At 41.0% G+C, this 144179-nt stretch overlaps 1 protein-coding gene across 4 annotated transcripts; it reads left to right on the top strand.

Annotated features, from left to right (window-relative positions):
• The first annotated feature begins 662 nt into the window (after positions 1 to 662).
• TBC1D30 (TBC1 domain family member 30) lies at positions 663 to 88570 on the top strand. Of its 4 annotated transcripts, none has more exons than XM_059080341.2 (13): positions 663 to 3068; positions 7428 to 7592; positions 46369 to 46430; positions 47169 to 47234; positions 49913 to 50038; positions 51249 to 51434; positions 61092 to 61260; positions 63195 to 63363; positions 67079 to 67184; positions 75898 to 76010; positions 78194 to 78333; positions 81199 to 81405; positions 84642 to 88239. In XM_059080341.2, exons 1-13 carry the CDS (start codon positions 2630 to 2632, stop codon positions 85427 to 85429), a joined length of 2736 nt encoding a protein of 911 aa, XP_058936324.1. In that variant the 5' UTR covers positions 663 to 2629; the 3' UTR covers positions 85430 to 88239. The 4 variants fall into 4 exon arrangements, with proteins under 4 accessions (XP_058936324.1, XP_066865789.1, XP_066865790.1 ...); XM_067009688.1 differs by having other exon boundaries at positions 2559 to 2680; XM_067009689.1 differs by lacking the exons at positions 663 to 3068; positions 7428 to 7592 and adding an exon at positions 8269 to 8284.
• The last annotated feature ends 55609 nt before the right edge of the window (positions 88571 to 144179 follow it).

Raw genomic sequence — 144179 nt, forward strand, 5'->3', positions numbered from 1 at the left:
GCTTATATTTTAGTGGCAGAAGACAGAGAATAAAATAAATCCATAGATGGTATAATATGTTGGAAGGTGGTGAGTGTTATGGAAGAAAAGAGAACAAGGAGGGGGAGGAAGGGAATACTGGGGGTTAGGGAGCTGCAATTTTAAATAGGGGGGTTAGAAAGGATCCACTAAGAAGATGACATTTTATTTTTTAAAAATTTATTTATTTATTGGCTGAGTTGGGTCTTTGTTGCTGCGCGCGGGCTTTCTCTAGTTGCAGCAAGGAGGGCTACTCTTCATTGCAGTGCTTGGGCTTCTCATTGCAGTGGCTTCTCTTGTTGTAGAGCACAGGCTCAGTAGTTGTGGCACATGGGCTTAGTTGCTCCACGGCACGTGGGATCTTCCCAGACCAGGACTCGAACCCACGTCCCCTACACTGGCAGGTGGATTCTTAACCACTGCGCCACCAGGGAAGCCCTGAAGATGACATTTAAACAGAGACCTCAGCTGGTGAGAGAAGAGTCACGTGGATATCTGGGCCAAGATCATTCCAACAAGGGCAAAGGACCTTGAATCTGATCTCCTTGTTAGTTTTTATTTTGCCAATTTTCTTTCCTCAGGTGATTTGGTAATGATGGGTAACAGGAGATGATTCTGGAGTTTGATTAATTTAGAAATGTTGACTGTCAATGACCTACTGTTTTTCCTGGCCTCTTTCACCATCCACTTCAGTTCATTTTGAGTTTCTTTATAGGTCCTGATAGTGATACCCCAGATGTGAATTGTGCTGAAGACTAGTAGTTATCACATCTCTTACTGGAGATAGAGAGAAAGGGCTGGGAAGTCAACTAAGAAAAGAGATCCAATTTCAGCATTTCCCTTTGTTTAAGTCCTGCTTGTTGCAAAGTTTGACATCTGAAGGAAGGATTTCAGGACTGTATTCAATGCTGGAGACAACAGAAAAAAAAAAAAAACCCAAACCTCGAAAACCAAAACAACAATAAAATAAATAATTCCATTCCTTCTACTGCATACATTTTAAAGTTAAATTGATACAGTAGTAGTTAACACAGTTACAAAACCATCAAATACTATTTCTAGTATAATTTTAAATTCTGGATACATAAAGGAAAAGTTATAAAACTTCTGCTTCCCTTATAGTAACTCCAGTTTCTAAAAGGGTCCTATTGCACTCACTCTATGTTTGCATGTATTTTGGTGGTGATGCCAAGGGACACCAGGTTTCTACAGGCTCTATTATGAAAGTGCCTTGTAAAGTAAAAAGTGAGTTGAACAAACATAAAATACCACCATTGTTCACTAGGTGCTTTGCTGTTCTTTTAAAAAATATGGCAAGTATTTAATAGCATTAGGAGATAGACAAATATATACGCACCCGTACTGAAAGCCAGACACTAAGCTTTAAGGAAAGTTCACTTTATTCTTTGTGAATTGTCAGTTATTCAGCCTCTCTGTGCTTCAGCCCCCTCATCTGAAAAGTGAGGAAAAAATACTACTTACTTTTGCAACTATATGGTAATATATGTGAGCTAGACATATTGTGGTGATCATTTTGCAACATATACAAATATCGAATCATTACGTTGTACTCCTGACACTAATATAATGTTATAGGTCAGTTATGCCTCAATAAAAAAATAGTGCTTACCGCTTTATAGGGTTGAAGTGAAAATTAAATGGGATAACTCATGCAAAGAACAGTGCCTGGCACACAAAAAGTGCTCAAAAACATTGACAATTATTACTAAATTCACAAAAATATCTACAGTGGAGGGGCACCCATTTCTTCCATTGAGGTGCAAGGTAAAGATACATCTCTTAGGATATCAGGTAAACTTTTGATTTTACTGATAGAATCAGCTGCATCAATTTATTAGTTTTGCCTTCTCATGACACGTATTAAATCCTCATTCTCTGTTAGGTCTTGTGCCAGGGCATTAGTTGATTTTAATCCAGTACTTGATCTTTCACCGAAGGAAAAAAGTTCACAGCGTTATTAAATCTCAAGCATATGCCAGGTCTTCAGAAAAGTTATTGTCAGAAACTAAACTAAGAAAGCCTTTAAAGGCACCCAGATCAGGTGGGAAGGTGATAAGGGCTGGGCATTGTGCCCGGAGTAGGTGAAGGAGGGAGCTCCCGGCCTCGGCCTATTGATGGGCGCTTAGAACTCTGCGGGGCACTATTTCGAGCTGGTGGCTGAATAGGATGCTAGAGCTGCCCTCTTTTTGGGTTAATCACGTTCATAAAAGTGAAGGTGGAAGCAGCCAGAGCGCCCTTCCCCCTCCGGGCTAAAGGCTTCATCCTGATTCGTTCTGGCCACATCCTGATCCTGGACGCTCTTCAGAGATCGCTCCCGGGCGTAGGCTGGCCTCACCTGCTGCAGGTGTCCCCAGGTATCGGGCGACGTAGCCGCCGCCCTATCCTCCACGCCCGGGGCCGAGGGGCGGCCACGCGCGTACAGACCCGGGCGGAGGTCGGGCGCTTGGGGGATCCGGAGGCCGCTGGCGCTGCGCCCGGCCCAGGACGCCCCCAGCGGGGCCGAGGCCGCGCCTCCTCCCGGAACTGGCCGGCGCGGCGTGGCGCCGCGGGAGGAACGGCGGGAGGAACGGCGGGAGGATCGGCGGGAGCCATGGAGGTCCTGCCCGCCGGCGGGGGCCGGACGGGGCTCCCGCAGCCTGAGGTGAGGCCGGAGGACGCGGGGCCCAGAGCGCCCCTGGTTGTAAACCTGCCAGGGGCGCCGCCGGTGGAGCGAGCGCGGTGCTCCCGGGACTCCTGGGAAGGCGAGGAGGACCCGGAGCCCGCCGAGCCTCGGGGCAGCTGCACGGCGTCCCTGGTGAGCGGGTTGCTCACAGAGCTGTACAGCTGCACGGAGGAGGAGGAGACGGCCAGCGGGGGCCGCGGGCCCGGGGGCCGCCAGCGGCGCCGAGACAGCCTCGACAGCTCCACGGAGGCCTCGGGCTCCGACGTGTTCCTGGGCGGCCGCGGCGGCGCCGGAGACTCCCGTGTGCTGCAGGAGCTGCGGGAGCGGCCGAGCCAGCGGCACCAGATGCAGTACCTGTGGCAGAAAGGTGAGGGCCGGGGGAGAGGGTTCCCGGGAGCTTCCCGGAGCCGCGCCCCCGCTGGGACAGTCCGCGCTCTCCGGCTCACCAGCGCGCCCCTGTGCTGATGGGCCGTGCGCCCAGATGTTAAGTTTAGGACGTCTCCTTTGACCTGGCGCGGCTGGCCACAGTGTCACGGATTCATGACTAAGTTCTTATTGTCCCCCCATCCCTTCTCGAGTTGTCGAGTGAAGCATCAGTTATCGGAATGGTACCAACGGTCTCCCCCTTCCCCCCGTCCCCCATTCTCCTTGTGTTTGTGGAGGCCCAAGGGGAGAGGCAGTCCAGGTTCTAATTTCACCAGAACAGCTGTTAAGACAGGTTTGGAGTTTCCGATTTGTCTATCTGAAGTTACCTAGAGGGCCGTGGGAGAGAATAGAGGCGACTCTTGGGGCTGGTTTAAAAAGAAAAAAAATCCACTTTTAAAAAATTTTATTTTAAATCCGCTTTCCTTGGCCACACTGGGAGAGTGTTTAGTGAGGCAGAATAATTCAGTAATGCAGTTTCTAAGCAGAACGTGTGAAATCCATTTCTCAGAACGTCTGGTTTCAAGAAGCTCACTAGGTGGATATTTTTCCCCCCTTGGGTGGAGGATTAGTGGAGGGCCCTAGGGCGTTGTCATTATCACAGCATTTAACTGCCGGTACCTTCAGTTGGAGAGGTCGATCCCAAGATGGCCTTGGCTTTTGGGGGGAGAGGCTAATTTGGTTTCTTTTGTTATCAGACTCTGATGCTAGTGTCCTAATTAAGATTTTTTTTTCCCTCAACTGTTCATAATAGATTTCCTTTCAGGCACTGACACAGTTATTACAGTTGTCTTTTTGTATAGATATATCAAGACCTCAATTTACAAAATGAAGTGAGGTGTGGAAAAACATGCTAAGCCACCATAACATTTCTTGAGTTAATGTCCTTGTGCTAAATTACCAGGAAAGGGAGGAACAAGAATACTATGGATGGGTCTCCTGTCTCCTATTTGTAAAGTCAGTCCAGCTGGTGCGGGGATGGGGTGGGGTCGGGGGGCGGAACCTAACTAGAAAAGGAATAAATTTCCCTGCTTTCTGAAATCTGTGTAAACAGCTTTCAGCTTCCTCTTTTGGCTTCCTGGTGAGGATTTTTTTCCCAGCTGATTGTTACAAATGGCTCCCCCCCCACCCCCGCCTGGGACTTAAGCTGGAGTTGTGCTGTTTAATTTTATACAATTATTTGGCTGTTCTCAGAGTGTTTATGCCAAGAGTTCTGCAGGGCAATAGTTCTTTCAGAATCCAACAGAATCAATTTTGAAGACTTATGATTTGGCTTTCTGTTTTTTACAAAGTTACTTACTTATCATTGTGGAGAGAATTTTGTGGATTAGTGATTTCCTTTTGGAAGAGGAAATTTGGCAAGCTAAAGTTTAAGGAAGATGTCACAGTACAGCTTTGGAAATACAGATTTCAAATAAGTGACCACTCTACTTACTAATCATTCATAAGACCTGTAAGAGTGAGTTTTGCCCAAGTCTCAGTCTTTCTGCATGGTTAGCGATCTGCTAATCTCTTCTTTCCTTGTAGTCGACCCTACTAGGATGTACATGATGCCATATTATGATAGTCCTACACACACAAACACACACATATATCCCTTTTCCTTCATCGATAAACATCATTAGAGTACTAAAAATAAAGAATCAGGTAATGGAAACAGCTGTCTACTTAAATAATTTTACAGCTTATTAGGTTACTTGATTGTTTTCAGGGTCAAAAAAATATCCCTCCTAACATAATATGTGGTTAAGACTCTCTACAATGTAGGTAACCTGTGTATTAATTCGCTCTTCCCTCTGATAGGGATTTTGTTGTAGCACCTATTTAGATATTTAACATGCGTGGGTTGTTTATTTTCGTGAGGCACCAAAATGGTTTCTCAGGAAATCTAGGCGCTCTTTTCACTGTTGTCATTAAGGGCGTGAACTTTGGAGTCAGAAAGCTTGAGTTAATATCCTGTCACTGTTACTTACTAATTGTGTGACCTTGGGCAAGCTCTTTAACCTCTCTGAGTCTCACTTCCCTCACCTACAAATAGGGATAATAATTAATACTACGACTTCATAGTCAGGCAGAGAAAAAAAATATTATATCACTTATATGTGGAATCTAAAAAATAATACAAATAAATTTATTTACAAAACAGCACTCACACACAGTAAACAAACTGATGGTTACCAAAGGGGAAAGGCGGTGGGGAGGTATAAATTAAGAGTGTGAGATTAACAGATATGCACTACTATATATAAAATAGATAAACAGCAAGGATTTACTCTATAGCACAGGGAACTATATTCAGTATCTTGTAATAACCTATAATGGAAAAGAATCTAAAAATATATATAACTGAACCACTTTGCTGTATGCCTGAAACTAATACAATATTGTATTACAATTACAATACAATATTGTAAATCAGCTATACTTCAGTAAAAGAAAATGCTACTACTTCATAGGGCTGTAGTGAGAGTTATGTAAGTTAATGGGTGTGAAGTGCTCAATAAATGTTAGATATTGTTTTTATTATTATATACACTGGAATTCCTTAAAGAGGAAATTGTTCAGTTTGTCAGTTGATGATCTCATTTTTCGTCATTTATTGAACACTGTGTTAGGAGCTATGGCTGATGCTGTGGGACATAATAAAGATAAAGGAGACCTTATTTCTGTCTTCCAGATATTTATATACCAGCAGATGTTGCTGTAAAAGACATTTTCAAGTTCAACTCTGAAGATTTTTCCTACATTGGACAGTACATATCATTCAGAAAATCATAGAGCTCTAGGTATCTGAAGAGTCACCGAAAATGACTCTTTGTGGAAGGAAAGTGTAATTTGAATATAAGATGATGATATCCCTATCTCTTTTGTTTCTGTTAATAGAGGGAAAAACTTTAAACATTCGAATTTGCTCTATTTGAAGGAATCTGGGATTGAAGAGTCTCTGGTGTCTTCTTGTTGCTCGATTCCCCATTTAATCATCCTCAGAACCCAAATGTTTTCAATTAACCTAAGTGTTCTTCTCATTATATCTCACCACATTTGAACTCAAGGTGAGAGAAATAGCTGGCTGTTGTTTTCTTCTTCACAGTAATCCCTTGTTCTTGAGTGCTCTTTATATTAATGTTTATAAAGGCTATTCACATTTGTTTTTCAGAATAATCTTGTAGAATTTGAGACTTGGAGCACTGCCTTGCCTGAGATCACACAGATAAGTGGATTGATCCAAAGGCAATTCTATTTTACTCAAGGTCAAATGCATTTTCCATAATGAGGTCAATCCATTATGACAGCTGTTAAAGCAACCCTCACCTACTTCTCTGACACAGACCCTGACAGTTCACTTCCTGTGATCTCTGGAATGTTTTTCTTACTTTTGCACACTTCTTTTGTTCTCTTCTGATCCTCTCTAGTTTCTCCAAATCCCTTTCAAAATGAGTAGATCCAAACCCCACACAGAACCTCTAATGAGGGCCTAGCCTGTGCCATGCCAAGTGGAAGGCTTTGCCTGCCTGGCAGGTCACAGTATGGTGACTAATGAAGTACGACATTAGTCATACTAATATGCAGTATGACAAACGAAACTCCCAAATTGTAGTGATTATTCATATAAATGTTGTGGTCACTTCTGATTCCCAAGTCTTTTTTCATTTGTAGAAAAACTGCTGTTGAGAATATTAGTTTTATAGATGCGAACTGTCTTTTATCTATTTGAAGGATATATTTTCTACCATATTTTGAAGATGAAATGTTGTACTCAATGTCAAGCTATGGGAAGACTGTATATTTAAAACAAAACCATTATCACTACATTTATCTATATTAGAAAATGTGGTAATATTACTTACTTTGATCATTTACAAAAGTGAGTGCTTTTAAAAAACATTTGTTATCAGCTGTTAGACTTATCATTGATTTAACAGACTAAAGATTCTTTTCTTGTAAGCTTACCATCTGAGCACTTTAATGATAGAAAAAATACATGCCAATTTTAAGGCAATGAAACATAAATTTGAAACCAGAGCTGGATGTCATAAGAGTCTTTGCTTACATGTTACAAGTAGCCTCAAGAATAAAATTATCTTACAGTCTTTTCATGGACAGGGCAAGAAATATTAATAGATGAGTGACTTATTTCATCAGAATCTTTTAGCTGAATGTTTACATGTAATCCTGGGTGAGAATCCAGGATTACTTGGTTTAAATGGATGTTCCAGAGATTTATCTCATGATTGGTATCACATGGAATTTGTATTCCTCTCAGGGTATTTATTGTTATATTTTCCTTTTTCTTTACTGATAGACACAAATGAACTGAAGATGATCCTTCGAGAGCTGAAGTACAGGATTGGCATTCAATCTGCGAAATTACTTCGGCAGCTGAAGCAGAAAGATAGGCTTGTGCACAAAGTGCAGAGGAACTGCGATGTTGTGACAGCGTGCCTGCAGGCTGTGTCTCAGAAGAGAAGTAAGTGCTGGATTGGGGTAAGCCCTTTTGCCACGTGGGACCGGACTGTTAGTGAAGCCACATCAGTAGTCATTATGCTTTTGAATATATGTATTGAGAAGTTTTAAATGGAAGTCTATACCTTCAGAACTAAGAATGATGAACAACTCAGACAGCTTCCTATATTTTTCAGTTAAAATGTATATTACATGTCTGATGTTACAATGTAGTTAGTTTAATTACTCTAGATTTGAGGTAGCACTTCACTTTGACAATGGTTATTTTTGCCTGATGCTACATAATGACTAAAATCTTTATTTTTAAAACAGCAGCAAAGAGACACAACCTAAAAGGCATGTCTCTACTTTCTTAGGTTGTGTTGCTCTAATAAGTGAATTAAACAATTGATTTAAAAGGAGACTCTTGGAACAGGATCTTACAACTTGCTTTGAAATCCGAAAAGGACAAAATATTTTAACAAATTAAACCTGTCTCGTGGGTAATCCATTCATAAGTAACAGATGCATGGTTTATTAACGGAGTTAAAAACAAAATATTAACTTACTAATCCATGTTAGATACTGGATATAAAAGCTTGTGAATTGATTTTTTAATTCTCCATGCAAGAGTTTTATGTTTTATTCTGCTAATGTTTCCCTATTTTTGTTTTTTATTTTTTATTAACATGCAGCGTGGCAGAACAGTACGTTCAGGTATGGTAAACAGAGGCATGATAATGTGTTTTGACAGAATGCCCGTGGCAGCTTTTTAGGTGCATGTGAAAGTTGCCTCTTCTTTTTCCTTTACCCTGTCACATTTTGTATGTAAAGTGATACTTCCTAGAGTTTTTTTTTTTTTAATTCCAAACGAAGATGAGTATGTTTTCATAAAACAATTTTTAGGGCTTGATTAGCTTCAGATAATAAAATTAATGACTTAAATTCCATTCTTATGTTTGTTATTAAAAGAAAATACTGTTTTCTTCCTCTCCTTTTATTATATCACTGTTATCCCCAAATTATTATTATGCTGTTTACTGAGGAAGGTTTCAACCTAAAGTGTATTAAACGTAATACTTCTTTATTGTTATAATGATGTAATAGTTCATACAAGAAGCAGGAATATAATTGAGTAGACTGGTTTTGAATAGGGTTTTCCCCAGAGCCAGACACTTGTCTGAAATAGGTAGAGAAAGAGGGTAGAGATATATAGATATACATGTACATATATAGATATACATGTATATCTATATATGTGTATGTATACAAAAAGTTGTCATGTGTTATAAGTATTTGATATTTTTCCATGGATTCTGGTTGATTCACTAGTGTCCACTAAAAATGGTATTATTTTCCCTTTTTATTTTGAAAAGTTTTGATTTTTCTCTTTTCAGCTGTGTTTTCATCTTCCCATTATTAATGATTGTACCAGAAGTTAAAAGCACAAAGTGGTAAATGCATGGATTTGGATGTGTGGGAAAGTATAAGGGTGGCGGGCATTGGAGCCAGTGTCAGGAAACAGAGAGGAATGTCAGGCTAGCACAGGATCACAGGCTGGTAATTACCAGAGACTGATAATCATTTAGAATTTCACTTTGCTTGACTGATGAAAGGACAGGCTTTTATGTCTTTTTAGAAAAATGTGTCCACACGCCCCCGATTTAATTTGTGGATTTGTGGGTGCAGCATTCCTATGTGTTTTAGATTTTTGTCTCTTTAAGTCCAGAGTTTTGCAGGTCAGAGAATATGGGGTTAATGGCTCTTTTCCTTGGATTTCAGTTCTCACCTGGGTAATAAGACTCTATTAAATGGAACAGAATTTTTTTGTTATTGAATTAAGAAATAACAGTGTATTAGAATTATCATTCTCATCATATGATAAAGTATTATGATGTAGACATTGTTAGAAATTTGACTAAATGGTTATTTATCCATTTGAGAACTCCAGAGGTTAGATTTTTAAAAAAATTAATTAATTATTTTTCGGCTGCATTGGGTCTTTGTTGCTGCCTGTGGGCTTTCTGTAGTTGTGGCGAGAGGGGGCTACTCTTTGATGCAGTGCACGGGCTTCTCATTGCTGTAGCTTCTCTTGTTGCAGAGCATGGGCTCTAGGTGCGTGGGCTTCAGCCGTTGTGGCACGTGGGCTCAGTAGTTGTGGCTCGCGGGCTCTAGCATGCAGGTTCAGTAGTTGTGGCACACGGGCTTAGTTGCTCCACGGCATGTGAGACCTTCCCGGACCAGGGCTCGAACCCGTGTCCCCTGCATTAGCAGGTGGATTCTTAACCACTGCACCATTAGAGAAGCCCCAGAGGTTAGATGTTTAGTGACTAAATGCCTGATTCCAGTACTTACCCACTTGTCCTCTTTCCTCAAAGTCAACTAATAACAAATATGTTTAATTAGATTAGTCACTGAACTTTCAGTTTAGTAGTGACTGTCAGTGATGCGTTGAAATACAGCATACATGTTGAATTGTTTGCATTTAATGTGCAAAAGTCAGATAACCCATATTTTCCCCTCCATATGGATTCAGTGCTTATGATTCTTTCTATAAGGAACTTTTCCCCTTTTATAACATGCTGTAGAATTAAACAATTTTTTTTACATGTACATGAAATATTTTTATTGTTGTTAGTTTTACAAAAACAGGGTCATATTATAGAATTAAACAATTTTAATCTTTTATTAAAATGGATTATTTCCTGTTGATACATGAAGGGGATATATTAATTTTGAAATAAGACTCATAAGTGGATGATGATTCAGAAAGTGGATTATGAACCAAAATGACTAGATCACTTTTATTTCTAACACAGGTGAGATGTAACTGCTTAGTCTTTTTGATTTTCTACACCAAGCCTTATGGTAGAATCCCTTTATTTTCAAACGGGTGAGAATAAGAGCAGGATCAATATTTGCCTTATAGAACAGCAGATTTTTTCCCTAAATTTTACCATTTATCTAAGGGTAACCATAGTATAACCACTTCAGTATTAATCTTAAAATTAATCATAAGAATAGTATCAGCAGCTACTATTCACTAAGTATGTGCTTTATGCGAAAGTGTTGGTTTTATCTCTCATAGCACTTCCAAAAGTATATTGTCTTTAGGCACATTTTATTGGGAAATTGAGATTCAGAAAGTTTAGGTAATTTACCTAGTGGTTGAGAAGGAATTTGAAGATAGGTATCTCAAAACTTCACTCTTTGTACCGCAAACATAAGAAGGGTCTGCTTTTTCTTAGCAATTAGATTGATACTTCTATAATACTGGATTACTGTTGGAGCAATAAGAACTTTTAACATACGAAGGATATAATACAGAGTTTCAGGTTTATTAGAATATACTGCTTTAGCACAGTTTTCATGTGAAGTAAATACTTTATCTTTTCTTGGCCAGCTGGATTATGGAACAAATGTAGTGTGGTGTGCAGGAAAATCTACCCAAAGGCATTAAGATGATGGGAAGAATAAGGTGAATATTTGGCCGGGAGTTTGATTCTGATGTTAAGATTTTTAAGTAGTTTGCTTATCCTGTGGTTTAACTATTTTTCCTGAAAACAGAAGGGAGGCCATCTTAATGATCAGCATTGCCTAGTTCTACAGTTTTCTGCATTGGTATAGTAAATGTTTGTTATGCTGGTTGAGTTTGTGAAAGGTGTTATAGATCAAGTGATTGATCTAGATGATTCCAATCTAGTGGTGATTGGAAAACCGTGAAAAGAGAAAAGCATGAAAAAAATGTGAATGTAAATGGAAGTATTATCTTTATTTTAGCCTGGTCTATAAGTACAGGAATTTTAGGCAGCTTATAGACTCATTTTATTTTAATGTGTCCACCCTGGCATCCTGATAATGTAATTAAATCTTGGTATCATAAATGCCTGGTAGAGACTGATACTTTGTCAAATAGTGAGTGGTCTTTGTTCTTCTTTTTCTATGGGTCTCTTCTCTACAGTAGTACCTTGTCCTCTGCGTCAGAAGAAGGAATTTGTGTGACTCTGAGTTTGGTATCACTGACATTCAACATTTTCCACTAAGAAACAATTCTCATTGTTTTTAAAAAAATTATAAAAAGTAATGCACCTAACCAGCCATCTACTCCTAGGTATTTACCCAAGAGAATTGGAGATGTATATCCCCACAAAAATTGGTACATGAATGTTCATAGCAGTTTTTTTATAAAAGCCAAAAAATGGTAACAACGTCAATGGATGAATGGATAAACAAATGTGATACATCCATACAATGGAATATTATTCAGCCATAAACAGGAATGAAGTTACTAATTCCTGTTACAACATGGATGACCCTTGAAAACATGATGCTAAGTGAAAGAAGCAGGCACAAAAGTCCACATACTTTATGATTCTATTTGAAATGTTCAGAATAGACAAATCCATAGAAATAGAAAGTAACTTAGTCATTGCCAGGGCTTGCGGGTAGGGAGACTAGGAAATGACTGCTAATGGCATGGGTTTCTTGCTGGGGTGATGAAAATGTGCTGTCAGAGAGTGGTGATGGTTGCACAATTCTGTGAATATACTAAAAATCACTAAATTGTACAGTTTAAAAGGGTGAATTTTATGGTATGTGAATTATATCTCAACAAAAAGTGTTAAAATATAATAATAAGGAAACTTTGGAAAATACGGAAGTGTGAAAAGAAGAGGAAAAAGCATTTTCTAAAGACAGTCTCTTAATGTTTTTAAATTTTTATTCAAGTGGTTTTTTAATATGAAGTTTTTCTGAAGTCAGTGTACTGTATAATATTTCTGTTTTCTGCCTTTTTCATGTAACCTATTATAAGCTGGTACCATTGGCATAAATTATTCATAAACATAAGTTTGAATGATTAATGCACTATATTTCAGTCTTCCATTTTATTTTGTCACCACATTGTAATAGTGACGAATCTCCTTTTAGTTGTGAGTACAGAAACACAACTCAAACTGATTTAAGCAATAAAGGAAATTGATGGGCTTACTTAATTAAAAGTCCAAGGATGTGCCTTCAGGTGTAGCTAAATCAGGTAAATACAGGTGCTCAGACAGTATCTTTAAGAATATGACTTCATCTCTTAGCTGTGCTTTCCTCTGTATTGGACAACACCAAAATGGCCAACAGCAGCTCCAAATCAGCAAACTTACCAAAAAGAACATGTTTTTCTGTAGCTCCAGAAAGTCCCATAATTTCCTTTCCTTGACCTAGTTGGGTCACATGCTTACTAAGACTCAACCCTTTTTTTAATGTACGTAGAAGGGGTTAAGGTGATAAGTGCCATAGGGGGAAAAAAACCAACAGGAAAAGGCAGATTTGGTGTGGCCAACAATTGGTGTTGGTGTTGTCAGTCTTTTAAATTTTAACTCTTCTAGTGAGTGTTTTAGTGGCTGCGTGATTTTCATTTTCATTTTGCTGATTACTAATGTGGTTCAGCACCTCTTCCTATGTTTACTGGCTAATTGTCTCCTAAGAAAAGGATTGTCTCCTTTTTCTTATAGATTTGTAGGAATTCTTTATGTATTCTGAATATGAGTCTCTGTCAGATACATGTGATGCAAATACCTTCTCCCACTTTTTTGGCTTGCATTTTCACTCTCTTAAGAGTGTCATCTAGGGCTTCCCTGGTGGCGCAGTGGTTGAGAATCCGCCTGCCGATGCAGGAGACACGGGTTCGTGCCCTGGTCCGGGAAGATCCCACATGCCGCGGAGCAACTAAGCCGGTGAGCCATGGCCGCTGAGCCTGTGCGTCCGGAGCCTGTGCTCCGCAACGGGAGAGGCCACAACAGTGAGAGGCCCGCATACCGCAAAAAAAAAAAAAAAAAAAAAAAAGAGTGTCATCTAGAGGGCATCTATGAACATTCCATTGGGAGTCATTCTTTCCTATCAGGCATCTCACCTGCTGCTTTGTGTATTTGGTCAGATTTCTGGCATGTTTTGTTTCCTGTTGTTTAGTAAAGATGCTGTTCCTGGGATGTACTAAACCAGGTGATTTTTTCCTTTTGATTTAATATACTGAGAAAGAAATGGGGCTGTTAAGATCAATTTTAGGAGTGGTGTGTGTATTAAATAGCTATTCATTCTGGAACACAAGGACAGGATTGTAATAAAATGAGATGGAACAGTTTAAAAACAAAGAGTGTCATTTGATGAACAAGAGTTCTTAGTTTTTATGTAGTCCAATTTACTAGTCTTTTAGCCTCTTGCAGGGCCAGCTTCACGGGCATGTGATCTGTGCAGTCACGTGGGACCCATTCTCATTAGGGCCCTACAATTGGTTTAATGCTCTGCTGTTGCTTTTCTTAGTGATTTTTTAAAAAATTTATTTATTTATGGCTGTGTTGGGTCTTCATTTCTGCACGAGGGCTTTCTCTAGTTGCGGCAAGCGGGAGCCATTCTGCATCGCAGTGCGCAGGCCTCTCACTGTCGCGGCCTCTCTTGTTGCGGAGCACAAGCTCCAGACGTGCAGGCTCAGTAGTTGTGGCTCAAGGGCCTAGTTGCTCCGCGGCATGTGGGATCCTCCCAGACCAGGGCTCAAACCCATGTGCCCTGCATTGGCAGGCAGACTCTCAACCACTGCGCCACCAGGGAAGCCCCTTAGTGATTTTTGAACAAGGGGTCCCACAGGTTAGGTAACCAGTCCTGCCTTTATAGCTGGTGCTTTGTATTCTCCCATTATATTTTCAGGAAGCTTTATTATTTTGTTTTCAGATCAAGAGCCACCTAGAATTGATTCATTTTGTTCACATGAAATGCGAAAAGAGTCAAATTTCATTTTTGTCCAGAAAAAAAATTCATTTTTGTCCATGTGGACATCTAATTGACTTAGCACGGTTTATCAGAGACCATCCTTTTACCACTGCTCTGTGATGCGATTTTTATTTAAAATTCTATATGTGTGTGGGTCTATTTGGGGTCTCTTATCCTATTTTGTTGTTTGATTTGTCTATCCTTGAGCCAGTGCAACAGTCTTAATTACTGCGCTTTGTAATAACTCTTACTCTCTGATAGTGTAGATTCTTACACCTTGTTCTTCTTCAGGACTGTTTTGCTTATTATTGGCTTTTAGGGGAGAATTGACATCTTTACAATGTTGGGTCCTCCAATCCATAACTATGGTATTTAAAATTATTATTCAAATTTATTTGAATAATAATTTACAGTTTTCTATGTGGAAGTCTTACATATCTTTTACTATATTCTTAGGTAATTGAGTTTTCTTGATGCTATTTAATTTATTTTTTTTAAACGAATTTATTCATTTTATTTATTTATTTTTGGCTGCGTTGGGTCTTTGTTGCTATGCGCAGGCTTTCTCTAGTTGTGGAGAGTGGGGGCTACTCTCCCTTGTGTGGGCTTCTCATATCCGTGGCTTCTCTTGTGCAGCATAGGCTGTAGGCATGCAGGCTTCACTAGTTGTGGCGCACAGGTTCACTAGTTGTGGCACACGGGCTTAGTTGCTCCACGGAATGTGGGATCTTCCCAGACCAGGGCTCGAACCCATGTCTCCTACATTGGCAGGCGGATTCTTAACCACTGCGCCACCAGGGAAACCCTCTTGATGCTATTTTAAATTGGTATCTTTTAAGAAATTCATTTTCTATTTGTTTCTAATACATAGAAGTATGATTGTTATCTGCATATTGGTACTATATCCAGTAATCTTACTTTTTCTTTTGTTGATTCTGATACTTTATCTGTAAAATCATTTGTTTTTTCTAAGTACATAATCTTTATCATCTGTGAATACTGTCAGTTTTATGGGTTTCTTTACCATCCTTTCATTTATTTTTCTCGTCTTGTGTACTGGCTAGGACCTCCGGTTTAATCGAATAGAAGTAATGAAAATAAGATGAGAATTTTTGTCACATGTACGACCTCAGAAGGAAAGTTTTCTTTTTATCATTTCACCATTAAGTACAATGTTTGCTGAAAGTTTTCTGTAGAAATCCTTTATCAAATTAAGAAAATTATCTTGTCTAATTTGCTAAGATGCTGAATTTTATCACATACTTTATTGCTGTATTGAGATATTATGTTGAATTTTATATTTTTGTTGAATGTTAAAACAACTTTGTATTCTTGTAAAAAATCCTACCTAGGTCATGGTATATATATATATATATACACACACACACACATAATATATGCACACATATATACACATATATATACACATAAAATATGTATATGTACATACATCCATGTATACATTGCTTGATTTGGTTTGCTAATATTTTTGTGATTTTTTTATGGCTATGTTCATGAGTGAGATTAGCTTATAATTTTCTGTTCTTGTAATGCTCTTGTCAAGTTTTGGGAGTCTCATTAAAGAAGTTACAGAGTGCCCTCTTTTTACATTCTTTGGAAGAGATTGTATAAGACTGGAATTATTTCTTTCATAAACGTTTGGTAGAATTCACTGGCAAAATATTTGGGCCTGAAGTTTCCTTCATAGGAAGGTTTTAAATTATGACAACTTAAAAAATTATACGATTATTTGTATTTTCTATTTCTTTTTATATCAGCTTTGGTAAATTACAATTTGCCCACTTCACGTAAATTTTCACATTTATAGGCATAAAAATTTTGAGAATTTTTTTGGTTCCTTTAGTGTTCCACAATATTAAAACAATATCACTGATTTAAATAGAAATTCACTTACTATTTAAGGTATCTATTATAGAATGCATCACCATAAAGAAGAGTATTCTAATACATGTATATATATTAAAAAAATAAGCAAAATCTGTGTATGATATCTACCTATGAAGATTGAATAATAAATATTACTGGCACATTAGAAGCCCTTGTGTGTTCCTCCCTGGCCGAAATCTCCTTTCTCCCCTGTGTTTGTGTTAATTATTCCCTGGCTTCTCTTTATAGTTTTTCTGCCTGTTGTACATATTCCTAAACAACATATAGTTTTGAAAAGCTGAGTAGCAAGCCCATGCCTAGTTGTGTAGGGAAAGGGTAATGTTGCTGCCTCTGTTAGAGAAAAGCTCTCAAAAGGTAAACCAAACCGTTTCTGGGTCACAGTCTGATGTTGGGTTCCTCAGAGAATTCATAGGAGCCCCTTCTGGGGGAGTCAGAGGGCACGTCCTGTGGCATCTGCCAGGGCTGTGTTTTGTGCTAGTTGATGAATGATCGGCTAAGCTGGAGGAGTGGACTGCTGCTTATTTATTTATTTATTTTAAAAATTTATTTTATTTTTGGCTGCGTTGGGTCTTCGTTGTGGTGTGCGGGCTTCTTACTGTGGTGGCTTCTCCTGTCATGGCACACGGGCTCAGTTGCTCCGCGGCACGTGGGATCCTTCCGGATCAGGGCTCGAACCCGTGTCCCCTGCATTGGCAGGCGGATTCCCAACCATTGTGCCACCAGGGAAGCCTGACTGCTGATTTTTTTTTTTTTTTTGCGGTGCGCGGGTCTCTCACTGCTGTGGCCTCTCCCGCTGTGGAGCACAGGCTTCGGACACGCAGGGTGAGCTGCCATGGCTCACGGGCCCAGCCGCTCCGGGGCATGTGGGATCTTCCCGGACCGGGGCGCGAACCTGTGTCCCCTGCATCGGCAGGCGGACTCTCAACCAGTGTGCCACCAGGGAAGCCCTCTTTCTTTTTCAACATCATTGCCCGTATCCCCTTGAGGAAGGGTGCCTGTGAGGTAAATTTTTGGAAATTGTGCAGGAATGAAAATATCTTTATTATATCCTTTATTTTATTTTATTTTATTTTTTTGGGGGGGTACTTAGGCCTCTCACTGTTGTGGCCTCTCCCGTTGCGGAGCACAGGCTACGGACGCGCAGGCTCAGCGGCAATGGCTCACGGGCCCAGCTGCTCCACGGCATGTGGGATCTTCGCGGACCGGGGCACGAGCCCGTGTCCCCTGCATCGGCAGGCGGGCTCTCAACCACTGCACCACCAGGGAAGCCCATATATCCTTGCTTTAATTGACATTTCTATACCTGTTTTATTGCCTTGCTTTCATTGTTGGTCTAGAGAAGTCTAGAGCCTTTCTGATTCCTTATCCTTTGTACTGGATTGTTTGTTTTTTCCTCTTTGAAAGCTTGTGGGATCTTTCTTTGTTCTTGGTCTTTTGGAATTCACGATCGTGTTGCTTGGTGTGGGTCTGTTTTCACCCACTATGCCTGGGTCCAGACAGGCTCTTTTGATCCGGCAACTATGTCTTTCAGTTCTGAAAAATTTATGTGAATTAATTTTTTGATGTTTTCCTCTCTCTTTTTATTTTTTCCTTTTTCCTCTTTCTGGAATTCTATTGTTTGGCTGTTGGAACGTCTGGACTAGTTTTGTAATATTCTTGTCTTATTTTCTATATCTGTTGTTTATTTATTTATTTTTTTTGCTTTATTTACTCAGATTATTGCAACTTTATTTCCCACTCCTGTTATTGAGACCTCTTTTTTAAGTTGTTAGTTGAATGTTCCATGTATATATATGGTATTCTGTTCTTATTTCATAGATGCAATCTATTTTCTTATTGCTCTAAGGATATTCATGATAGAGACTAAAACAGACAAGCAGAAAATACCAATTTGGAGGAAATAGATTATCCAGGGAGGAAAGAAACCTTCAAAATGCTGTTAAAATTCAAGTCTTTCCCCGGATATCCGGTGATCCTTGACTGTCTGCTCATAAGTGTGAGAATCTGAAAGAATGAGTTGAACTCTGAGCTCGCCGGGTAGAGCTTGTGGACTTTGAGCTTTACTGGAGTGTCATCTGGATGGGCCCTTTCTTATAGGGCCCCCCAGGTCAGTGTCTCCAGGTTTTTCTTGTGGAGCTGATCAAAGTCCTCTGGGAAGAGTCCTCTGACTTCCTGCCTGGATGGTGAAGGTCTGTGGGGCTAAGAGCTGGGTCTCTGCATTCAGCATTCAGTGTGCATATGGTCACTGGATTCCCTCTGTTTTAGGTAAGATTCCCATCCTCAGCTGGTTGTCCAGCAACTCTGTTTTACCCCTTTTCAGAAATGAAACCGTCAGTCTTTTGCAGGTATGGAAGAGGAGTAATTGTCCAGCCTCATGAAGTAGAGGAGAGGATATAGGGATCCAGCTGCTTCTCAACAGCTTTCTCCCACCTCTCCTTATGAAACCTGGTTGCCTGTCTCTGAGTCTTTTGTGGAATATGTGGTGTAATAGAGGTTGGATTTCCACTTTCCTGTGCGATTTTGGGATTTGGCTTTCTAGGATCTGCTAAGTCAATTTCTACTTGTCCATATGTTTTTTCATCTTCAAAATTCTATTGCTGTTGTCTCTGATGCTTTTTTTTTTTTTTTTTTAGTTCTTGGTCCTTGTGGGTTATGCTAAACAAAAATCTCTTAACTGTATTTTTAGTGTGATTTTGGTGGGGACCAAAATTAGATGGAATTTTTTTGAATCTTCCTTCTTAACCCAGATGTATGTATTCCTTTTTCATAAGCTCATTTGTTTTGCTAGATGGAAAGAAATTAGTATTTTTTCAGCTTTATTGAGATATAATAGACATATAAACAAGTTAGCATTTAGATTAAGGTTTATGTGCCTTAACTTTGGAACTTGGTTGCAGAGTTGTGACTTTTGGTATAACGTTGTTAATATTGATAACAGATTTAGGTTTGTTTTGATATATAATTAGCAGCGTGGTCTGCCCTAAAGTAAAACTATGACTAGATGAAAGAAATAGGATTATTATTGCTTACAACATATTTTAGCAACCATTTCCTCTCATTTCCTTTAAACTCTTAGTGTCTTGCAGCTGAGTTTTTAAAAATTTTGTCATAATTTACTTATCCTTACTGCAAATTTATGAAATATTTGAAAGTATTGTATAGCTTTTGAACCTCTAACTTCTGAGAGATTCTTTTTTTTAAAAAAAAAAATAAATTTATTTACTTATTTTTGGCTGCTTTGGGTCTTCGTTGCTACACACCGGCTTTCTCTAGTTGTAGCAAGTGGGGCTACTCTTTGTTGCAGTGTGCGGGCTTCTCATTGTGGTGGCTTCTCTTGTTGCGGAGCATGGGTTCTAGGTGCACAGGCTTCAGTAGTTGTGGCACGTGGGCTCAGTAGCTGTGACTTGTGGGCTCTACAGCAGGCTCAGTTGTTGTGGCACTTGGGGCTTAGTTGCTCCGTGGCATATGAGATCTTCCCAGACCAGGGCTGGAACCCGTGTCCCCTGCATTGGCAGGTGGATTCTTAAACACTGCACCACCAGGGAAGCCCCTGAGAGATTCTTGTGGCTTTGGAAAAAAGCAAAACAGTAGCTGTTTCTTGTGCACATTACAGAGAGAACTGGTTTTTAGAGAAAAACATCTGAATCTCAAAGTCATAGTAATTTAGAGCTAGAAGAGAACTTAAATCTGATTTCTGTTTACTCCCAACCTTAGGGCTGGGCAAAGTGAGGTGGAAGAGTTAAGAGTGTTGCCAAATATAATCTGCAAAACAAAAAAACAAAACAAAAAACCGAATCACTGTGATGTACACCTAAATCTAACCCAGTATTGTAAATCAACTATACTTCAGTTAAAAACAAAACATTGCGGGAACTCTTTCTACTGGTTAGTGACTCAGTCAGGACTCCCCTGGTTGGTGGTGCCCTTACTATCAGTTGTGACAAAAGAAAACTGTATATACAGCCAGCAGGGGGAGTTCTCTTTCTCTTTTAAGCTTTCCTAAGAACCGTGTTAAATTACGTTCTCTGTATTGTCATGGCTTGAATCCTGGTTCTGCCACTTCCTTAAGGTGCAGTCTCATGTAAGTTCTTTGATATCCCTGTGTGTGCTTTGTTTTTCTCATCAGTTAGAAAAGGGACATGATGAGGGGCTTCCCTGGTGGCGCAGTGGTTGAGAATCCGCCTGCCGATGCAGGGGACACGGGTTCGTGCCCCGGTCCGGGAAGATCCCACATGCCGCAGAGCGGCTGGGCCCGTGAGCCATGGCCGCTGAGCCTGCGCGTCCGGAGCCTGTGCTCCGCAACAGGAGAGGCCACAACAGCGAGAGGCCCGTGTACTGGAAAAAAAAAAAATAGAGCTAGAGGGAACCTCAGAATTAATCTAGTGTAATTGCCTCTTGAACATAGAACACTAGTGTCTGTGAACTGCCTTCTCAACTAGATTGAAAGCTGTTTGAGGATATGGCTATTTGACAATAACTACTTGATAAGTGAACATTTAGTACATAATACTAACCGATAATGAGAGTGCAGTCTTATCTCTACGTGAGGATGAAGTGAGTAGGGAAAATTAGATGATATCACTCTCATTAGAAAGAAAGTTTGAAAATGTATACACCAGGCAGCAGGAAAATAGCAAAGACAGATAATTCAGCTGTGTTGTCTTTATAGAATATGTCCTTAACAGCATTGCAAAATTTTACCTACTCAGTTCTAAACATGGATCTGACCTATCTCCCTCCCCAGACTGAAGGACCTTTTTGTTTCCTACCTGCTTCTTGGCATTTCTGTCATGCTTTTACTTTCAATGTCATTGAACAATAATGTAATATTTTTTTCTGGGGAGGGCATGAACAAGTAGGTGTTTATAATGGACTCTGTATAGAAATATATTTTAATATCTTATGTTGGAAGAGAATTGTTTCTAATGAAGGCTTATCGTTGCCCATGCCTAGTCTTTTAGATGGAGCTCTTTTTCCGTCTCATCCATTATTGCCTTCTCAGCACCATTTGCAAAAAGGAATGTTCCAGGACATGGTCACTAAGACAACATCAAAGTTTTCTCTTTGGCCTGCAATCTCTTCCATAAGGTTTCTGCTGTGTATGAACGTTGCTGTAGCTGGTTGTCTTGGTTTTTTTGTGTGTCTAGTTCCTCCAGCTCAAGTTGGAGATCTTCTCCTCACATCTTACTGCCACTACCTAGGATTGCCAGCAGAGGGCAGGCTTGCTCCTTTCCCTGATCTGGGACCTGCAATCTCTTCTTCCCGCCCAGTCTGTCGTCTCTGATATCCAGCAGTTTTCTGATTTGTTAGATCACACAGTTTCTAGAATCAGTTATAATATAATTCAAAACTAGTGGAAAAGGGACACAAAAGTCATTTTTGTTTTCTCCATACATCTTGATTCTTTGGGGCAGATGTCTTTTAGCCCACGTTGGTGGCCCTCTCTGAGCTTCTTCTACCCGTATTCTCCCAGGATGACCCACGGAAGGTATGCGGGCCTCTCACTGTTGCGGCCTCTCTCCTTGCGGAGCACAGGCTCCGGACGCGGAGGCTCAGCGGCCATGGCTCACGGGCCCAGCCGCTCCGCGGCACGTGGGATCCTCCCGGACCGGGGCACGAACCCGTGTCCCCCGCATCGACAGGCGGACTCCCAATCACTACGCCACCAGGGAAGCCCAGGAGGATTCTTAATAGGTCGTTAAGGAGGCTTCTCAAGTTTGATTCCCACATCGAGGTCCACAATGTTGCAGCGTTCCTACAAAAAGACACATTTACATGGAGCTAAAGTCTATACACATCCATATTAATAGATTTTTTGTTGTTATTCATGGAAAGATGTGATAATAATAATTCTCCTTTTTAGAGGAGGAACTAAATTTGCAAACAGTATTGGGCTGTGAGTTCAGGAGTCCTGGATTCTGTTTTTGATGTTTCTGGATTTTCTGCAAATCATCCTGCTTGCCTTTGTTCACCTGTTTGTAAAAAGAGTATTCTTCTTGGGGACTTACTGGTGACTTTTCTTCAGGGTGTCTCATTGAAGAAAATACATTTTCTCTTTCAAGTTTTAGCTGTTGTATTTGAGAGTGGGGAGGATTCACCCCACATCAGAAAAACAACAAATTTCCCAGGGAAATGACCATCTCTCTCTGCCCTCCCAGCCTGAGCATTAAAAAAAAATTTAGTTGCAATCAATTTATCCCTTTATACGAGTGAAAGTTGAACAATGAGTAGAAGGTGTCCTCATTATAGTCATTGCTAATAGTTAACCCACCTGTGGGAAGACCAGTGGCATGTGAAATTCGCTCCACTTGTGTTGACCAGTCGTCTTCAGCATCCAGTGGTATCCACGTCCTTGCCACGGATGGCTGGGACCCGGCACTCTTAAACTTTCCCATTAAGTTAATGCTCTTTGCACTTGAATTTCAGTCTGTGTTTTACTTGAAACCATATCCAGAGTGGATGTCAGTGCTGTGACTATAGTTAGGGAATGTGAGCCTCAGAATGAGTAAATGACCTGAGTTTTCCCAGTAAATCAACCTAATTCTCCTCTCAATTCATAGAATCATGAAATTTGAGCTCCTTGGGGATCATCTAGTCCAACACGCTCATCTTACAGATGAGGAAATTGGAGGCTCAGAAGTGCTAATAAGATGGTTGTAACTACCTCACATCCATTAGGATGGCTGCTATTAAAAAAAACCCAGAAAACAAAACAAAACAAAAACCCAGAAAATAAGTGTTGGCAAGAATGTGTGAAAAATTGAAACCCTTGTACACTTTTGGAGGGAAAGTAAAATGGTGCTGCTGCTATGGCAAATGGTATGACCGTTCCCCCCCAAATTAAAAATAGAATTACCATGAGATCCAGCAGTTCTTCTGGGTATACAGTCGTCCCTAGGTGTCTGCAGCGTATGGTTCCAGGACCAGCTATGGATACCAAAATCCATGGATGCTCAAGTTTCTCTGTATCTACAGCTCCACATCTGTGTAATCAATCAACTGCAGATAGCGTAGAACTGTAGTATTTATTGAAAAAAATCTGCGGATAAGTGGACTAGCACAGTTCAAACCCATGTTGTTCAAGGGTCAACTGTATACCCCAAAGAATTGAAAATAGGGTCTGGAAAAGGTATCTGTACATCCACGTGTATACCAACATTATTTGCAATAGCCAAAAGGTGGAAGCACCCCAAGTGTCCATTGATGGATGAATGGATAAACAAAATGTGGTTTATACATATGGCGAAATCTTTTTTGTGTGTGTGTTACGCGGGCCTCTCACTGTTGTGGCCTCTCCTGTTGTGGAGCACAGGCTCCGGACACATAGGCTCAGCGGCCATAGCTCACGGGCCCAGCCGCTCTGCGGCATGTGGGATCTTCCCGGACCGTGGTACGAACCCGTGTCCCCTGCATCGGCAGGTGGACTCTCAACCACTGCGCCACCAGGGAAGCCCTGGCGGAATATTTTTTTAAAAATTTATTTATTTTTTTGCTGGAGTATAGTTGCTTTACACTGCTGTGTCAGTTTCTCCTGTACAGCAAAGTGAATCAGCCGTACGTATACATATATCCCCTCTTTTTTTGGATTTCCTTCCCATTTAGGTCACCATAGAGCACTGACTAGAGTTCCCTGTGCTGTACAGTAGGTTCTCATTAGTTATCTATTTTATACATAGTAGTGTATATATGTCAATCCCGATCTCCCAATTCATCCATATGTTTGAGAGTGGTATCCATGCATTTGTTCTCTACGTCTGTGTCTATTTCAGCTTTGCAAATTAGTACATCTATACCATTTTTCTAGATTCCACATATATACGTTAATATACATTCTTTTTCTCTTTCTGACTTACTTCATTCTGTATGACAGTCTCTAGGTCCATCCATGTCTCTGCAAATGATACAATTTCATTCCTTTTTATGGCTGAGTAATATTCCTTTGTATATATGTACCACATCTTCTTTATCCATTCCATTCCATGTTGATGGACATTTAGGTTGCTTCCATGTCCTGGCTATTGTAAATAGTGCTGCAGTGAACATTGGTGTGCATGTATCTTTTTGAATTAGGTTTTCTCAGGGTATATGCCCAGGAGTGGGATTGCTGGGTCATATGGTAGTTCTAGTTTTAGATTTTTAAGGAACCTCCATACTGTTCTCCATAGTGGCTGTATCAATTTACATTCCCACCAGTAATGTAAGAGGGTTCCCATTTTTCCACACCCTCTCCAGCATTTATTGTTTGTAGATTTTTTGATGATGGCCATTCTGACTGGTGTGAGGTGATACCTCACTGTAGGTTTCTTTTTTAAATTGTTCACATTTATTTTATTTGGCCTCACCCATTTCTCAATATTTAGGACTAGTGTTTTTTTTAAATTAATTTTTATTGGAGTATGGTTGCCTCATTGTAGTTTTGATTTGCATTTCTCTAATAATTAGTGATGTTGAGCATCTTTTCATGTGTTTGTTGGCCACCTGTATGTCTTCTTCGGAGAAATGTCTATTTAGGTCTTCTGCCCATTTTTGGATTGGGTTGTTTGTTTATTTGATATTGAGCTGCATGAGCTGCTTGTATATTTTGGAGATTAATCCTTTGTCAGTTGCTTCATTTGCAAATATTTTCTCCCATTCTCAGGGTTGTCTTTTCGTCTTGTTTATGGGTTCCTTTGCTGTGCAAAAGCTTTTAAGTTTAATTAGGTCCGATTTGATTATTTATTTATTTTAACATCTTTATTGGAGTATAATTGCTTTACAATGGTGTGTTAGTTTCTGCTTTACAACAAAGTAAATCAGTTATACATATACATATGTTCCCATATCTCTTCCCTCTTGCATCTCCCTCCCTCCCACCCTCCCTATCCCACCCCTCTAGGTGGTCACAAAACACCAAGCTGATCTCCCTGTGCTATGTGGTGGCTTCCCACTAGCTATCCACCCTACGTTTGGTAGTGTATATATGTCCATGCCACTCTCTCACTTCGTCACAGCTTACCCTTCCCCATCCCCATATCCTCAAGTCCATTCTCTAGTAAGTCTGTGTTTTATTCCCATCCTACTCCTAGTCTCTTCATGACATTTTTTTTCTTAGATTCCATATATATGTGTTAGCATACGGTATTTGTTTTTCTCCTTCTGACTTACTTCACTCTGTATGACAGACTCCAGGTCCATCCACCTCACTACAAATAACTCAGTTTCATTTCTTTTTATGGCGGAGTAATATTCCATTGTATATATGTGCCACATCTTCCTTATCCATTCGTCTGTTGATGGACACTTAGGTTGCTTCCATGTCCTGGCTATTGTAAATAGAGCTGCAATGAACATTGTGGTACATGACTCTTTTTGAATTATGGTTTTCTCAGGGTATATGCCCAGTAGTGGGATTGCTGGGTTGTATGCTAGTTCTATTTGTAGTTTTTTAAGGAACCTCCATACTGTTCTCCATAGTGGCTGTATCAATTTACATTCCTACCAGCAGTGTAAGAGTGTTCCCTTTTCTCCACACCCTCTCCAGCATTTATTGTTTCTAGATTTTTGATGATGGGCATTCTTACTGGTATGAGATGATATCTCATTGTAGTTTTGATTTACATTTATTTAATGATTAATGACGTTGAGCATTCTTTCATGTGTTTGTTGGCAATCTGTATATCTTCTTTGGAGAAATGTCTGTTTAGGTCTTCTGCCTATTTTTGGATTGGGTTGTTTGTTTTTTGGATATTGAGCTGCATGAGCTGCTTGTAAATTTTGGAGATTAATCCTTTGTCAGTTGCTTCATTTGCAACTATTTTCTCCCATTCTGAGGGTTGTCTTTTGGTCTTGTTTATGGTATCCTTTGCTGTGCAAAAGCTTTTAAGTTTCATTAGGTCCCATTTGTTTATTTTTGTTTTTATTTCCATTTCTCTAGTAGGTGGGTCACAAAGGATCTTGCTGTGATTTATGTCATAGAGTGTTCTGCCTATGTTTTCCTCTAAGAGTTTGATAGTGTATGGCCTTAGATTTAGGTCTTTAATCCACTTTGAGTTTATTTTTGTGTATGGTGTTAATGAGTATTCTAATTTCAGTCTGTTACATGTAACCATCCAGTTTTCCCAGCACCACTTATTGAAGAGACTGTCTTTTCTCCATTGTATATTCTTGACATATGGTAGAATCTTATTCCCCCTTGAAAAGGAAGGAAATTCTGACATGCTACAACATGGGTGAACCTTGAGGACATTATGCTAAGTGAAATAATCCAGTCACAAAAAGACAGATAGGTACCCTTTATATGAGGCACCTAGAATCGTGAAATTCATAGAGACAGAAAGTAGAATGGTGGTTGCCAGGGGCTTGGAGGAGGGAGGATGGGGAATTGTTTAATGGATTACAGAGTTTCAGTTTGGGAAGATGAAGAGTTCTGCAGATGGGTTGCACAACAGTTCAACACTACTGAACTACACACTAAAAATTGTTAAGATGGTAAATTTTATGATACATGTATTTTAGCACCTGCCCCCCCACCCCTCACCAAAAGAGCTTATGTCCACATGGATAGTTGGTGTTTCATTTACTCTCAACTATTCTGTGCTTGTCCTAATATGCCATTAATGATTTTCTTTCCACAAAATTAATCATGCATCAGAAGCTAAAGCATCCTTCCCCCAAACGGTTTGTCACTGCCCAGAAAAATAATTTTCACTGTTGATGTGTGGATGCTGTTTGACTCTCCAGCCTCCTCTCTTCAAATCACACCTTCCCACTCTGTGCTCCAGGCAGGATGCATTACAGGTGGTACTTAAAGTTCACCACATTCTCTCTTGCCACATGCTCTTTGCTTTGGTAGTCTTTTCTCCGCTACCTCTCTATGGTAACTTCTACTTTTAGGATTCAGCTGAGGCATCATTCCTTTTGGAAAGTACTTTTGACCCCAGAGTCTGAATCTGGTCCTTCCTCTGGTCAGGCTCGTCCTGGCTACGTGGAATTGTCCTGCTCTGTTTCCCGGTCTGCATCTCACGCTGGACTGTGCCTTACTTACTGGATGTTCCCAGTGTCTAGCACACCGATTGCACAGGGTAGGGGCTCAAAAATCTTTGCTGGAGGATGAACTGTGTCTTGGAAGATACTGCTGTAAGAGAGACATATTCAAAACTGCCCAACACCAATCGCTGATCTGCAACTCTCCGGCTTTTTTTTTTTTTTTTTTTTTTTTTTTGCAGTACGCGGGCCTCTCACAGTTGTGGCCTCTCCCGTTGCGGAGCACCGGCTCCGGATGCGCAGGCTCAGCGGCCATGGCTCACGGGACGAGCCGCTCCATGGCATGTGGGATCTTCCCAGACCGGGGCACGAACCTATGTCCCCTGCATCGGCAGGCGGACTCAACCACTGTGCCACCAGGGAAGCCCCATCTCTGGCTTTTTTTAAAAGTTCATTTTGAATCATTGTGGTAAAATACATGCAACATAAACTTTGCCATCTTAACCATGTTTAAGAGCATAGTTCGTTGGTATTAAGTAGAGTCATATCGCTGTGCAACCGTCACCACCATCCGTCTCCAGAACTCTTCATCTTGCAAAACTGAAACTCTGCACCCATTAAACAATGACTCCGCATTCCTCTCTCTCCTCAGTCCCTGGCAACCACCATTGGGTATGTGTCCTTTTGTGACGTGCTTATTTCATTCAGCATAATGTCCTCAAGGTTCATCTATGTAGTAGTAGCATGGGTCAGAATTGCCTTCATTTTTAAGGCTGAATAATATGCCACCATATATACATATGGTGGCATATGGTACCACATTTATGCATTCATCCATTGATGGACACTTGGGTTGCTTCCACCCCTTGGCTGTTGTGAATGATGCTGCTGTGAACATGGGGTAGCTCTGACTTCTTAAGCATGACAGGTCTGTCCTTGTGCCGTCCATACAGCATCACATAAAAAAACACACCTTTTAGACCCTGAATTCTTACAGCCTCCATCCTGAACCATTTTTCTCCATCCATCTGCTTTCTGTCCTCTCCCAGTCTCCCCAGCGTTGATTTGTGACTTGTTTTCTTCACTTAGAACTGCATCTGTGGTTTCTGTCTGCCTTTGTGATTCATACGCACCCCCTTGTCTGTGGTTTCGGATCAGTCATGTTACAGGTCCAGTCGGAAGACTTGTTTCTCTACCTCGTGGAGTTTGGGATCTCTTGACAGAATGTCTCCCCCTCTTCGTCCCCCTCTACTTTCTCCACCCCACCAGACTTTTCTCTTCCGCTTTGCCAGCTATTCCCATTGGAGAAGGGAGGCTCTGCTGGCAGCAGCCCTCCCATGCTCTGTTCGGCGTGAAGCCCCCCTTCCTTACCCTTGGACCCTACTACTCCCCCTTCCCCCATTCCCCATGATTGCAAGACCTTGGAGAAATGAAAAGTGACCTCTTGAACTAGAGACAGTTGCAAAATATAGCCACCACTCCGAACAGCCCTTGTTAGTAGATTGGGTGGGAGAGTGGCTACTTTCACATCTGTCCTGACTGGGGCCATCCTACTTCTCCCCTGTCATGTGCTGTCTGTCCCTGCAGCACTGTCTTTTTTTAAAAAAATTTTTGTTAGAGTATAGTTGATTTGCAATGTTGTGTTAGTTTCAGGTGTACAGCAAAGTGAATTAGTTATACATATACATATAACCGCTCTTTTTTAGATTCTTTTCCCATAAGGGCCATTACACAGCATTGAGTAGAGTTCCTTGTGCCATACAGCAGGTTCTTATTAGTTATCTATTTTATATATAGTAATGTGGATGGACCTAGAGATTGTCATACTGAGTGAAGTAAGTCAGACACAGAAAAACAGATATCATATGATATCACTTATATGTGGAATCTAAAAAAAGGGTACAAATGAACTTATTTACAAAACAGAAGTAAAGTCACGGATGTAGAAAACAAACTTATGGTTACCAAGGGATAAGGGGGGGAGGGATAAATTGGGGGATTGGGACTGACATATAAGCACTGTCTTTTCACTCTAAACCTGGACACTTAGGTTGCTTCCATTGGAGTGCATGTGTTTTTTGAAACTTAGTGATTTTTGTTTTATTCAGATATGTACCCAGGAGTGGAATTGCTGAGTCATATGGTAGTTCTATTTTTAGTTTTCTGAGAATCCTCCACAGTGGCTGCACCAGCTTACATTACCACCAACAGTGTACGAGGGTTCCCTTTTCTCCAAATTCTTGCCAACATTTGTTATTTGTATTCTTTTTATGATAGCCATTCTGACCAATTGTACACCAAATTTTGTAATGCAACTGATGGACATACAGCAAGGAAGCATCTGAAGCGTTGACTCACTGCATCAAATCTTTAACATCAGTGAGTGGTTAATGAGATTTTTCTACTGTCTGTGATATTGTGCAAGAGTTTTCAAACACATTTTTAAAAGTCTGGGCAACTTAGTTTGAATCATCTCGAATGTTATCCTAACTCTGAGACACAGTGATTGTGACAGCTGGCCCCTGCACAAGAGGGAACACAACAATGGCACAAAAATTATTCGAGACTGATTATACCCCATGTCCTCATCATTTAACATTTTCTCTCTATGGAGAGAGTCTTTGGTTTGTTGCTTTCTCAACTAATGAACCAGCTTCCTGTCTCCTGTTTCACATTTGACAAATTATTTTCAGAGAAAAATCATATCTGCAGTTTCTTGGGGGAACTTCAAGGCAGCCCAGATTTTTCCTGGATGAGTTATAGGGTGGGTTGATGCAGAAAAAATTGCCCCATGAGGTCTCTACCAAGCCCCATCTCTCTGTGGGTTCTAATGAACTCCTGCATGCCCTGCCACATATCCTATAGGACACAGCTGGTCTTCTGTAATCCTTACCTAAGAGCTTCACTCATTTGCTGTGGCATCATGGAATCTTTCTGTTTACCTGGCAGTGCCGGACTGACCTTGTTGATGCTGCTTCTCTATCATCTCTACCAGTATCTTGTTTGTTTCAGTAGGTAAATAATAAATGGGGAGTTTGAGGAAATTATGGATGTTTCATTCACTTGGTAACATAAATGAGGCTGTGAACAAGTCTCCTTTCAGAACTTCCAAAGTATTTTTGATCCTGCTCAGATCAAAAATATCTGGCTATATTTTATTGGCTTGGTGTGGCTTTCCAGTGAGATAGACCTGGGTTCAAATCCCAACTCCACCACTTATTAGTTATATGGCCTTGGGAAACTTATTTAACCTCTTTGTTTTTTCCTTCCTTCAGGAATTAAAAAAAAATCAGAAAAGTACAAGGAAAAATCCAATAAATTCCCATACTCCCACCACTCAGAATTAACTATTTATATTTGAATATATCTTCTTTTAGTCATTCCTGCCCCCCCCATGCTTAGGAAAAAATTACCCTGATAATACATGTGTACACTCTCCTTTTACTCCCCATTTCTTGGGGAATAATGTTTACCTTGTTGGGTTAAAATGAGATAAGATAATTAAACACCTAGCCCAGTGCCTGATCCATAGCAGACAGCTGGTACATGGTAGTTGTTACTTATTTTTCTCCTCCCATGCTTACTTTTCTCTTGGTACATCTCCATTAGAAAATTTAGTACTGGAAAATTGATAAACTTAGAAAAATTATTTTTTTGACAAACTCTTTCTCCTTCTAGGGTGTATTTGTAACCCCCCAACCCCACCTCGAGGAATTGATGTTGATACATGTAGAAATGGATAGAATATACCATACAACTTATTTATATGGCAAATAATAAAAATACATTGAAAGACCAGAACTTTCTGATGAATGATGGACTACATTTGGGAAACCCTTTAAAACAAAATGATTGAACCAAATTTTAGAAAACTGCATGCATTATTTTAAAAAGCTGTAATATTGGAGGAATAGAAAGATTGAGAAGAAAATTGCTTACTTAAACTCTGCTGTGAAAGATTGATTTCTTCCCTGTAGTGATCTTGCAAAGCAAGAGGCTGTTGGGTAATTGATGCTGGGGCTTTATTAATTTATGAAGAGCAGGGAAGGATTAGCTTGTCTGTACTGAAGTGAATTCTCCCCAAGTAACATGTTTAAAAAAAAATCAAGATGATGAGAAATGGAAACAGTTTGTTAATTTAAATGGATGTTCCCTTTTATGGGCTCCCTAGACTGGTTTCGCACTAAAATCTCTGCCCAAATGGAAGGTAACATAATTAAAGAGCAGAGATGCTTGAGTGACCAGGTGGCATCATTTATAATCTACAATGTTGATGTATAAGCTTAAAATATTTTTCCTTTAAAAAAATATTCTGAGTGCCTTTAATACTATATATTTTTGGCGCAATAAGTCATTTACTATAAGAAGTTACTATAAGACAGACAGCATAAGTGCTTTCTCTGTGTCATTTGATCCTTAGAATAACCCTTACGAAGTAGATAGTTTTCCCATTTTATGGATGAGGAAACTGAGATAATTAACTTACCCACGTTTAGATAGTTACTGAGTGGTGGAACCAGGTTTCAAATCCAGGTAGCTGGTTCTAGAGTCTGATTTTATCTGCTATACTATGCTGACTGCCATTATATCTAGAATTTCAGGAGCGTCTTTCACCTGATGAGTAGAGCAACTATGTGATATTTGAGCATCTTATATTTTGGAAACTTGTCAGGGAGACTAAGAATAGTGATTGTGGATTTTTGGGGGGTACATCGTGTAAATGTCAGTCAAAATAACTTTTCATAAACATATCTGCTTATTTCTCTTGTAGTTGAATAAAAAGCCCCCCTTGTTTTTTTGCGGTACGCGGGCCTCTCACTGTTGTGGCCTCTCCCCTTGCAGAGCACAGGCTCCGGACGCGCAGGCTCAGAGGCCATGGCTCACGGGCCCAGCCGCTCCATGGCATGTGGGATCCTCCGGACCGGGGCACGAACCCGCGTCCCCTGTATCGGCAGGCGGACTCCCAGCTACTGCACCACCAGGGAAGCCCAAAAAGCCCTTTTTTAATGAGTGGGAAGGTCTAGCTCTCTTCTTGACGTGATGAGTTTATGATGTTATTGTTCATGTTCATGTACTGAGTGTTGAAAGTGTATGAGCCCCATGCTGGCTGCAGGCAGGGAAGGGGAGAGATCCAACAATGAAGAAGTCTTAGTCCTGGTGCTCAAAGCAGTTTATGATCTATTGAGAAGCCTATAAATAATTCAAGGGCATGGATGAATCAGACGTGGGGGTGGGAGAAGTGTGGTGTCTGAAATACAGGTGTTAATGCGGGTACCATTTAAAAATGTCCAGTCAGCAAGATCCCAACCTGATACTCTTTGTGTCATAGATGCAATTAAAAAATTTTACTGAGTCCCTACTGTATTTCAGGCCCTGTGCAAGAAAATTATTGTGTATTTTCCTAAAACACACTGTGGTACTTAGTTTTCAAGTATTAGGAAGGTTTAAAGTTTAGAGAAACCAGGGTTAACTTTATGTAGCCATAATCTATTCCCTCCTTAGGAGCTGGTGTATCTGATTGAGGCTGGTGTTAGCCCAGAGTGACATACTGCCAAGTAACGCTCTGTGGTAAGCTGGGACTAAAAGATGGTGGTAATTCAAGGTGCCAGTGCTGCTATTTTAAGTACATGAGTATATAATAGGCCACACTCGTATTGTTTCTTTTTTTTTTTTTTTTTTTTTTTTTTTTTTGCGGTATGCGGTATGCGGGCCTCTCACTGCTGTGGCCTCTCCCGTTGCGGAGCACAGGCTCCGGACGCGCAGGCCTAGCGGCCATGGCTCACGGGCTTAGTTGCTCCGCGGCATGTGGGATCTTCCCGGACCAGGGCACGAACCCGTGTCCCCTGCATCGGCAGGCGGGTTCTCAACCACTGCGCCACCAGGGAAGCCCCGTATTGTTTCTTGAAGAGAAGGAGTATGTCGGAAGTATATTTATTAAAAGCATCTGCTTTGGGGCTTCCCTGGTGGCGCAGTGGTTGAGAGTCCGCCTGCCAATGCAGGGAGCGCGGGTTCGTGCCCCGGTCCGGGAGGATCCCACATGCTGCGGAGTGGCTGGGCCCGTGAGCCATGGCCGCTGGGCCTACACATCCGGGACCTGTGCTCCGCGGCGGGAGAGGCCACAACAGTGAGAGGCCTGTGTACCGAAGCATCTGCTTTCTTAGGAGTTTTTCTCTAGTACCAAAACTTTAAGTTGACTTGCAAAAACTAGAACACATATATGACCATTTTTAAGACTACACTGGTGAATTCCTGTATCTATGGAGGTAAAGATAAAAGTGGCTGTAAGTCACCAGATATGCTACCCTTTGAAATGCTGAGGCCTGTATTGACTGACATACCATAAAATTTCTCTTACCTCCAAGTATCTGTCACCCGTGTAATTCAGGAGACTTGCATTTTCCTTTTAATATAGTTCCTAAGATGATTTGCAGTTCCTTTCTAACACCTGTCCTGGACTCTCAGACAATGAGAATAATAATATAAAGATAATGTAAGATTTTTAGTAAATACATAAAAATTCAGTTTGTTCAGAATTCTCTTTTTAAGTAAAGAAAGTATAATGGTACATTAAAAAAAATGTCCTTAATAAGGATTGAAGCCAACTGGATCTCTTCTGCTTAAACTTCAGTTTACCTGAAACTATAACAATCCAAACTGTATTCTCCCAGCATTATAGTTGGTCAGGATTTGTATTGGATTCAGGAAATCTTACAGAGTAAGAGACCTGAATATCAGTTCAGTTGCTTTCAGAGAATCATAGTGTTGGAAACTCTTTTACTGATACTGATGCTTGAACCTCACCTCGTTTTAAATGCCCTTTCACAGCACTCCTGACTGCTGGGCTTGCAGTCTTTGCCTGAGAACTCCAAAGAAAGGACATTTATGATCTCCTGAGGCCGTTTTACTACAGTTATAGTGTCCTTAAATTTTGATGTCTGCCTCTCTATAACCCCATTTAGCAGTTCTGATTTTGCACTTTTGAGTGAACATGAAGGTAACCTCAGTTTTCCTCCCATTGAGTGAGGGCACCAGGGTAAGAAAGCAAAAGAGGAGCATCTGGTGAGGACGTCAGTGGGGGTGTTCTGGCCAGGCAGACTTTCCCTGTGGGTCAGGTCCTGATCCTGTGCTGGTCAGACTTCTGGATAGACTGCGAGCAGGCCATTTTAACCTTTATCTTGTACAATTATCAACAAACACTAGGGAGGACATCCCGAGTGCCTGCTTTGTACCACTACTGTGTTAGAATCTTGACTTTCATTATGCCACCTAATTCTCACAAGTACTCAGGTAAGTATTGTTAATTCTCAAGATGAGGAAACTGAAACGCAGAAATTTTAAGTAACTTGCCCAAGGGCATAGAGCTAGTAAGTATGGATGTTGGCATTCTAATCTCGGTCTCCCCGCCATGTGGGCAGGCCCTTTCTGATACACCACATTGCCTCCTGAGGCCTTATCAGGTGCAGCTTTTATGAGCTCCCTCATCAGTTCACATGTTCTACAGTCTTCTCTTCTGAATGAATCCATCTGGGAGATCTAAGGCTGTCAGGCCAGCTAAGCCAACATTCATGTTAATTCTAATCTCTCTCCTCTTCCTGATACCTCTCTAGTCTTACCATCAAAGTTAAGCATATTATTTTCAAAGGTATCACTTTTTTTTTCTCTCTAAGAACATATATTTCTAAGCCAAACTGATCTGCATCAATAGGTATGAGAAACCTCTCCTTTCACATCCCTCTACTGGGTCTAAAAGGATCTCAGAATGGCTTAGTATAAAGGTTGGGAAATCTTAGCTAAATAGTTGTGACCAGGTTGAACAATGATTTCATCTTCTAAAGTGATGGGTCTCAGTCTTCCAGACTGAGATCCACTCCTGCTGTTCAAATAAAGGGCTAAATATCATAATTATGAGAAGAGCACAGATGAGCTTGGTCTTTGGCCTACTTTCAGGTGAAATTTAATAGTTCAGTAAAATGAAGCCCTGGGAAAATATTGGAATGTATGATACCTAGGAGGAGGTAGAGATAATGGTATCCCTCCAAGTACTTACATAGTATTTAATTAATTAATTATTTTTTAATTGAATTATCGTTGATGTACAATGTTTATGTTACAGATGTACAATATAGTGGTTCACAATTTTTAAAGGTTATACTCCATTTATAATTATTGTGTTTGCTATAATCACACTCCCTGACCTCAGACTATACTATAAAGCTACAGTAAACAAAACAGTATGGTACTGGGAAAACTGGACAGCTACAGGTAAAACAATGAAATTAGAACATTCTCTAACATCATGTACAAAAATAAATAAAGCCTAAATGTAAGACTGGATACCATAAAACTCCTAGGGGAAAACTTTGGTAGAACACTCTGACAAAAATTGTAACAATATTTTTTTTGCATAGTATTTTATTTTTAAATTTTTAAAATGTTTTTATTGGAGTATAATTGCTTTACAATGATCTGTTAGTTTCTGCTTTATAACCAAGTGAATCAGTTATACATATACATATATCCCCGAATCTCTTCCCTCTCACATCTCCCTCCCTCCCATCCTCCTTATCCCACCCTTCTAGCGGTCACAAAGCACCGAGCTGATCTCCCTGTGCTATGCGACCGCTTCCCACTAACTAACTATTTCACATTTGGTAGTGTATATATGTCCATATATACACTACCACTCTCTCACTTTGTCCCAGTTTACCCTTCCCCCTCCCTGTGTCCTCAAGTCCATTCTCTAGTAGGTCTGTGTCTTTATTCCCATCTTGCCCCTAGGTTCTTCATGACCATTTCTTTTTTTTTTTAGATTCCATATATATGTGTTAGCATACGGTATTTGTTTTTCTCTTTCTGACTTACTCTACTCTGTATGACAGACTCTAGGTCCATCCACCTCACTACAAATAACTCAATTTTGTTCTTTTTATGGCTGAGTAATATTCCATTGTATATATGTGCCACATCTTCTTTATCCTTTCATCTGTTGATGGACACTTAGGTTGCTTCCATGTCCTGGCTATTGTAAATAGAGCTGCAATGAACATTTTGGTACATGACTCTTTTTGAATTATGGTTTTCTCAGGGTATATGCCCAGTAGTGGGATTGCTGGGTCATATGGTAGTTCTATTTTCAGTTTTTTAAGGAACTTCCATACTGTTCTCCATAGTGGCTGTATCAATTTACATTCTCACCAACAGTGTATGAGGGTTCCCTTTTCTCCACACCCTCTCCAGCATTTATTGTTTGTACATTTTTTGATGATGGCCATTCTGACTGGTGTGAGATGATGTCACATTGTAGTTTTGATTTTGCATAGTATTTTAAATGAACCTTTCACATTGTCCTATCACTACCCACTTTGTCTGTCCCTCATTAAACTATAAGTTTCTTGAGGGTAGAGAACATACTGAATTCATAATTTTATTCCCCACAGGCCATAGCACAATGCCTTTCCCACAGCAGTTGAGGAATAAATGTTTATTTCACGAATGAGTGAATGAATAAAAGAAATAAGAAGATGTCTTATGTGGGCAACATAAACCTACCTCAAGTGGTGCTGAATCAGTTTCAGTTATTCTGAAGCAAGAGAATACTTCCTAGAAAATAGAAAATCTTGGGTTAGCTATGTATCTGAAGTTACATGGACCTGGATGCAGGTCCATGCAACATACATGTAAATACACCATGTAAATACACCATAGTGTATTTCCACTATGGTACTGTGAAATGGGACTTCACTCCAGCTAGGAATTAAATTTTTATATTAGATAAGTTTTGAATTTAAAACTTTCTGGCCTGTAAGTAAAACCAGTTATTCTTAAAATACTTCGTCCAAAATATTTGAGTGTGCTTGGGGGGGAATGTTAAGAGTGGTTTTGGTTTTGAAAAACTGATTAAAATGAATGATTAACTGATTATCTGATTAAAATGAATGGTCCTGAGAAAGCATAAGCAGGGACTATTGGGAGGTAGAAGACAGTGCTGAATGTGATTTGGTATTGCAATGTCAAAGCTTCTCTGTTCCACGCTGGACAGAATCCTTTCTCTGTGATAAACACAATACAAAAGCTACACCTGATTGTCTTCAAGGATGCCTGTATTTAAGTAGAGAAATAGGTTTTTATGACTAAGAAGGGAAACCATACAAAAAGAAAACAAAATGTCCCATGTACGTCATGTGATGTGTCAGATAATTATAAGGTTTTTCCTTTCCCCTTGGTTTCTTCCTGCTGTCGCTCTTCTCTCTCTTTCATGAGGGAAAGTGGTTATGATGCTCGTCTCCATGAGCTCATAGTTTTGTGGGCTCCGTCCTGGATAATGAGTTGAAGGAACTGCTTATTAAGGCCCTACACTTTTTTTTTTTTTTTTTGGCGGCACGTGGGCCTCTCACTGTTGTGGGCTCTCCCTTTGCCGAGCACAGGCTCAGTGGCCATGGCTCATGGGCCCAGCCACTCCGCAGCATGTGGGATCTTCCCGGACTGGGGCACGAACCCATGTCCCCTGCATCGGCAGGCGGACTCTCAACCACTGTGCCACCAGGGAAGCCCTAAGGCCCTACTCTTAAGTAGTTCTGAGGAGAGTGTTAGCTTCTTATGTGACTGATCACAGTTTACCATCCGTTTAGGAGATATTACTTTTCCTATTTAGGAGTTGCTCACAGACCTTCAGAAATTGTGGGGAGAGCAGAGAGGAGAAGAGTGACTTTTATGCCACCAGACCACTACCCTTTTCACTAGCACAAGTGCAAAGACTTACCATCTCCTGTCCGATGGGAGACAGTGCTGGCCCTGATGTTAGGTACAATCTCTTCTGACCCTTTGAGACTTGTGGGTTGGAGAACAGCTGCCAGGGGCCTCTGAAGCCGTGAGGATGAGTTCCAGGCTCACCTTCTCAGAGCAGACCAGCTCCCTGTGTTTTCTCTCTCTGCTGCAGGTTTCTAGAGCTTTTTCTCTTGATAACTGTCACCACTGGCTCTGTTCAGTTCCTGAAGATAAACACAAAGGCCCTTTGTATTTTAAGATTTTACTGTTAAACGAAAGTAACATCATTAGGAAATCACAGGAATCCCAGACCTGATTCCCTTCTGGAAGCCCCGTGGGACATAGCTTTTATTTATGCTGGACTTGCTTTTTCTTCTGGCTTGTCCCCTTTCTCCATTAAAGGAATAGTTTGCTCTCAAGGAAGCCTCACTGCCAGCACATAAGCCTGAAGATGCAGGGGTAGCTGAATGATCCCTACTTCCTTGTTTTGGCCTGGGAGCTTAGATCTCTGGGGATATACCATGGGTATTGGACTCTCTGAGACATTCAGAGTATTTCCTCAAAACACTCATTTTCTTTAGCAAGCCAGTAACAGATTCTCATCCGATGTGAAGTTTTCCTTTTCCCAAATTCAGCTTAAATCATAACTGCTCTGGACCATGCTAAGGTACAATTTGCCCAAATGTGAATTCATTGATATTATTTGATTAGTAAAAATCACCCAGTGAAGAGTGATGGTAAGTTGGCTTTGGCTGGAAATCTCACCAGCTGAGATCCTCAAGCAGAGCTCATGCTGGCATTGTTTCCTCTGCAGGTTGACTTCAGATGACATCTTTTGCTTTTGGAAAACAATATTCCAGACACGAGTAAGAAACTATGAGTCATACAATAAATATAATGCTAGGCTTGTGCCATAGCTAGAGCATTGTATTTTAGTGCTTAATTATCTGTTTGCTACGAAACTTGGTAGTCTTGGCTTTCCTCTCCAATGTAAACAAAATAATATTATTTAATTCTTTCATTATGTTTTGCTTTAATAGTAGAAACTCTTAAATTTTTTTTTGTGAGTTTCAACTTCTATGTAGTTTACAATGGGAAGTTTTCAAGAAAGCTTTTTTTTTTAAAGTCAGTTTTTCCTTGTAATAAATCTGAGTGAAATAGAATTTTTATCTTGAAAGTAAACAAGCCCCTGTCACTAATAGTAAGCAAAATGCTATAACTGAAGAATTTCAGAGACAGGCCTTTTTGTCAGCCATGACACATCTGGGTGGGTTGGCAATCTAGGGTCTACACTTTGGCTTCTTTGGCAGCCCAGAAATTTGATTTCTTCAGCTCACTGAGAGTTGAGCAAACTCAGGGACATTGACCACTGTTAACTGGTCAGCGTGTCCTCTCCTCAGCGGCAAAGTCTCTATGAGAAGCCAAATGACAATCAGAAGTTTGCTTGGTGAGCAGGGAGTCTGAGCCAAAGAGTGTGGGATGGTCTGAGTGGTGGATGTCAGCCAGGCCTGTTCGTCCTCCTTTCTATCCCAGAGGCAGTGTTGTAAAGCAGAGCCCATTGACGCTCCTCTTGGCCGGCGAGGCTGTCTTTCCTGCTGGCCCACTGCTAAAACTGAGCATAAACAGCCTTTCTTGTTAAAAGAGAACATGAACCCTCTATGGTTTGAGAAGATGAGAGCTCTGGAAGACGATACTGTGCATGCACTTAACCACCTTGGTCTGGATTTTCCCTCTCCTTCCAGTTTTCTTCCTTTAACTATGGGTGTTCATCACCATCTTCACCCAGGGGTCTGTGTTGCCCTCTAAAAAACTGTCCAAAGCCAAACATCAGATATCTTTCAATTATCGTTCTCAGGCTAGAGCAGTCAAGGGACATCTTATTAAAATTACGAGAAAGCTGAAGGAGAACAAACATGTACTGAAACTATAAGCATCAGGCTGAATAAGTGTAGATTTCTGTACCTGAGATTGGTGTGAAATGTTGGGAAATCTAAGCCAAACAGTTCATCACAACCAGGTTCAACAATGATTTTATCTTCTAAAGTGATGAGGCAGACTACTGCCTGTTTCAAGGCATCTTTATCTCAGTCAGGTGGGCATAACTGAATAGCTTCTATATCCCTATCAGCTGGCTTTACTTTTGCAGATGACAAATGACATTTTAACAGATTTTTGTGTGTGAAATGTATATTTCATGCTTAGTGTTATATCATTTCTGACATTGTCCTCAAATTCTGAGGGCAATTCACAAAGTCCAGAATGTGCTGATTACAAAATAAGTGTGCCGGAGTCATGTGAAGGACTTCTTTTTTAGTTCTTTCAGAATATCATTAGAAATGCATTTTTTAAAAAGTTAATACTTTCAATCAATAGCAGCCATTGTTTTTTAAAAATTTATTTATATGTAAGTATAGTTGATTTACAATGTGGTATTAGTTTCTGGTGTACAACAGAGTAATTCAGTTATATATATATAATATTCTTTTTCATATTCTTTTCTATTATGGTTTATTACAGGATATTGATTATAGTTCCCTGTGCTATACAGTAGGACCTTATTGTTTGTCTGCTTTATATATAATAGTTTGTATCTGCTAATCCCAAACTCTAATTTATCCCTCCCCCACCTCCTTTTCCCTTTGGTAGCCATAAGTTTGTTTTCTATGTCTGTGAGTCTGTCTCTGTTTCATAAATAAGTTCATAAGTTCATTTGTGTCATGTTTTAGATTCTGCATATAAATGATATCATATGGTATTTGTCTTTCTCTTTCTGACTTACTTCACTTAGTATGATAATCTGTAGGTCCAACCATGTTGCTGCAAATGGCAAAAATTTCATTCTTTTTTATGGGTGAATAGTATTCCATTGTATATATGTCACATCTTCTTTATCCATTCATCTGTTGATTAGTAGTCATTGTTTTTGATGCTCACACTGTTCCATCTTTGGCCAATAGTATCCTATTTGTGTGGCTCTCATGTCTTTTTGACATGACCCCATTAGTCTTGGAGCACTTCCTTCCTTCCTGAATTCATCAATATATGTCAGGCTCATCTTGTACTTTTTCTGGCCCAGATCTGGAATCAGTTGCACCTCAAAGGAGCCCTGGTTCCTTTTAGTGGGGGATGGTTTTTAGAGACCACATCCTGAGTGCTGGGGGTGTTCACTGCTGCTGGGTTGTCCTTAGTTCTAAATCTATTCAGTGGCTTTATATGTATTTTTTAAAAGAAAAAAGATGAGTTCATACTATTATTTCCATTTAAAATATACTATTGCAGGATTAAAAAAACAATTTCTTTGGTTGCACACTTATATTTTCTGTTACACTGAAAACATCTTGGTTTCTTTTGACCTTAACATATTTATTTATTTTTTCATTAAGAAAACATGTAGACTTTAATATTCGAGTAAGAAATTCACAGAAAATATCATATAACTGCTTAGTTAACATACCAAAAAAAGTTCAACTGCGCTACTAATAAAAATGCCAATAAAAACAACAAAATGACAGTTCTTTTTATCAAAGCAGCAAGTGTTTAAATGATAATACTGAGAGCTGTTGAAGATGGAGGATGAAAAGGTGTCAACCAGAGACTAAACTGGTGCAATCCTTTAAGATTTAATTTAGCAATATATGTCATATAGATGATTATGCCTTTAGATCCAATAACCCCACTGTGGAAATTCATTTCAGTGTGTTCAAAAATCTAGTAAAGCTTAGTCAACAAAGGTATCCATCACAACGTTACTTAGTGAAACATTTAAAATCACCCCCAATTAGCAGACTGATTATGATGTTAACATAATTATTTATTTAGGTTATCCTATAGTGTATATAAGAATTAATAACACCAATATTATTAATAACAGTAATGCTACTGACTGACATTTAAGACTTCTTTGCAGCTCTTTTTGCCCTTGGAGTCTTTACCACCATTGATATACAGGCATAACACTACACTCTAAAACAACTTACTCATTTTTTCTGTGTTCTTATGCCATCAACAGGATTTCTAGTTAGGTTCATTTGTTTCCATTCATTTTCAAATTTTAGGGTTTTTTTTGCTTGATTTATTAATATTATTAATATAAGATGTTATTCCAGAGTCAAAACTACATAAGGCACATAGAGAAACCTGTTTTCTATTCCCCTCTCTTCTACACTGTTCCCTTGCACATAAATACTTTTTAGTTTTTTTAAATCCATCTGGTGTTCCTTCTCTAAATATTAGCATATGCAAATACCTTTGTATTTCCCTCCATATCCTTTCCTTTCTTATGACTTATTCATCTTTATGATTAATATCCATTGGTGAATATCGTAATGTCGTAGTTTAAGAATGATTTTTTTTAAAAAAGTAATTATCACTAAGCGTTCTGCCTACTGCAGTCTGGCTAGAGAGACGGGGAAGCACTTAAAAAAAAAAACAAGCCTGCTCTTAATGGAACACTTTCATCTTGAAGTCTACTCTTCCAAAAGAAACAACCATTATTATAATAATAATTATAGATGTAATTAATATACAAAGTATATATTAATAGTAATATAATAATAACGTGCTTCCTATGCCTCTCTAAAATGCCAAGAAAAAGAGTTTAACACAATTTGGGATGAAGCTGGTGCTTCACCTTCCACCAACGTTCCCGCCGCGCTGCTAGATTCTTCCTGTGGTCTTTTGACCGACTCTTGCAAGGCTGCTCCGATAAGGGGGGCACTTGCATCTCTCTGACGTTCTGCACCTGAGACTTGCTCCCTTTGGTGCTCCCTCCTGCACCTCCCAGATCTTGGGAGAAGCACGGAAATTGTTACTGCTTCTGGTCCCCGGGCGCAGTTGCTCAGCCGCCCGCTCCCGGGCTCCGGGTCTCTGCGGCTCCGCAGCGCAGGTGCCGGGAGCTAAAGGCAGCCCCGCCTGCGCACGGTGATGCCGGGATTGGGGGCGGGAGCGTTGCCTCCGTCTCCGCACGCTCGCTCGCTCCCGCCCTCCTCCCCGCCCCAAGTCCTCTTCTATCTCAGCCTTGCAGGCTCCGCACTGCAGATCCCTGCCGGCCGCCCCGCGCTTGGCGGCTCCCGTGGTGCTCCGCAGGGTCCCTTGACCCCCGAGCACTCTTGCTGCTTTCGAGAGACCCTCGACTAACCGGTCTTGCTGAGCCCCACGCGCGCGAAGCCGCTGCACCGGCGGGACAGTGAGGACCCAGGCGGACGGCGGCCACACGGGAGCCCAGGGTGCTCTCGGATGCGGCAGGACAAGCTGACCGGCTCCCTTAGGCGCGGAGGGAGATGCCTGAAGCGGCAGGGCGGCAGCGGCGGCGGCGGCGGCGGCGTGGGCACCATCCTGAGCAATGTGCTCAAGAAGCGCAGCTGCATTTCCCGGACCGCGCCCCGGCTGCTCTGCACCCTGGAGCCGGGTGAGGACCCGGGGCGGCAGATGGGGCACTGGAAAGTAGCGTGGCGGCCCCGGAGCTGGTGCCTCTGCCTCAGCCGAACTCCGCGTAGGCCGGGGAACACCCGCCGGCAGCCCGGTGCTGGGTACCGCGGCTGGGAGCAGGAGGGGCTGGGTCGGCCTGGGAGGGAAGAGCGCGGACCGAGGCCTGGGCGGGGGCAGCGGCCTCCCACGGCTCGGAGGACCGGCTGCTCCCGCCGGCTTCCCGCGCGCCCCCATCCCACGGCCTGTGTGCGGTCTAGCCCTGCTTGTGCCGGGAGCTGCTGGCGAGCGATGCGCTCGGTCTTCTCCGAGTGGTGGGAAAGCGTTGGCGGCTAACCGGGCTATCAGAGGCCGAGCAACCAGTTGTGCTTCGGACCCACAAGAAGCCACACCTTGAAAGAGGTGTGTGAGGCGGAGAAAGGCACAGGTCTGATGCTTGGCGTCAGAGGAGGAGGCAGTGACCGCGAAGGAAAACATCGGGTGCATTTTCTTGAGGGTCCCTGTTTTGTGAGTGCCGGGATCGTCTCACCTGAAGCCTCTAATTTGTGTGTCCGGGTGGAGAGCGGGCAGGAAACACTCCTGCAAAGTAGAGATTCTTTCTATAGGTAAAGACTGAGAGTTCTCCTGGCTGTGCTAGGCTAGGTAGGCCCTTTCTGTTGTCAGCCTGGGTTTACACATCTCTGCTTCTCCAGGCTGCATAACTCCGCGTCTGCTCCACCACCCGGCCTCCCTCCGCAGGGTTTTATGAGCCCGGCCCTGGCGCGCGGGCCCCTGGGCATAAGGCTTTCTCGCTAGGGGTGGCCGCAGAGGGAGCCGGCTGTACTCGTACCCGTGCGTAGCGCACACTTGCCCCCGGAGTGGCACCAGCTGGCTTCCAGGTGGGTTCGTCCTACCCCAACCCCACCCCACCCCGCCTTCGAGCGCCTTTGGGGACCTGCTGTCCTGAGGCTGTAGGGGAGAATCTGTCGAGGCACTGAGCCCCAAAGGGTGTAACACATCGCTGCCTTTCCGAACCTCGTGGTTTCTTTGTTTTTCTCCCCAAGGAAGTGTCTAGTTGCAGAGACTGTAGTAGTTATTCACCGTCTTCCTTTAGCCTTAAAAAAAGAAATCTCCTTCCCACGTTAAAAGTGTTTTGTATTTCTGAATCCGGAACAGCCAGTGATTACCAGATGAAACATAAACCTTCTCCCCTCCCTTATTCAGTTAGAAGAGGTGGAAATGACCTGATTTCAGCTTTTGCCTGCAGGCAGCGAATGATCAATTCCAGTTAAATCCTGTGACTCATTTTTGATAGTGAGAAAATAGTTGTGATTTTGACTAACCCCAGCCGGGTTTCAGCTCGGCAAGGCGATCGGCATCGTGCCCAGCAGGTACTTCGAAAAAGTCAAGGGAGCGTATTCGGTCATACATGCAAGGAATCCGAGGCTTTTAGGTCGGTTGAAATAGGAGCGTGAGACCGAATTTCCTGGTCTTTGTTATAATAAAGCAAACGTCATGACTATACGCTCCTCCATTCAGCACCCTGTGTCTGGACAGCAACCTCACAAAGAGGTCCGTTTTATCGTGTCTTAAATCATGTGCGCCAGCTGGAGGCACTCTTGTGGTCTTTGTATCATTGCGCTGCACTGAGGCAGGACTTAATTTAAACCATCTCAGAGAATTGGGCATCCTTTGGGGTACTTAATATACCTTCGAAGAAGGAAATCTTATCTATCTAGGCAGAGTATGGTTTTGACCCTGAAGCTCTGAAGAGAATGATCAGGGCATTGATTGGATGCCTGGGATTCTCTGTCACACACAGCTTGACTTTAGAAATCTAGGACCCAACTCATGTATACACAGTATTCTTCTAGGACTCCAAGAAGGACATCTTCATACTGTCACGGGCTTGGGCAAATCAGACACATCTCTTTTCAGCTTCTTGACTCCATATATGTTTTTTAAAAGACACCCGCATAGCACAGGGAGATCAGCTCGGTGCTTTGTGACCACCTAGAGGGGTGGGATAGGGAGGGTGGGAGGGAGATGTAAGAGGGAGGGGATATGGGGATATATGTATACATATAGCTGATTCACTTTGTTATAAAGCAGAAACTAACACACCATTGTAAAACAATTATACTCCAATAAAGATGTTAAAAAAATTGTCATGGAATTTCACCTCAATAATAAAAAAAGCCCAATGTGAATATAGTGTATAATCTTTATATATTTTCCTATTTATTTACTTCTATTCCATAGATTTGGGGTTTGAGTCAAAGAAGTTTAAAGTTGTAGATAACTTGGAATTAGAGTTCAGTTATATTTTTGGCTTGGAGTCTGTAATTAAACATGTAAACTTAACTTTAATGAAAAAGTCTACCATGACAGAATTTAAAAATACATGAAAATCGCTAAATAGTCTTGTTAAAATGGATTATTCCACAAGTGGGAAAGCAGTGACATTATTTTTATAACTTTTGATATTTCACTGAAGTTACCTTAATAGACTTAGTCCATGCAAGTGTCCTAGAAAACAAACTGCTGTAAGTAGAGAATTCTCTTCCTAAGTTTCATAAATATTAATTATACTGTGCTAAGTGATTTACAGTTAATTATTGCAACAACTAACTGAGATAGACGTTATCCTCATTTTAAGGATAAAGAATTGAGACTGAGACAGGTTAAATAATTTGTCTGACTCTAGGAACCAAAGGTGAATTAAAATGTGCATGACTCCAGGCCTGTGGTGTCATTTTTTTGTTTTTGCACTACTCCAGACAGCGGTGGAACGACCATTCTATGTGATAAGCTTCATTCTCTTACCATAGGACATTTTTCTATCTTAATAATCAGTATACTTTTTCTTTTAACAAAATTGACTATGATTTAGTAAAAATAAATGTTTAAAAAATTTTATGATGACTCAGTAGAATCAGGTTTTTACTTTTATTTTTGATGTAATGTATTTTTTCCCCAAATAACAGTTATTTTATGTATTTTTCTTTTAGGAGTTGACACAAAGTTGAAGTTCACTCTTGAGCCATCTTTAGGTCAAAATGGTTTTCAGCAGGTAATTTTATTTTTGGTTTTGAAAATACCTTTATTTTGGGATACCTACAGGGTACACTGAGGTATATTCTCAAAATGGGAAAATTAACATGTGCTTGGATATGCCTAAGAAGATGAGTCAGTTTTTTTTTTTTTTTTTTTTTTTTGTGATATGCGGGCCTCTCACTGTTGTGGCCTCTCCCGTTGCGAAGCACAGGCTCCGGACGCACAGGCTCAGCGGCCATGGCTCACGGGCCCAGCAGCTCCGCGGCATGTGGGATCTTCCTGGACCGGGGCACGAACCCGTGTCCCCTGCATCGGCAGGCGGATTCTCAACCACTGCGCCACCAGGGAAGCCCCGATGAGTCAGTTTTAATAGATAAAATAACTTGTGAAGCTATAAGTGACTTGGATTTATACTTGCAGTGAAAAATTTTGCACTTTCTTTTAATGGTTCAAGTGTGAAAAAAAAATTAAAAACCAAATGCTGTTATTCCAAGTCTGTAATACAAGTTTTGATTTCAGAGTTCCCAGCCTTTGTGAGTGTACTGCAATTGGATCATGGGTGTGTTAAGTGTACCTAAGTGGGGGACCTTGGGGCAGTCATAGCCCTTAGACCAGTCATATCTGGCTGAAGGAAGCTCTGAATGTTTACCCCAGTGTTCTGTATAAATTTTATCATGCTCTACGAACATCAAGATGGGAAGTGCTTAACCATGTCAATATTATCACTTTGACAGCATTTCTTCTTTTTTTCTAGTGGTATGATGCACTCAAAGCAGTCGCCAGACTATCAACAGGAATACCAAAGGAGTGGAGGAGAAAGGTGAGGAGGATTTGTATGGCTACAATACAAAAGGACCATCACTTTGTCTCTCTTGAAAGTGTCTGGAATGTCAAAAAGGATATTCTAGATTTAGTAATTTGAAATCTGTCTCTCTTCATTATTCATTAATTCAGTAAGTATTTAATGATTATCTGTTCTATGCCAGGTACTGTTCTGCCGGGTAATGGGGATACAGCAATGGAAAAAAAAAACAGACCTAAATTTTTATCCTCATGGAGTTTACAATGCATATAATATAAAGTATTTCAGATGATGCTAAGTGCCATGCATAAAAATAAAGCAGAGAAAGGAATAAGGAGAGAGGGGAATGGAGGTAAGGAGGTAGCATTTTAAATGGCAAGGTGACATTTGAAAAGGGCCCTTAAAAAGGTGAGCCATTGACCACGTAGCTACCCGGTGGGAGAGTACTCCAAACAGGAAACACCCTCAGGTGAGAGCATCACTGAGGAGTATGCAAGCAAAAGCAAGAGGCCAGGGTGGCTGAAGAACAGTGAATAAAAGGGAAAGGAATGGGGGGGGGAGGGTCCTAGAGGTAATGTGATGACCTTAGGGGAATGGCAGATCATATAGGACCTTACAGGTCATAGAAGGACTTTTGCCCAGTGTGAGATGAGAAGCATTGGGAAGTTTTGAGGAGGAGAATAACATGATATGACTTATATTTTAAATGGACCACTCTGGCTACTACGAGAATATGAAGGACAAGGGCTGCAGCAGAGAGACCAGTAGGAGACTTGAGATAATTCAGGCAAGAGATGGATCAGGGTTGTGGTAGGGTAGATGGAGAGAAGGGGTCAGATTCTAAATATATTTTGAAGGCTGAGTTGACTTGAATTCCTACTGGATTGAATAAAAAGTGTAAGAGGGATGTCAATGACTTCAAGATTGACCTGAGCTACTGGAAGGGTAGAGTTACTATTTTCCCAGAGAGGGGACAAGCAGGTGTGTGTGTTTGTGTGTATGTCTGTACAGTTGGGGTGGCGGTGGATTAGACAGTTGGTTTTGGATATGTTAAGGTTGAGATGCCTAGTAGATGTCTAAGTTGAAGATGTCAAGTGAGCATTTTGACACATGATCTTGATGCTTAAGAGAGAAGTATGGCTGGAGATATTAATCAGTGTTATTCCTGCTAAATTATGTTCAAATACCAAAACTTGAATTGCCATCTTATTAATTTATAAATGTAGTCTTTTTTTCCTTCTTTAAAAAATTTTATTGAAGAATAGTTGATTTTCAGTGTTGTGTTAATTACTGCTGTACAGCAAAGTGATTCAGTTATACATATATATACATTCTTTTTTATATTCTTTTCCATTATGCTTTATCACAGAATATTGAATATAGTTCCCTGTGCTATACAGTAGGACCTTGTTGTTTATCCATTCTATATATAATAGCTTGCATCTACTAATCCCAAACTCCTAATCTATCCTTCCCCCACCCCCTTCCTTTTTGGCAAACACAATTCCCATTCCCTTTTTTTTTTTTTTTTTTTTTTTTTTTGTGGTATGCGGGCCTCTCACTGTTGTGGCCTTTCCCGTTGCGGAGCACAGGCTCCGGACGCGCAGGCTCAGTGGCCATGGCTCATGGGCCCAGCTGCTCCGCGGCATGTGGGACCTTCCCGGACCGGGGCACGAACCCACGTCCCCTGCATCGGCAGGCGGATTCTCAACCACTGCGCCACCAGGGAGGCCCCCCATTCCTTTTTTAAATTTAATTTTTATTATATATTGGGGTATAGTTAATTTACAATGCTGTGTTAGCTTCAGGTGTACAGCAAAGTGATTCAGTTATACATATACATATAGCCATTCCATTTCAGATTCTCTTCCCATATAGGTCGCCACAGAATATTGAGTAGAGTTCCTTGTGCTATACTGTAGGTCCTTATTGATTATCTATTTTATCTATAGTAGTGTGTATATGTTAATCCCAAACTCCTAATTTATCTCCCCACCCCACATTTCCCCTTTGGTAACTGTAAGTTTGTTTTCGAAGTCTGTGAGTGTCTTTCTGTTTTGTAAATAAGTTCATTTGTATTATAAACCAGGTCTTAATACTCCTAGAATTTGAACATTTTGGTTCCTCAAAATGCACATTAGAAATGGCATTATGAAACAGCTTTTCCAGATAAGGTAATGAAAGGAGTAAAAATATCCAGTGATTCCTTTAAAAAAGTTATTCATAATAGGAACCCATCTGTCAGTTTTTTGTGTGTGTGAGAGAGGGATGATTTAAAGGCAGAGGCCACCTTATGGTAAAAAGAGGCCCATACTCCACGGATGACCAGGGAGCTCTTGCCCAAGCATAGAGCGCCATCCAGAGCCAAGTATAACAAGCTCATAAACTAATTTAGCTATTCCAATGAACTGAAATGAAATTTGAAACGTTTTCGTTTCTTAACAATATCCCTAATGGTTGGATCATTGCTTGGTACATAGTAGGAACTCAACAATATTAATTGAAAGAATAAATGAAAGCCCCTAATTGGTACAGTTTAGTACAGCAAACTTTTCAGTGAGGTTCTTAGAGATTTCTACATGTAGGCTATATCTCTTCTAGTAACAGCTCTCATTTTCTTATTGGATGCAATCATTATTTCCTGATAAAGATGAAATTATGTATTTTACTTTAGCATTCTTTTATTAATATTTTAGATTTGGTTGACCTTGGCAGATCATTATTTGCACAGTATAGCCATTGATTGGGACAAAACCATGCGCTTCACTTTCAATGAAAGGAGTAATCCTGATGATGACTCGATGGGAATTCAGATAGTCAAGGTAATGCCCCTAAGTTTGGCTTATTGTCCTAACTTAGAAGAAAGATTCTTAAGAGCCAGATGTTTCCTGGACAGAGGATCAAGCCTTATGGATTGAATGTCTGTGTATTTCCTGCTTCCTGATTTCATTAGTTAACAGCTTTTTAATGGGGAATTTGATGATGCCTTGTCCTCATAAATTTGTATGTTGCTAGTAAGAAGAAAATGTTTCCATTCGTATTCAACTTATTTATTTTGCTCACATCATAGGAAATTGAAATTCCTTTTTTCTTTAGCATGGGTCAGTGCTTTCAACTGGATTTTAATGTAAAAGTCACTGAGAAATTTAAAGTTCAATCTACTTCATATTAGAATAATTGGGCACTTATTAGGATTTTTATAATTTCTTAACTCATTTTATGAAGATAGTTAGATTGACTGATGGGTTTACTTTAAACCAGATGGTCAAATGCTCAAGTCAGCTGTGGTTCACCTACCTGGATTATTACAGTTGATTAGAGCCTGGCACTGAAAGCCAAGGATGCTGATTTTATTTAATCCCATTATTATTCTCCTACATAAGCCTCTAGCACATGCTTTTTATTTTATATGAGTACATTACGTGTGATGCTAAACTGAGGTTTTAAAAGGAAAGTTGTTTCATCTAAATTTCGGTCACCAGAAGTTGGCTAATGTTTTGGCAGATTTGAAGATATTTTTTTCAGGAGGAGGTACTAACTAAAAGGAGCTATTTTCTCATCTAACTTGGTCTGTTTCAAGCATATAATATAAAAAAGGAACTTTATATTGTATGCTTGAAAAGCCTTTGCATTATCCACATTTGAGCTGTTTATTTGGAATTTAGGTACATGTTTCCCAGAGATGAAGTATTCCATATTTGAAATATTTTCTTTCTATTTAAGTTGTGAATTAAGGCAATGCACTTTTTTTTTTTTTTTTTTGCGGTACATGGGCCTCACTGTTGTGGCCTCTCCCATTGCGGAGCACAGGCTCTGGACGCAGAGGCTGAGTGGCCATGGTTCATGGACCCAGCCGCTCCGCGGCATGTGGGATCTTCCCGGACCGGGTCACGAACCTGTGTCCCCTGCATTGGTAGGTGGACTTTCAACCACTGCGCCACCAGGGAAGCCCTAAGGTTTTTTTTTTTTTTTTTTTTTTTTTAGAGAGCTTAAGGAGGTATTTTAAAAAAGGTTGTTTCCCTCTCATTTTAGGATCTTCACCGCACAGGCTGCAGTTCTTACTGTGGCCAGGAGGCTGAGCAGGACAGGGTTGTGTTGAAGCGGGTTCTGCTGGCCTACGCCCGATGGAACAAGAATGTTGGGTATTGCCAAGGCTTTAACATCCTAGCTGCACTAATTCTGGAAGTGGTGGAAGGCAATGAAGGCGATGCTCTGAAAGTGAGTATCAGGCTCTGAAGGAGGCAACTAAAATTCTTCAGAGAGTGAAATACTGGAGCTATAATTTCTCTTCCCTGGTGCTCCATCTCCTTCCAGGGTATTGACTACACCTTTCTTATTATCCATGATACCATTTCTCCCAGGTTAAAGCCTAGTCACATGACAGACTTATGTAGCTGCCAAATTTGAGGAGAATGATTATGTTTTTAGTCTCACTATGAGATATCATATGTCTTTAAATTTTATTTTATTTTATTTTTTAACATCTTTATTGGAGTATAAATTGCTTTACAACGGTGTGTTAGTTTCTGTTGTATAACAAAGTGAATCAGCTATACATATACATATATCCCCATATCTCCTCCCTCTTGCGTCTCCCTCCCACCCTCCCTATCCCACCCCTCTAGGTGGTCACAAAGCACCGAGTTGATCTCCCTGTGCTATGTGGCTGCTTCCCACTAGCTATCTGTTTTACATATGGTAGTGTATATATGTCCATGCCACTCTCTCACTTTGTCCCAGCTCACCCTTCCCCCTCCCCATGTCCTCAAGTCCATTCTCTATGTCTGTGTCTTTATTCCTTGCCTGCCCCTAGGTTCTTCAAACCACTTAAAAAAAAATTCCATGTGTATGTGTTAGCATACAGTATTTATTTTTCTCTTTCTGACTTACTTCACTCTGTATGACAGCCTCTAGGTCCATCCACCTCACTACAGATAACTCAGTTTCATTTCTTTTTATGGCTGAGTAATATTCCATTGTATATATGTGTCACATCTTCTTTATCCATTCATCTGTCGATGGACACTTAGGTTGCTTCCATGTCCTGGCTATTGTAAATAGAGCTGCAGTGAACATTGTGGTACATGACTCTTTTTGAATTATGGTTTTCTGAGGGTATATACCCAGTAATGGGATTGCTGGGTTGTATGGTAGTTCTATTTGTAGTTTTTTAAGGAACCTTCCTACTGTTCTCCATAGTGACTGTATCAATTTACATTCCCACCAACAGTGCAAGAGGGTTCCCTTTTCTCCACACCCTCTCCAGCATTTATTGTTTCTAGATTTTTTGATGATGGCCAATCTGACCGGTGTGAGATGATATCTCATTGTAGTTTTGATTTGCATTTCTCTGATGATTAGTGATGTTGAGCATTCTTTCATGTGTTTGTTGGCAACCTGTATATCTTCTTTGTGGAGAAATGTCTGTTTAGGTCTTCTGCCCATTTTTGGATTGGGTTGTTTGTTTTTTGGATATTGAGCTGCATGAGTTGCTTGTATATTTTGGAGATTAATCCTTTGTCAGTTGCTTCATTTGCAACTGTTTTCTCCCATTCTGAGGGTTTTCTTTTTGTCTTGTTTATGGTTTTGCTGTGCAAAAGCTTTTAAGTTTCATTAGATCCCATTTGTTTATTTTTGTTTTTATTTCCATTTCTCTAGGAGGTGGGTCAAAAAGGATCTTCCTCTGATTTATGTCATAGAGTGTTCTGCCTATGTTTTCCTCTAAGAGTTTGATAGTGTCTGGCCTTACATTTAGGTCTTTAATCCATTTTGAGTTTATTTTTGTGTATGGTGTTAGGGAGTGTTCTAATTTCATTCTTTTGCATGTCCAGTTTTCCCAGCACCACTTATTGAAGGGACTACCTTTTCTCCATTGTATATTCTTGCCTCCTTTATCAAAGATAAGGTGACCATATGTATGTGGGTTTATCTCTGGGCTTTCTGTGCTGTTCCATTGATCTATATTTCTGTTTTTGTGCCAATACCATACTGTCTTGATTACTGTAGCTTTGTAGTATAGTCTGAAGTTGGGAGCCTGATTCCTCCAGCTCTGTTTTTCTTTCTCAAGATTGCTTTGGCTATTCGGGGTCTTTTGTGTTTCCATACAAATTGTGAAATTTTTTGTTCTAGTTCTGTGAAAAATGCCATTGGTAGTTTGATAGGGATTGCATTGAATCGGTAGATTGCTTTGGGTAGTAGAGTCATTTTCACAATGTTGATTCTTCCAATCCAAGAACATGGTATATCTCTCCATCTGTTTGTATCATCTTTAATTTCTTTCATCAGTGTCTTACAGTTTTCTGCATACAGGTCTTTTGTCTTCTTAGGTAGGTTTATTCCTAGGTATTTTATTCTTTTTGTTGCAGTGGTAAATGGGAGTGTTTTCTTAATTTCACTTTCAGAATTTTCATCATTAGTGTATAGGAATGCAAGAGATTTCTGTGCATTAATTTTGTATCCTGCTACTGTACCAAATTCATTGATTAGCTGTAGTAGTTTTCTGGTAGCATCTTTAGGATTCTCTATGTATAGTATCATGTCATTTGCAAACAGTGACAGCTTTACTTCTTTTCCAATTTGGATTCCTTTAATTTCTTTTTCTTCTCTGATTGTTGTGGTAAAACTTCAAAAACGATGTTGAATAATAGTGGTGAGAGTGGGCCACCTTGTCTTGTTCCTGATCCTAGTGGAAATGGTTTCAGTTTTTCACCATTGAGGATGATGTTGGCTGTGGGTTTGTCATATATGGCCTTTATTATGTTGAGGAAAGTTCCCTCTATGCCTACTTTCTGGAGGGTTTTTATCATAAATAGGTGATGAATTTTGTCAAAAGCTTTCTCTGCATCTATTGAGATGATCATATGGTTTTTCTCCTTCAGTTTGTTAATATGGTGTATCACATTGATTTGCATATATTGAAGAATTCTTGCATTCCTGGGATAAACCCTACTTTATCATGGTATATCATCCTTTTAATGTGCTGTTGGATTCTGTTTGCTAGTATTTTGTTGAGCATTTTTGCATCTATGTTCATCAGGGATATTGGTCTGTAGTTTTCTTTTTTTGTGACATCTTTGTCTGGTTTTGGTATCAGGTTGATGGTGTCTTTGTAGAATGAGTTTGGTAGTGTTCCTTCTTCTGCTATATTTTGAAAGAGTTTGAGAAGGATAGGTGTAAGCTCTTCTCTAAATGTTTGATAGAATTCGCCTGTGAAGCCATCTGCTCCTGGGCTTTTTGTTAGAAGAATTTTAATCACAGTTTCAATTTCAGTGCTTGTGATTGGTCTGTTTATATTTTCTGTTTCTTCCTGGTTCAGTCTTGGAAGGTTGTGCTTTTCTAAGAATTTGTCCATTTCTTTCAGGTTGTCCATTTTATTGGCATAGAGTTGCTTGTAGTAATCTCTCATGATTCTTTGTATTTCTGCAGTGTCAGTTTTTTGTTTTTTTTTTTTTTTTGCTGTACGTGGGCCACTCACTGTTGTGGCCTCTCCTGTTGTGGAGCACAGGCTCCGGACGCACAGGCTCAGTGGCCATGGCTCATGGGCCCCGCCTCTCCGTGGCATGTGGGATCCTCCCGGACCAGGGCACGAACCCGCGTCCCCTGCATCGGCAGGCGGACTCTCAACCACTGCGCCACCACGGATGACCCTGCAGTGTCAGTTTTTACCTCCCCTTTTTCATTTCTAATTCTATTGATTTGAGTCTTCTCCCTTTTTTTCTTGATGAGTCTGGACAATGGTTTATCAATTTTGTTTATCTTCTCAAAGAACCAGCCTTTAGTTTTATTGATTTTTGCTATCATTTCCTTCATTTCTTTTTCATTTATTTCTGATCTGATCTTTATGGTTTCTTTACTTCTGCTAAATTTGGGGATTTTTTGTTCTTCTTTCTCTAATTACTTTAGGTGTAAGGTTAGGTTGTTTATTTGAGATATTTCTTGTTTCTTGAGGTAGGATTGTATTGCTGCAAACTTCCCTCTTAAAACTGCTTTTGCTGCATCCCATAGGTTTTGGGTCATCGTGTTTTCATTGTCATTTGTTTCTAGGTGTTTTTTGATTTCTTCTTTGATTTCTTCAGTGATCTCTTGGTTATTAAGTAGTGTATTGTTTAGCCTCCATGTGTTTGTAGTTTTTACAGATTTTTTCCTGTTATTGATATCTAGTCTCATAGTGTTGTGGTCAGAAAAGATGCTTGATGTTATTTCAGTTTTCTTAAATTTACCAAGGCTAGATTTGTGACCCAAGATATATGATCTATCCTGGAGAATCATGGAGTGTTCCATGAGCACCTGAGAAGAAATTATATTCTGTTGTTTTTGGATGGAATGTCCTATAAATATCAATTAAGTCCATCTTGTTTAATGTATCATTTAAAGCTTGTGTTTCCTTATTTATTTTCATTTTGGTTGATCTGTCCTTTGGTGAAAGTGGGGTGTTAAAGTCCCCTACTATGATTGTGTTACTGTTGATTTCCCCTTCTATGCCTGTTAGTATGTGTTTTATTTATTAGAAGCCAGTCACTAAGTCTAGCTCATATTCAAGGGGAAGGGCATATACAACGGTGTGACTACCAGAAGGTGTAGATCCTGAGAGGTCACGCTGTAAACTGCATTATTTGTTGTGCTTAATTCTGGTTGGATCTTGTTAATAGTTTGCTTTCACATCTGGGGCAAGGTATGAATGTGGTAGCCTGAGAGTGAATGTCTGTGATGGAAGGTGTTTGCATGGAGAAAGGTTATGGAAGTGAATTATATTTCTTATCTTTTAATCTTTGATGTCTAGGGTCTTTTTAGTAAAAAAAAATTCTGGAAACACTTTGAGATGGGTCACTAGCAAGTTAAACTTATAGGTCTGAATATGACTCAGTGAGTCACCACAAATAGTCTTTGTGAGAAATGAAGCATTTCAGATGTAGAGGATGGCCACTGCCTTATTTGCTTGGCATAATACGGGGTTGCTTATTCATATTTGAACCCTGAAGCTGTTTTTGATTGCAATGTTGTGTGATGGATGGGATGAATACTTAGTCTTTGTATTCAAGATCCCCCCCTCCCAATTCTGTGTTTGATTGTGGCAGATAACTTAGTGATATTCTCAATCACTCCTTAACGTCATATGGAAATATCAACACATTTTCTTCCTGGTTTTATACACATCGTGGTGGAATTAATTATAAATCCAGCATGACATGATCTAAATCTGTATTCACCCTCTTGATTTTTCCAATCATGTATTTAAGGAAACAGCTTTGAAGGTACTTGTTCATCAAATAGGCAGGGGTGAAGGGGAGGAGGCAGTGACAAATATGTGAGTTTAAAACATTTTTTATTAAGAAGCAATTTTGTTTATTCAGTCTATCAGCTTTAGTCAGTTTTTTTTTTTCTGGTGTAATTTGCATGACTATGAAATGAGAACTGTCCAGTTGAAATGTTGAAATAAACAATTCGGGTTAGAGAGTGGGGTGAAGAGGTTTGGGGAAGGGGATATAAATGCCAATCATATCACAAAATCTCAGTGATATTTGAGAAACCAAAAATTCACATAAAAAGATGGATTATTCAAAGCTGAGAAACTGAATATTTATATTTCTGCCTCTAAGAAAATGAACTCTGGAATGAAATGACATCATCATCATTTAGGAATCTTGTGGTTAGACTTTTAATATGCAGAGGAAGGTTGGGTTTATGAAGACACTTCCGATGCTAAGGAAAATATTGGATGTCAGTGTTTTTCCAGCAGCTCTTTTGGCCTCTACAAGTTGTAGTTATTAGGGAAATGAATAGTTTATCAGAATAGGTAAACCATTTTCCCTGCTTTTTTGGCATTTACTGTTTTTTCTTAGTAACTGTTTTGTTTTTAACTATTTGTTAAAAATTTGAAGCTTCCCCATTATTTTTTTAATACTTCACTTTTAAGAGCAGTTATAGATTCATAGCAAAATTGAGAGGAAAGTATAGAGATCTTCCATATACCCCTTGGCGCCCCCCCATCCCCCTCCCCACGACAGCCTCCTCCATTATCAGTATCACTCACTAGAGGGGTACATTTGTTAAAATCGATGAACCTACATTGACACTTCAATAATCACCTAAAGTCCACAGCTTACATTAGAGTTCACCCTTTGTGTTGTACATTCTATGGGTTTGGACAAATGTATAATGACACATAGTCATCATTAGAATGTCATAAGGGTATTTTCACTGCCATAAAAATGCTCTGTTTTCTCCACTCCCTGCCCCCCTTCCACTAATCTTTTTACTACTTCTGTAGTTTTGCCTTTTCCAGAATATCATATCATTGGAATCATACAGTATGTTGCTTCTTCAGATTGGCTTCTTTCATTTAGCAATATGCATTTATGGTCTCTCCATGTCTCTTTGTGGCTTGATAGCTGAATTCTTGTTAGTAATGAATAATATTCCATTGTCTGGACCTACTGGAGGACATCTTGGTTGCTTCCAAGTTTTGGCAATTATGAATAAAGCTGCTATAAAAAGTCACATGTAGGCTTTTGTGTGGACATAAATTTTCAGCTCCTTTGGGTAAATACCAAGGAGTGCAATTGCTGGATTGTATGGTAGGAGTATGTTTAGTTTTGTAAAAAAAAAAAAACAAAACTCATCAAACTGTCTTCCAAGGTGACTGTACCATTTTGCATTCCTACCAGCAAAGTCTGAGAGTTCTTGTTGCTCCACATCCTTGCCAGCATTTGTTGTTGTCAGCATTTCAGATTTTGGCCATTGTAGTAAGTATGTAGTGGTACCTCACTGTTGTTTTAATTTGAATTTCTCTGATGACTATGATGTAGAACATCTTTTCATAGCTTATTTACCATCTGTATATCTTTGGGTGTCTGTTAAGGTCTTTGGTCCGTTTTTTAATCAGGTTGTTTGTTTTCTTATTGTTGAGTTTTAAGAATTGTTGTACATTTTGGGTGACAGTCCTTTTTTCAGATCTGTCTTTTCAAATATTTTCTTCCAGTCTGTGGCTTTTCTTCTAATCCTCTTGGCAGTGTCTTTCACAGAGCAGAAGGTTTAAATTTTAATGAAGTCTAGCCTACCAAGTATTTCCTTCATGGATTGTGCCTTTGGTATTGTATCTAAAAAGTCATTTAAAAGTCATACTCAAGGTAATCTAGGCTTTGTTATCTCCTAGGAGTTTTATGGTATTTCGTTTTAGATCATAGGTCTATGATACCTTTTGAGTTACTTTTTGTGGAGAGTGTAGGGTTGTTCCAGCACCATTTGTTGAAGAGACTGTTCTATTGCCATTATGTATCCTATTTTTTGTAAAGATCTAATGTTTGGTCTTTGAAATACAGTAGTAGATTAAGTAACATAGCTGACACAGTCCATAGCTGGCTCTTATGTCTTATTTCAGATTTTGAGATGCGTTTGGACAGAGAATTTCATTGTGTCACAAGAATTACTGTGATAATCAGAATTCTTTTTCTTGTGTTCATGTAATTTTGAGGAATTGTAATCACTTCATAAAAACTTATAAATTGATTTAAAAATCTTTCTTGGTATTATATAGCTTATTCTAGATGAAAAGTGCAGTAATAGCCTGTTACCTTTGAATTTTGCCTTCAGATCCCATAAATCTTCTCCTTACCTGTAGAGTGCGAGGTCCCTGACGGTGCCCTCTGCTCTGCTGACAATCTGGTCTCCCCTCCGCTGGCGTGTGTGAGGGCTTCCTCCTTCCACACAGGCTGAACGTACTACTTTTACTGCTAAGCTTCTGTTTCCAGGGTGATGCTGCATTTACCTGGTAAATTCTGACCCTGTGTCAGAAGGCTAAGGCGGTTCCCTGGGCGTGTTCACTCCTACAGTAAAGGCCACGGGGGGCCTTCTTGAGAGTATGTCCCCAGTCTTACTGACTTAGTCATAACTATGACTCTAGGGCTTCCCTGGTGGCACAGTGGTTAAGAATCCGTCCTCCAATGCAGGGGACACGGGTTCGAGCCCTGGTCTGGGAGGATCCCACATGCCACAGAGCAACTAAGCCTGTGTGCCACAACTACTGAGCCTGTACTCCAGAGCCCTTGAGCCACAACTACTGAAGCCCGTGCACCTAGAGCCCGTGCTCCGCAACAAGAGAAGCCACCACAATGAGAAGCCTGTGCATCGCAATGAAGAGTAGCCCTTGCTCGCTGCAACTAGAGAAAGCCCGCGTGCAGCAATGAAGACCCAACACAGCCAAAAATAAATAAATAAAATAAAATAAATAAATTTATAAAAAACAAAACAAAACTATGACCCTAAAAGTAGAAGTTACAAGCCAAGGATGAGGGGGAAATGGGCCCTTGGCAGGTCTGGGAGATAATTATTTTTTTTTGGAAAATAGTGTTTTGTGATATGCTGAAAATCAAAATATGAGACAGCTACTTCTCCACCATTGTATAGGACCCACTATGGTTTTGGTCTTTTATTTTTTAAATTTATTTATTTTTGGCTGCATTGGGTCTTCGTTGCTACACGCGGGCTTTCTCTAGTTGCGGTGAGGGGGGGGCTACTCCTTGTTGTGGTGCGCAGGCTTCTCATTGCAGTGGCTTCTCTTGTGGCGGAGCGCGGAGTCTAGGTGGCGGACTTCAATAGTTGTGGCACGCGGGCTCAGTAGTTGTGGCTCACGGGCTCTAGAGCACAGGCTCAGTCGTTGTGGCGCATGGGCTTAGTTGCTCCGTGTCGTGTGGGATCTTACCGGACCAGGGCTTGAACCTGTGTCCCCTGCATTGGCAGGCAGATTCTTAACCACTGCACCACCAGGGAAGTCCTATGATTTTGCTCTTAATTTTGCTTTTTCTGTGCTCTAGGGAAAGAGCAGGTCTTCTAAAGAGGAGGGCATAAACAGAGCATGCAAGCTGACATATAGAACTCACGTGTGTTTTGCTGGGTTATTCTGGTGGTTCTTGACATCTTAGAAAAGATATAGAAAAATCAGATAGAAAAGTCAGAATGAAAATAGTAATTTGAAGAGCATGAGACAATCTCATGAAAGAAATCCCAATTTAAAAGTACCATTTGCTCAAACAAAACCTTGTTGCACTCTCCCAGGAGAAGAAGTGGACAAAAAGCCGACATCAGTTGTCTGAATAACCCAGGTTGATGGTCAGTGAATCTTGAGACCGGCTGCAGTTGGAATGTTTCATGACAGGCCAGCTCTTGGTTTTCAGTTTAAGGTTGTAAAACTGTGCTGATATCAGGGAACCGACATTGAGATTCCTGCCGGCTGCTGAGAAAGCACATGCTCCGTGGTTTCTCAGAGGGAAGCTGAGGGTTGTATTTATCATCACAGCTACTTATAGGATGAACTCAGGTCTAGCGGCCCAGCTAGAAATTTTGACATTGGCAGATGTGGGGTCTGAGGTACTTAGACAATTATGCCACCCGCTCCTTACCCAGGGGAAGAGGAGCTTTGAAAATCCAGAACATTTGGTTCTGACATATGTAAAGGATAGTGTGCTTTGGCTAACTGCATTTTATCTGTTTAAATATGTTCTATTTAGGGTATGTTAGTATACCGGTTTTTATGAAGCAATCTTTTTTTTAAATAGATTTATTTTGTTTATTTATTTGTTTTGTTTTTTTTGGGCTGCATTGGGTCTCCATTGCTGCATGCAGGCTTTCTCTAGTTGTGGCCAGCAGGGGCTACTCTTCAATGTGGCTACTCTTCGTTGTGATGCATGGGCTTCTCATTGCGATGGCTTCTCTTCTTGTGAAGCATAGGCTCTAGGCGCTCAGGCTTCAGTAGTTGTGGCACGTGGGCTTCAGTAGTTGTGGCTCTCAGGCTCTAGAGCACAGGCTCAGTTTTTGTGGCGCACGGGTTTGATTGCCCTGTGGCCTATATGAAGCGATCTTATTCTTTATCTTTTTTTTCAGATTATGATTTACCTTATTGACAAGGTACTTCCTGAAAGCTATTTTGTCAACAATCTCCGGGCACTGTCTGTGGATATGGCCGTCTTCCGAGACCTCTTGAGACTGAAGCTCCCTGAATTATCTCAGCACCTGGATACTCTTCAGAAAACTGCAAACAAGGAAAGTGGAGGTAGTGATGATTCAATGCTATTTTACCTTTGAAAATAGTTTACTTCTCTGGTTCCACTGTACATAAGAGCCTAAACCTTGAATGGAAATACGTGTTTTCACATATTTCTGTTGGTGAGAGTTTAGTGCAATGAAATGGATTTCTAGAGAACAAAAACAAAACTAAAAACAAAACCAAAAACAAAAAACAGAGGGCCAAATGTTGAACCTCTGACTGGTTATGGTTAGGAACTCAGACAAGAACCTAATACTTCACCAGTGCCAGATCACCAAGTATATATTGTACTCTAGGTAAAGAAGGGTATCTGTGTCTTGCCATCTAGTTAAACTGCTTTAGGTTGGCACCAAAACTATAGGAGCTCTTTAAAACTGAGCTACAGGTACAACTTAGCACAGAATGTGGTTTTGCCTCAACCATTGATATTATGGAGAGTGGAATATGTATTTTCATAAAGTTGTAGGAGGTAAAAGCAGTCCTTTGGCCTGAGCTCCTTTTATTCATTCATGTGAAGGGTATTTAGATTTACTTGAGATGAATGGGCCTGTTCTTGCTGGAGAAGGGCTCTTCTGGACCTCTGTTTAGAACCTGAGCCCTGCAGGAATGAACTGGGCTGAGTGGGGCAGTGATGGAGACAGCTCTGCAAGCAGCTGTGTCTCCTCCATCTAGTCAGCTTCATCCAGCTTCCCAAGTACCTGAGCTCATAGTTGTCATTATACCCACTGCTTGCACTTCCCCGGCTGTGCTCAGGATACCAGAAATAGAATAGTCAGAAGTTTGCTATGTTTCCTTTAAATGGTTGCCAGTTCCTGATCCATGCATTTAAATCTGGGAAAATATGAAAGGATTTTGAGGACCCTATCTATGATTAAAAAACACTGGAAATTTTAGTGACACCCGAGCGTCTCTAAGCATTTTCTTCTAAGTCATTTGAGCAATCTTACTTAATTTGGTTGTGCAGTATACTTGTGAACTGATGGGGATTTCATAAAGCTTCCAGAGAGACCAAACTTTTCTGTCCCATAGTCAGACACACTTTTACTGGGCTCCACGTTTCCCCCGAATGCCCTGTACTTGCTTAAGTGGTGACCTCAGATTCTAGTCTCTGAACAAAGATATTCCTTTGTTCATAGGTAAGAAGCAAGAAAATGAGTGCAGGAGAACAGATTTTGTTTTGCTTGTACTTGGGTAAATGCACCTTCTGACTGTAATTTGGAGGGAGGATTAGTCCAAATATCTAAATTTTTATATTTCATTAAAATACACGCTTATGTGATCACAGGAAATCGGAGGGGACTCTTTTTTTAGTGAATCCAGAAACTTTAAAGTGAGCTGGATCCCAGGTCTTTAAAACTGGGTATAGTTTAGTTAAAAATATTGTAAAATTTCACTTTGCTTGATCTCTGAGTATTTTGGGATTTTGCATCTTTATTTCTGTTATTGATCTCTGGTTTAATTCCATTGTGGTCTGAGAAGTATGTATAAATTAAGAAGTAGACAAGTAACTGCTAATGAGCAATTTTATTTTTATCGGCAGCATTTGAATAAAGGTAGGCTTTAGGAGGTTTTGAAAATCAGCTTTTACTTTTGAGAGGTTAAAATCCTTTCTTTTTATCCTGTTTTCAATAAGGAAAACATCCTCCTTGATTTTCAGCACCCCACAATAGGTAGAGCCAAATTAAATTTTGGGTTAAGATTTCTGAAATATCACAAAAAATCTGTGAAGTTCATATTATTGAGATTTTTATTAAACACACCTATGTTCTTCCGAAAAAAAAAAGGAAGGACAAAAGGAAGAAGGAACCAGAATTTAGAGATATAAAGAAATCAGTCAGGAAATAACATATTTGGGTGGACATGGGAGACTGAAAGAGGGTATTTTTATATCTTACAAATTGTTGATTCTGGAGAGATGTAGAGTGTTTGTTTTATTTCAGGTGGATATGAGCCCCCACTTACGAATGTCTTCACGATGCAGTGGTTTCTGACTCTCTTCGCTACGTGCCTCCCTAACCATACAGTTTTAAAGATTTGGGATTCAGTCTTCTTTGAAGGTTCGGAAATCATCCTAAGGGTGTCGCTGGCTATCTGGGCAAAACTGGGAGAGTAAGTGATTTCCCACTGCTTTTCTTTTCTGTGGTGTTGAAGGCCTTACACGATTTTTGTGCTCTAACAAGTAAAGGATCGATATTTAGGTTTGAGGAGGAGAGAAAGTTGTGAACTCGGTGCAATTGTTTCTGCCTTCTGAACTCTCAGCTGGCTCTTCTGTGAATGTTGGGGGCAGAGAGAATCCATTTTACAGAAGGAGGCAAGCTGTTTCAGGCCTGTAGGTCTCCTCCTCCTCAGTGCTGGTGTCCTGCCTGGTCTGAGCTGTCGGCATCTTTCCTGACACTGGTTGGGGAGAGGGAAAGGGACTTAGGTGGAAGAGGAACAGGCAGATCTGGAAAGGACTGGGTGGGTTTGTTGGTTAAGACTGCAATTTGGCTTATGTTTGAATCTTTATAATTTATTTTGTGAGCTGTGATAAAATTAAATGAGATAATATGTATAAAGGTATCTAGCATGGTGTTTGGCACCTAGTCAACAGTAGAGCTTATTTCATTTCAAGAGTTAATTCTATGTTGAAATCTATTACTACTAAACAGATTTTACTTACATTCTTGTCTAGTAGCAGAGCTGAAAAAACTAGGGTATTTTCACCTATTTCTAATATATTATGACTGTTACATTAAAATTCTGCCTTTTGGGTAATGGAAGAGACATCAGGATGAAGTTGTTGCAGTTAACTGAAGATGCAGAGGATTTTAAAAAAAAATTTTTATTGGAGTATAATTGCTTCACAATGCTGTATTAGTTTGTGTTGTACAACAAAGTGAATCAGCTATATGTATACATATATCCCCATATCCCCTCCCTCTTGAGCCTCCCTCCCACCCTCCCTATCCCACCCCTCTTTGTGGACACAAAGCACTGAGCTGATCTCCCTGTGCTATGCTGCTGCTTCCCACTAGCTGTCTATTTTACATTTGGTAGTGTATATATGTCCATGCCACTCTCTCACTTTGTCCCAGCTTCCCCCTCCCCTCACCATGTCCTCAAGTCCATTTTCTATGTCTACGTCTTTATTCCTGCCCTGCCACTAGGTTCATCAGTACCATTTTTTTTAAGTTTCCATATATATGCGTTAGCATACGGTATTTGTTTTTCTCTTTCTGACTTACTTCACTCTGTATGACAGACTCTAGGTCCATCCACCTCACTACAAATAACTCAATTTCATTTCTTTTTATGGCTAATATTCCATTGTATATATGTGCCACTTGAAGATGCAGAGAAATTTTTAATGTTTCTTTCCTAGAGCTGTAAATGACTTGAGTGGGTACCCATAGACGACACGGATCAAAAACTTTTTCAGTAGCCTTTTTATCTATGACAAGTTGTTTCCTTGGAGACTTGCAGTATTTTTTACTTTTTGTAAGAAAGATCCCTTGACTATCAATTCAGGGATTAAAAAAAATCGTTGTGTGGAAGTATTTTTAAATATCATATAGCTATCTCCTTTGCCTTTGTTTTATTGTACATAGCTTTTCAGCTAGGCAAATAAATTCATCTGTGCAGGGTTCGTTTTGCTGTTTACTTATCTGATTACTTTCTTCCGATGTCTACCTCTTTCTGCAGTCACATATTTCCAATGCACTCTACACCTCTCGTAAACTCTTTGAGCTTTGATAATTTCTCTATCAAACACTATCACACTCTAACTGGTGTGATAGTTACTGAGTAATTAGCTTATGGCATTAAAATGCTAAAGCACTTTACTGTATGCGGAGTCAGTTACGCTCCCCTTTTTGTTAGTTCTTAATTATGGGGCAGGAGGAAAAGAGGTGGTTCTCATTTTATTCCCATCTATCCATTATCCGTAGGATCAGAATTTATTCATATGGTCATCCCAAGGATGGCACACTGTTGAAATAATAATAGCTACACTTAAAATCCAATATTCATGGAGTGCTTGCAATGGACAGGCATGGTTCTAAGCACTCTAGATGTAAAATTAACTCATTTAGTCCTCACCATCATCCTATGAGGTAGGATGATTTTATAGATGTGGGCACTGAGGCACAGAGAAGTTAAGTAAATTGCCCCAAATCACCCAGTTAGTAAGTGGAAAGGCCTGATTTTGAACCTAGGTACCTTGGCTCTATAATCTGTGCTTTTTTTTTTTTTGAGATACGCGGGCCTCTCACCCTCTCCCTCATTGCCCAGCACTGTCCTCCCTGGCCTCCCCATCGTACCCCGAACTCGCCATGCCACCTCCCGGGCAACCTTGCCAAGGAGGCGTGTCTGTTCCCACACTCCATATTAAAGGCCTTTCAGTGACGCTTGTCCTGAGGGGACTCAGCAGGCAGGGGAGGCCTTTGCGATCTGCTCTCTGCACCTCTCTGCCCTCAGCTCTCCCTGGCGCCCCCAGCTGTGCAGCCACTCCCACGCTGGTGGTGGGGACCTACATGCGTTTCCCCCAGTTGTGCCTTCTGTCTCCTGTATCCACATCTTTGGGATGCTTTTTCCACCTTGTCAACCTGCAGAATATTTTTCAAAACTCATCTTAGGCATTACTTCTCTTCCTCACCCTTCCTGCCACTCACAGGATAAACTTAACCACTTTATTTATGCCCACATGCTATTCGGTATTTTTCATGAACACGTCAGCCGTTTATTTCATTTATTTATTTACATGATTGTGGTAGTGGGATTTTTTTTTTTTTTTGCGGTACGCAGGCCTCTCACCGCTGTGGCCTCTCCCGCTGCGGAGCACAGGCTCCGGACGCGCAGGCCCAGCGGCCATGGCTCACGGGCCCAGCCGCTCCGCGGTATGTGGGATCCTCCCGGACCGGGGCACGAACCCGTGTCCCCTGCACTGGCAGGTGGACTCTCAACCACTGCGCCACCAGGGAAGCCCTGTGGTAGTGGGATTTGAACAGCACTTCAGAACATGGAATTTTCCCATCATCATATTGTTTTTGGATGGCTCTATGGAAATCCCCTGACCTTAGTGTATGCCAAAGAGCATGTCTTATGACTGGTGGGCAAATAGAGTTATCCTGCTATACAAAGAGTGTCATAATAGATAAAACAAATAGACAGGTCTCTTTGCTTTGGGTTATTCCTTCCCCCTCTAGAAGAAGGATTAAAGTCTCACCTGTCTTACAGGATGGGAGGTGACAGATTCTTTATTTACATGTCGAACCAAACACAAGAAACAGGGTGTAATTTCCAACTAGCAGCAGTGTCCTGAGAAGGGCTGAAAAGACTACCTGTGAAAATATCCTGTGATCTGATGAAATATGCAGATAAAGGTTTTGTATATTTCATCTTTCACTTCTACTGTGGTTTGGTTTCAGTCTGTCGATGCCACTGCAGTTTGCAGATCCAGAGAAACAGATTCCCTCTAGGGTATAATTGTACTTGGGCACCCAATTTCCTGGTTATAATTTCTGATCAGTGATGGGTATTTTGATGTGTAGAATGTGTCACGTGGAAACAATAAAGATGCCACAGGTGGGGCTGTGAGTCAGGGGAGCAGCATAGCAAAGATGGGAACTCATCCTAGAATAAGCACCTTTACATTGCCCTTCTAATTTTTAAAATCTTTTCTCTGCCTAAAACAGGCTGTACTGTGAGTGTATCATAGGATTTTGATTTTTGTTGGTTGCTAACTTGGTCGATTTGATGGCAAGAGAAAACATGTCTTGTTGTGCTTGCAGCATGTACCTGAGAGCATGGGTATCCTAAACAGTTCCTTTTTCTGTCCTTTATCTAGGCAGATAGAATGTTGTGAAACAGCAGATGAATTCTATAGCACCATGGGGCGCCTTACCCAGGAGATGCTGGAGAATGATCTTCTGGAAAGCCATGAACTCATGCAGGTGAGTGGGCATTGCCACCCCCCTTGCCTCGGGGGACCCTGGTACCATGGGAACAAGCAGTGCCAGAGCAGCGGTCTTGGGAAATGTATTTGCCCAGACCTCAGATGTAGTTTTTCAAATGACCAAGAGTCTATATATAATTTGTTAAGAATCTAACTGTGTCACAAGAGGAAGGAAGAAATGGATATTTGTTACGGCTTTCGTTCCAACTGTGTTGCTTAAAAATCATAACATGCAATACAAAATCAAACCAAAAAGCCACCAGGACACCTCCTCCCTCACCCCCAAATCACCAGGTATTTGTTCTGAATCTGATTCTTAGCTGTAAAGGGAGACTTGTGGGGAGAAATAATTATTTCTGGGAAGGGATTATTGAGGATAAAAAGGAGATTATTCTAATCAGCATTTTGGTTTATTTGTTTTGTCTACATTTGCAACTCGTGTTATTACATATGACTCATAAATTTCAAAATGGAAGACTTGAAGGGTTTTGTCATTATTCTGGCATGTTGCTGTATCTCAAGATTACATTCGCCAAATCATTAAAATTGGCAGTGAGTATAGAAGAGATAGCAGATTTGTTAACACGCTGTCTTCCATTAGGCTCTATAACATGATTTTTCTGCAGTCTCCTCCCGCTTCTGACCACTGCTTCTCTTCCTAGTTCTTCCTGGCTTCTGCCCACTGACCAACAGTTGGTCTTGTCCAAGGTTGTCCTTGGACCTTAGTTCCTTCTTTCTCTGTGGTTTCTCGCTCCTTTTTTTTTTTTTTTTTTGGTGTCAACTTTCATGTTGGGTTCCATGCCTGAAGTCATTTTTGGGTAGTGGAGCCCAGCCAACAGGTTAGAAAACAAAGACTCAGGTCCTGATTTAGGACTTGTCAAGTGAAGAGGTTCCATTCCTTTGCTTGTATCCTGGTACCACCTCCAGCTCTTTCTCAGAATCCCTCACTTTTAGCAGACAGCTGCCTGATTCATTGAGAATACTGACCACCTGGTATAACTTCCCTGAACATTCATATTTTGTATTTCATGTTTTCTTTGCATTGTCATAAGGTCTTTCTTCCTTCCTGTCTGTCCCAGAGGTGGAACGCTCTATCTGCCCCTGACCTCTGTGTTCTGATTTCAACTCCTCTCACACATCCTGGGCTGTTGCTTCATCGCTCATTCTCTCTCTTAGAGGGAAGTGCCTATTATTGAACATTGTTGTGGATGTGAGGTCCAAGCTTGACATTTTCCACATGTGAGATCCTTTAGATCCTATAGAATTGCCTGGTTCACATGCCCCAAGCGGGACTGTGAGATCTTATCCCTTCTCCCTCACTCATGAAACTACAGTGACTACTCACTGCCTACAACACAGAGCATGGATTTCTCAGCTTATCATCCAGTGCTCTTGACTGTCTGGCATTAACCCATCTTTTCAGCCATAGTTCCTATTCCTCCCTTTTGTACCCTTGACCTCGTCTAGTCAAGTCACACTGTCTTCCATGTTCCCAGAAATGCCTGGGCATATGCCTGCTCTACACCTTTGCTCTCTCTGTTCAGTCTTTCTCTTCTCCCTTCACGTGTTTCAGGCCTGCCTCCTTGTGAAAGTTCCATGTCAGATGCCATCTTCTTCGTGAAACGTTCTGATAATCTCAACTAAAAGTGTCTCCTTCTTTGACTCACCACATTTCCCTTGTACCTCTTTTGTGAGCCTTCCTTACATTCTACCTTGATTTGAGGCTGTATCTTATTTCCTCAGTGATTTTATTGTAAGTTCCTTGAGGACCGGGACTGTGCTTTGCTCATAACATGTAGCACTTTGCCTTTTACTGGTACTGCACAATAAATGTATTAATTCATTAAACAAGTATCTATTGAGAGTCTGCAACTAGTTTTCTGCCTTCTCTTTCTCAGTAAATGTTTGCTGAATTAAACCACACTCAGCGATGAAGCCCCTCCTTCTAGGGTCCCTCTGCTTTAATACAGTCCTCACTTTGCTGCCAAAGTATTTGTCCGCACTTACTGCTTTGGTCATTTTATTGTTCTTCATAAAACCTTCTGTGCTTCTTCGTTATTAACTGCAGTAAATAAAATGTTTCGGCCTAGTTTTCTAGGCCCTGTATTAACTTCTCAAAATATTAAATGAGCATCTCTCTCTGTCAGAAGGCTTTCTTGAGGGAATTCATATCTGGTTTTACCTTTAAAGATGGATAGGAGTAGGTCGGGCTGTGTGTGTGTGTGTGTGTGTGTGTGTGTGTGTGTGTGTGTGTGTGCGCGCGCATGCACGTGTGGGGTGTGTGGGTGTATATTTGAGGCAGTGGTGCAGAGCAGAGAGGCAGTTCATGGCTGAGGAAACAACATGAGCCAAGACATTAGCAGTGAAAACCTTTATGGTGTGGGAAGGAAGCTACAGGAGTTTGGTATACAGGGCTGGCTCGTGGGAGACCACAACCCATGGTAAGGAGTGTGGACTTGATCCTGGAGGTCAGTGGTTGTGAGGTTGTGCTTGCTGGAGTTCTTGGGCCTCTGTGGAACCTTTGGAAAGGGAAGAAGAAGAGCTGTGGGCCTGAGGGGTTTTAGGGAGAAGATGGAAATGGTCTCAGTTGTGTCTGATGTCAACTACAGGGGCAGCTCTGTGAAGGGTGGACTTGAAGGGGTCACCATGGGGAGGCAGTGAAGGGTCAAAGCAAGAATGGAACAGAGGCAGTACTTAGAAGATGAAGTTGACAGGACTTGGCCGTGGGAAGTGGACATGGGGTGAGGGAGAAGGATAGGGAGAGCCAAGGACAGCCCCCAGGTTTCTGGCTTAGGAAGAAGAGGAAAAGTTCATGGGGGAGGAAGGTGGATTTGTCTTCACACAGGTTGCATTGGAGGTATTCTGTGGTTGCCCCATTTCTTAACTATCCAGAGGCGCTCCCCACTACTTCATAGCCAGGACCTATTGCACTGGCCATAGCTCTGTCCCCACCCAGTCCTCTGTGGGCCCTGCTTATCCCCATGACAGGGCTTGTGGTTCCCTCTGACACCCTGTCTGGGCAAATCCTTTCTGTCTACCGGATCCTACTCAGTCTGTTCTCCCCTCCCCTCAGGCTCTGTCATCTCAGCCCTCGTTGATGATACCTCTTCCCTACTCCTTCACTAATTAAGATTGTCAGCAATTGACTTAATGTTCATTACAAATTATTTTATATTGTTTGGTATTTTTTCAAATATGTTAATCTTATCTAGCAAGTTCCTTAATGATAAGGGCCTCGTATTACTCTGTATCCCCATAATATCTAATGTAGTGCTAAGAATCCACCTGGTTGCTCAGTCCATACACAGAATTATAGAACATTAGGACTCGAGGCAGTGGTTTTCAAACTTGACTGTGTATAAGCAGCATGTCAAGAGTGTATTATAAAGGCAGATATTTGGGCTTCCCTGGTGGCTCAGTGGTTGAGAATCCGCCTGCCAGTGCAGGGGACACAGGTTCGTGCCCCGGTCCGGGAAGATCCCACATGCCGCGGAGCGGCTGGGCCCGTGAGCCATGCGGGAAGATCCCACATGCCACGGAGCGGCTGGGCCCGTGAGCCATGGCCACTGAGCCTGCGCGTCCAGAGCCTGTGCTTCGCAACGGGAGAGGCCACAACAGTGAGAGGCCCGCATATCACAAAAAAAAAAAAAAAAAAAAAAAAGCAGATATTTGGCCCATGGGTGGTTCTGATGCAGGTGGCTTTGAGCTAACACTTAGACAAACACTGGTTTGAAAGGAGCTTAACGGTCCACTAGCCTAATTCTGTCATTTTACAGAGACGAAACTAAGACATGGAGAGTGAGCATCTTGCCATATTCTTAGGTTGTGTAGTGGCAGACCCAGAACTGGGGCCCATGCTCGACACCTGGCCAAGTGCTTCTCCTCACCACCCAACACAGGGCTTCCACCTTATTGAAAACATGACTTTCTAAAAGCTGAAATCCCTTTTAGAAGAGTGAGCAACGTTTTATCTCACCTAAAGTTTAAACATTGCCAGAAGGAATGGTAGATATGTTGAGATACTCCATCTTTGTCCTTTAGGAAGTTCCAGTCTTAAGTATTAGGAGAAAAGAGCACCCCTTCTTTACTCTGCTTTAAGAGAATCCTGGAAGGAAAAATGTAGGCTGTGGCTTGATTGATTAGAATTCCATTTTAGCAGCATTTCTCCTGCCGAGGAAAACATCTGGTGAAGATGAATTGAGCCTAATTTTGTACAATTTATGTTTTCATGTTTCTTTTAAAGCATGTCAATAATGAAAAAGAGAAATATAGTTCCTTTTCAGCAGTGCCTAAATATAAATGTCTATTTAAATGTGTGTTGGTAGTTTGGGCAGTAAATAGACTTGTTGGTTTTCCTTGACATTGTAGAGTATTAAGGAGAGAAATGCTGAATGTCATTTCAAGCACTCTCTTTTCCGTACTCTTAAAAAAATTAATTCAATGGCTGTGATCCAATTATGGTAGACTTTAAGTCTGTCAGCAAACCTGAAATGACTCCAGATGAAAAATTTGGAGTGCATACAAGATCTTCATTTTCGAGCTGAAGAGATGAAAACGTTCTCCCTGTTTGGTCTTCCTTATTTTTTTCAGTTTTAGGTGCCATACGCAAAATAATCTACTGGGTTTTTTCCCCCTGCAAATTGCATCACTCTTTTATTTTACTAGTAATGGCCATTTAAAAAAAACAATAATGTTAGAAAAAGATATTGGGAGAATGCTGATGAAATAGTGTATATGGATTTCAGTAAGACTTTTGACAAAGTCTCTCATGAATTCTTTAAGAGTAATATAGAGAAAAGTTAGTTAGATGCTGTTTACTAGATGGATTTTAGGTGCTTAGGAAAACCTAGCCCAAAATGGTGGTTAATAATTTACTGTTACCTGCGGGGAGCTTTCATGTGCCATGAGGCAGGACCTGCCCTTGGACTGTTCCCTTTTTTCTATCAGTGATGAAGTAGAAATTACATGGATGTGAATGCTTGTCCAGTAGAAGGTTACTGTTTGATTAATTAGTGCTGTCAAAAATGAAACCGTCTGCCTTGCAGAATTGTGTGTGCCCATAACTGAAAGTGTTTAAGCAGTGCCTTTATGACCATCTGTTGGAGATGCTTTAGAGGGAACTCCTCCTTGGGAGGGAGGTTGAACTAAATTATGTTTAAATTTCTTTCTAACCCTAAGACCCTATTCATGTACTATACTTTGGCTCTAAGATGATCAGTAAAATTCCTTTCTTGAAATCTGTTGCAAATCTCTGATTTACACAGTTGGAAATTTACAGCTTCTCAGGTATCCTGAGGACTGTGGTGGTGTGTGTGGTGTACCTTCATGGGATAAACATGCCTGCCGACATGTGAGACCTTTAAATAAATGAGTCAATATATGCAAAGTACTATAAACACATTTGTTTCAGGAACACCGATGTATGCTTTGAAGGGCTAACTAAAAGTAAATTATAGAGAAAGGAAGACCAGGAATAGAGAATGCAGCTCAACGGAGCCAGTGTTCTTTTTGGTCCAGTGTCTTTAGCTGAGTCGCCCTTGAAGGACCTTGGTAAGACCCCAGACTGTTTACCCTGGAGCAGGATGGGACAGAGTAGGGGCAAGATGTACTTCCCTTTCTTTCTTTTTTTTTCTTTTAATATTTATTGGAGTATAGTTTATTTACAATGTTGTGTTAGTTTCAGGTGTACAGCAAGGTGAATCTGTTATACATATACATATATCCACTCTTTTTTAGATTCTTTTCCCATATAGGCCATTACAGAGTATTGAGTAGAGTTTCCCATGCTATACAGTAGGTCCTTATTAGCCCTTTCTTTTCTTACACACTTCCTTCATGAGGCTGGACAAAGGAGTTTTCTGATAACTTTTAATAAAACTGGCAAAAATAAAACACAAGTGAATCTTCAGCTAGACATCCCACTAATTGTCTCCAATGAGACATCTTACTTTGTAGAGAATTTTGAAATTTCTAGCATTAATAATTTCATCTTTTAAACTTGAATCCAGATGGTGTGGGTTTCTCTTTTATTGAGATATGATTGGCATATAACATCACATTAGTTTCAGGTGTACAACATAATGATTCAATATTTGTATATATTGTGAAATGATCACAATAAGTCCTGTCAACACCCATCACCACACACAGTTACAAATTTTTCTTCTTGTGATGAGAACTTTTAAGATCTACTCTCTTAGCAACTTTCAAATATGCAATATAGTATCATTAACTATAGTCACCGTGCTATTCATTGCATGGTATGGGTTTCTTGAAATCTGAACCAGGTTTCTAAATTGTTAAGGAAGAAAAGTCTCATGAGTGAGGGACAGGCTGACTCTTGGCCCAGCACTGGGACTAACATTTGATGTGCCAGAGGCTGATGCTGCTGTACTGAGGCGCAAGAAGAGGTGCCATGCTCTGGACTTAAAGTTGGGGTGCTGAGGTTTTCACATCTCTCCATTTCCCTCAAAAGGGCATGTGGAGTTAAGACAGGTCACAGGAGTAAGGAGGGAAGAATTCCATACTGGCAGTAAAGCAACTTCTCAGGCAAGGGTATGTGGAGTTAAGACAGGTCACAGGAGTGAGGAGGGAAGAATTCCATACTGGCAGTAAAGCAACTTCTCGGGTGATGAGCTGCTGGTAAACTTTGTGAGATCAAAAAATGTGAGAGTGTACTCTGACCATGTTATTAATGAAATGATATGAAGTATTTCAGGCATACAGAATGTATTAAAATAATAAAACTTACACACCTATGACCCAACTTAAATAAAACATGAACAACACAGGTGAACACCCTCATACCCTTCTCTCTGGTCCTGCCACCCCCTCTCCTCTCAGAGGTAACCAGCATCCTGAGTTTCATGCCTTCATTTTTTCAGATGAGGAAAAGGAGGCCTGGAGAGGTTGGGAACCAGCTTAGTCTCACACTCCAGACTAGTGGGAACCACAGGGTGCCTTCTGTTTCGTCCCAGTGGGGAACAGTTCACTGTTAGTAAATTTGTACTGCTTCTCAGCCTTTTGGGTACACAGATCTTCCTGGACTTAACGATGGGGTTACATCCAGATAAACCCTTCATAAGTTGAAAATGCATTTAATACACCTAACCTACCAAACATCACAGCTCAGCCTGGCCTGCCTTAAACATGCCTAGAACACTTACATTAGCCTACAGTTGGGCAAAATCATCTGACACGAAGCCTATTTTATAATGAAGAGTTGAATAACTCATGTAATTTATTGCATACTGAACTGCAAGTGAAAAACAACGGTTGTCTGGGTCCAGAATGGTTGTAAATGTATTGGTTGTTTCCCCTCATGATCACGTGGCTGATGAGGAGCTGCCTTGCCCAGCATCACGAGAGAGGACCTATGGCGTATCATAAACCCAGGAAAAGTTCTAAATTCGAAGAAGGGTTTCTTCTGAATGTGTATCACTTTCGCACCTTTGTAAAGTGGAAAAATCATTTAAGTTGAACCATTGTAAGTCAGGGACTGTCTGTAATCAAGTGTGTGTGAGATAATATGACTTGGAGATGACTTTGGTGGTCCCAATAAACTGTGTAACTTTGCATAATAAGCAATGGAGAATCAAACGGAAGGAATTTTAGTCGACACTTCCTTGTTTGGAATGTTATGCTAAGGTATAAGCGGATACCACAGAAGTTTGGGGACAGTCAGATGTGCAGACTGTGTAGAATTGAAATTATGGTGGACTGTCCCGGTGGTGGCTCTGAGCTGTGGAGTGAGGCTGCAGTGCTAGGAAGCCCCTTTCCGAGCCCTCCTTTTCCTACCTGTGCAGATATTAGACATCTCCTAAGCCTTCAGGAAAGCAGTACTATTGAAATGAAAACTACCACTTCAAAATATTGTCCTAGAGAAGTGTTATCAGGACATTTGAATGGCCTCCTGGAAGAAATGAAAGTTAATGTGATTCATATACATTTTCTGGTGAATAAGAACCTGAAAGATTGAAGAAATATGTTTGGAGCAGTTAAATTTTCATAAAATTAAGAGAACAAACAAGATGATTTTCCTCCTGCTGGTAGAATGATATATAATCTTAAAATCCTGGAAGAAGCACAGGTACTTTTCCCATTTTTATTTATAGATTTTTAACAGCCTATGCTTTACACCCTGTCACTTTTTTTTCTTTCTTTTTTTTTTCTTTAAAAATAACAGTTAACAATTTTCACCTAGAACTGATTCACAGACATTTGAAAAGGTGGTATTTTTGGAGAAAGCTTGCAGGTGATCACAAGATTGTCCCCCAGACGTAATTGTATCCGGAAGGCTGACATTTAATGCCTGTAGAGATCATCAAGCAAAGCTTTGAAACACGAGTGGTACATATGAAGAAGATTGATGGGTTCACTGTGAAAGAAGTAATAGGGAGCTGTGAATTTCTGAATTAACCCATCTATCAAATGGGCAAGAGAACGTCAGACTGTCCCCATTTGCCCACCCATTTTCACCAGTTGGAGTGCCCAGTCCCAGCTGGGTTGATTTGGGGACTAACTGTTGTTTAATCAGTATTCTTTTGTCTTTCTCTAAAACGATATTGAAGTACATTCTCTCTACCTGCTGTGTAAGGAGCAGTATCTACCTCTTCACACCCAAGTCATAGAACTTTAATGTCTTTGCAGGATTGATAAGAGTTGTTTAAGGCCACCGTTTCAGACTTGGAATTTTTGTTCTTGTTTTCCAGACTGTGTATTCTATGGCTCCATTCCCTTTTCCACAGTTGGCAGAGCTGAGGGAAAAATACACCTACAACATTACACCATTCCCAGCCACAATTAAGCCCACCTCAGTTTCTGGGTAAGGTCCTTTTTTTTTCCTTGTTGTTTTCATGATGGAAGACTTAATACCTTAATTTGTTATTAATATTTGTTAAACCCCAGAAATACATTTGAAGTAGTTTGGTGCTTAAAATCTGAATATCTCTTTCCCAAAAGTTTTGATTTAAATTCAAGAGGGAGATTTTTGAAAGTGTACTTTCCAAAGAAGGTTGGAATATAAACTGAAGGGATATTTAGCAACCCCACAACTTATTTAAAAATATCAAATATTAAAAATCTCAGTAATTGAGCTTCCCTGGTGGCGCAGTGGTTGAGAGTCCGCCTGCCGATGCAGGGGTACGGGTTCGTGCCCCGGTCTGGGAACATCCCACATGCCGCGGAGTGGCTGGGCCCGTGAGCCATGGCCGCTGGGCCTGTGAGTCTGGAGCCTGTGCTCCGCAACGGGAGAGGCCACAACAGTGAGAGGCCCGTGTACCGAAAAAAAAGAAAAAAAATCTCAGTAATTAAAAAAGGGTAGAATCAAAAAAGTGTAGACAGATGAGCTAGTTTAAAATACTGTGGAGACCAGAAATTGACAAATACACACACACACACACACACACACACACACAGGAATTTAATATATGAAAATGTAAATCAACACTGAAAAGATATACTATTTAGTAAATGGTGCTGGGCCAATGAGACTGAATCTGGAGAGAAATAAAGTTAGAGTCATACTTTACACCATACATCAGGATAAACTCCATAGAGATGAGAGAGTTAAATGGAAAAAACGGAAGTAAAAAGCAGAAGAAAATGTGGAAGGATGTCTTTAGTTCTTTGGAATTGGGAAGGCTTTAATAAGTGACTCAAAAAAAAACAATAAAGGGGCTTCCCTGGTGGCTCAGTGGTTGGGGGTCCGCCTGCCAATGCGGGGGGCGTGGGTTCGTGCCCCGGTCCAGGGGGATCCTGCGTGCTGCGGAGTGGCTGGGCCCGTGAGCCATGGCTTCTGGGCCTGCGCGTCCGGAGCCTGTGCTCCGCAATGGTAGAGGCCGCAAGTGGTGAGAGGCCCGCGTACCACAAAAAAAAAAAAAAGGAAAAAACATTAGTACTTAAAAAATAATTTTCTGCAGGACTAAAACCAAAACAGAGCAAAAGAAAACCTCCATAAGCAGACACAAAAATATTTGTGAAAAAATATTTGTAAAAAAATATTTGTAACTGATTCCTCTCATATATAAAGTTCTTAGAAGTCAGTAAGAAAATGACCACCATCTGAAAAATGATGAAAGTATGGGACTAGGCAGTTTACATAGAAGGCAATTTCACTTGGACTAAGAGAAATGCAGCTTAAAGCAAGATTGAGATTCTGTTTTTTTCACCTATCAGGTTGACAAAAATTCAAAAGGTTGATGTGCTCTCTGTTGATAAAGCTATAGGGAAACAGACACTTTTACACTTTGCTCATGAGAGGTTAATTACCATGGGATTTGGGGCAGGCAATTTGACGTATTTTCCCAAATTACTATTGCATATATCCTTTGACCCAGCAATTCTACCTTTCTGAATTATCCAACAAATATATTTGTACACATGCAAAACACAGTATGTATAAGGTTATTTATTGCAGTGTTGTTTATAATAGTTTAATATTGGAAACCACTTGAGTGTACATCATTTAGCAGCCTGGTTCCATAACATGAGCTACATACATACAATACAGTACATACATACAAACAATAATGTATACATACAGTACAGTGCAGCCATTAAGAAAAGGATGAGGAGGAAGCTCTGTGTGAATATGGAGAGATTTTTTTTTAGGTGAATAAAAGCAAGTTGTAGAAGAATGTACTTATATATAGCATGCTAATACTTATGAAAAAGAGGAAAAAAATAAGACTGTATAGTCATATTTGCTTATTTAACTGATAAGGAAGCTGAAGAATACATCAGAAACTAGTAACAGTGGTCACCTGTGGGGATTAAGTGGGGCAAGAACAGGGTAGAAGTTGGACAGGGATGGGAGATGGACTTTATATATATATATAAATTATATAAATATATGTATAATTATATAAATACAATATAAATGTTATAGAAATTATAATAATGTATATAATTTATATATATGTCATTTAAGTCATGTGGCTATATTACTTATTTAAAAATAATACCATTTTTTGAAAAAATATTCCTTTTTCTTTTATGTTTTCCAAGACGACGTGGTAAGGTCAGAGACAGCGATGAAGAGAATGACCCAGATGATGAAGATGCTATCGCTAATGCAGTGGGGTGTCTCGGACCTTTTAGTGGGCTCTTGGCACCTGAACTTCAGAAGTACCAAAAGCAAGTTAAAGGTAAAGAAGTGGCATCTATTAGATACTCACAATGTGTTGGTTCACTATAGCAAGGGTAGTATTATTGTGTCCTATAAATGCCTGTTGTTTCCTGAACTGATTACCACTATTAAAGGTCTTTATTAAAAGTAACTTCTCTGTTACTTTATCATTTAGGAGGATCTCTTTGTTATGTGTTACATGCATAATACATATTTCTTTTTCTTTATGATTCGTTTTGCCTCCCACTCGTTTGATTTAACTTTGTGTGCTCAGTTCCTTAGCACTGAGCCTGGCATATAATAGATGCTTACTAGATTCTGTTTGAGTTAAATTGAATTCATTATAGACTGGCTTCTTTTCCACTATAGAAATACTTTCTAAAGCCAAAATATTATGGTACCTCTACTTGAATTTCAGTGACCAGAAACTCATTATCTCATAAGACATTCTGCTAATTCCTCTGCTTAGCCCAGTGTTTCTAGTTTTGAAGAGATAAACTCCACTTACTAGTTCTATTAATAGTTCTTCTCTTCAGAACAAAACAGAACAAGTCTGCTCCCTCTTCTGCTGGATGTCTCCTTTGAATCTTGAGGACAGTCATCACGTCCCCCAAAAGTTTCTTCATGGTCCAAATTCAGAATTTCTCAAAGATATGTCTTCCAGAACTTTTAATGTTTTTTAAATTCACCTCTAAATGTCCTGCAGTTTGATAGTATCCCTCTTAAAAAGTGGTGCTCTGAATTGAATGTCATGCTATGTTTAAACGATTTTTTCTTGCAGAAAATAGATTGGACATTATTCGTGTAATGAACTCTTTTGAAGCAGTTCGCAGTTCCCCCACTATGATCTTCCCTATCTTTGGTGGCAGCTCTTCCTTTATGACATTTATTCTAGTATGAAGACCATTCTCCTTCTCCTTGCTGAAAGAGGACAGAAACAAAAGATGTCAGGCACCTCTGCATTCTCTTTGCCATCTGCTAGCTTTATACTGCCTTCTCAAAGTCATGGGGCTATTTTCTTGTCTTTGTTCCTCTTGCTTAGAAGGCTTCCTTTTTGTTTGTTTTGTTGTTGTTGTTTTGGTCCTGGTAGTTTTGAGTATGTTCTGCAAGCCTTAGCTTGTTTTGAGTTTTAACCTAGTTAATGTTCGGTTCATGTCATTTTGTGTGTGTGTTCTTGGTATGCACTCCCCTGTCATCTTTTTTTTTTTTTTTTTTTTTTTTTTTGCCATTGTACGCGGGCCTCTCACTGTTGTGGCCTCTCCCATTGCGGAGCACAGGCTCCGGACGCGCAGGCTCAGCGGTCATGGCTCACGGGCCCAGCAGCTCCGCGGCATGTGGGATCCTCCCGGACCGGGGCACGAATCTGTATCCCCTGCATTGGCAGGCAGACTCTCAACCACTGCGCCACCAGGGAAGCCCCCCTGTCATCTTTTTAAATAACTTTAAAAAATCTGAACTCAACAAGAGTTCTATTGGTTTTGTAATGGTTTCTATCTCCTCTTTAGTTGCCTGAATTTTAGCTTTTGGTTTCTAGCCATGGGAATCAATAAATATTTTAACTCTAACATTTTTGAATCTGTTTTCTGTCATCTGGGTCTATGTTCCATTTTTTCCCCCCTGTTATTCTTTCTGTGCAGTTATAGGCTCTGGGATGACATGGTCATTTTCTCCTAAATTTCATCCTTAGTCTTTCTTGTTGGTTTTACTTTAGTTAGATTCGAGGTCCTCTTTTAATTTTCTTCTCCTTAGAGAAGTATTTTCAATAAAAAAGAAAGTTTACCAGATGTTCAGTCTTCATCTGAATAACACTTTCAGCAGATGTTACGATACTTGAAATCCCCCACTAATCTTTTTTTTTAAGCTTGTCCCCAGTCAAGTTTTACATATCGTATTAGAAAAGCCTCATTTTATCCCCTGTTTACCTGTGTGGCATGTGAGTATATTTTCACACAGTACTTATTTCTGTTTCTTGGAGGTAATCTCAAATTTATTTAAGGGATAAATCTACTAGTTGTTGGTGTTAACAGGAGCAGAAACCACATCAGACATAACACACATAGTAGACAGTCAGGAAATGCTTGTTAAATGAATAAAAACATTTCATTTCTAGTGATACCGTGATATAAAGTCTTGATAATCTTATAGAATGTCTTGCTGTTTTTAACTTAAGAAAAACTCACTTTTAATGACTGACTAAACCCTATAGTGTAAAATTTACAAATTTGTACTTGTGAGTCCTCATGCAGTTAGTTATATGGAACCTTGTAAATCCTCATGCAGTTATATGGAAATCTGTACCCTGACTTTAGACAGCTAGAGTTATATTTTTCTAAGTGAATTTTAGAAAATGGCAGTGATTTTTATCTGGAAACAGCAGATCTTATGTCCATATATTGAACAAAGAGGTAATAAAATCAAACAATGAACCCACACAGCTTGTTTCAGACTCACAGTTAGCCTAATAAGAAAATGCAGAGGGCTTCCCTGGTGGCGCAGTGGTTGAGAGTCCGCCTGCCAATGCAGGGGATGCGGGTTCGTGCCCCGGTCCGGGAGGATCCCACGTGCCGCAGAGCTGCTGGGCCCGTGTCCCATGGCCGCTGAGCCTGCACGTCCGGAGCCTGTGCTTCACAACGGGAGAGGCCACAACAGTGAGAGGCCCACGTACCGTAAAAAAAAAAAAAAAAAAAAAAAAGAAAATGCAGAAATATTTTCAGGACCAAATAAAAACAAGTACTAGACAAATTCTAGTGTACATGTTTTTTGTGGTTCAGAATTTCCTGGAGGTTAAGATACTACCCCAGGTTATATAGTATAACCAATTCCCAGTTAGTCCCGTTCTCCTCCTTGTGATAGTGTCTCCTTGTCTCTATTCCTTGGAATATAGAACCAAATGGGGACCAGAATCTGAGATCCAATAACATTGCGGAGCTGAGTCCAGGAGCGATCAATTCCTGCCGAAGTGAATACCACGCAGCTTTTAACAGTATGATGATGGAACGCATGACCACAGATATCAACGCTCTGAAGCAGCAATATTCTCGGATTAAAAAGAAGCAGCAGCAGCAGGTTCATCAGGTGTATATCAGGGCAGGTAATGTACTTCTTTGAGTCAATTTCAGCTCCGTGTCAACTTGTGAAAGGAAGACCGAGTATTCCCAGGATGGCCTGGGAATTACTGCTCACTCTGGCTCGGCACCCACCAACACAGCTGGCAGGAGACAATAACATCTTTATCTTCTCACTTTTTATTTTATCTTATCAGGCTCTAAATAAGAGAAAGGTCCCAAGGACCAGGCAATTGATGGTATTCAATACTTCTTTACACTGTATGCTTGTGGAGAAGGCTTTACAAATGATTAGAATGTTGCAAAGCCATGCAGTCCTTGGATTGGAGACTTTTTGGAGCTATTGCCTCCTAAATTTCAGGCATTTGGAAGTAGAATTTAGTCATCTGTATACTGTTAAATAATATTACTACCAGTCATTTAGGTAGTAATACAACAGATGTTGTGATCAGAGGAAAAAGAGAAAGCCATTACTGTGCCTCACTGCTGGGGTAGCAGTGTCTTGGGAGTCTGCTGAGAAGAACACAATTGTACTGCAGTTGGAAATGCTCTTTTCCAAGGATTGTCAAGCTTCTTTTTTCCTTTAAATTCCCCAAATCCCAATGAACAATCTGATTTATTGTTTAATATATGCTGATTTGGGAATTGGTTTGTCTTATTTTAAGTGAAATCCTAATGAAAATGATGCCGATCCAGGATTAACCAAGATATAAATTTGACATGCTTTTAAGAGGCTTGTGAGCATGTGACTGATCTTGCATAAAAACTGAATTTACCTTTCATTTGTTGGGGAGGAGTAGGCAACTTCTTAAAGATTCTTACTTTATCCTGAATCATTAAAAAAGCAATCATAAAAGGAACTAACAACTGTAACACTTTAATTTTCAAAACATTGGCACATACATATCCTCATTTGTCCTTAAATCTATGAGAAAGGCAAGGACAGATATTCTTATACCCTTTTAAAAAATGAGGAAATGGTAATTCAGGAAGGCTTAGCAACTGTCTAGGATTATATAACTATAGTGAGTGGTCAGGCCAGGGCTAGAACCGCCATGTTCTGATTCTTTATGTGGTTCTTTTCCAACCACTTTCAGAAGCTTTACGTGGAATGGTGAACAATTGCCATTGGGTACTAAATCAGCCCAGTGTCTGTACTCTAGTCAGGGGTCAGCAAACTATGGTCTGTAGGTCAAATTCTGCTCACTGCCTGTTTTTATAAATAAAGTTTTATTGAAACACAGCCATGCCCATTTGTCTACATATTGTCTATGACTGCTTTTGCACTACAGTGGCTAAAATATTTATAGTCTGGTCCTTTACAGGAAAAGTTTGCTCACCCCTACTCTAGATCAGGGTTTATGTGGTTATTTTTAGGGAGAGATTGCTGCTCAAGGGCAAAGTTTGAGAGCATTGTTTCTCAAACTTTAGTGTGAATACGCATCACTTGGGGATGTGTCAAAATGAGGAATCTGCTTCAGTAGCTGTGGGTGGGACCGAGATTATGCATTTCCAATAAGCCTCCAGGCGATGCCACTGCTGCTGGATGGGGATTGCACTTTGAGTAGCGGGGTTTTAGAGGAGATGGTGTAGGATAGGATCAGCAGCATAGGCTGAGAGATTGAACTTGAGCTAGAGGCAAAAGTCTTCAGCTTCTGAGATTTAAAGGAAGGTGGTAAGGATGGTGGTTGAAGTACCAGCTTCCTAGGTTAAGGAGGACAGGAAGTTAAGGCTTTACAGTCCTGATAGCTTCTGTTTTTATGAAGAAATTGGAGGAAAAGTTGTTTGCTTGGGAGTAAGTTGAAGGTTGGGTGGGAGCTTAAAGAAAGTAATGAAGATTTGGATCGGCCATCGGAAGCAATGGGAGAGGGAAAGTTTGTTCAGTGGCATTGCGGACCTAACAAAAATAGGAGTTATGAATTTAAGGGATATCAATCCACATGGCTGTATGATTTCCCCCCATCCGCATCCCCACCCCCAGCAGCTGTTAGCAGCTCCTGTTTTGGAAAGGAGAATGTGAACTGTGGATCTAGAGTGGAGTTTTGCCAGGCATGTGTGATAAAGCCATAGGGATGCCTGGATGTGTGGTTATTGGTGAGGTGCGGTCCAAGGGATCCACCGTGCATCTAGCAGGGTAGGGGTGTAAGTGAGCCGAGGAGACAGTGAGAGGTTATGAGAAGATTGAGGGATCAAGGAATGGAAATCTTTATGATTTAGTGCCAGGTGTAGTTACATCGAGAGTCTGAGAGTTGGAAGAGTCAAAGAGAGGAATATGAGAGTTAAATATTTTTCACATGAGGCAGATCCGAGTGATGAGGTGTGGGATGGAACTGGGCAGGTGGAGGATGGGTCAGTCACCGAGGTAGTAAAGTAAGTGAGGTAGGTAAGAGGACATAGAGTGAAGAGGAAACAAGTGTCAACATTTCAGTGAAGATTGGACTGTGACCAGAGGTCGATAGATAGGAGCCTTCGAGAAGCACAGATGGGAGGGAGTCAGCCACGTGACCTAGACATCAGGAGTAAGGCTGTTCACACAAAGACGGTGGGGTCTTCTCTTGATACTTCTGCCTGCAGCTGTCATCCCTGGGGCCATGAATGTTGAAGCTTCATTGGAAATAGGGGCTCGGTCATAGTCACAGCATGAGGACAGTAATACTGTTAACAGTGCCTTCCAGGAGAACACAGCTTTTGGTGTTTTCCTGTTGTCAATTTGCTTTCAAAGTCAATTGAGGACACAGGAGTGGAACTAGGGCCAGGCCCTGGATAGCTGTGATGTCACTGCATTTTTACCACCTTCTTATCACTTCTCTCATTCTTCTGTCTCTCAGTAATATGCAGTGTGTTGTTTTTCTACCTCTCAGAAGCTGACAGCTGGTAATCTATATGGTCATAGTGTTTGACCTATTATTTAAAAAAAAAATCTTCAAAGATTTCCTAGATACAAGACCTTCGAGGTTGCTTCTCAGACACAAGGCTCTCTGTAAAAAACAATAGGGAGGCTGGGCCCTGATTAGTAACAAGGGGTCAGAGTCTGTTCCTTTTTGTACCTTCAGCCCCTTGTCTCCTCCTCTTTGAAGAGGAGGGAATCTGTACCCCAGGCTCTAGGATCAAATTCAGTTTCTGCTGCCTTCAGTTACATGACTCTGCCAAGACCTGGGAAATATGTGGGCAGGGTCCGGGGACAACCTGTGTGTGACTCCTGTTCTGTGATGGATGCTTTCTCTGTGGTACCTTTCACACAACCTTTCAACATTTCTTTCAGACAAAGGGCCAGTGACCAGCATTCTCCCATCTCAGGTAAACAACTCTCCAGTTATAAACCACCTTCTTTTAGGAAAGAAGATGAAAATGTCCAACAGAGCTGCCAAGAATGCTGTCATCCACATCCCTGGTCACACAGGAGGCAAAATATCTCCTGTCCCCTATGAAGACCTTAGGACCAAGCTCAATTCTCCATGGCGAACTCACATCCGGGTCCACAAAAAGAACACGGCGAGGACCAAGAGTCAGCTGGGCTGTGGGGACACCATCGGGCTGATAGACGAGCAGAATGAGGGCTGCAAGACTCACAATCTGGGGGCAGTGCAGGCATTTTCCCCCGATTGTGCGGGGGCAGCTCAAAGGGAAGGTGGCAGCTCCGACGGCGGCACTGGGAGGACCATCGAAGGGCAGTCTCCAGAGCCGCTGTTTGGGGATGCTGATGCTGATGTGTCTGTGGTCCAGGTGAAGTTAGAAGCCTTGGAACTGAACCCAAGGGATGCTGCTGCTGAAACTGATCCCAAGGTGCACCTGCCCAGCCAGCAGCACCTCCCGGAGCCGCCAGATGCACCCGGAGGAAACAAGGCCCCTGGCAAGTCTCCCCAAGGCAGCCACCCGAAAACTCCCATCTTTAGCCCCTTTCCCAGCGTCAAGCCACTGCGGAAGTCAGCCACTGCCAGGAATTTGGGATTATATGGTCCTACAGAAAGAACCCCAACCGTGCACTTTCCTTACATGAGCAGGAGCTTCAGCAAGTCCAGCGGTGGAAACAGTAGTACTAAGAAACGGTGACATCTTTCAGCAACTGTGTATCCACATTCACCTCTTCATGGTGGCAGAAGGGTTCCAGCTGGATGGCTCCAAGAGAGCTTCAGTTGTCCATTGAAAACGAAGAGATTGATAGGTTCAGAGATGAGCAACGGTCCATAAAAATGGGAATTGGAAATTTTATAATGGGTGCTAGAATAGGGATGTCTTCCAATCATCAATACAGTGGGTTCTTGTGGCAAAATAAATATTGTGGTTTTAAAGTGTGAAGTTTTCCCAACTTTTCATTGTGAGCTGTTTAGAAAAGACTTTGTATCTAGGCTGTTAACCCCTCTTCCTTCCTCCTGTTCTGAGGGCCTTCAGGGTGCCTGTGACAACCCCCCACCCAACCTTCCAGTTCTCTGGGTGTTATTCATACTCAAGCATGCACACACTAGCTTGCTAGAACAGAAACTGTAAAAAGAAAGTAAGTTTCTTAGTTGCAAAGAACTTCCCAATTTCCCTCTTCATGCCCCACTGGGGGGAATGTTTGTGTGTGAGTTTTCCTTCAGTAGTTTCTTTCAGCCAGTCTCAAAACTGGTTTTTATTCTTGTGCTAAAATGCAGGAGAAAAATCTAGATAGCCTTTCTTTCACTTTCTATTTCTACCTGCAAAAGGAAGAAAACCTTTATCTGTTGAAATGTAGCTTGATTGTCAGCTGGAAGATCTTATGAAGAGGATACAAGTGGGTTATGCATTAAGCAGTTGCTCTCAACAGCTTGCTGATTCCACTGAGCTTTCCTTGAACTTCATGTTTGCCTCTTAAGGAGCGTTTTGGTCCTCAGTGGTGGGATGGCAATGGGCTCTATACGGAGCTTGTCTGGCCTCCACCATGCAGCTCATTTACCTACCAGTTCTCCACTGCAGATGCGAGAAGCCTCTGCTCAAAAGCCAGAACATAGCACCTGCAACTCTGTTACTTGAATTTTGTGCTTTTTTGGGGGGGTGGGAGTACTTTGTTGAGAACTTTCTTACTTGAACACTGCCTTTCCCTGGAGAAGGCCCCAGGGCTTTCTAGCTCTGTCGCACCCATTCCTCCCCAGAAACAGCACCTGTTATCTCCACCATGCAGATGGGAACTCTGAGCCACACAGAGGTGAAGTAGAACTTCAGATACTCAAGGTAAATACTCCCGGTACTCAGTGTGACTCAGCCACATTGCCTCCAGTGCAATAGGTGGGTTTTATGCTCCTTGTACCCAGGTGCATTGGCTACATAGGTTCTAGAAACCAAAACTGGGAAGCTATTCACTGCACTCCCTCCTGACTCAAAGGACCTTTCTCCAGATGGTACAGAATCCTGTGATGGCATTTCATAAAACTAGCTTTGACCTTCTTATCCGAAAACGTAGTTCATTTAAAAAATGCTTCATGCAGCTGTCATTTTGGCTGGACAAAAGGCTCACTCCTCAATCCCCTTCTCCCACCAACATTAGAAGATAGACTTGGCATTTTTATCCTCATTCCCTGGAAGACCTCGGCTAGGCTTGCCGGCATTTTGATGATGCAGTCAGTATTCATTTGAGCTAATTGGATTGCTAATTCTGAAACCAAAGCTATAGTTTTAGAGAGAGTTTTTACTATGAGAGGCACTAATTTTTATAATAAAATAGAGAATGTGGTTGTGTGGGTTTTTTTGCACAGAAAACACAAGAATGATATATACAATGAGAAGAGTTATCCCTTTTGTGGTGTTTTTACCCTCCAAAGAACTGAAGGTAGAAAATATGACTAGTTAAAGTTATTGCAGTTTTGGTCTTGCAGGAGAATTCTGTGCCATCTGAAGTTAACATGCAGCTTCTTAAAAAGCAGCCACTCCCACAGCCGGTGTCTCTTGGGAAGGGTGTAGGTGGAGAGTCGGGATTACTTTGCATACCACCCCCAGGACGAGACCCACTGCATTTTCCAAAGTTAAGCCAGTGATACGATTTTCTTCCATCTGCTGAACTTTACATTCCACCTTGTATTCTTTTCTCCTCCCCCTTCCCAAGTGAGTCAGAATAGTCATGTTCCCCTTGAGGGATGTCTGACTTAAATACAGAATTATTCTTTTCTCTCTTGAGTCAGCTCCCAACTCCTGGAGGGTCTGGGTTTGGGAAGGTGGGTAAGCGGGTGGAGGGCACTTACTGCAGTTCTTAGGCTTGTGCCTTCGCTGTCTGCCACCTGTCTTAGGGTTAGTAGCACATGCTGTATCTGTTTCCTGGGGCTGGTCTTCCTGAGAAAAGAATGGATGTGATGGCACACGGTTTGGGATAAGTTTTTGTTGAATGAATGAATAAACTACTGAAAGGATAATAGTCCTTTGAGGTAAAAATGACCTCGCCAGGATTTCAAAACCTGACAGATTCCTGTTAAAGCACTCTGTCCTGTTAAAGTGCATGCATTGTACCATGTAATCACCATGTGTATCGGTCAACTTGTGAGCTTTGCCTTCTTTAGAAAATAAAGAATCTGCAGTAGCCTGTAGCACACAGCATGTACGAAGAGACCAGTATGGACTTTTATCTTCTTTGTATTGGACACTGTATGCCAGCACCAGAAGTACTTACCAAGTAGTGGTTTCTTTATTTTTAGATATGTCTGTACCCCGTCAGCACTTAGGCCGGAGCCGACTCCTGATGTCTCTGCACCCCAGTTCTCTTACAAAAGCCTCCAGATAATTTAAACCTAGTTTGTAATGTCAACCTATGGGGCTGTAACTGTTTGGAATATTGTATTCCCTTTTTCAGTCTCTCTTGTTCTGAAGAACTGTACTGATTACAAAAATATATGCATAAAGATTCTCATTGTTGTAGCTATTGTGACGTTGTTTATCTGGGCGCCTGCATAGAACACTGTTGTGACTTTCCCCACCCCCTTCTCTTACCCTGTCAACTTTACCCCACCTTGGTCACGTGAACCAAGAGAACAGCCCAATAAACGCCATCTCCACCAGTCTAATCACTGGGTTGCTGGGTGGCCTGTGACTTGCCAAGAACTTGGCAGGATGGGGGGGTTCCTGAAAATGAGTAAAACAGTTTATTCAGGAATGTGTGTATGTGTGTGTGAATGTATGGATGTGTATAAAAATAACCTGTGGATCTGTCATTTTTCTTTGTTTTAATAAAATAGAACAATAAGAATGCCATTTAGCTTCCTGGTCTATGGATTCTAGATAACGGAGAGCCGTGGTCGAGTGTACAGCCTGCCATCTCCCCTCATAAAATCTCCCTTTACTCTTTCTGAGCCACTTTTTTTTTTTAACATCTTTATTGGAGTATAATTGCTTTACAATGGTGTGTTAGTTTCTGCTGTATAACAAAGTGAATCAGCTATACATATACGTATATCCCCATATCTCCTCCCTCTTGCGTCTCCCTCCTACTCTCTCTATCCCACCCCTCTAGGTGGTCACAAAGCACAGAGGTGATCTCCCTGTACTATGCGGCTGCTTCCCATTAGCTAGCTATTTTACGTTTGGTAGCGTATATATGTCCATGCCACTCTCACTTTGTCCCAGCATACCCTTCCCCCTCCCTGTGTCCTCAGGTCCACTCTCTACGTCTGCATCTTTATTCCTGTCTTGCCCCTAGGTTGTTCAGACCTTTTTTTTTTTAGATTCCATATGTATGTGTTAGTATACGGTATTTGTTTTTCTGACTTACTTCACTCTGTATGACAGTCTCTAGATTCATCCACGTTTCTACAAATGACCCAATTTCGTTCTTTTTTATGGCTGAGTAATATTCCATTGTATATACAATATACATTGTATATATGTACCACATCTTCTTCATCCATTCATCTGTCAATGGACACTTAGGTTGCTTCCACGTCCTGGCTGTTGTAAATAGTGCTGCTGAGCCACTTCTACAGCTGTCATTTGAGGCAGCATTTTAAATATATTAGTTTCCTAATTAGAAAAACGACATGTGTTAAGAAAATCTGGAAAATAGAAAGAGCACAAGGAATCATTGGTATTCTGGTGTGGGTCTCTCCACTATGTGTTTTTATGTGTGTTCGTGTATATACACAACACTATCTACAAAAAGGTATATTGAGAAAACTAAGCTTTCTTTCCAGTAAATGTTCTTTTACAGTAACTATTATTTCCTCATGTGTTTATGCCAGAATTCACATTTTTTAACTGTTTTTTTTTTTTTTAATTGAAGTGTAGTTGATTTTCAATATTGTGTTAGTTTCAGGTATATAGTAAAGTAATTTGGTTATACATATATATATGTATATATTGGGGATTCTTTTCCATTATAGATTATTACGAGATATTGAATATAGTTCCCTGTGCTGTACAGTAAATCCTTGTTGTTTATTTTATATATGGTAGTGTGTATATCAAACAGGTATTTTTTTTTTTTTTTTTTTTTTTTTTTTGCGGTACACGGGCCTCTCACTGTTGTGGCCTCTCCCGTTGCGGAGCACAGGCTCCGGACGCATAGGCTTAGCGGCCATAGCTCACGGGCCCAGCCACTCCGCAGCATGTGGGATCTTCCCGGACCGGGGCACGAACCCGCGTCCCCTGCATCGGCAGGCGGACTCTCAACCACTGCGCCACCAGGGAAGCCCTCAAACAGGTATTTTTTGATTGTAGATAGTGCTGGAGAGAACATCCTAATACTTATAACTTTGTACACAGCCTTAAGAATTTTCTTAGGGTATGTTCATCCAGGTGGAGTTGCAGGGTCAGAAAGTATGTGCATTTTTAAAACATATATGTATCGCCAAATTGCCATCCTTGAAGATTGAACTTACTATATATACAAGCAGAATGCCTATTTCTCTACACCTCTGGATGAGGCAGTAGTTTCTTTCTTTTTTTTTCCTAGGACCTCCATCATTGATAGAAGCAGTGATAATGGGCATTCATATCTCATTCCTGACTTTAAAGAAAACCATTAAGTAAGATGTTTCCTGAGATTCCTGGTAGGTATCTTTTATCAGGTTAAGGAAAGTACCTTTTATTCTTTGCTCACTAAGAGATTTTTAAAAAATCAACAAATATTTAACATCCCTAATTGCATCCTTTGAGAAGGAAGTGGTGCTTGAGATTTGGTATCTTTGAACTTGAGAAAATAGCCATTACCGGATTTCACTGAAGCATATTAAGATATTTTAGAGTTGCAAGTGAGATAGCAGTGAAAGTTCTATGTGCAAATTTTCATTGCACTGTTAAATTTACTAGAAGGAGTTTGGAAACAGTATAAACAATGTAAACATCTGAGAATAGGGGTAATGGTTACATGAATTATGGTTGATTTACAAGATGGAAGTGCAATGGCCCATGAGTGTTTGGGCCATTGAAATGGCAGTTATCTCTTATCCACATGAGGCAGTTCAGATGAAAGTTTCAGTGAAGTCTGGAGTCGTAGAATCACTAGGATACAGCTACAGATGGGAAGCCCTTACTGGATGATGGCTAAAGCAGAACCGTGCAGTGTAGCTCTTCCACAAAGGCAGCCTGGGCTCAATTAAATGGGGACCAAATGGGGACCCATAGACTCTTGGGGTTGGATCAGCTCCCATGAATTTCCTTGCTGCCTATGTCCTGAATCTGAGTCTACTTCTTTCCTGGTGCTCAGCTCTGATCAAACCCACTGACCTTTTTCAAAGTCACTCTCTATCCCATTCTCTTCATTCCTTCCAGCACAGGCAAGCCTTATCTGACTGCTACACCCTCCATCCCAGGGGCCTTGAGAGTCTTATTTTTAAGGTTAAAAAACCAGAAAGTTGACTGTTTCTTAATATTTGCATTCCTTCTATATATTCCTGTAACACTTCTAGTTTTTCTTTAGGTGATGTTGATCCTTGGGAAGGAGGTGGATCCATTTCCCTAAGGGGCCAACAGCTTTCTGGGTGGGACTTAGCTGATATTTCAACCCAGGTGTCTCCCAACCCCTGGAGAGTTTAGAAATCTGTATTAAAACAAAATAAAGCAACAACAAAACAAAAAAACCTACCCTAGAAATTTTGATACTGAACGAGATTTGACAACCACTGGTCAACCTATTTTAAATGTCCTTCCACTAGTCTCTCCCATCCTACCCCACCTCTCTCTGTTGCCGTGGCTACACATTGCTGCCGGAGTGATTCTTCTAAAATGAAAAACTGATGAGACCATTCCTCTGGACAAAACCCTTCAATCGGTTCCCATCTTCTGGAGTATAAAGTCTAAAACCCTTGTCTTAGTTTGATCTGACCCGTGGTTATTTTTCCAGCCTCTTTTCCCACCATCTTTCCCATTCATTGCCTTCTGCAATCTATCATCATCAGCAGAATAACATCAACCATTTGTTGAGATCCTATCTGCGAGGCACTATACTAGCTCCTTTATATATGTTATCTCGCTGGCATATTCCTCCCAAGAACCCCACAAAGCATATTATTCCTGTATTAGAGATGATAAAAGTGGGGTGACTTGTTATGTCCTTGACCACGTTTACCTCATGGTAGAGGTAAAGAGCAGAGTCCTGTTCGCTCTGACACCAGAGCTTAAGCTGTCTGCCTTGCACTGTCTGCACTGTCTAAGAACTTTGCATACAGCAACCTGAAATTCCCTGAAAGCTCCTTGCTCTCCCAACACCCTCGTAGCTGTGTATTCATTAACCTCTGCCTAGAGCACCCTCCTTGCTCTAGTCTGCCTGGGAAACACCCACCCATCCTTTTAGTCGTATCACACACATCAATGGGGTCAGATCCAATCCCTGCCACTTTTCCAATAGTATGATGGTGTGTAAGTTTCTTAACATCTGGGACCTTCTATTTCCACATCTGTACAAGGAGGATAATAATTTCAACCTCATAAGGTTTGTTGTGGGCTTCTGCTATTTTTGCTGCCTAGAATTAACTACCTTCCTTTGGCAACAATGCCCTGGAGAGCTTTGTTCTCCTCTAACTCTCTCCATGTAGTCTGGTGAAGTGGATGCCCCAGGGGCACAGGGGCCAAACTAAGCCATTCAGCACTCTCTCTCTTCCCTGCTGTGGTGTCTGACTTATGGTCAAGCACGTGGGCAAAGAAACTCAATTCCTGGGCTCTTGTTTTGAAATCTTGGGGAAGCTGATTTGCTCGTTTTTTTTTTTTTTTTTTTTTAACACCTTTATTTGAGTATAACTGTTTTACAATAGTGTGTTAGTTTCTCCTTTACAACAAAGTGAATCAGTTATACATATACATATGTTCCCATATCTCTTCCCTCTTGCGTCACCCTCTCTCCCACCCTCCCTATCCCACCCCTCTAGGTGGTCACAAAGCACAGAGGTGATCTCCCTGTGTTATGCGGCAGCTTCCCACTAGCTATCTAATTTACATTTGGTAGTGTATATATGTCCCTGCCACTCTCTCAATTCGTCACAGCTAACCCTTCCCCCTCCCCATATCCTCAAGTCCATGCTCTAGTAGGTCTGTATTTTATTCCCATCCTACCACTAATCTCTTCATGACATTTTTTTTTTCTTAGAGTCCATATATATGTGTTAGCATACGGTATTTGTTTTTCTCCTTCTGACTTATTTCACTCTGTATGACAGACTCCAGGTCTATCCACCTCATTACAAAAAACTCAGTTTCATTTCTTTTTATGGCTGAGTAATATTCCATTGTATATATGTGCCACATCTTCTTTATCCATTCATCTGTTGATGGACACTTAGGTTGCTTCCATGTCCTGGCTTTTGTAAATAGAGTTGCAATGAACATTTTGGTACATGACTATTTTTGAATTATGGTTTTCTCAGGGTATATGCCCAGTAGTGGGATTGCAAGGTCATATGGTAGTTCTATTTTTAGTTTTTTAAGGAACCTCCATACTGTTCTCCATAGTGGCTGTATCAGTTTACATTCCCACCAGCAGTGCAAGAGGGTTCCCTTTTCTCCACACTCTCTCCAGCATTTATTGTTTCTAGAGTTTTTGATGATGGCCAATCTGACCGGTGTGAGATGATATCTCATTGTAGTTTTGATTTGCATTTCTCTAATGATTAATGATGTTGAGCATTCTTTCATGTGTTTGTTGGCAATCTGTATATCTTCTTTGGAGAAATGTCTATTTAGTTCTTCTGCCCATTTTTGGATTGGGTTGTTTGTTTTTTTGTTATTGAGCTGCATGAGTTGCTTATAAATTTTGGATATTAATCCTTTGTCAGTTGCTTCATTTGCAAATATTTTCTCCCATTCTTAGGGTTGTCTTTTGGTCTTGTTTATGGTTTTGTTTGCTGTGCAAAAGCTTTTAAGTTTCATTAGGTCCCATTTGTTTATTTGTGTTTTTATTTCCATTTCTCTAGGAGATGGGTCAAAAAGGATCTTGCTATGATTTATGTCATAGAGTGTTCTGCCTATGTTTTGCTCTAAGAGTTTGATAGTGTCTGGCCTTACATTTAGGTCTTTAATCCATTTTGAGTTTATTTTTATGTGTGGTGTTAGGCAGTGTTATAATTTCACACTTTTACATGTAGCTGTCCAGTTATCCCAGCACCACTTATTGAAGAGGCTGTCTTTTCTCCATTGTATATTCTTGCCTCCTTTATCAAAAAGAAGGTGACCATATGTGTGTGGGTTTATCTCTGGGCTTTCTATCCTGTTCCATTGATCTATATTTCTGGTTTTGTGCCAGTACCATACTGTCTTGATTACTATAGCTTTGTAGTATAGTCAGGGAAGTCAGGGAGCCTGATTCTTCCAGCTCCATTTTTCGTTCTCAAGATTGCTTTGGCTATTCGGGGTCTTTTGTGTTTCCATACAAATTGTGAAATTTTTTGTTCTAGTTCTGTGAAAAATGCCAGTGGTAATTTGATAGGGATTGCATTGAATCTGTAGATTGCTTTGGGTAGTAGACTCATTTTCACAATGTTGATTTTCCAATCCAAGAACATGGTATATTTCTCCACCTATTTGTATCATCTTTAATTTCTTTCATCAGTGTCTTATAGTATTCTGCATGCAAGTCTTTTGTTTCCTTAGGTATGTTTATTCCTAGATATTTTATTCTTTTTGTTGCAATGGTAAATGGGAATGTTTTCTTAATTTCACTCTCAGATTTTTCATCATTAGTGTATTAGAATGCTAGAGATTTCTGTGCATTAATTTTGTATCCTGCAACTTTACCAAATTCATTGATTAACTCTAGTAGTTTTCTGGTAGCATCCTTAGGATTCTCTATGTATAGTATCATGTCATCTGCAAACAGTGACAATTTTACTTCTTTTCCTATTTGGATTCCTTTTATTTCTTTTTTTTCTCTGATTGCTGTGGCTAGAACTTCCAAAACTATGTTGAATAAAAGTGATGAGAGTGGGCAACCTTGTGTTGTTCCTGATCTTAGTGGAAATGGTTTCAGTTTTTCACCATTGAGAACGATGCTGGCTGTGGGTTTGTCATATATGGCCTTTATTATGTTGAGGAAAGTTCCCTCTATGCCTACTTTCTGCAGGGTTTTTATCATAAATGGGTGTTGAATTTTGTCAAAAGCTTTCTCTGCATCTATTGAGATGATCATATGGTTTTTCTCCTTCAGTTTGTTAATATGGTGTATCACATTGATTGATTTGCATATTTTGAAGAATCCTTGCATTCCTGGAATAAACCCCACTTGATCATGGTGTATGATCCTTTTAATGTGCTGTTGGATTCTGTTTGCTAATATTTTGTTGAGGATTTTTGCATCTATGTTCATCAGTGATATTGGCCTGTAGTTTTCTTTCTTTGTGGTGTATAGGACATTCCATCCAAAAACAACAGAATACACATTTTTCTCAAGTGCTCATGGAACATTCTCCAGGATAGATCATATCTTAGGTCACAAATCTAGCCTTGGCAAATTTAAGAAAATTGAAATCGTATCAAGTATCTTTTCCAACCACAATGCTATGAGACTAGATATCAATTACAGGAAAAGATCTGTAAAAAATACAAACACATGGAGGCTAAACAATACACTACTTAATAACGAAGTGATCACTGAAGAAATCAAAGAGGAAATCAAAAAATACTTAGAAACAAATGACAATGGAGACACGACGACCCAAAACCTATGGGATACAGCAAAAGCAGTTCTAAGAGGGAAGTTTATAGCAATACAGTCCTACCTTAAGAAACAGGAAACATCTCGAATAAAGAACCTAACTTTGCACCTAAAGCAATTAGAGAAAGAAGAAGAAAAAACCCCCAAATTTAGCAGAAGGAAAGAAATCATAAAGATCAGATCAGAAATAAATGAAAAAGAAATGAAGGAAACAATACAAAGATCAATAAAACTAAAAGCTGGTTCTTTGAGAAGATAAATAAATTTGATAAACCATTAGCCAGACTCATCAAGAAAAAAAGGGAGAAGACTCAAATCAATAGAATTAGAAATGAAGAAGGAGATGTAACAACTGACACTGCAGAAATACAAAAGATTATTAGAGATTACTACAAGCAACTGTATGCCAATAAAATGGACAACCTGGAAGAAATGGACAAATTCTTAGAAATGCACAACCTGCCGAGACTGAACCAGGAAGAAATAGAAAATATGAACAGACCAATCACAAGCACTGAAATTGAAACTGTGATTAAAAATCTTCCAACAAACAAAAGCCCAGGACCAGATGGCTTCACAGGCGAATTCTATCAAACATTTAGAGAAGAGCTAACACCTATCCTTCTCAAACTCTTCCAAAGGATAGCAGAGGGAGGAACACTCCCAAACTCATTCTATGAGGCCACCATCACCCTGCTCGTTTTTTAGTGGATTTGAACCTAAAGGAAAAAGCCCAGGAGTTGCTGCTGGCAGCCAGCAACATCTCCCCATGAGAGCAGAGAGTTTCTTAGAGAAGTGAGTCAACACTGAACAAGCAGAGCTCAGAAACAGAAACCAGGCCCTTTTCCTATCAGATGACCCCTGGATCAGGCCATACCTAAAGTTAAATGAATCTCTCGACACCATTTATTACATCAGCCAACATTCCAGTTTTGGGTTTTAGCCTGTTTGGGTGGGTTTTCTATCATTCATAGTAAAAACCTGTCAATTGGAACAGGCATTTTATGAAGATTACAGGTTAAAAAGGCAAAATAATGGTACAGTCAGTAAAAAGTAGCTAATCGTTTAGTCAGTAAAAAGTAGCTAATATTTTTAGTTTAGTGAGTCAAACCTCTCTTGAGCTCTATTATTTTTGGGGGGCTCTCTCCTCCCCATCATAATAATAGATAGTGTAAGCTGGTGGTAGAGTCAGGGAGAGTGGTTGTTTTACGAAGAGAGTTCTTTCCTCCAGCCTTTGGATCTTCTTTGGCCTTGTATCTCCTTGTGGCAGAAGGACAAGTGATTCTGAGTAGGAAACGATTTTCCACCAACCTTGCCCTATTTGCATTCACAGCTGAGTCCTGTGGAGAGCAGAGAAACTATATGCAAAACATGGAAGGGTTGTTTTAACCGAATTCCACAAAATTTGGGAGTCCCAGCAGCATATTTGTGGAATTGCTCTCACCGGCTATAATGGAAACTGAGGGCATTTCCCTTCCCTCCCTCAGGTGCTCATGCAGCTCTCTGACAGAGAAGGCTCTGGAGCAGCTCTGGTGGCATCTGCTGGGAAGCAGCAGGGCTGGGTTGGGGAGTGGACCTCTTGGGGAGCTCAGGTGTCCAGCAGACTTGTAGGAGCACCTGCTGGGGAGCATACCTGTTTGGGAAAACAAGAGAAGCACCTCTTGAGGATTTCAAGAAAACCTTGCTCTGTATTAAGAGGATAGGAAAACTTTATAGGCCCTACCTCAAAAGATGTATGTGAGAGCAGTGGTTTGAGTTGTTGCTGTTACAGGGACCCTACCTGGATGAAAAATTTGCTGCGGTCTGTGAAAAGTCAGGTTACATATAACTGTCACCTGATAAGCTCCACATATGTATATGCAACCAAACTAGCAGGTGGTGAAAAGCTTAAAGATTTTTTTTTTTTTTTTTTTTGCACGTGGAACTATGAACCGGAGTTTCTAGTGCATTTTTTAAGTGGGAAACAAATCACAGAATCATAGAATTATTTAGCAAAAGTATTTGTATTGGAATAATGTAATTACTAAATGTCAGACCTAGAGATCATGGAGCTCAGTGGTTTTCAATATCTTTAAGCAACAGGACATTTACAAAATTATTTAAACTTTCACTTTGCACATATTTGTACATGGTGAAAATTCAAAATGTACAAAAAAGCACATGGTAAAAACTAGGTCTCCCTCCATGCCTTGTCTCTTAGCCAACCAATTTCTCTACCCACTGGAAACCACTGCTACTATTTTCTTGCATACCCTTCCAGAAAGATTTTATGCATATTCAAGCACTTTCCCACACACATATTTATAAGTAGCAGCATAATAACCTTCTGAACCTTTTTTAAAAAATAAATAAATAAATTTATTTATTTATGGCTGCATTGGGTCTTCCTTGCTGTATGTGGGCTTTTCTCTAGTTGTGACGAGCAGGGGCTCCTCTTCCTTGCGGTGCGCAGGCTTCTCATTGTGGTGGCTTCTCTTGTTGTGGAGCACCAGTCCTAGGCGCGTGGGCTTCAGTAGTTGTGGCATGCAGGCTCAGTATTTGTGACTCGTGGGCTCTAGAGCGCAGGCTTAGTAGTCATGGTGCATGGGCTTAGTTGCTCCATGGCATGTGGGATCTTCCTGGACCAGGGATTGAAACCATGCCCCTTGCATTGGTAGGCGGGTTCTTAACCACTGTGCCACCAGAGAAGTCTTGAACCTTTCTTTTATACTTAATGTATCATGGAGGTCATTCCATAACAGTGCAGGTGTCAACCTCAGTCTGTTTTTACTGCTGCATTTCATTTTACTCTACACAGTGGATTTACCCTCTTGTACATTGTTAGATAATTTTGTTGCTTCCAGTATGGAATATGCATATCCTTGTATATGTGTTGTTATGTTGCAAATGAGCAAGTTTTGCTATAGGATAAATTCCTAGATATGGAAATACCTGTTAACAATGTGCAGTTTAGATTTTGATAAAGTTGCCAAATTACTATCTACAGAAGTTCTGTATATAAATTTTGACTTCCATTGGTGATGTATGAAAATGCCCAATTCCTTCTACCCTCATATTATTCAGTATCTGACCAAACCTTTTGATCAGGTAGTTAATGTACATTTAAAAAATATTCATAAAGTTAACATTTATTTTAAAATTCTTTATGTGTCCTTTGTTCATAGCCTTTGCTCATTTTTGTTCTTTTTTTTTTTAGTCCTTATTGATACCAGTTCTTTATACACTAAGAAAAATGTACTTGTCTGTGATATGAGTTGTGATATTTTTCTCATTGCTGATTATCTTTAAATTTGTTTATTCTACTTTGTTTTTTATTTTATTTTTTTTAACATCTTTATTGGAGTATAATTTCTTTACAATGGTGTGTTAGTTTCTCCTTTACAACAAAGTGAATCAGTTATACATATACATATATACCCATATCTCCTCCGCCCTCTTGCGTCTCCTTCCCACCCTCCCTATCCCACCCCTCTAGGTGGTCACAAAACACTGAGCTGATCTCCCAGTGCTATGCGGCTGCTTCCCACTAGCTATTTATTTTACATTTGGTAGTGTATGTATGTCCATGCCACTCTCTCACTTTGTTCCAGCTTACCCTTCCCCCTCCCCGCATCCTCAAGTCCATTCTCTACGTCTACGTCTTTATTTCTGTCCTGCCCCTAGGTTCTTCAGAACCACTTTTTTGGGATTCCATATATATGTTAGCATATGGTATTTGTTTTTCTCTTTCTGGCTTACTTCACTCTATATGACAGAGTCTAGGTCCATCCACCTCACTACAAATAACTCCATTTCGTTTATTTTTATGGCTGAGTAATATTCCATTGTATATATGTGCCACATCTTCTTTATCCATTCATCTGTTGATGGACACTTAGGTTGCTTCCATGTCCTGGCTATTGTAAATAGTGCTGCAATGAACACTGGGGTGCATGTGTCTTTTTGAATTATGGTTTTCTCAGGGTATATGCCCAGTAGTGGGATTGCTGGGTCATATGGTAGTTCTATTTTTAGTTTTTTAAGGAACCTCCATACTGTTCTCCATAGTGGCTGTATCGCTTTACATTCCCACCAACAATGCAAGAGGGTTTCCTTTTCTCCACACCCTCTGCAGCACTTATTGTTTCTAGATTTTTTGATGATGGCCATTCTGACTCGTGTGCGGTGATACCTCATTGTAGTTTTGATTTGCATTTCTCTAATGATTAGTGATGTTGAGCATCCTTTCATTTGTTGGCAATCTGTATATCTTCTTTGGAGAAATGTCTATTTAGGTTTTCTGCCCTTTTTTGGATTGGGTTGTTTGTTTTTTGGATATTGAGCTGCATGAGCTGCTTGTAAATTTTGGATATTAATCCTTTGTCAGTTGCTTCATTTGCAAATATTTTCTCCCATTCTGAGGGTTGTCTTTTGGTCTTGTTTATGGTTTTGTTTGCTATGCAAAAGCTTTTAAGTTTCATTAGGTCCCATTTGTTTATTTTTGTTTTTATTTCCATTTGTCTAGGAGATCGGTCAAAAAGGATCTTGCTGTGATTTATGTCATAGAGTGTTCTGCCTATGTTTTCCTCTAAGAGTTTGATAGTGTCTGGCCTTACATTTAGGTCTTTAATCCATTTTGAGTTTATTTTTGTGTATGGTGTTAGGGAGTGTTCTAATTTCATTCTTTTACATGTCTAGTTTTCCCAGCACCACTTATTGAAGGGACTACCTTTTCTCCATTGTATATTCTTGCCTCCTTTATCAAAGATAAGGTGACCATATGTATGTGGGTTTATCTCTGGGCTTTCTGTCCTGTTCCATTGATCTATATTTCTGTTTTTGTGCCAATACCATACTGTCTTGATTACTGTAGCTTTGTAGTATAGTCTGAAGTCAGGGAGCCTGATTCCTCCAGCTCTGTTTTTCTTTCTCAAGATTGCTTTGGCTATTCGTGGTCTTTTGTGTCTCCATACAAATTGTGAATTTTTTTGTTCTAGTTCTGTGAAAAATGCCAGTGGTAGTTTGATAGGGATTGCATTGAATCTGTAGATTGCTTTGGGTAGTAGAGTCATTTTCACAATGTTGATTCTTCCAATCCAAGAACATGGTATATCTCTCCATCTGTTTGTATCATCTTTAATTTCTTTCATCAGTGTCTTACAGTTTTCTGCATACAGTTCTTTTGTCTCCTTAGGTAGGTTTATTCCTTGGTATTTTATTCTTTTTGTTGCAGTGGTAAACGGGAGTGTTTCCTTAATTTCTCTTTCATATTTTTCATCATGAGTGTATAGGAGTGTAAGAGATTTCTGTGCATTAATTTTGTATCCTGCTACTTTACCAAATTCTTTGATTAGCTCTAGTAGCTTTCTGGTAGCATCTTTAGGATTCTCTATGTATAGTATCATGTCATCTGCAAACAGTGAACAGCTTTACTTGTTTTCTGATTTGATTCCTTTTATTTATTTTTCTTCTCTGATTGCTGTGGCTAAAACTTCCTAATCGATGTTGAATAATAGTGATGAGAGTGGACAACCTTGTCTTGTTCCTGATCTTAGAAGAAATGATTGCAATTTTTCACCATTGAGAACCATGTTGGCTGTGGGTTTATCATATATGGCCTTTATTATGTTGAGGCAAGTTCCCTTTATGCCTACTTTCTGGAGGGTTTTTTTTTTTTTTTTTCTGGAGGGTTTTTATCATAAATGGGTGCTGGATTTCGTCAAAAGCTTTTTCTGCATGTATTGAGATGATCATACGGTTTTTCTTCTTCAATGTGTTAATATGGTTTATCACACTGATTAATTTGCATATATTGAAGAATCCTTGCATTTCAGGAATAAACCCCACTTGATCATGGTGTATGCTCCTTGTAATGTGCTCTTGGATTCTGTTTGCTAGTATTTTTTTTTTTTAACATCTTTATTGGAGTATAATTGTTTTACAATAGTGTGTTAGTTTTTCCTTTACAACAAACTGAATCAGTTATACATATACATATGTTCCCATATCTCTTCCCTCTTGCATCACCCTCTCTCCCACCCTCCCTATCCCACCCCTCTAGGTGGTCACAAAGCACAGAGGTGATCTCCCTGTGCTATGCAGCAGCTTCCCACTAGCTATCTAATTTACATTTGATAGTGTGTATATGTCCCTGCCACTCTCTCACTTCGTCTCAGCCCACCCTTCCCCCTCCCCATATCCTCAAGTCCATGCTCGAGTAAGTCTGTGTTTTATTCCCGTCCTACCACTAATCTCTTCATGATATTTTTTTCCCTTAGAGTCCATATATATGTGTTAGCATACGGTATTTGTTTTTCTCCTTCTGACTTACTTCACTCTGTATGACAGACTCCAGGTCTATCCACCTCATTATAAATAACTCAGTTTCATTTCTTTTTATGGCTGAGTAATATTCCATTGTATATATGTGCCACATCTTCTTTATCCATTCATCTGTTGATGGACACTTAGGTTGCTTCCATGTCCTGGCTATTGTAAATAGAGCTGCAATGAACATTTTGGTACATGAGTCTTTCTGAATTATGGTTTTCTCAGGGTATATGCCCAGTAGTGGGATTGCTGGGTCATATGGTAGTTCTATTTGTAGTTTTTTAACGAACCTCCATACTGTTCTCCATAGCGGCTGTATCAATTTACATTCCCACCAGCAGTGCAAGAGGGTTCCCTTTTCTCCACACCCTCTCCAGCATTTATTGTTTCTAGAGTTTTTGATGATGGCCAATCTGACCGGTGTGAGATGATATCTCATTGTAGTTTTGATTTGCATTTCTCTAATGATTAATGAGGTTGAGCATTCTTTCATGTGTTTGTTAGCAATCTGTATATCTTCTTTGGAGAAATGTCTATTTAGTTCTTCTGCCCATTTTTGGATTGGGTTGTTTGTTTTTTTGTTATTGAGCTGCATGAGCTGCTTGTAAATTTTGGATATTAATCCTTTGTCAGTTGCTTCATTTGCAAATATTTTCTCCCATTCTGAGGGTTGTCTTTTGGTCTTGTTTATGGTTTTGTTTGCTATGCAAAAGCTTTTAAGTTTCATTAGGTCCCATTTGTTTATTTGTGTTTTTATTTCCATTTCTCTAGGAGATGGGTCAAAAAGGATCTTGCTGTGATTTATGTCGTATAGTGTTCTGCCTATGTTTTCCTCTAAGAGTTTGATAGTGTCTGGCCTTACATTTAGGTCTTTAACCCATTTTGAGTTTATTTTTGTGTGTGGTGTTAGGGATTGTTCTAATTTCATACTTTTACATGTAGCTGTCCAGTTTTCCCAGCACCACTTATTGAAGAGGCTGTCTTTTCTCCACTGTATATCCTTCCCTCCTTTATCAAAGATAAGGTGACCATATGTGTGTGGGTTTATCTCTGGGCTCTCTATCCTGTTCCATTGATCTATATTTCTGTTTTTGTGCCAGTACCATATTGTCTTGATTACTGTAGCCTTGTAGTAGAGTCTGAAGTCAGGGAGCCTAATTCCTCCAGCTCCATTTCTCGTTTTCAAGATTGCTTTGGCTATTCGGGGTCTTTTGTGTTTCCATACAAATTGTGAAATTTTTTGTTCTAGTTCTGTAAAAAATGCCAGTGGTAATTTGATAGGGATTGCATTGAATCGGTAGATTGCTTTGGGTAGTATAGTCATTTTCACAATGTTGATTCTTCCAATCCAAGAACATGGTATATTTCTCCACCTATTTGTATCATCTTTAATTTCTTTCATCAGTGTCTTATAGTTTTCTGCATACAAGTCTTTTGTCTCCTTAGGTAGGTTTATTCCTAGATATTTTATTCTTTTTGTTGCAGTGGTAAATGGGAGTGTTTTCTTAATTTCACTCTCAGATTTTTCATCATTAGTGTATAAGAATGCCAGAGATTTCTGTGCATTAATTTTGTATCCTGCAACTTTACCAAATTCATTGATTAGCTCTAGTAGTTTTCTGGTAGCATCCTTAGGATTCTCTATGTATAGTATCATGTCATCTGCAAACAGTGACAGCTTTACTTCTTCTTTTCCTATTTGGATTCCTTTTATTTCTTTTTCTTCTCTGATTGCTGTGGCTAGAACTTCCAAAACTATGTTGAATAAGAGTGGTGAGAGTGGGCAACCTTGTCTTGTTCCTGATCTTAGTGGAAATGGTTGCAGTTTTTCACCATTGAGAACGATGCTAGCTGTGGGTTTGTCATATATGGCCTTTATTATGTTGAGGAAAGTTCCCTGTATGCCTACTTTCTGCAAGGTTTTTTATCATAAATGAGTGTTGAATTTTGTCAAAAGCCTTCTCTGCATCTATTGAGATGATCATATGGTTTTTCTCCTTCAGTTTGTTAATATGGTGTATCACGTTGATTGATTTGCGTATATTGAAGAATCCTTGCATTCCTGGGATAAACCCCACTTGATCATGGTGTATGATCCTTTTAATGTGCTGTTGGATTCTGTTTGCTAATATTTTGTTGAGGATTTTTGCATCTATGTTCATCAGTGATATTGGCCTGTAGTTTTCTTTCTTTGTGACGTCTTTTTCTGGTTTTGGTATCAGGGTGATGTTGGCCTCATAGAATGAGTTTGGGAGTGTTCCTCCCTATGCTATCTGTTGGAAGAGTTTGAGAAGGATAGGTGTTAGCTCTTCTCTAAATGTTTGATAGAATTCGCCTGTGAAGCCATCTGGTCCTGGGCTTTTGTTTGCTGGAAGATTTTTAATCACAGTTTCAATTTCAGTGCTTGTGATTGGTCTGTTCATATTTTCTATTTCTTCCTGGTTCAGTCTCGGCAGGTTGTGCATTTCTAAGAATTTGTCCATTTCTTCCAGGTTGTCCATTTTATTGGCATACAGTTGCTTGTAGTAATCTCTAATAATCTTTTGTATTTCTGCAGTGTCAGTTGTTACATCTCCTTTTTCATTTCTAATTCTATTGATTTGAGTCTTCTCCCTTTTATTCTTGATGAGTCTGGCTAATGGTTTATCAATTTTATTTATCTTCTCAAAGAACCAGCTTTTAGTTTTATTGATCTTTGCTATTGTTTCCTTCACTTCTTTTTCATTTATTTCTGATCTGATCTTTATGATTTCTTTCCTTCTGCTAAATTTGGGGTTTTTTTGTTCTTCTTTCTCTAATTGCTTTAAGTGCAAAGTTAAGTTGTTTATTCGAGATGCTTCCTGTTTCTTAAGGTATGATTGTATTGCTATAAACTTGCCTCTTAGAACTGCTTTTGCTGTATCCCATAGGTTTTGGGTCGTTGTGTCTCCATTGTCATTTGTTTCTAAGTATTTTTTGATTTCCTCTTTGATTTCTTCAGTGATCACTTCGTTATTAAGTAGTGTATTCTTTAGCCTCCATGTGTTTGTATTTTTTACAGATCTTTTCCTATAATTGATATCTAGTCTCATAGCGTTGTGGTCGGAAAAGATACTTGATACGATTTCAATTTTCTTAAATTTGCCAAGGCTAGATTTGTGACCCAATATATGATCAATCCTGGAGAATGTTCCATGAGCACTTGAGAAAAATGTGTATTCTGTTGTTTTTGGATGGAATGTCCTATAAATATCAATTAAGTCCATCTTGTGTAATGTATCATTTAAAGCTTGTGTTTCCTTATTTATTTTCATTTTGGATGATCTGTCCATTGGTGAAAGTGGGGTGTTAAAGTCCCCCATTATAATTGTGTTACTGTCGATTTCCCCTTTTAAGGCTGTTAGTATTTGCCTTATGTATTGAGGTGCTCCTATGTTGGGTGCATAAATATTTACAATTGTTATATCTTCTTCATGGATCGATCCCTTGATCATTATGTAGTGTCCTTCTTTGTCTCTTGTAATAGTCTTTATTTTAAAGTCTATTTTGTCTGATATGAGAATTGCTACTCCAGCTTTCTTCTGATTTCCATTTGCATGGAATATCTTTTTCCATCCCCTTACTTTCAGTCTGTATGTGTCCCTAGGTCTGAAGTGGGTCTCTTGTAGACAGCATATATATGGGTCTTGTTTTTGTATCCATTCAGCCAGTCTGTGTCTTTTGGTGGGAGCATTTAATCCATTTACATTTAAGGTAATTATCGATATGTATGTTCCTATTACCATTTACTTAATTGTTTCGGGTTGTTCTTGTAGGTCTTTTCCTTCTCTTGTGTTTCTTGCCTAGAGAAGTTCCTTTAGGATTTGTTGTAGAGCTGGTTTGGTGGTGCTGTACTCTCTCAGCTTTTGCTTGTCTGTAAAGGTTTTAATTTCTCCATCAAATCTGAATGAGATCCTTGCTGGGTAGAGTAATCTTGGTTGTAGGTTTTTTTCCTTCATCACTTTAAATATGTCCTGCCACTCCCTTCTGGCTTGTAGAGTTTCTGCTGAAAGATCAGATGTTAACCTTATGGGGATTCCCTTGTGTGTTATTTGTTGTTTTTCCCTTGCTGCTTTTAATATGTTTTCTTTGTATTTAATTTTTGACAGTTTGATTATTATGTGTCTTGGCGTGTTTCTCTTTGGGTTTATCCAGTATGGAACTCTCTGTGCTTCCTGGACTTGATTGATTATTTCCTTTCCTATATTAGGGAAGTTTTCAACTATAATGTCTTCAAATATTTTCTCAGTCCCTTTTTTTTTTTGCTCTTCTTCTTCTGGGACCCCTATAATTCGAATGTTGGTGTGTTTAATGTTGTCCCAGAGGTCTCTGAGACTGTCCTCAGTTCTTTTCATTCTTTTTTCTTTCTTCTGCTCTGCAGTAGTTATTTCCACTATTTTATCTTCCAGGTCACTTATCCGTCCTTCTGCCTCAGTTATTCTGCTATTGATCCCATCTAGAGTATTTTTCATTTCATTTATTGTGTTGCTCATCGTTTCTTGCTTCCTCTTTATTTCTTCTAGGTCCCTGTTAACTGTTTCTTGCAAATTGTCTATTCTATTTACAAGATTTTGCATCATCTTCACCATCATTATTCTAAATTCTCTTTCAGGTAGATTGGCTATTACCTCTTCATCTGTTAGGTCTGGTGTGTTTTTATCTTGCTCCTTCATCTGTTGTGTGTTTTTCTGTCTTCTCATTTCGCTTATCTTACTGTGTTTGGGGGTCTCCTTTTTGCACGCTGCAGGTTCGTAGTTCCTGTTGTTTTTGGTGGCTGTCCCCAGTGGCTAAGGTTGGTTCAGTGGGTTGAGTAGATTCCCTGGTTGGGGGGGCTAGTGCCTCTGTTCTGGTGGATGAGGCTGGATCTTGTCTTTCTGATGGGCAGGTCCTCGTCTGGTGGTGTGTTTGGGGATGTTGGTTACCTTATTATGATTTTAGGCAGCCTCTCTGCTAATGGATGGGGCTGTAGACCTGTCTTGCTCTTTGTTGGGCATAGGGTGTCCAGCACTGTTCGTTGCTGGTCCTTGAGTGAAGCTGGGTCTTGGTGTTGAGATGGAGGTCTCTGGGAGATTTTCGCCATCTGATATTACGTGGAGCTGGGAGGTCTCTTGTGGACTAGTGTCTTGAGGTTGGTTCTCCCACCTCAGGGACACCGCCCTGGTGCCTGGCTGGGGCGCCAAGAACCTTTAATCCACACGGCTCCAAATAAAAGGTAGAATAAATAGAAAGGAAAGAAAAGGAAGGAAGGAGGGAGGGAGGGATGGAAGGAAGAAAGGAAGGAAGAAATGAAGGAAGGAAGCAGGAAAGGAAGGAAGGAAGGTGCAGAGGAAGAAAGGGAGGAAGGAAGAGAGGAAGGGAGGAAAGAAGGGGGGAAGGAAGGGAGAAAGGAGGGAAGAAGGGAAGAAAGGAAGGAAGAAAGGAAGAAAGAAAGGGAGAAGACAGAGTAGTATAAAGTATAGTTATTAAAATAAAAAATAATTATTAAGAAGAAAAATTTCCTTAAAAAAAAAAAAAACAGAAAAATGGGTCGGTCTAACCCTAGGACAAATGGTGAAAGCAAAGCTATACAGACAAAATCTCACACAGCAGCACACACATACACACTCACAAAAAGAAAAAAAAAGGGAAAATAATAGTATATCTTGCTCCCAAAGTCCACCTCCTCAACTTGGGATGATTCGTTGTCTATTCAGGTTTTCAACAGCTGCAGGGCACTTAAAGTTGATTGTGGAGCTTTAATCCGCCGCTTCTGAGGCTGCTGGGAGAGACCTCCCCCTCTCCTCTCTGTTCGCACAGCTCCTGGGGTTCAGCTTTGGACTTGGTCCCGCCTCTGCGTGTAGGTTGTCCGAGGGCGACTGCCCTTCGCTCAGACAGGACGATGTTAAAGGAGCAGTTGATTCGGGGGCTCCAGCTCACTCAGGCTGGGGGGAGGGAGTGGCACGGGGGCGGGGCGAGTCCGCGGCGGCAGAGGCCGGCGTGACGCTGCACAGGCCCAAGGCGCGCCGTGCGTTCTCCCAGGGAAGCTGTCCCTGGATCCCGGGACCCCGGCAGTGGCGGGCCGCACGGGCTCCCGGGAGGGCCGGTGTGGAGAGTGACCTGCGCTCGCACACAGGCCTCTTGGTGGTGGCAGCAGCAACCTTAGCGTCCGACACCCGTCTCTACTGTCCGTGCCGACAGACGCGGCTCGCGCCCGTTTCTGGAGTTCCTCTACACGGTGCTCTTAATCCCCTCACCTCACACCCGAGGAAGCAAAGAGGCAAGAAAAAGTCTCTTGTCTCTTCGGCAGCTCCGCGCCCGCCCCTGGGGCTCCTTCAAGCGGCGCACTTAATCCCCTCTCCTCGCGCCCAGGCAGCAAAGAGGGAGGAAAAGGTCTCTTGCCTCTTCGGCAGCTCCAGACTTCTCCCGAACTCCCTCCCGGCCAGCCGTGGCGCACTAGCCCCCTTCAAGCTGTCTTCACTCTGCCAACTCCAGACCTTTCCCTGGGATCCGACTGAAGCCCGAGCCTCAGCTCCCGGCCCCGCCCGCCCCGGCAGGCGAGCAGACAAGCCTCTCGGGCTGGTGAGTGCCGGTCGGCACCGATCCTCTGCGGGAATCTCTCCGCTTTGCCCTCCGCACCCCTGTGGCTGAGCTGTCCTCTGCGGCTCCAGAGCTTCCCCCTCCGGCGCCCGCAGTCTCCGCCCGCGACGGGGCCTCTAGTGTGTGGGAGTCTTTCCTCCTTCACGGCTCCCTCCCACTGGCGTAGGTCCCGTCCCTATTCTTTTGTCCCTGTTTATTCTTTTTTCTTTTGCCCTACTCAGATATGTGGGGAGTTTCTTGCCTTTTTGGAGGTCTGAGGTCTTCTGCCAGCGTTCGGTGGGTGTTCTATAGGAGAAGTTCCACGTGTAGATGTATTTCTGATGTCTCTGTGAGGAGGAAGGAGATCTCCGCGTCTTACTCTTCCGCCATCTTTAAGCTCAGTTTGCTAGTATTTTGTTGAGGGTTTTTGCATCTGTGTTCATCAGTGATATTGGCCTGTAGTTTTCTTCCTTTGTGACATCTTTGTCTGGTTTTGGTATCAGGGTTATGGTGGCCTTGTAGAGTGAGTTTGGGAGTGTTCCTCCTCCTGCTACATTTTAGAAGAGTTTGAGAAGGATAGGTGTTAGCTCTTCTCTAAATGTTTGATAGAATTCACCTGTGAAGCCATCTGGTCTTGGATTTTTGTTTGTAGGAAGGTTTTTAATCACATCGTCAATTTCAGTGCTTGTGATTGTTCTGTTTATTTTTTCTATTTCTTCCTGGTTCAGTCTCAGAAGGTTGTGCTTTTCCAGGATTTTCCATTTCTTCCAGATTGTCCATTTTATTGGCATATAGTTGCTTGTAGTAATCTCTCTTGATCCTTTGTATTTCTGCAGTATCAGTTGCTACTTCTCCTTTTTCATTTCTAATTCTAATGATTATGATAATTTGTTGACACATATATATATTTTAAAACATTTTTTATCTTTTCAAATTCATCAGCCTTTTATTTTATAGCATATGGGTTTTGTGTGATATTTACTTTTTTTTTTTTTTTTTTTTTTTTTTTTTTTGCGGTACACAGGCCTCTCACTGCTTTGGCCTCTCCCGCTGCAGAGCACAGGCTCTGGACGCGCAGGCTCAGCGGCCATGGCTCACGGGCCCAGCCGCTCCCCGGCATGTGGGATCTTCCCGGACCTGGGCACGAACCCGCGTCCCCTGCATCGGCAGGCGGACTCTCAACCACTGCGCCACCGGGGAAGCCCTTGTGTGATATTTAGAAAGTGCTTCCCCACATCTCTGTGATTATTTGAAAATTCTCCAATGTCTTTCTTCTACTTTTATAGGTTCCATTTTCATGCTTAAATTTGTTTTGTTTTTTTTTTCGGTACGCGGGCCTCTCACTGTTGTGGCCTCTCCCGTTGCGGAGCACAGGCTCCGGACGCTCAGGCTTAGCGGCCATGGCTCACAGGCCTTGCCGCTCCGCGGCATGTGGGATCTTCCCAGACTGGGGCATGAACCCATGTCCCCTGCACTGGGAGGCAGACTCTCTACCACTGCCCCACCAGGGAAGCCCGCTTAAATATTTTTTGAAAAATTGAAATGTAGTTTATTTACAACGTTGTGTTAGTTTCGGGTATACAGCAAAGTGATTCAGTTATACATATGTATGTATGTATATATAATATACATATTCTTTTTCATATTCTTTTCCATTATGTTTTATTACAGGATATTAAGTATAGTTCCCTGTACTATATAGTACAAGGCTATACAGGACCTTGTTGTTTGTTTTATATATAATAGTTTGTTTCTGCTAATCCCAAACTCCTAATTTATCCCTCCCCAACCCCTTTCCCCTTTGGTAACCGTATGTTTGTTTTCTATGTCTGTGAGTCTATTTCTGTTTTGTATATAAGTTCATTTGTATCACTTTTTAGATTCCACATGTAAATGATATCATGTAATATTTGTCTTTGTCTGGCTTGCTTCACTTAGTATGGTAATCTCTAGGTCCATCCATGTTGCTGCAAATGACATTATTTCATTCCTTTTTTATGGCTGAGTAATATTCTATTGTATATATGTACCACATCTTCTTTATCCATTCATCTCCTGATGGACATTTTGGTTGCTTCCATTTAGGTTGCTTGGCTATTGTAATTAGTGATGCAATGAACATTGGGGTGCATGTATCTTTTCCGGTTAGAGTTTTGTCTGGATATATGCCCAGGAGTGGGTTTGCTGGGTCATATGGTAGTTCTATTTTTAGTTTTTTTAAGAGACCTCCATACTGTTCTCCACAGTGGCTGCACCAATTTATATTCCCACAAACAGGGTAGGAGGGTTCCCTTTTCTCCACACCCTCTCCATTCATGCTTAAATCTTTGATCCAACTGGTATTTTCTTTTGTGTAAGATACACATTAGTTTCCTCTTAACATTTTTTTTTGATGACAAAATTCAAATTTATTATAAAAGTCTTCCTATGTGGCTACATCTAGTGCATATTGAGTATATTACAATATGGGGCCGCCTTAACAAAGTATCACAGACTGGGTGGCTTATCTACTAGAACTTAATTTTCTCCCAGTTCTGGAGGCTGGGAGTCCAAGGTCAGAGTGTGGACTGGTTTGTTTCTTTCTGAGGCACTCACCCTAAGGTGAGAAAGGATTAGCACCGGGTAGCTGTGTACAAACTTCTTCCCAGTGAACCAGCTGTAAGATTCTTCAGTTGTTTGACGTTAAATTCATGTTTTAATGAATTCAACCAGGTGCTTTCTTCTTGAAGTCACATAACTATTGCTAGACAATGGACTCATTGAGGAGGAAGAAAAGCCTTCATGATCCTACACTATATGGGCAAATCTTGGACATTGTCACAAACAAGTCCACCATTCAGATCTCCAGAAATAATCACCTTAACCATCAGGCACAGGGAGTATACGAAGTATAGAAGGCTGTCATGTTGAGGTCACAAATCTAAATGCATCAGTGCTTCTTAATCCATCTGCGCTAGAAGACCAGTTTTGTTTGCCTTTATTTTCAGTTCATTTTTGATATTGTTGAACTGCTTTTTAAAATTTTTTCTAAATGGTTACCCAATGGTCTGAAAACCATTTATTAAATAATTCATCTTCCCTTTACTGATTTGAAATGCCATTTTTATCCCATACTAAATTCCTGTATGTTTTATGGTATATTTCTGGACTTTCAGATCCACAACAGAACCTTGTATTCAAAGCAAATCTCCTGAGCAATAACAGAGCTACTCTGGTTGGGGGTTGAGGGGTGGAGAGGCCAAAGCCCTCCTGACTCGCTTCCCCTCTTCTTGCCTGAGGTCACCCCCAAGCTGCTCTGTGGAGGCTTTGGGGTTCTGGAGAGCAGAGTTTGAAAACCACTGATCTGGCCCAGTCTTTTTCACGGATGACAACAGTACCATTGTACCATTACCAGAACACCATTGTATGTCCCTTCCCCCGCCATGTGCATGGAATGTACCATTGGCAGAGGAGCTGAGGGAGTCACAGGAGGTCAGTCAGAGAGCTTATGTTGCAGGCCACTCCATTGTCACAGGTGATCATGTCGGTGTTTGGGGGAAATATGTCCCAGGTAGAAGGAACAGCAAAGGCAAAGTTACTGGGATACATGTGTGTAGATAGAGACATAGCTATAGGTAAAAAAATAGGAATAGGCACAAGATAGATAATATAGGAGACAGAGATGGTGATAGATCTAGAGATTAGAATATGCTTCACCTAAGAGTAGGAAAATTTTCACTTAGTGTCCTATTTATATTAATACAAATATGTTCCTATGTTAAAAATTTCGGGCTTCCCTGGTGGCGCAGTGGTTGAGAGTCCGCCTGCTGATGTAGGGGACACGGGTTCGCGCCCCTGTCTGGGAGGATCCCACATGCTGCGGAGCGGCTGGGCCCATGAGCCATGGCCGCTGAGCCTGAGTGTCCGGAGCCTGTGCTCCGCAATGGGAGAAGCCACAACAGTGAGAGGCCTGCATACCGCAAAAAAAAAAAAAAATCTCACAGCCAACAATTGAAACATCATATTGTTTTTATTTTTATAGTACTCCTGAACTGAGTGGAAAAACTGCAAGTGTTTCCAGTAAATGAGCATCTCCTTCAGAAATCCCTCTCTACTTGAGCCTCTTTGATTTGGGTTTTGCTGCCAGCAGCTCAAGGTGTTGACAGATAAGGTAACTTTTCAAGTTTCTACAACTAGTGGGGCTGGGGTGGGGGGAGATAACCTGTGTTTTAGATCCTTGAGGAGGGTGAAGCGTAAGCTCTGCACCCAAGTCAGTCCCAGCCTGGTTCTGCCCTCCTTTTGAAAACTCTCTTTGAGATAATCTCTGGAAGGAAGCCTCTCAGAGAGGAACCATCCCCCCTGGGTGCAGAGAATAAACCATTGCTTGAGTTTGCCTCATATGGGATTTTGGGTATCACAGAGGGACATAGTAACTATGATGTCACCTCGTAGTTACACTGAAGTAGCTTGAAAGGTCAAGAAAGGAAAGAATAAATAAAACACTTTTGAAAAGGTCTCACTCAGCATCAAAATTTGTATAAAGGCTTGCCACAAACAACAATTCAACCTGTAATGATGTAAAAATAACAAATTAATGATTAGGTCACACACCTAACCACTGGATTTCCAGATTTCAAAAGAGATATTTTCTGAAAAAGGAATTATACCAAGTGAATATCTTACTTTCCTTGAAATCACTCTCTTCCAAAAAAAAAAAAACCCTAACACAAACAAGAAACAAATAACAAAAAACAAGTGCATACCTTAACCCAGAGAAATGGATGGATTCCTGTAATAATAGTGTTAGTCAGAACCCAGCTTCATCTGTGCAGTAGAGAAGTGGGGACCTGGCCTTCTGCATGTCCTGGGTCTGAGCTTCTGAACCAGATGGTATGAGTTAGGCTTGGAATGAAAGGCCTTCCTGCCTCCTTTCAGCAGGGCAAGGTCATGGCTGCGCCAGCAATTGTGTTTTCATGTCCAGGTCCAATGGCCTTGTAGTCTACAAAAGTCCTCCCAGATTCTGACAATGAGCTGACTTGTGACCAGTGATTCTGCCATACTGATTTTTTTAAAAAAATTAATTAATTTAATTAATTTATTTTGGCTGCATTGGGCCTTCATTGCTGCACGCAGGCTTTCTCTAGTTGTGGCGAGTGGGGGCTACTCTTTGTTGTGGTATGTGGGCTTCTCATTGTTGTGGCTTCTCGCATTGTGGAGCATGGGCTCTAGGCGCGCGGGCTTCCGTAGTTGTGGCACGCAGGCTCAGTAGTTGTGGCTCACAGGTTCTAGAGTGCAGGCTCAGTAGTTGCGGTTCACGGGCTTAGTTGCTCCATGGCATGTGGGATCTTCCCGGACCAGGGCTCGAACCGTGTCCCCTGCATTGGCAGGTGGATTCTTAACTGCGCGACCAGGGAAGCCCCTGCTGCACTGATCTTGACGGCAGAAAATCTGGACTGGTGCTATGGGCTACAACTGCAAACCTCAAAGTGTGGTCTGGGGACCCTGTGGGTCCCTGGTCCCTGAAGTCCTTTCATGGGGTCCCAGAGGTCAAAACTATGTTTATAACAACACTGAGACGTTATTTGTCTGTTTCACTCCCATTTTCTCATGGGTGTATAAGGAGTTTTTCAGAGGCTACATGATATGTGATATTAGAAAAGACTGAATGCAGAAGCAGATATGGGAAACCAGCTATCTTAATAACCAGACGTGAAAGAAATTTGCAAAAGTGTAAAGCAATGCCACTCTCTTACCAAATATTTTTGTTTTGGAAAATGAAGCTATTTTTTGTAAAATGTTATTTATATTAATGGATTTATTGTCATTTTTAAAAAATTCAAATATTTCAAATTAACATAATACAGTAAATACCAAAAAATATATATAAACTTTAAGCTCTTTAGGGTTCTTATAATTTTTAAGAATTTAAAATTTTTAAGAAGTTAAAGGGGGGTCCTAAGACCAAAAAGTTTGAGAACTATTGATCCATGGGATAGTGAAAGGAGATAAACACAAGATAACAATAATTATTTATTGAGTGCTTCCTGTTTGACAGGTTCTGTGTTAAGGCCTAACATGGATTACCTCATTCAACTCTCATAACCACCCGAAGAGTGGGTACTTGTGTTCCTTCTTAGGTTACAGATGAGGAAGGAACCTGGGCTTATTAGAAAGGATAAGGAACTTTCTCATGGTCATAGAGTTGGAAAGTGGCAAAGAGTAGAGCTGAACCCAGGAGTACGGTTCCAGCTCTCACACCCTAAACTAACAAGTGATAGTGCTTCTAGAAGCCTGTGCCTTCATCTGTCCTCTTGCGCCCCTCCCCCCAGTTAAAAATTGGATATGATGAAAGAGGCAGAACTAGGAGGCAACTGGAGAAGTGTACTATGAACACTGACAAGATCTCCCCACCTCTGAGTCAGGGTCGACTGGAACAGGGGCTGGCCTCCCATGGTGTGCGGGATGCCACATGGGCAACTAGCTCCCCAAATACTGAAATCCACCCTGGTGTCTCTCCCTTATTAAGTTAGTTTTGGAGCTGAAGGGTCATGATTATAAAAAAAACAAAAGTAATGAGAGACAACTGTAAGAGAAAAAACCCCACAAAAATCAGTGGAGGGAATCTTATTTCACAAGTGTCTTAAGATTCTCAACTATTTAAATAAACAAAAACTGGATATTATAGATGATGTATGATGTTTGATTTATGCAACATAGAATAGCAATGGCTTAGTGGATCTACCTTTGGGAAAGAAACCTTGGCTATACATCAGTGGCTATATGAAGGTATAGTTAGCTATATTAAGTGTTTAGGAAGCTCTTCATGCATAGTTTTAATGATTCTCTGTTTTACTGACTTTCTGTTTTCGAACTAACTTCCCATCAGGTCTGGTTGGGTAAGAGGTACAAAGTGAGGGGGAGAAAGATTGGGTTTTTGTTTTTTTCTTGCTTCAACTGAGCATGGGTGTGACTAATTTACGTAACCACTAGGTGCCACTGTTGCCTCATGCAATATCGCCAGATGCTTGAGTTCTAGCGATATGCTGGGAATTTTACTTTAAAGCGTTCAGGGTATTTGTGTGAGGGAGGGACCAGGATGGCTCGTACTGCTGTGTACCTGCCCCCCACCCCGTCCCCATACTATCTTATTAATTTTTTTAAAGTATGTACAATTGGCTATTGGATAAGGAGAGCTCAGGTACAAAATTCCCAGCCAAAGATCATTATTTCTTGCAGAATGACTTCAAAATCAGCTTCAAGTAGAATGTGAAGCATGGCAAGGGAAAGCAAATGGTATGGCTGATTTAGGCATAGGGCAGTACTCAGTGTCCAGTGCTGGTGACTCTGTCACAACAAGATGCCCCACAGGGCAGCTGTCCTTGGCTGTGCGAAGGGTAAAGTTGCAGCCTGGAGGCCAACAGCATCCCTCTTTCAAGAAGAGGATGCAGAGTGGAGGCTCACAGTGGGGAGGTGAGCGGACTAGCCATGGCAATACCCTCTGTAGGCCCTGGCTTCTGTTCCAGAGACCCCAGAGCTGAAAGAGCTCTTGGAAGTCATTCATTTCAATCTCCCAGTTAGTACAAGTGATTCTTTGGTAGCACCCCTGGTAGCTGAGCTGGAATACCTGCTGAAATACTCTCCATACTAAGATTCTTACTTTGTTGGTGTCTTGTTTGATTTTGGGGCAGCTCTGTTAGAAAGTGCATTGTGTTAAGCTAAATAAAACCCACCTCCTTTCGACTTCCCTTAATCATTTCTCATGTGATTTCCAGACTCTACAATATCAGCTCAGGGTAATACAGTACTTACTTGTTGAGCAGCTTTAGGTCCAAGGCCCTGTGCTAAGCAATCTAGGGCATCCTCTGGAGAATACTGTGGTTGCCAATGTCCTTCTTACTATGTCTTTCCTGGAATGAAACAGAACATTCCAGGTGAGGTCTAATTCATGTCAAGTATAGGGACAATGACTTCACTTGATCTGAAAGCTTCCATCTAATAAGAGTGTATTAACTTATTATGTATTGTAACAATGCTGGATCATTTGAATTTGAGTTGGATTTCGCTCCTCAGGGCTCTTTTCCCAGGATCTGTGTCAAGGCAGTTTTTTCCATCCTGGACTTTCTTTTTCATAGACATTTTCACTAAAACCCAGGTTTTTATTCATCCAATGATTCAATTAGTGGGTACTGGGGACCTCACAGTTGTGCATGTCACTTGGCTAGGAGATGTGACAACTATTCTACTTTTTCTTTCATCTAGCATAGCTGACCCTCCCAGGACTGTGCCATTCTCAGATTCAGAATGTAGGTCTGCTCTGACTTCATCCTAACTGCTAAAACGTGACTGTTTGTGCTTGTTTACTCTACAGTAACTTTAGAAGGACCTGAATTATTTTTATGAAGTCTGATTCGTCAAGGAATATGAATGAAACCTAGCTTGGGTTTGGGATTTATCCTTGTGTTGTAAAAACAGTGCTTTAAAAAATTTCAAATGGTTACTTAATTTCACATTTTAAGACCTTGAAGGCCCTTTTTAGTATAACCGCAAGAGCTTCTGATTTCAAAGGGTGATCAGAAGCTAAGAACAGGCAGCCTCCACATTATGGGGGAGTAAATGTTTCCAAGAAGCCATCTAGAAATGACATCAGGCATCTCTTTTCTTGCAAAGACGTTGACCTGAGTTCCAATTCTCATTTCATTTGTGCCTTGCTATCATAAGGTACTAATGCCACACTGGCCAGATCAGTACTCATCTCTATTGCTGGAAGAAATAACCAAGTCAAAGTGGTTCCAACACTCACTAAGTGTTGGGCTACACCCTTGAAATTAACTGACTAATTAATATATTATCTGAACAATTACTACATTGATTATTAAATATTAGCCATTTTGTGTTTAGAGGGTTTCGTTAGGATGAAGTTTAGAGTTAGGAACAGCTCTTTCTCCCAGTTTTGGTCCTTAGCTACTCATTTTGATAAATGACAAGATTAATAATTAGGTAATGTTGCAATTATTACATTTCAGATGTTACTCATACATGTTGATTCGGTATTTCTACATAAATATGCCCTATTCACGTAACACCTAAGCTTTCCGTTTATTTAGTTAGACTGTGATACTGTCATAAATAGGAAAACAGATGGAAATTAAATGGAGACAAGACTCTGAACCACAAGAACTGTATGTAATAACTTATTGAGCAATTAAGCATAGTGATGAAAGAAATATTTACATTGCCCACTGCATTTTGTTATGCAAGTAGACTATAATTTTCTAGAGAAGTCCCTGAGATGAGTCTAGGTTTGGAAAGAAACCTTTGACTGACAGATTCTAGTTCATTGATAGACTGTTTTCACTTAGCTCGCAGGACACGATGCTCTCTTGGCTTCCCTCCTGTCTCACTTATTGCTGTTTTCCGTCTCCTTTCCTGGTTCCTCCCCTTCTTTCCACTCATTTAATATTGGAGTGCCCCAGGGCTCAGTCCTTGGTTCTCTTTATCTATATCTACTCCCTTGGTGGCCTGCTCCAGGCTTATGTCTTTAAATGCCATCCGTGTGCTAACAATTCCCAAATTTATACCTCCAGTCAAGAATCCCTCCGAATTCCAGATTTATAGATCCAACTGCTATACAACATCTTTGTCTAAGAACATCCAAATGTGAACTCCTGGTTGTCCCTTCCAAACCTGCTCCCCTCAGCTTTCTCATCTCAGATGGTGATAACTGAAAGTAGCAGTTTGTAAGATCAGCGAGGTAACAAGCAGCCAAATCTCGTAAGAACTTGTAAGGACTTTGAGTTTCCTCTGAGTAAGGTGAGAGGACAGTGGAGTGTTCTAAGCAAGGAATGAAATGATATATTTTAAAAGACTAATATTTTAAAAGACTCATCTGGCTGCTTTGCTGAGAACAGACAGTAGGGGTGCAAGGATGTGACCAGGGAGACCAGTTAGGAGGCCTTTGCAATGACCCAGGTGTGAGATCATGGTGACCTGGATCGGGGGGAGTAGTGGAGATGATGAGAAGTGGTTGGGTGCTGGATGTATTTTGAAGGTGGAGTTAATAGGATTTCTTGGCAGGATGCAGGGTGTGGAAAAAAGAGAGTAGTCAAGGGTGGATCCAAGATGTTTAGTCTGAACAAGGGGAAGGATGGAATTACCTTCAACTGAGATGGGAAGACTGTGTATTGAGTTTTGGATATGCATTAGACATGGAAGTGAAATATTTGATCGCAAAAATGAATAGTCTGGAGCTCAGGAGGGAGGTCTGGACTGGGTATATAAATTTGGGAATTATTGGCACACAGATAGCATTTAAAGCCTAAAGAGTGGAAGAGATCACTAAAGTCTAAAATATTTAAAACAGGGACTTCCCTGGTGGTGCAGTGGTTAAGAATCTGCCTGCCAATGCAGGGGACGCGGGTTCAAGCCCTGGTCTGGGAAGATCCCACGTGCCACGGAGCAACTAAGCTTGTGTGCCACAATTACTGAGCCTATGCTCTAGAGCCTGCGAGCCACAACTACTGAGCCCACGTGTGACAACTACTGAAGCCCGCGTGACTAGAGCCCGTGCTTTGCAGCAAGAGAAGCCACCGCAATGAGAAGCCTGCGCACTGCAATGAAGAGTAGCCCCCGCTCACCACAACTAGAGAAAGCCCGCACACAGCAACGAAGACCCAGTGCAGCCAAGAAATAAATAAATAAATAAATAAATAATAAATAGAAAAAAATCACTTAAAAATAAACTAAAATATTTAAAGGAGAATTTCCTATAGACCTAGGTTCTCAACCAGAGGTGATTCCCCACTCTACCCAGGGACTATTTGGCAATGTTTGGAAACATTTTTCATTGTCACAACTGGGGGGAAGGGTTGCTACTGGAATCTAGTGGATAGAGGCCAGAGATGCTGCTGTATATCCTACAGTGCACAGGATGGCCCCCTACCACAAAGAGTTATCTGGTTCTGAGCATCAGTAGTGTCAAGTTGAGAAAGCATTGTGTAGATGGAAGAGAGAAGACAGAGGACCAAGCCTGGGACACCCCACAACATTTAAAAGGTGAGGTGGAGGAGGGAGACAGCACAGGAGACTGAGAAGGGACAGTCAGGCAACTAGGACAAAACTAAAGGTGAAGAACATTTATCAAGAAGGAGGAGGAGGCTTCCCTGGTGGCGCAGTGGTTGAGAGTCCGCCTGCCGATGCAGGGGACACGGGTTCGTGCCCCGGTCCGGGAAGATCCCACATGCCACGGAGCGGCTGGGCCCGTGAGCCATGGCCGCTGAGCCTGTGCGTCCGGAGCCTGTGCTCCGCAACGGGAGAGGCCACAACAGTGAGGGGCCTGCGTACCACAAAAAAAAAAAAAAGGAGGAGGAGGTCAAGTGCATCCGATAATTCAGAGATGAGAATCATTGTGTTTAGCAATACGCATATCTTTGGTGATCTTGACAAAAATTTCACTGCCTGTGGTGGATGGGTTTGAGATAGAACGGAAGGAAAGGTTTTGGAGACAGTCAGTACTGAGAAGGCTTCGAGGAGTTTTGCTGCAAAGGGAGCAAAGAAATGGGGCAGTGACTGATCAGAGGATGTATCAGAGAATTGAGCATGAGTTTTGAGGGCTAACTGTAAGACCATAAGCAGGAAATGAGGCAGGAGCCCCAGAACAAAGGCCAAGGCAGATCCAAGTTGAATTGATTCAGGACACAAGTCAAGAGTGAGGCAAAAGTCTAGGGATCAATTATTTTGAGTTGTTGGCTTCATGGGTCAGAGGCAGACCTGCTGACTTGGGCTAAGCCATACTAGTCAGTTCTGTGCTTGCTGTCCTTTCAAATAAAGGACTGGAGTTGGCTACATGAATTTTTCACGGTTACTCCACCCAAAATTCCCTGTCATCTCTGACTTCTTGGGGTGGACGTATTTTCTATTGCTTTGAATGTGGAGGTAAGTTTCAGGGCAGTGGATGTCTAGACTATTGTGACAGCCCTTTATCCACCTCCAGCTTTCTCCCCTTTGCACCCTTCTCTACTTCCAGTGTGATCTTTCTAAATGGTAATCCAACTGTATTAGTCCCCTGTCTAAAAGCTGTTCATAGCTTTTCACCACAGTCAAGATAAAAATTTAGGCTCCCTTGTGTGGCATACAGTGTTATCCTGGATTTAGTTCCTACCTGTTTTCCAGCCTCACATCCTGCTTTTCTCTGCCCTGTAATGTATACTGGAGTTCTTACTGTCTGCTTCTCCACACACCATGCAGTTTCACACCTCCATACCTGTGCTCATGCTGTATGTCTTTCTGAAACATCCTATCTATTTTTATGTGCTTTGGCCAACCTTTGTTCATTGTTCAAGATTCATTCCTTTAGGAAGCTGTATTAATTTGAATTATGTTTGGTCGCAAGTGACTAAAAATAAGAGTGGCTTTCCTGCTGCTCTGGAGCGGGAAGATGAGGAAGACAAGGCTATAGAGGTCCGTGGAGAGGAATATCAGATGCTCCCACAACTATTTCAAGATAGTTATCTTGAAATAACTATCACCTAACTGGGACTGGCAAATCCCTACCTGGACTTTCTTAGATTCTGAGTCTATGGTATTGTTACTCTCTGTTATCTGCCTTCAGCTCTAGGGGATCAAGTAGTCATACATTTTTGTTTCATTTTGTTTTAAGATTTGTCCTGAGCCTTGTTTTAGATGAATTCATTAGTTCATTAATTCATCAATGACTGTTGGATTCACATGCTAGTTCAGTATAACTTCCTATACAAAAAGCCTGTTTCTTTTGGCTTAATCATCAGGGTTGTGGAGGTATAGAATAGCAGACCAATTATCCCTCTGTAATCGCTTATGTTCTTGAGATGAATTACCTATAGCTTTAATCCTTCTCTGCTCATTCATATGATTATTTGTTAAAAAATAATTATTGAGCACTTGTCATTTGTCAGACACAGTGTTTGGTGCTCAGGATGCAGAATGAAAGAAGGAACTGTAGTCTAGTGAGGGTAGGCAAGAGAAGCAACAGACTGGAGTGTGGTAGGTGCTTGGATCAAGGTTTACCCACAGTGTTATGAGAGTCCAGGAGAGGGGCATGTGATCAAGACTAGGGTGTCAGGGAATAACCTCCAGAGAAAGTGATGCTTGAACTGAGTGATGAGAGACTGAGGCATGAGGAGTTAGCAGGAAGCTAAAGTGAAAGTAAACCAGGGGTGGCCTGATGGGACTAGAATGCCCCATAATTTCCATCAACCCTAATTCACACCACCCAAGGGAATATACAATCAAATTAAAACCGTTGTGCTTGGTGGGCAGACACTGTTTTATTACAACACCCCTAATCTGCATCACCCTACCCCAAGTTATCCAAAATCAATATAGAATACAAGCTCCCCAATTTTAGCTAGATTTCTACCTGAATCCACTCCTATAGAGACTTCTGGAGGTGTCACTGCCCTATATCCCTCAATCCAACCCACCCCTCTATTTCATCCCCATCCCTGATACCTACCAGTCAGCATCATCCTTATGCTCATCCAAAGAGAAGGAAGAGGAAAGAGTGGAGTTGAAAGACAAGGCAAGGCTTAGGGGAGAAATGGGGCTTTGGGATGAGTAAGTACCAGGAATAGGGTGGGGATGGCTACTGCAGATGTTATGTGGTATTACATGGCATGTCTCCTCTGCCTCTACTTCTGGAGAACTCTTTCTATGTCTGGTGGTGGTGTAGAGGTGAAAGTGGAGAGGGTCTTGTTCACTAGTGACGGAGTTATGGAAGTAGTTCCTGTGAAACATGACTGGTGGAGGGGTCTTGCTAAAGGCTGTGGTGAAGAAGGGGCAGATTTGAGAAGTATTATATTATTATTTTTTACTGCATTCTTCTGATTGTAGAAGAAATACACACTCATTATACAAAATTTGGAAAGTATAGGAAATTATAATAAAGGAAAATAATTACCAGAAATTTCAACATCCAGTGATAAGACCTGTTCATATTATAGAATATTTTCCAGTTTATTTTCTATGCATATGCAGATGAATTATATGTGTTATCTGCCTATTCTATATAATCAGGATCAACTTTACGTACATTTTTTCCTGGTACTTCTTTTTTTAAAATTATTGTGGTGAAATACACATCACATAAAATTTACCATTTTAATCATTTTTTAGCGTACAGTTCTGTGATGTTAAGAACATTCACATTGTTGTCCTTTCCTGGCACTTTTGAATTCTTAATACCTGCAGACATTGGTCTTCCTTTAATTCAAGAAAATGCCCTTCTGGCATTTCTAGATCATTTCTTTGGTTCCAAATCTTGTATGTGTAAGTGTGTCTGTGTATGTGAATCTACATTTGGAGGAGAGTGCAACAATATGGATTCTAGTGGTTTCTCCATTTTTATCCTTTTGGGCTGCTTCAGAATGTAGGTGTTTACTTTGATGAGGGTGAAGACCTTTATTTGGGAGGCAGGTCAGCAACATGTTCTGCAGGTAAACCATGGACTTAGAATGCAAAAGGCTTTTGGTAGCCTGTGCAAAGAACCAGAGCCCTGCAAGGTGTGAGCCAGTGCCCACAAAAAGAATATCCTTGCTTTCTCGGGTCACCTGCAGGGAGAGAAATACTGCCTCTCAACAGGGAATCATCCTTCTGTTTGATGATGCTTGCATCTTGACATCTGGAATTAAATCAACTCTTCTCTGTCTTAGAGCCAAGAATCTGGAAAGTGGGTGAGAACTTCAAATGTGATTCGGGAGGGCTTCCCTGGTGGTGCAGTGGTTGAGAGTCCGCCTGCCGATGCAGGGAACACGGGTTCGTGCCCCGGTCTGGGAGGATCCCACATGCCGCGGAGCGGCTGGGCCCCTGAGCCATGGCCGCTGAGCCTGCGCTTCCGGACCCTGTGCTCCACAACGGGAGAGGCCACGGCAGTGAGAGGCCCGTGTTCCGCAAAAAAAAAAAAAAAAAAAAAAAAGAAAAAAGAAATGTGATTCGGTCTTTTACAATGACACCGATCAACACTTGGTTCACAGCTTAATGGCACGATGATGAAAACTGGACGTATGTGAGGGTGCGGTGAGGAAGAGGCTGGGAAGGGGTTGCAGGAGACTGTGGCGATGCCTAGCTCAGTGCTGGGCACGTGTTCTTCCCAACTCTAAGCTGGGTGTTTCCTTAGTGAGAGTCTGATTGAACCCGATTTTAAAGCAACTGTTTGCTTTGTTCTTCTAATTTTTTTTGGCCGTGTCGCGTGGCATGTGGGATCTTAGTTTCCTGACCAGGGAAAACTGCACCCACTGCAGTGTAAGCGAGGAGTCTTCACCACTAGACTGCCAGGGAAGTCCCTAATTTTGTTATTTTTTAATAGATTGCTGGGAAAATCAACCAAATGCTAGTCATATACATTGGCTAATCACTTTATAGATAATAAAACCACAAGCATTAAATACTTGTGTGCTCCAGAGATAACAAATTAATTGTAACAATATTTAGACTAAAGGGATAGTTCAAGACCAACAGAATGTTGGGAAGGAAGGATTTCTTTTTCACTTTTTCCATAGAAATTTTTTTTTTATTTGAAGTATAGCTGATTTACAATGTTGTGTTAGTTTCAGGTGTACAGCACAGTGATTCAGTTTTATATATATATATATATATATATATATATGTATACACACACATATATATATCTGAAAAAGAATCTTTTTCAGATTCTCTTCCCTTTGTAATATGAGTTATTATAAAATATTGAGTATGGTTCCCTGTGCTCTACAGTAGGTCCTTGTTAGTTATCGATTTTATATATAGTAGTGTGTATATGTTAGGAAGTGTTTTTTTAAGTTAAAAAGTAAATTTGATACTCAGGAGACAGCATGTTATGAAGAGAGGGCTAAAGCCCAAGATTTGGAAAATTTGAAATTATAAATGTAGGTTGAACTAGATACCTTGAAACAGGTCTTCTTTCTCTAGGGTTCTTGAAAGCCTCCTTTTCTTTTTCTTGTTTGGGTCAATGGCATCACCACCTGTCTAGTTCCCTAACTAGAAATCATGGAGCCCTCCTTGAGTTGTTTCGCATCCTCACCTCCCGGCAATCTAAGCAAGTTTAGAGGAAAGAGCCAGGTTTGGACCCCAGACAGGTTCGGGGAGACCCAGCTTTTCTGCAGACATGGAGAGCTCTGTGACTTTGGTCACATCACATACGTCTCCAAGTCTGTTTCCTCTTCTGTTAAAAGCACTTGCCATTGTGGGTAGAGAAAATGTATGTAAAGCATGGAGCTCAGCAGCAGGCTCAGAATCGAGCCTCCATACATGTTAGCAATTATTATTGAATAAGGGCTAAAGCTTAACAACAGCTACACATGAGCTCTTTCTAGATGCTAGGAACCATGTTACATGCATGTGACATATATTTACTAATTTAATTTTTATAACAATCTTTTAAGATGGATACTATTATTACCCACATATTTTTTGCACATGAGGAAACTAAGGTAGAGAGAGGTCAAGTAACTTGCCCAAGATCACATAGCCAGTAAGTGGTAGAACTAGGGTTTGAACCTTGAACAGTCAGGCTTCAACATCTATGCTCAGCTACCAAGTTCTTTCGATTCTGTCTCTGAAAAAATGTGTTTTGTTTTGGTCCACCCCTCTCCCTTCAATGCTCTAACTTAGATTATTGTCGTAGCTTTCAGACTGGCCTGTTTCCAGCCTTATTACTCCAATCAATTCTCCTTGCTGCTCCAGAGTTGTTTTTCTAAAATACACATCTGTCCACATTTGACCCCAACTTAAAAATCGACAGCTTCTATCTGCTTACAGGATTAAGCGGATAATGCTGAGTGTGCATTCAAGGCCCTGCCCACATTTCCAGCCTTATTTTCTTCCAGACCTCTTTCCAGTACCTGCCACTCCAGCCAAGCGAGACCCTTTGCTGCCCTCTGTGTGTTTTTGGGTGCTTGACTGATTCTGTTGCCTGGACTTGGAATTCTCCTCTCTATTTTGTCTGATCATCCTTTAAGGTTTGATTGAAATATCCTCCTCTCTAAAGCCTCTCCCATCCTCCCAGGCCCCACTGTGACCCCTTTCTCAGTGTGGCCAGTCTTCTGCATGCCCTCATGGCACTGCATACAGCTGCACATTTACCTGAGGCAGGGAAAGCCACCTGATTTATCTTTGTGCCCTAGCATGTAGTAGAAGCTCAGTAAACCCTGATTAGGTTATAATTGAAATTTTAAAAGGTAAAAGAAAAAACTTTACTGTTTTTGCTCATTTTACACGTAACCAGGCTCATTGGGATGGAATCATACACCCTCAGCCCACCACTTAGAGATAGCCACTATGAATACTATAGAATATTTTTCTCCAGACCTTTTGCTATGTTTACAGGAACAGAGAGGTGGAAATTTTTCTAAATAAAATTGAGATCACACTATGATTCCTTCTTTGTAAGAGGATCTTTTGGCTCAGTGTGCCAGAGGCATCTTTCTGTGTGAATAAATATGGAGCTGGACCATTATTTGTTTAACCAATCATCATACATTGGAATTTTAGTCTTTTTCCAGTTTTTCCCACTACTATAAATAATACTGGGCTAAATATTCTTGTATCTACATCTTTGTGCCTTTTTTCAGTTATAGTTACCTAATCACTGTTTTTAAAAATTTTTAGGTATTTCTAATATTTTCCTACTATAAATAATATATACTATAAATAATACTTGGATAAACCTCCTTGTACATATATCTTTGTCCTCTTTTCAATTATTTTCTTAGGATAACTTATTATAAGGAACCTCATTGCTTAGCATTTGGTCAAAGGGCATGTACTTCGTAAAGATTTTGGATGCACATTGTGGAATTACCCTACAGCAAGGTTATATCAATTCACACAAACATTATTAGTGTGTGAGGGTTCCCCCTTTACCTCTCTTTTGCTCACACTGGGGTTTATGAAAGTTTAAAAACTTGATTAGGTATATTTTGTGGACTGGTGTCCAGCCTTAACCACAAATAGCACAATTTCCCTAGGAAAGTGTATAGTCTCTCCTGTAAGGAAGTCTTGTGACATGCACCCCCATGACAAACACTATCATGTTGTTCTAGGGGATATTTATTATGCATTTGTGGGGTAAACAGGTCAGTGGTATTTAGAACTATACCCAAGACCCTTTGAAAGGATTTAGGACAGGAGATTAATTTGTGAGGTCCTTCCAAAGATGGCTTTTAGTCTGGCAAATTATATTTAGACACCCAGCATGAGAAATATGTAGACAGATGGAGAGAGTTCAGAGAAAAGCAATAAAAATGATGAAGCAAATGGGGGGGGGGCTGATTTATGAGGAGAACTTAAAGACACCAAAAACACAGAGCTGGGACCCAGAAACGACTTCAGGGAACATGATAACAGACAGCAACTACTTGAAAGGTATAACCAACCAAAGTGAATACTTATTTAGCATGATACCCAAAGCATAAGCAATGGCGATGAAGTGAAATGAAAGAGAAGACTTCGACCCACTAATTTACTCAGGAGTGTCTCGAGAGAGGTTAGAAGTTCCCTGACTGGAAACATTTAGCACCAGACAGCACTTAGCCCCCCCAAGGAGAGGATTCTAGACCGGAAAGCAGGTTAGATCATGCCAATCTTTGGAGCCCTTCCATGTTGTTACCTCATGGTGGCCGTAAATATACTACCTGGGGCCCCAAAGGTAGAGTAATATAGCTCATCTCTTTTTCATTTCCTGCCTTTAATGCCTCTTTAAGTGAGCAGGTTTAATCATGTCTGAACATATGCTGCTTCCATCAAGTCTCTCCTCAGGGAGCCTTAGTGACAGAGGTGGGGTGCTGAAGTTATTGTTCAGGAAGACAATGGCGGTAGCCCTCATGTCCTTCCCTGCCTTTTTGAAATCCTGAAGGAGGACAAGGGAAAGAGCCCAACAGTCAGGCATGGAGCCCACCCTCCCCAAACCAGAAAGAATGTATCTCACCAGTGAGACCTCATCATTTTTGTCCCAAAACTTACCCTCATAACAGAAATGTAGGGGCTTTGTCTCTTCAAGATTCTCACAGACTAGCTGGTCCCAGGGGAGGAGGAGAAAGTGTGTGTGAGGACCTATTTGGGGGATATGGTCCTGATTTTGGTCTCCTAGCTCTGCTGTCAATAATAGAAAGTTAATTTGCTTGGATTTACTCCAGCCAGTACTCAATTATTCATAAAATGGGGACCAGAACTATAAGGATCATTGAAAAAAACAATAACACACACAGACACACACACACAGAGCCCATTGTTTAAAGCATTTTGCCTCCCATGACAAACCAACAAGTGTTTCATAAACTCTTCATGTCTCGATGCTGGCATGGCTCTGTGAGTAATGCTGAAGCTGCTTTTTGTAGAATCAGTGCTGGGATAGCTAGAAGTGGCAAAAGAAAGTGAGGAGGACAAAGGCAGACTGCGCTGCCACCACTCATGAGAGAGAGAGAGAGAGAGAGAGAGAGAGAGAGAGAGAGAGAGAGAGAGAGAGAGAGAGAGAGAGAGAGAGAGAGAGAGAGAGAGAGAGAGAGAGAGAGAGAGAGCAAGCCAGTCTCCGAGGTGTTCATGTTAGGAGCTCCGGCTTTGACCCTAGACAAGTGCTTTGCTGCTTACTAATTGTGACCTGGGTCAAATGATTTAACCTCGCTCAGTCTCCATTTTTTCATCAGGAAAAGCAGAGCTAAGAGCAGCACCCAGCTCATAGGATTTGGGAGGAGGGTTAAGTAAATAAAACGTACAATGTGCTTAGCCAGCCTTGTACAAAGACAGCACTCAATAAATGTCAGCCAAAACATCCCTGCTATCCTCCTGCATGCATGTGCACACACACACACACACACACACACACACACACAGACACACACAGAGACACACACAGACACACAGAGACACAGACACAGACACAGACACACAGAGAAACACACAGACACACACACACAGACACACAGACACACACATGCACACACACACACGGCGTCTCCTGTCACAGAGTCCACAGGGGCCTCTCTGAGCCCAGCTGTGAGAAAGGGAAAGTGAGCTTCACCTCTGAAGGTATTTCTGAAGCTGCAGCCATGAATTCCCAGGAGATGCAGTGAGAGGTTATAAAGTTTTATTTTTTTATTTCAATGCTTTAATATTAAATATATCTAATGTTTCCATATATTAAAAAGTGGAATTTTGGATCATATCTGTGATTACCTCATATCCAAGCACTGCCATTTAATTTTAGTGCCCACATTTGCTTCTAGGTTCATAACTAGTGATGACAGAAAGTGACAGCTTTAAACTTTCTCTTAAACTGGGGTATGAGTTCATCACTCTTTCTGTATGTTTCTCAAGTTTGAGAAAAGCTTAGCTATACTAAATAAACACCATGGCAAGTAAGGATGGAGAAGATGGGCGGGCCTATGTGGGAAAGTCCCAGGAGTACCTGAAAGAAGGAGAAAGTTCTAGAAAGAGGAGGCAGCATCTGGTAGAGGTTAATTATGAGCTGTGAGCTAGGCTGATTTGATTCAGAGGCCAGCTCAGTCACCTGGGCTGTGACTTTAGAGCCTAGAGGCCATCACAAATGTATGAGAGTTAGAGAAATATTTATGTGAAATCCCTTGAGACACGGTCTCATCTCAAGCACCAACATCTCTTCAACCACTTCACAGCACAACACACAACCTATGCACACAGGAGTGGATTTACACTCTCCTGTGCAGACTCTGGCCAATGCACTCACTGGGGCAGCGACAGTGTTCCTCAGGTTACGTGGCTGCGAAGACATCACCTGACTCTGCCACCACGAAGCAACGAGATTGTGCAGAGGACAACTTCTGTATAATGAACACAGAATCAACAGGGGCCAGTTACTCACCAAGGAATAGCAGTGGCAGAAGAGGTTTTTCAGGGAAGGAGACAGGACAGTGCCCCATCTGAGACGGTCATAGGGAGGGGTGAAAGCAATTGTATAAAATATCTAATATTGGGACTTGGAGCTCAAGCAGGAATTGGAGTGTTCCTGCTGTGACTGGGCATCCTGATGTCGTATAATGTGAATCTTTATTCCACGAGGTCAGGCACCTCTCCTCACACGCCTGGGGCAGGAAACCCACAGATGCACTTGCCTCAGCCTCTGGACCTGCTGTCACACGGGTCTGAACGGCTCCTCCTCCCCTCCTGGAGAGCACACAGAGCACAGACTCCTGGTTGATTAATGCATGGCCAGGAGGGCAGCAGCAGGTTTTGGAGGGAGACCAATGGACCAATCTTGCTGAGACTCAGTAATCTCATCAGAAAAATAGGGATAATTTTGAGGATGTAAGAAAATCACGGGGAGGGGGAAGGGTAAGCTGGGACGAAGTGAGAGAGCGGCATGGACATATATACACTACCAAATGTAAAATAGATAGCTAGTGGGAAGCAGCCGCATAGCACTGGGAGATCAGCTGGTGCTTTGTGACCACCTAGAGGGATGGGATAGGGAGGGTGGGAGGGAGACGCAAGAGGGAGGAGATATGGGGATATATGTACATGTGTAGCTGATTCACTTTGTTATAAAGCAGAAACTAACACACCATTGTAAAGCAATTATACTCCAATAAAGATGTTTAAAAAAAAAAAAGAAAATCACATAGTCCAACCCCTTGCACCCAACAAATTGTAGCTATCACCATTATTTGAATTCAGCAGTGGATAGAACAGGATGGGGAAACCTGGCTTTCAGCCCAGAGAATATAGAAGAAAGCTTCAGTTGCTCAGCCATTGAGGCTTTTTTTTTTTTTTTTTTTTTTTTTTTTTTTAACCTCAACTGGTTGCCCTGAGGATCTCTACTGAATAGCTCATTGTCTCACTGGCCACATGTGTGCAACTGAGGATTTTGCTTAGAGTGCATGAAAGTGTCTGGGAGAAAGGGCCATACTCAGTTTCCTGGGACTGGCCGTGCCATCTTCTCTCCACCTTGGTTTTGGGGTTTTGGACACGACCTTATCTGGCTCACGAAAGGATCCCTTTTCATTTTCCATCTGTAGATGATTAAGATGACCTTAAACTCTAAACAGTAGATTTTAAATATGTGTGTAGGGACCAATATCTGTGCGTGATGAGTGTAGCTCATCGCCTTGGGAAGAGTATGGACATTCAGATTCTAGATCATCCTGACTATGTGACTGACAGAGGCTTGGCCCCTTCACTGTTTGGGGCCTTAAATGCTTCATCTGCAAGTCCCTCAGGAGACTGGATTAAATGCTGTCTAAGGATGGACCCTTCAGTGTTTTCAGCTGATCTTACTGGAGTGCCTGAATGGTTGCTGATTTTCTTAAAGGTCTTGGAGATGACCACCGTATTCTTAGAAAGGTGAGTTCAGGAGAATCTGTTCCATGAACCCTCACTTATAGAGAAAAAGTATTTGATTTGAGGATCTTCTCAGCCTTTAAATTCACCTTTTCCTTCTACTGTCTACTTTTGGGCTTACTCTGCACTGGTATTTCCATGATTCAATGGAAATAAAAAGAAGTGAACACCCTATGTATAGCAGTGAGGAAAATCTCTGCTGCCTTTGGCTAAATCAGAATTACAGTACATGAGTTTGCTGGAATTTAAACCCACTTGGGTATGTTCAGAGAATAAACTACAATGACCTGGAGAAGCAATAGGAAGATAGAGAACACAGGACTAAAGAATTCCTCTTTACAGAGCTGCCAAGGGCCTTGGGGTGTTCTCATGTGCCTTGAGAAAAATGAAAACACTTTTGAGTCCACCATCCCTGCAGACCTCTAGGTACTGCTGGGACTACTGCAGGAGGGCCAACTCTGAGGGCCAGTCCTCCCCTTCTCTTCTTCCATCCCACTAAGTCAAACTCAGGATGGGGGAGAAGTAGTATACGATGAAATCCAGAGCCTTGTGAGGGCTGTTGAGGGGTGCTTCTGTAGTAATGCCACCTTAGGTCCAAGAAGCATGAATTGACATTTATTTGGATGCAACTGGCTCTGAAGTCTGAGGCAGAAAAGCAAGAGCGAGATTTTCTGTAACCCGAGTTCTTTCAACATTTAAGTGTTTTTTTGTGCAGTTGGAGGAATGGAAAAAGCACAGCGTTAATGCACTTAGTGGTCTCTCTAGTCCTTTATGGAGGCAGGCAGGCACATTTCCAGGAGTGACCAAGGGTAGAGAGAGAGGGAGAAAAGCGAGTATGTGGGAACTCTGTTATTTTCTGATCAATTTTTTTGTAACCTTAAAACTGCTCTAAAAAATCTGTTAAAGAAAAAGAAAAAAACACAGTCGGTGTTGAGTAGTTCACTTAGAAAATTACCAATCATTTATCTGTATTTGCCCCATTTTTCATTATTACTGAGCTAAAAATCATGTCATAATAATGATGAAAAATATAATATGTTTTTAAAAAAGCTTAGAGGGATGGGTCATTGCTGGCCTGGGTTCTGGTGGGGTCACCAAGAGGAGAGGTGAGCCTGGAACATGACACATAATAGATACACAATAAGTGTAAAATGAATGAATAGTTAAGTGAAATAAATGAGGTGGCCTGTCTGTGTTGGGACACAGGGATCTTTCTACTGTTATGCCCTGGGTTACCACTCAGGTGTAGGCTGCCTCTGGGGACCAGCCTTGTCCCCTGCCCCAGGCAGGGAAGCTGCCATCACCCACTCTATTCCTGGATTCCTCGAAACACAAAACCATAAGCTTGCCTCTTCCCCATCAACCCTGAAGGCAAATGATTGGGCTTTTTTTTTTGACTTAAGGGTTTTCCTGTCAATTGTAGGGGAATAGAAGCAAATCAGAATTTCGTTCTCTAAGTTGCTAGAATATTGCAAAATTCTTATAGTGTCCTAGGCCCTGGCATAAAATTCTTGCCATGCACCTATAGTGGCAACTGGATGAGCCTTTGGTCTTCAGTGATTGGTTTTTATTTCCTGTCACATCACCCCACTTACTGTCCCTAATATTATTTGTCTTCTTGGTGATTATATGCCTCATTTTCTCTGGATGTAAATTCTCTGAGAAAAGGTTGCTGCCTGTCTCATTCCCACTATCTCCAAAGCTTAGAAGGGGCCTCTGCTATAGTGGGTGAACGTTCTGATTGGAGAATGAGTGAATGGAAACCCAAGAATCCAAGGCAGTTTAGAGAGGATATTTGAACCTGAGTTGAAGATGTTAGTGGCACTCAGACACGTTTGTCAGGCATTTGGAGATATGGACGTCTGACTTATTCATTCATTCAAAGACTGTTACCTAAGCACCTACTATGTGCCAACTATGATGTGGGCACTTTAAATACAGATTTGGCTTTCAGCCACAGATTCCAGACCCAGGAATAGAATCTCTAGACCAAGTTCTCAACTTACTTCTTCTGCCAATTTGCTATGTGGGTTGGACCAAATCTCTTAACCTCTCTCTGTACCAAGTAGGTTAGCTGATACTCCATTGCCTCACAGACCAGTTGTAAGGATTAATGGGCATTTATAGAGTGCTTTGGGATCCAGAGATGAAAGGTCTATTTCATCTGCCAAATCGCATGATTACAGTAGCATGGTGAGGATGAATGATTTAGAAGGACTTTGAAGATGAAAAGACACTAAGTCTTATTATGATTTCTTTTAGCTTCTGGGCAATACCGGCCTGGAGGTTTATGTGCCCCCAAGCCTTTCTGGCACTACTGGGATTCTGTCTTTTTTTCTTTTTCTTCCCAAGAAGTTACATTGGCCCTCAAAAATTTTAATTTGCAGTTTCCAAAAGAAAAATCAAAGGCAGCATCCTGCATTATAGAAACACAACCTCAATGAGCCTAGAGCTAAGGGAGGAGGAGGAAGACACAGAATAAAAGTTTCTCTAACATTTTCATCCCTGGGCTTATATCCAGTTGCTCACTGATTATTGGCACTGGTGAATTCTACTGAGAGTGACTCCCTGGGCAAAAATAAATCTAAGTAGTCATCAACCCAGAGGATGGCTTGAGGCATCAATTTGATTAATGTTAGATTTAGAAATATGTTCAGAGATAAAGTCTCTGAGGATACATTAAAACTGCTTCCCATGAAAGACAAAACACTTACCTATATCCTGTGCATTACTGGAGTGTCCCTCCCTCTTGAGGACCCACAAGACCCATTCCTGGAGGTGGAGAGATTCCCCCTGTTACTGCAGGGTCTCCCACAACTTCCTTCTGGGTTCCCAGGACTCCAGAGGAAGCTGCCACTGGAATGTAGACTAAAGCAGGGTCATACCTTGGAGGAGGAGGGTTCTGGGCTTGGAGTAACAAAACCTGCGTGGAGTTCACCCTGAAGAATCTCACCCGAAAGGAGTCCACTCCATCACCATTTTTCAAAGCCCTCTTGGGACCAAAAATTTGCAAAGGATGTTAGTGATATTCAGAAAAGAGGATATGGTGCAGGGCCCTAAAGCTTCCTGCCCACCCACCCTTTAAATGCAGGGTCCAGAGTCGCTGCCCACCCTGTCCCACCCAAGGGATAGGTGTACACAAGAGGATGTAGGATTCAGGTGGTGGATGCCTTCTGATTTCCATCTGCCTGGGAGGTTGTGCTAAAGACATTTATATGGTGTTCCTGATACAGAACTTGGTGCTGGAGGCATCAAGATGGGACCTGGATCATGATTTAATTCGTAACTCTGTTCAAAAGAAACCTACAAGACCAGAAGGAGTTTTCAGTTTCTTAATTCCAGAGGGGAGGTAACACTTACCTTTATCAGCTCCTTTCAAAACCCGACTAGGGCCAGAGATAGTTGTCTTGATCCTTCCCTGCATCCTCATGTCTCCTACCACTTAATTTCCTCAAGCCTGAGGGTCTCTTTTTGCTGTGCTCTTTTAGAGTGTGTACTGGTTAGTATCAGCCAGGAGGTGGGGCATGATTTCACTGATACATCACCTCACTTTCTAGCATATTTACCGGTGAATGAGAGTTTGGCTTTTGAAAAACACAAAGAGTGTGCAATTTAAGTCAACACCACCCAAAGCACGAAGTCTCCCCCTGAGACCCACTTCTGGAAAGTCTTCTCACCATATAAAAATCACTCTTGTGCTAAGCTTAAAGTAAACGCTGTAATCCTGCGCCGTGCCAGAAAATACATTTGCACAGGCATTTCTAGACAGGACAATTTGCATCGGAAGGACGTGTATCTTGAGAGCAGAGTACAGAGAGCACCTTATCCGAGTGAGAGGGGATCTGAGAAGAAAGTTTTCACGTATTCTTTCAAAGCCTTTTAGTAATTCACGAACAGGCAGACCATTCAGTGGCACAACTGAGTTTTCCATTTCTAAATAGTGATATAATAACATAGTAGTTTAATTCAAAATTCTGTCCCTGAATGTTCCATTTCTTGGTGGCAATTTTCAGTGCTACAAGTGAACTTTATTGGATTTGGGGAGTATTTCCCATTCTCTCTCTAGTGCTTTCTGAAGTTGTGTGATTGCTTGATGAAAGGTGCGCTGTGAAAGCACTGACTTGTTGTAAGAAAACATTTTTCAACTTTTATGCCATACTTCTTCCCAGTATTTGCGTTAATAGATTGCCCTAGGTATATCTACAGTTGCACAGTTTCTATATACATTTATTATTACATTATGTTTTATCTTCTCTGAAGATTGTCCCCAGTAGTCTTCTATATGTCTTGTTTTTGTTATGTCTGATTCTAAATTTATCCAAAGATGGCTGTGGTTTGATGAGTTTAAATCATAGGAAGGACATGTGCTGAATTAAAGGCTTGTTGGTAATTTTTTTTTTTTTTTTTGGATGCTGGGTGTTTTTAACCCTCCCCTCTTGCACAGGAGAAATAGGTTTTTATAAGAATGTGTATTTAAAAACATTTTTTGACACATGACTTCTGAAGCCTGAGAATTCTGTGATACGGGAAAGGGCCGGGGATCATTTGCAAGAGAAACATAAAAATGAAATATTAATATGATCAGGCACTAGCTTCAAGGCATTTGTTCTCTAGAAAATAAATGCTGCCACGTTTCATTTCTTTAAGCCCTCTGTCTAACATAGCTCATATCTCTGTCCTCATTATTTAATTATAGGCCTAAGGAGTCAATGGAGACGGAAGGCATCTGGTCTCACAATTGATTTTCTTTATTGGTTGTGGTCAGGTTGCAGACCTCTGGGAAGTAGGCAGCTTCCAAGAATAGAAGATTTTAGATGTTACTTAGTCATGTATTCAAAGAACCGGTTATTTAGCCGGAGTTCAGTAGCTGCCTGACTGTCTACAGTCATTCTCATTTTCCTGTGTCTGGGACCCCACCCCAGTTCTGAATCCATTCTGCATAGCAGGACGTGTCTGAGCTGTCCTGCCTTTCTTCTTCTCACCTCCAACCAGTGGGCATTTATAGTCACCCATGTAGAAGGACTTGGACTGTTGTGTTCCATGTGGTAGCCAAGGCCATCTTGATGGCACAGTGACTTAGGAAATGGAGAAGACCTGGTTGTGAGTGCTAGGCTGCCCCAGGGCATTATAGTACATTGGAGCATCTGAATGGCCAGATTTAACTGTATTGGACCTATAACATAAGCTGTAAACCTATTATTTGTACTGGTGTAGTTAACTGTAGCCACATCTCATTTGTCGGTTCGCTTCAGCAACTGCTTTGTTGCTTGTCACCTTCTGGGTGTTAGTGTTGTCAGTGCTTAAGACAGCAGTTTATTCACTGCTCTGATTTTCAGATGAGACCATTAGAAGAAGCTGATGAATCACTGTATTTGGCTCTTTTGTCCTAATGGGCTATCTCCATCTCACTTCACATCTACTCCAATGTGAGACTTGGCCTAGACTTTAAATCTATAAAATTGTAAAACCACTTGCATTAAGAATTCATGAATTTAGTGTTTTTAAAAATAATTTCAGAGTGTCAATAGGAGTTACCATGTTGCATAGTATGTAGACTTCCATCATCTCACTTGTTTCTCTCATCTCCTCCTCACTCCTTCCTCCTGGATTGCCTGTGAAACTTCAAAAATGCATTCCTCTTTAAATACACAATAATCCAATTCTCATTAACTTTGGTTCTAGCCAACATATAGGACCTAACCAGGTGTATTAATCCGTTCAGGCTGCTATAACAAAGTGCCATAGATTGGATGGCTTATAAGAAACAGACATTTATTTCTCAAAGTTTTGGAAGCTGGCAAGTCCAAGATTAAGTTGTTGGCAGATTCAGTGTCTGGTGAGAACTGCTTCCTGGTTCATAAAGAGCCATCTTTTTGCTATAACCTCCCATGGTAGAAGGGGTGAGGGATCTCTCTGGGATCTCTATTATAAGGGTACTACTCCCATTCATAAGGGCACCACCCTCATGACCTAGTCATCTCCCACAGGCACCATCTCCAAATACCATTGCGATGAGGGAATAGGTTGCAACGTATGAACTTGGTGGGGGACATAAACATTCAGTCCATTGCACCAGGGGAGAGGGGTAATATGGGGAGAGAGGAGAGGGTCTCACTGTGCACTCCAGTCTTTGGTAAAATTATTTTTCAGACCAAATTATTTCCCTTTCCAAGATTCTCATGCCAGCTGTGAAGATTATAACATATTTTCTCTATTCTATACATTTGGATGCTTTGTTCCATCCACCTATGTGTAAGGAGTACACATTTATTGTTTATTTGTGTATTCCTTCCACACCTGTTTCTTAAGTGCTTGCTCTGTGCTGGGGAATGGGCTAAGCACTGGTCTACACAGGCCTTACCTCAAGGAATCAGTGTTTTGATGACAGGCAGAAAAGCAGACAGACAAGTCAACCTTGTGTGTTTTGAGTGCAGTGTCACTGGATGTTATGGTTGCACAAAAGAGGACTATGTAATCCATCCTTCAGAGGTCAGAGAGGCCCAGGTACACTGAATGATGGTGCAGTCTTGAAAGATGAGCAGGAGTGAGCCACGTGAAGGAGGAGGGGCAGGGAGTTCCAAGAAGATTGAGGAGCATGTGCAAATGGATAGGTGAGACCTGTAGCACATGTCAAAGAACATCAGTCCTAGCCATGCTTGAGTGGCTTGCTTGGGATCATGGCAAAGCCTCTTCCCATTAAGGCTGAGTGTCCCCAACTGTACTTTTGTTCTACAAGTAAAGGCCCATGTAGTTTGCTTATGGTATTTGTTCAGTAAAGCCTTTACCCTTGGTATCAAGAGCTTGATTTTTCTCATTTCCCCGTTGAATTGCTATTCTTCCCCTTCCTGCTGTCTTGGCAGTACTTAAGGAAATGAAGATATTTGGGGAAGCTCTTCTGAGATCTCATCTCTAAAGTAATAACAATCAGGATTTTGCACTGTGGGTTTGCTCAGGGTAGAGCACCTTGGAGTTGGGTAGATGTAGGTTCATAGCCCAGTTCTACCATTTCTAGCTGCCTACCCTTGGGCAAGTTATTTGAGGCTCAGTTTCCTTATCTATAAAATGGGAATAGAATAATACCTATGTTATAATAGAGTTATGGTGAGGTGAGTCAATGCCCCATGTTGCAAAAGCATTCATCAAATGGTAGCTTTTGTCTTAATCCTCATTAAGAATGTAAAATCCCACTCACTGAATAGGGAGATGGTGGCTGTAGAACCTTGTGCATATGTGGCAAAAAATGGTTGAGAACTGAGTGCATGTGAGAGGAGAGGAAGGAGATCCCCTGGTCTCATTTCCTCTATTTGTCACCAAAATGAGAAAATAAAGAAGCTGTTACAAGGAATTTGCCAGGCCTCAGTGTTCCCCTCTCCAAAATAAGGTTGGTTTAGATGATGTTTTAAGTCCTTTTCAGACTGTAACACTTCATCCATTTCAGTCTCCTGAATAATTGCTAATGGAGGATATCAATTATCAAGGTATAGGTCTTCTAAATTATGGTTACATATTACAGTCCCTAAGAAATTTTAAAAAATCCTGATGTCTAGTTCCCACCCAGACATGTTAAATCAGAATCACTAGTGGGGTCGTGATTTTATGGGGCAGCCAGGGTTGAGGGTTACACTAGTGGCTAAAGTAAGAGTCTTTGATTTCCAGCTTATGGCATCCTTTATAGCAAGTCACCTAAGTCGGAGAATTAGATGTCAAAAGTGAATATCGCAAATTGCTTTTGCTGTTGTTTGTTGAAAAATTTCTGTGTTACTCCTTAAAGTGAGTAATTAGCCTTCTGAGAGACGGATGTAACTGCTAGTCTTTGAACCTCCTTTACCAAAATATTCCTAGCATAAAGACGTATGTGACCAATTATGTTTTTAATTAGAATGGAAATGTGTGTAAAGCTCTTTCACAGAAATGTGTACTAAATCTGTTTTAGAGAAAATTACTTGTCAGTCTTTTTTTTTTCTTTTTTATTCAGTTCCAATTCAGGCTTTGGCCTCCAATCAAGAGAAGCCACTACAATGAAATATTTTCTGACACTATGTGGAAATAGCTGTCCTTGATGTGTGTGTCTTTATTTATGTCAGGGCTCCTAACAACTCCCACAAATAAAACCTGTTTTTTCAATGAAAAACATTTCAAAGTGGAAGAAGAATGTATGTCATGTTGACCAAAATAGCATGAAGATAATGAGCCCAACATTGAAGAGGCTTTAAAGGCCCAAATCTTCATGGGAAATATTTGTTGATTTTACCTCACTATAATTGGAAGAGAAAACATAATGGTATTTTTACTTGACAATTGCTTGATTTGTATTTATTGAACTTCAGTATGTGTGGTCTGTTAAAAAGAATTTCATAGGAGACATTTCATAAATCACATATATGTGTATAAATAATTTTAGAGAGATAATAACTATATACATTGTTTTGTAACTTGCTTTTTTTTTTTTTTAACTTACTATAAGTAGATGTTCTTCCCTGTCAAAACCTTTGATCTCCATCATCATTTTAATGCCTGTATAATATTCTTAATTTTCAATACATGAGAATTTGTTTAACCAATCTCATTACTGGGCATTTAGATTATTTCCAACTTTTCCTATGCCCCAATGAACATCCTTGTTCATATATCTTCTTGCCTTTGTACAATTATCTCTTTAGTATGAATTAATAAAAGTGGGATTACTGGGTCAAATAGTGTTCATAATTTTACGAATTTTGATACATATTGCCAAATTGTATTGAAGGCTGTACCACAATTGCACAGGCTGTACCTGTGCAATTGCACAGGCTGTACCTGTGCAATTGTTTCTTGTTCAGCAAATTCTTTTCAGCAGTAGAGTGTTGTCGTCTGCATAGTAATTTGAAATCCAGATTTAAATGCTCCCCTTATACTAACTCGGCAAATACCTTCCTACAACCCAACCTCATTCTGCAACATAAAATGCTAGCGACAGCTAAACATGTATTGAAGCAACAGGGGTGGAGGCCAGGAGAATGAAGAGGAGAAAGAGGTTGTCAACAACGGGCTTAGAAGAAATTCATCTTTTGTTCTCTTGCCAGTGTCTGACCCAACCTCTTGGACAATGAGCTTCCTCCTAAAGAAAAGCTGAGGGAAAGAGAAGGGGAAACTAGAAATTCCACTTAAACTTCCTCCAGGTCTCGTATTTGAGATTGGAAGCCCTGAGGCTTTCCAGATGACTTTTATTCGTTTGAATCTGTCTTTTGATCTTTTTAAAATTTCCTCCTCATTTCACCTGTTCTGGGTTTATTGCCTGGAAAACAAGCAGGTGAACATATTAGCTCCTCCTTAACGTGCCTCTAGACTACAGGAACTTTATGTTCAGGTCAGGAATCGTATAACATGACTACATGCTCCAAGTTTATGGGCAAGTTAAGCAACAGGGAATTTTCTGCTGGGATTTATGACACAAACTTGTAGCAGACACATTGTGAGGTGGGAGGGAAATTTAAATAAGCAAAAACTCTGCCATTAATATTGATTCAAGTTCTCCATTTGATGGAAAAAACATGTGAGGATTTTATTCTGGAAATTGCCTGTGAGTTAGATAAGGGTCACGAGAACAAAAATATTATAAACGCATCTCCCTTCCTTCCCCCATATATTGATTCTCCTCTTTCAGATGAAGTCAGTTTTCTAGTCAGTCTGTGTACAGGCCAGAATGATCTAAAACCTTTTAATTAGATGCTTTAGCAATCTTGATCCCCATTAATTCCAGGAGGGAGGGGGGGAAGAAAAGAGAAGCATGTGTCGAGTTGAGAGGGCAAGACTTCTACATTCTCTAAAAAACTGACCTACGCCTTATGTATCTGTCCTTACAGCCTGTAAAAGCCAGCACAAAGGAGAGTACCAGCTGTAATCATTCAGGGAAGGCAATGGCTTTCAAAGCCCTGGCTAACAGCAGGTGGAATATGCATTAGGGGTTCTTTTATTGTTCAAGTAGTACTTATTTTCAGTGGGAAGCAATATGGTTCTTATGCAGTCAATCAAGAGCAAATTCAGGGTGTTTGCCTTTTAGCCAGAGCGGCTGATGATTTGTGATGACTCTGGCATCCATCACCCATAGAGCTCAAAAAACATTGGACTGAAATTACTGATGGACATGGGTCCTGGCTTGGCAGACTTGATTCTTCAGACCCACGCTGAGGTCCATAGGTACACAGCCTAATGGCCAATGTGATTCCAAAGTCTTGAGCTCCTGGTCAGTGGTTGCTTTGGACTGTTTTTCCAAGTGTGACTGGCTTCTCTCTGACCCTTGCTCATTTGGCCAGCTAACACTACTTTGAGTGGATATGCTGTGTATGGTCCACGGGCGATTTGAGTAAATTGCTTTGTTTCTCCTGATAACATCTCTGCTTAGGAGTCATAGGTATTCCCATTCTAAATGTAGGTGGCTGCTGGTGGTGGGCGGTTGGTAGAGGAGGGGATTCCTCACTTGTCCCCCTGCCTTGGGAGTTCAGGGATTCTAGGGGAGGTCAATGGTGTCCAATGCTGGGAGAAATCAGATCATATGCTCCTTGAGGGGACGATTTGCTGGTTTTGTTCCCCACTGTTCTCTCAGTGTCTGGCACACAGTAGGAGATTCTTAGATACATCACGTTGCCCAAGACCAAGTAGCACGGTAGAGGGTGACACTAAGCAGTTGTGACAAGAGCAAGCAGAAAGCTTTACTGTTCTTTAAGGAGAGATGCTCAAGGGACTTAAGAATATGAAAAATGGTTCCCATCATTAATTTCCACTTTTCTTCCCTACGTGCACCTTGGGCTGAAGTGGGGAAAGAGGTAGCTTTTTTAGGATACCTTGACTCATCATTGCTAAGAATTCAGTATAAACTCACATTCAGAGCCCCAGGGCTTTCTTCCATGCTTTTTGTTAAATACAGGGTAAGGAGTTGGATTCTAATTGAAGAGGGAACCCATGGCATAGAGCAGTGGTTCTGGAACTTGCGTGTGCATCAGAATCACCTGGAGGGCCTGTTGAAACACAGGTGCCTCGGTCCCACTTCTGGAGGTGAGGGAGGGGCTGAGAATATGCATGTCTAACAAGTTCCCAAGTACCGCTGATACCGCTCGTCTGAGACCAAACTTTGAGAGCCAGTTGGCTTCGAGGAGAAATCACTCACATTGGAGTCAGATAAAGCTGGACTCCTGTCTTGATGTGTGACCTTGGTCAGGCCCACTTTGAGTAGCCTCAGTTTCCTCACTTGCAAAATGGTGACAATTTCCACCTCACTCACAGGACTGTTGTGAGGGTGAAATGGAATGAAGTGACCAAGCTGGCTGGTCCATGGTACTCACTCGCTCCAATGATGTGAGATCTTTCTCCCTAACTCCTTCTGTGGGCTTCTCAGACAATAGAGGGCCTGTTTGAGGGCTTATGCCTTGTGAACTGAGCGTCTCCTGTATTAACTTCACATTACCACTTGTTTACATATCCTGAGGGTTGCACTGTTACTGAACATTTGCTATGTGAATGGCACAGTGTGAGATAATTTTTACAGTATGTATGACATTGGATATTATTCCTCTTTAACAGATGAGGATAAATAACTTGCACACAAACCCTCAGCTAGTAAGTGGCAGAGCTGAGCATTCAAACCAAGGCCTCCTCCCCATGAGGCTCTTGGCTTCTTTGTTATAGTGGTTCCCATGAGTCCCTGTGGGCAGAAGATGCCAAGATCATTAGGTCCTTTCCTCTAGTTACTCACTCACAGGGCATATCTATCTATATAGGTAACACATCTGAGAAAAGTAAGCAATTATTCTGAGGATGTGAGTGAAACAGGTAGGATTTTTTGTGTATCTTTAAGCCCAGCACTCTGTCTTATTCATCGCACATGCTGCCTTGTGCACAGAGGACTCAGCAAATGCTTGGGGAATTCGCAAAGGCAGTGAAGGTTCAGATCAAGTGGCACCCTCATCTGCCTTAAAATTACTGGGTCCCCTCCTTAAATGACCAGTAAGACTTGCCTCATTATGATTCGTACACACCAATCGGCAGTGGTTCCTGAACAACTGATGAAGTCTCTTAAGTATTGATTTAGAATCTTTGCTGAAAATGATCAGCAGTTGTTAGTAACTTCCCTTGCCTGGATGATTTGCACTCATGATTTGATTTACCAGAATAATTTGGAAAAGCAAACCAGAGCCCCCTGTCATGACAGGATCACTTTTGAATACTTGCAGGTAAAATCGCAGCTCGACTTTGCCTAAGGTAACCTTGAATCCTTCCGTCCTGAATCCTGTGCCCCTGGAGAGGTAGTTCTCAAACTTAAAAAAAAATATCAGTCACTTACTCCGCGATCCCTTGCTTCTTCCATAAAAACCTCCAACAAATCAGAAGAGAAAACTGCTCTGAGCAAGTAAGGCCACAGGGATGGCCTGTCTGGGTGGGAAAGCTGCAAACAGAAGGCTTCAGACAGGGCTGTGGATTGGCAGTCATCCAAAGATGCATGGCAAATTGCCCACTCCTGCTACTTGGCATTCCTGAGGGCAGTGATGGCTTTGGAGACATCTGCAAATAGCAGGCAGGGATGTAGTAGGGGCAAGTGGGTTACATACTCTGAAAAGGGTGGTGGCCCTTATGCTATTTTTGTCACATGCACTGTAGGTCACTGCTTCCTACATTGGAGCCGATGCAGTCCTATATTTTGTCAACACAAGTATCCAAGGACAAATTTTAATTGTGCCATAAGTATTGGGGAAAATAATGAAAAAATTTCTCCAAAAAACCCCCACCAATTTCCAATAAGCAACATTCAGTCAGTCTATGCCAGTTAATTACTGTAGGTATCTGTTTTGAATGGTCAGTACCTATAACTTATGCGTTGTTAAATATTTTGAATATCACTCCCACAGTTTCTGTAACAGAAACCACTAGAGCAATTTTGTATCTGTGCTTTGCAGGATCAGTGGGCTGATGACAAGGTGTGACTTCCTAAAATTGTCAACACTATTTCTTGTTTGCTATTGGGTTAAGAATGGGTTAGGTGGTGATTGTACTTGAGCTACTGGACACAGAAGAATGTCTAATGGTGTGACACAGGCCATGAGATGTACAAAAGGAAAACTGTTTTAGCTCAGACTCCAATCAGAAAACAACTCTTCTGCAGGCACTCATCTCCGATTCTTCTTTCCCACGTCCAGGTCACAGCAGCAAAGAAGGCAGACCCAGAATACTCAGATTAGAGACAAAATCCATTCCTTGGCTAACACGTAAGGCAGGCAGCCAGCATTTTATGGAAGATTTTAGAGAAAAATCATCTTCTACAGAGATCAGTTGGAAAGATTTTTTTTTTTTTTTTTTGCGGTTCGCGGGCCTCTCACCGTTGTGGCCTCTCCCGTTGCGGAGCACAGGCTCCGGACGCGCAGGCCCAGCGGCCATGGCTCATGGGCCCAGCCGCTCCACGGCATGTGGGATCTTCCCGGATCTTGGCGCAAACCCACATCCCCTGCATTGGCAGGCGGACTCTCAGCCACTGTGCCACCAGGGAAGCCCAAAGATTCT

The sequence above is a fragment of the Kogia breviceps genome, chromosome 12 (assembly GCF_026419965.1).
Source record: "Kogia breviceps isolate mKogBre1 chromosome 12, mKogBre1 haplotype 1, whole genome shotgun sequence".
Lineage (NCBI taxonomy): Eukaryota > Metazoa > Chordata > Mammalia > Artiodactyla > Physeteridae > Kogia > Kogia breviceps.

What these genes read in the sequence shown, in the direction of transcription:
- TBC1D30 (XM_059080341.2), top strand. Translation starts at nt 2,630, where the DNA reads ATGGAGGTCCTGCCCGCCGGCGGGGGCCGGACGGGGCTCCCGCAGCCT. An exon ending in GGCTGTGTCTCAGAAGAGAA is followed by an intron (nt 7,593 to 46,368) that starts GTAAGTGCTGGA and finishes TTTTTCTTTTAG; the next exon opens with GAGTTGACACAAAGTTGAAG. An exon ending in GTACCAAAAGCAAGTTAAAG is followed by an intron (nt 78,334 to 81,198) that starts GTAAAGAAGTGG and finishes CTTGGAATATAG; the next exon opens with AACCAAATGGGGACCAGAAT.